The sequence below is a fragment of the Thermobia domestica genome, chromosome 8 (genome assembly GCF_964235325.1).
Source record: "Thermobia domestica chromosome 8, izTheDome1.hap1.1, whole genome shotgun sequence".
Classification (NCBI taxonomy): Eukaryota; Metazoa; Arthropoda; class Insecta; order Zygentoma; family Lepismatidae; genus Thermobia; species Thermobia domestica.
This window is the reverse complement of record NC_137461.1, coordinates 244123898-244268076: the sequence shown is the minus strand read 5'-3', so window position 1 is coordinate 244268076 and position 144179 is coordinate 244123898. Positions and strand designations below refer to the sequence as shown.

General features: G+C 34.9%; 1 protein-coding gene and 1 long non-coding RNA gene across 2 annotated transcripts in view; one reads left to right on the top strand and one right to left on the bottom strand.

Moving 5' to 3' along the window:
• Positions 1-6064, top strand: part of LOC145691985 (uncharacterized) — a 7221-nt gene extending 1157 nt beyond the window's left edge. Inside the window, exons 2-3 of the long non-coding RNA XR_014132602.1 lie at positions 3344-3482; positions 5826-6064. This is a non-coding gene — a long non-coding RNA (uncharacterized LOC145691985). The remainder of the gene's footprint in view (positions 1-3343; positions 3483-5825) is intronic.
• Positions 6065-42632: 36568 nt separating this feature from the next.
• LOC145691984 (protein takeout-like) lies at positions 42633-108798 on the bottom strand. Its single transcript, XM_081767281.1, has 6 exons — positions 108548-108798; positions 92369-92464; positions 86198-86336; positions 78905-79038; positions 52605-52754; positions 42633-44073 (listed from the first exon to the last, which is right to left on the bottom strand). Exons 1-6 carry the CDS (start codon positions 108627-108629, stop codon positions 43919-43921), a joined length of 756 nt encoding a protein of 251 aa, XP_081623407.1. The 5' UTR covers positions 108630-108798; the 3' UTR covers positions 42633-43918.
• Positions 108799-144179: the final 35381 nt, after the last annotated feature.

Below are 144179 nucleotides of genomic sequence, written 5' to 3'. Positions count from 1 at the left end.
AATAATGCCGAGTGACCGTTAGCGAGTGGAGACGGATTAGTGCCCCGCAGGGCACGTTGTTTTCTGTTTTTATTACAGTTAAATGGGAAGAGGGACCTGTGTTCTAGAAAATTGCTGCCTTGTTCGTTATGTCACTTACCGTTACAGTAAACAATATATCTTTCTCCACGTTTCTTTATAGTTATTTGCTTACCACATTCTCTACAATTTATTTTTAGGTTTATTGAGCCATGACTTACTTACTTTTAATGGCTTTTCCTGATTATCACCAGCAATGTTTTCAAAAACAAATGCTCATTACATTCCCATAATCCTACCATGAAGTAACCTTGTGCCAAGTAGTTCCCTCCGCTTGACAAATAGTTCCATGCTTAAAACCGTTTATATAAGAAAATAAACACAACTTTCGCTTTCCTTATACATTATGAAGCACACGAACAAGCAAATTTATTTCTTGCCAGTAAATTTTCAAAATTTTACTAGATACGGACGACCAACTTTGGAACTTAACCCCACTAACACATACAATGCTTTCACTGTTACTCAAGATTCATTTCAATATACTGTGCAGTGTGCACTGACAGTAATTACTTATATTCACACTGTCATTCCGTATGGAGCTCGCATGTCAGCGACGGTGGATATGCACGTAACCGAGGGTAGTGCAAGGTTTTATATCCCATACAACTATGCCTTACATCTAATATAGCTTTACTTCACTCCTGTGGTTATGAGAAATGAGTGATTATGAGAAATGAGTGAAATAGTGGAATGAAGAAAGTGGGAGGAAACGGGAGAAACCCTAGAAAACCCATGAGCACGGTGTTTGTCCACCACAAAGTCCACACGGCGCGAGCTGGGATCGAACCAAGGACCCCAAGCACCGGAGGTGAACGCTCTACCACTGAGCCACCGCGCCTCCTGGAAACACAAAGAACACTTCAATTTCATGTAATTTATGATTTATTGATAATATTTCTGCTATCCATCACTGGTTATCATATATGTATGTAACAAAAGTTCATTTTTGCAGATTTCTTAAATCTACACTTTGAATTGCAGAAGCTCGATTTTGGGAAAAGCTTGAAGTTAGTCCATGATGACCCGTTACTGCAATAAAAGCCAAAGATGACTTCGGTAAATACCAGTTACCGGTCGCACACTTTCCCACTTTTTTTTTTGGGGGGGGGGGTTATTGTCGAATTCGGTTCTTGACAACAAGACGAGAGTAATACCCGGAGTTGGTACTTGCACTATACTCACGAATTCTTCTGCAGGTTTAGGGGCCGCGGTGGCTCAGTGGTGCCCTCCCCGCTGGTCTAGTGGCTAGCACGTGCGCCTTTGGTGTACGGGGTCCCGGGTTCGATTCCCGGTAGGAGAGCCTTTGTGATTTTAACTGTCCTCGATATTTCTGTGTTCGTGTCCCTGTCGCTCTAGGTAATTGGAGAAACCAAGTTTAAAAATGAGTAAAGAAAGTAAAATTATATATAAGTAGTTTAAGTAAGTTACTGGAACACGTTCGGTGAGTCAGTTGACTTTAAAAAAAAAAAAAAAAAAAAAAGTGGTAGAGCGTTCACCTCTGGTGCTTGGGGTCCTGGGTTCGATCCCAGCCCCCGCCAAGTGAACTTTGTGGTGGACAAACAACGTGTGCGTGGGTTTTCTCGGGGTTCTCCCGTTTCCTCCCACTTTCTTAATTCCACCATTTCATTCATTAGTCATCATCACCGTCTCCTTTAGCCTAACCGGCATAAACATGGGACGTAAAACTCCAATATTTCATTTCATTTTTTTTTCTTTGTTTTCACGTGGTTCTTCAACAGGGTACAGGTTTCCAGAAGAGAATAAGAGAAGTGAATATAAATGTTTTTTGACTATGGACAAGATTTCATTTCATTTTCATTTCTCTTCTGCAGGTTTAATACTGTGAATGTGTTTTTCGTTTTGCCATGTTGCCATATCCTTATCCCCCCCTCTCCCCAATATGTCGCAGAGACCCTTACCACGGCCGGTTTCACTGAAAAGCCACTGCTTTATCGGACCTGTCTGCGTTTTGGACATCTGAAAGCAATTTTTAAATTGGAATGCAGCACCATCAGAAATCACTGAAACGGTTTGGTAAATTGTAGACACTTATTTTCACGTATTCGAACCTTTTTCTATAACTTATATTTTCGCTTTTCTTCGACTATTTTTAGAATCTTATTCGTGGCTATGAGTACGGGCCGAATCGTGTGTTTTGTCGTCGCTTATTACAGCAAATTATCAGTTGTTTCATAATAATATATCACTCCCGTAAAGAAGGAGATTTGCTCGTTTCTCCAGTGATCACTCTGAACTTCCCTTTGCAGAATAACAGTCCAGTTTAAGCGAAGTCCACATGCAGTAAAATAGAATTTGTATCTTGAAATTTTACACGATGCTTTGCGGTAGCATTTTTTTACACTTTCATTGTTGCACTTTCATTGTTTTCACTATTGCCAACTGTGACTTCAAAGTTAACGAAAGTTCGCTAACTTCAAATGGCAGTAGTTCGTTCATGAAGCATTGGTCGAGAATGCTATTTGGTGTGTTTATTATTCATGTACAGTTGAACCATCTGACAAAATTTAAGAATTTTAAATTATGATGTTTTTGAGAAAACGGCGATTTTTGAAAATTTGCCGATTTCTCGAATTTTTTGCGATAAAACGGTTGCACACAGAAGCGATACTTTTTTTTTTTTTTTTTTTGGGAAAGCGGGTAACTACGTCTTACCAACCGTGAAAACGGAATTTAAAATTCGAACCGGAAGTGCTTAAAAAAAGCACAAACTTCGACTTTTCCCATAAACTTACGTTCATTTGTTAATTTATGTACAAATAGATACGCATGCGCAAAACAAACTGAAATAAACTATAGTTTATTCATATCCCTATGTACATACCACAACAAGAATTATAACTCTACATGTCTCCATAGCTGAATTGTGGGGCTCCGAATTTGACCATTTTCCATGTTTTCTACAATTCATGAATTGTACTCCCCGTCCTTGATGGCCCATTACTTGGCGGGAATTTTTTTTCTGACAAAAAAAAGGTCCCAAAATTAAAACATGTTTAGTTCCTATAAATAAAAGTTTGAACAATATCTGAGATGGTGATGGTACAATTTTATTTTTTATTTATTTATTTATTTTTTTGCCTGAATTGAAATGGAAGGCACCAGATATCTAATAAGAACATCTAATTTAAGTTAAAAACTACTGAAGTTTCTCATTAATTTTTACTTACTATAAAGATGTGACTTAAAATTTGTAAAATACTGTACATATTTTAATTTTTTTCATTTTCTTTTTCTATAATAGATTATTAAAACACATGGTACAAAACATAAGAAATGTTTATTAAGTATTGACCTATTCCAAGAGATCAGAAAAAATGAATACGAGCTGGGTTTGGAATGAAAATGGTGTTCTTTATGCTATGTATTGGGTAGTTCAGGAAGTGAGTATTTATTGAATGTTTTATTATTATTATTATTATTATTCGATATGCCCATTAAACCATATAGTTGAGACTATTGTATTAATAGAAAGTTGAGACTATAATATTAATAAACTTTCATAGAAATAGGCACTAACTATACATTTAAATAGGAAGAATGGGTCAAATAAAATTTACTGTAGGCAGCCAATGACACCCCAAAATAAACAAACTTTTGTTCTTTATAATATATCGAACGTAAAGGAACGACATTGGTTGATTTGGCGCTTTATTGATGCATTTCGAAGAAAAAAAGAGAAGCAGGACACGAGGCAATGCTTCGAGAAGACGATCCGCCCAAGAAAAGGAGAAAATTCCCGACGAGAGCTCACGTCGTGGTTCGGATTCCCCGTTAATCAGTAGGTTCACGTTTTGCATAGCCTCGCTGTTTACGGGACGTTAAACTCAAAATCAACTGAACTGAAAGAAGAAAATATATTCAAGCTGATGAAAGAATTCGCCATGCAGAATTTTGAAACTGTTGACATTGCAGAATAATGCTGGATTTGGCCCATAATTCCGTAATGGTAATTGTAACATAAGACAAAGTAAATTATTCAATAGGTATATTAAATTTCACTGTTTACTTCTTGTTTCACTGTTATTTCCTTTCCAATTATCTGTGTTGCAAATACGTAGTAATAAGCAGTAATGCAGTGTTATGAATTGCTATGAAGTTATGAATATCCTTTACGTTAGAGATATTGTAAAGATAACTTCACAGAAGTTTACTTTGGGGTGTTGTAGGATGCCTACAGCAAATTTTATTTTAGCCCAATACAGATTAATGCTGAAAAAAGTTCTGCAGTCCATTATCTCCGATTTTCCTGAAATTAGGATATATCATTCTAAAAACAAAACAATTAGACCCATTTTTTCTGCATTATACAAAAAATAGAACTAAATTAAGCATTTGTTGCAACTGAGACTTTTAGTGACTGCCATAGGACTATAACGTAAGGAAAATTTAGAGTTTTGAAGATGACATTTTAAAGAAAATTTGCATCAAATTTAACCTTTCCGAACTTCTTAATTCTAGGTTGTGCAGTTTTTTTTAAGAGTTTTAGTGATATTAGTGCCTATTTTTAAGGCTTTTAGTACGTAATCATCCGGTTTCTATTTTTGAAATGCATTATAACCCATTTAAGTAGATTAACCTATTTAGATATACGGCTTTGCGTCCAAACGTCCTGCTCCGGCATCACAAGGTTGTATAGGAGCAGAGGGCTGGTGTTATTTATCACTAGCCTTTAAGATATATATATAAGTGAGCATAGTGAGAAGGACCACATATAGTTCTACCTTATTAATTTATACAGTATGGTGCTAAATTCGGTGTACAAAAGCAGAGGGGTGATTCCTTAGGATTCTAAAACATGTATTTTTAGATAGAGCACATACTAGTTCCTAAGTGAAGTCTTGACCCGACTTTGGTAGGTCCCATAGTTTTGGAGCTGTGGACCTTTAGAATTGATTTTTTTTTCATGTTTTCGGCAGCCTATAACACATGAACGATGGGCTTTTCGCCCTAAGTTTATTGGAACTTTTTTGTTTGTTTTACTCTCAGGAAACACTCCTCTGCTTTTGTACGACGAATTTAGCGCCATACTGTAAGTATCGTTAAAAAAATGTAAATATTAAGCTACCCTTAATCTGCACTTATCTCTATTATTTTATGGCAGGCATGCAAATAGCGGAGTTGGGATTTGGGCGCCAGAGTCCAGCGGGCAAGCTCTGTGTCGGTTTTCTACATTATTTATTTACAAATACTGAACATAAATTCAGAATAAATTAAATCTTTTAAAAGTTTTTTTTCTTTTTAACTGTTTAAAGTGAGCTTATCTTCTTTATCTCTTAAGTCGAAGCTGGAAATATAAACCACCGAATGATTTCTGTGTATGAACTCTGTCAAACTCGTAACCCAGCTGAGTTACTTTCCTTCCTTCGCTCAGTAATACTCATGCATCTACAGTTTCCATTTTCATCCTAAGTTAAGTTTATTGTGTTCTGTAATATCATTATTATATGCTGTTTGGATCATAGTTTCAATTCTATATCTACACTATAACTTTATTCAGCGTACCAAATTTGAGTGACAGTTATTAAGATATTTAGTATATAACTTCCAAAAGTATAGGAAACAATGTTTTAGTATTTTGGATAGCCTGAGGTAAGATATATATATATTAAAAAAACGCATAAAACGCTTCGTTTGACTTAACCTTGATTCTGAGATATCTTTCGTTTTTAAATTTTGCCACACATGCTACAAATAGTAATTTTACAACAATTGCTTTATTTTAGGAGTCCACTTCGTTTGGAGGCTATCAACCGAGATGATTTCAAGATACGCCACACACAGGTACTACATAGACGGTACCAAATTTGACTGTAAGTAAGGATGAATCACAGAAAAAGGAAGAAAGTGTTGTGACTCACCTAGCATTTCAAAATGTCTTCCTATGTGATGAACTATCATCAGCCTTCCATTATTAGCGCGCGGCTTGCTCAACTTGCAGATTCGACGAAAAACGTTTTATATAGAGAGAGTTTGGCATAGAGACATTTAGTGTAGAAAGCCCAAAATTCATAGCTTCAACATAACACCAATTTAAAAATCTAGACTGAAGGTGTAATTAATTTTTATTGACTGATTTTTTTTTATTGGCGTAGCTCGCTTCGTGTGATGCGTATGGTACTCATTTAAGTTAATTTGCGTGCATATTATGTTTAGTTTTAATTTATGGCAGTTAAATCACACTTCAGACTCTAAAGTAATGTATAATATACCTACTTCGTATCGTTAAATATATTCTTAGATGAAGGTGACAGAGAACTTTTAAAGAAATAGTTTAACTTATTTTGTATGTGTTGAGGGAAGTGGGGACGTAAGTAAACGCATGATTCTGCTGCTTGGTTTTCGGTGATTGGTACAGTCATCTTCTGAACTACAATACTAGGGTGTGGGGAAGAGTTTGTAAGGTGCAACTCTGTTCGAGCTTTTCTTACAAAGTAAGAGTTTTTTTTTTAATGTTATATAACACTTGTTAAAATTGATATACTGATGAGGTGTATATACTTTTCAAACTATTATAATGTACGGTATGCAATTAGTAGACTTAAATTAATATAGACTTTTTGTTTATGTATTCACATTAAATATATTGTGTACTACAAATGTATACTTAATGTAAAATTAAGTAATTATTACTGTAATTATTCTCAATAAATCTACAGGATTTTATTTTATGTATTCTCTTTTAAAGGTTCATTCCTTTATTTGGCTTTCGGTTTGTTATGTAATCATAAGTAATGTAGGATGGTGGAATTTAGATCATTTTAAGGATAATTTCTCTATTATATACGATAACTCAAGGAAATAATCGATTGTATATCGTATTAAATATTTACATGACATAAAATAAGTTATTTTCCCCATTTATCATCTATAAATCTTACCACCAGGGGGGTTCTGTAGTATAGACACTGGTTGCCCAAGTACTTCACAAGTTGCGGTATAGTCAATGCGGTCTGGTTGCTTGAGCACTGACTTCAGGAGTGGTAGAATGAATGACTATTCGGAAACAGTGAGTAGCCTAGTGGTTAATGCATCGACACGGTAAGTTGAAGTTACAGGTTCAAATCTTAGTCCATTCTTGCATTTTCTTTCCTTTTGTAATTATGTACTTTAACTTAGTAGAGCTGATTTCTTTATATTCAAGTTATTTGATCAGGACTTTTAACACAAGAACGACATGAACCACTCACATGTTGATACCTGGGATTTCTTTCTTGTGCTCTGTCATTTATTCTACGCACTACAATAGCTGTTTTAGTGTTGTGTAAAACATACAACGAAGAGCACAATTAAGACACCTCGACTGTGAACATCTGAGTGGTCCACGTCGTCCTTGTGTTAAGAGTCATGGTGCAATAAATTGGTTTCTTGGTGATATGATCACGTTTTATAGTGATTCTTTATAAGAAAAACTCACTATATACACGTGTTTGTAAGTTTCGTATATTTTTAATACTTTTGTAAGAAACTGTACTATAGCATTTTTTTTAGGAGTTCCATTAAGAATACTTTTCACAAAATGCATGTGATTTGTTCCGATTGTTATTGTTCCTCCATATCATTTTTCAATGAATATTGGCATTGATATAATGTAGTGTGTCCGAGATAATTTATTTTTCTCCACTTATACAGCACAGTGCCCCCTGTGGTGTCGCCTTGTAATATTAAGGGATTCCGGGTACATGACAAAATATTTAGAAAATATTTTCTGTACATGATAGAACATATTCAGAGAATATAAGGTAGACATATCAAAAACATTTTCAAATTACTTTTCTTGGTGTTTTGTAGCAGTAGCAAATGTTAAGAAAATATTAAACTAGTTTCAGACGAATTTGTGCTAACAAAGAAAATATTTACGATTTATTTTTCAAAAATTGATATGTTTTTGATTTGTTATTGTATGTAGTTCCAGAACGTACTTAAAATATTTTTTAACATATTCTGGTTTTCGCAGAGAAATATTTTAAATTCTTTCTGAATATTTTTTCGTCATTACCACCATAACACCTACAGTTTGAAATACATTTCTTTCTTCAACCTATAAATTAGAATACTAGAATTTATTTCCACAAATTTATGTGATGATAGAAGTTTCCGTGTGTTCTAAACCGGTTCCAACATACACAGACTTCTACCACCCCATTAATTTGTAAAAATGAAATCCAGATATTTTAACTCACAAGAGTTGGAAAACTGTTCAGTATGCAGTTCTGAAGAAAGAAATGTATTTCAAACTGTAGGTGTTATCGTGGTAATGAGGAAAAAATATTCAGAAAAAATTTAAAATATTCTATGTGAAAACCAGAATTCGTTAGAAAGTATTTTAAGTACTTTCTGAAACTACGTACAATAACAAATCAAAAACATATCAATTGCTATTTGAAAAATGAATCGTAAATATTTTCTTTCTTAGCACAAATTCATATTTGAAACTAGTTTAATATTTTTTAAACATTTTCTACTGTTACAAAACACCAAGGAAACTAATTTGAAAATGTTTTTGATATGTCTACCTTATATTCTCTAAATATTTTCTGTCTTGTACAGAAAATATTCTCTAAATATTTTGTCATGTACAGAAAATGTTCTCTAAATATTTTCTGTGATGTACAAAAAATATTCACTAAATATTTTTTGTCATGTATAGAAAATATTTTTTGGTATGAGTGGAAAATATTTTAAAATTATTATTTTACAGAACATTAATTTTTGTTAAAAATGGATTAGAAATCTTCAGAAAACATTTCAACTAAGTACCCAATACATTGTAAAGATATTTAGAAAACATTTCTTTATTTTAGACAAATGATTTTCAGTGTTATTGGCAAATGATTTTAAAATATTCCATGCGAAACATTTTAAAAACCATCCCGTTAACATTGTATAAAACGTTTCAAATACATTTTCAGTAATGTGTGGAAATGGTACAGAAAACATTCTTTGGAAAACTTTTCTAACGGCGTATAAAATATTTCTACAACGTTTTTAAGTATATTGCGAAAATATTTTCAGTATTATTTGGAAAATGTTTTCAACAACATATGGAATATATTTCCTTAAGGGAAGTAGGATACATTTTCTGAAGGAAAATGATGGTACGTTTTAGAAACGTTTTGAAAATATTTCATTGCTGTGTGGGATGTAACCTTAATAAATATACTGCTCCACAAATTATTTCTTTCTTCCATAAATTAGAATAAATGTATGTCTGTTTAAAGAAAATGTTTGTTAGCGTTAAGTCCTTTCAACTCTTTTTCTCTGTAAATAAGAACATTATACCTTGCAACATTTTTTTATCATTGTGCAATTCCGATTGGATAAAGTATCTGCACGAAGCACTATTATTTCAGACATACATTAATAAATAATGTATTGTTCTGTGAATAAGGCAATGGTATAGTGAACATGTTTTAACATAAAATCTGTAACTCAGCTTTTCAGTAGTCAACTTTATTGAGAATCCGAAGAAAGAAAGAAAAAATGTTGGACTTAACAACGAATTTCAAAATTATTTTTGTTCGAATTCTGGACTAATCCAAATTATCCAGAGAAATCATTTATGTTGCTCTCTACAGATGTATCCTTTATCCAAATCGTATGAAAAGGAGACTTCATACATCGCTATATTTTGTATGAACTATGTTTCGTATTTATTTAATCACTTTGTACCTTTCTCTAGTGTTGACAAGGCCGCAAGTGTCAATCGAATAATTTAGTGTTTCACTCATGTAACCTTGTGACTAACGTACGTCCTGTCCGTATATATATATGTTACTGGGTTCGATTAGCGACAAACAATTTTTAGCGTTAAACAAATACAAAAATCTACACGCAATGAGGTACGATGATCTTTGCCTCATAGACAATACCAAGCAACTAACGGTACTGAGTGTGGTTGAGTTTACTAGTGGTATTATCTGGCTATAATCAGTGTTCCGAGAGCTATACTTCTTTTTGTACTCTGAATTGCAAACTTTGATAAAACCGTTTTAAATTATTGTATATCTATATATATATATATATATATATATATATATATATATATATATATATATATATATATATATATATATATATATATATATATATAATTGTAAACTAGAAACTTCCGAGTAGTTCTGAGAATCATCGCTCTTTCTTTAAATAATGTATGAGACTATTACACTGCTCGTTACTTAAAATGTTGAACTAAGAAGGATACATCCAGGAAAGTCCAAATTTGCAGAATGTATAGAGCAGGGAAGGATAAATATGTTTGGTCGATGGCTGCACAGCTTCTCATACCTGTGAACTCCGCCAGCTACAGTTGATGAGCTGTGGCATTGGATCGTAAGACGCATGGCTTACCATACCAGAAGAGAACATCCTCTCGATGTCTCACTGTGTTACAGTCGTTCTGGTTGTCAATGTTGGGTCAGTTCTGCTCCTTTGTCACCATGTTGTCACACAGCGAAAACAGCGGTAAGTTTAACCCTTAACGTACCAAGCCTAAGTCGTCAAAGTTGTTTACCAAGCTGGAGTCTTCTGGAGACCCCAAGTATTATTTTAATTTCTCAACATAGTATTGCAGAGGGTTACTCCAACTATTATTTTTTTGGATGTCTAGAAGCATACTTAAGTTAAATGAACATTGTTGACATCAAATATTATGTATATTTGAGCACTATTCAGTTCTTCATACAATTTTATATTTTTGTGTTCGTAAATCTGAAACACAGGTTTAACAATGGAGTTTTTACATTTTCAAGTGTGTTTTTATTTTTTGTATTTTTTAAAGAAACGAGTCGTTGATCTAATCATGTAATTAATATCTCAAAGGGTTGCAGGATACATATAAAAATTGAGAAGAAATTGATTCTTATGATTGCGGCAGTATCACTAAATATCACTCTCTGGGGTCCCTAGAGTACCCCGCTTGGTATGTTAAGGGTTAAGCATATTCGACACTTACTATTAGATATCGGCTTGGGAACTTTGGCGTAGCTACCCTGTCTCCCTGAAGTTGCATTTTTAATGGCGAGTACTGTGTAGGAATCATCTTGTGAGGGAACACGTTTTCAGCTGACACCATGTTTTTAATTATAGCGTCATTTAAAAAATAACTTATCTGTTAATTAAAATGTGCAGAGAAGTTATTTCTGGAAAATCCTATTCACGCCTCTTGTGGTAACAACTTCTGCATTTTGGAAGAGGATATTATTAAGGAAAAGAATGAGGTAAAGTCGTCTTTATATAGTACACACGGAAAAGAAAGTATTTGACAGTTGACAAATTTTCTTTTGCCAATAGCTCGGGAACAAATGAATTTATTTGGATCTTTTTGTTGTTATTCTTCGAATAGTTATAACTTGACAACCTGCCAAAGTCGGTACTCTAATAGGTTAATTTATTGTTGAGTTTTTAGGAAAACAAATTTTGTCAAATGAAGAATATTTAATTTCGTGACTGTACAAGCAATGGATGATAATGTAATCACTGTACGTAATCACTTAATAAATGACTGTACGTAAGTTTGTTTGAGTTTGAACATAGGATTGTACATGGCTGTGCATTTTGCATTATTATTGAAGTGCTGCAACTAAGTTATTGCAAAAGGTATGATAAATTCTTACAGTAATATTGTCACATATTGATTTACTCTGTATGAAAACTACAATAGTTTAACATATGGTTAACCTCCTTTGTGCCAATAATTTTAAAATTAACGCTTGTGCCACTTTTCAACACTTGGCTTTGCAGTAGCTTTCCAAAGAATTAGCAGGAAGTCCAAACTTACACCCTGCAGGTAAATACATTTCTCTGGACAGTTTCACTGCTCCAAACTAAGATTGAAAAGTGTAGTATTTTTAATTTTATTATTATTGGCACAAAAGATCAACCATATTTTAAGCTATTTTTGTTTCCATACAGAGAATAACAATATGTGACAACATTACAGTAAGAATGTATCCTGCATTTCTCAGTATGTTGCAGCACTTCAATAATGGTGCACTATACGTACAATCTAGATCCTGAATATGCCCAATCCATATATTACAACAAGGCAATACGTATGCGATACAGGTAAAATCCGTATATTTCATACGGACAATCTATAAGCTACATACATCCAATCCATGCATTACATATGGCCAGCCTGTACGCGACATACGTATAATCTATATACTGCATGCACACAGTCTGTAAGCTGCATATGTGCACTCTGTATGGTGCATACGGATATTCTGTATGCTGTATCGGGACAAGCTGTGTGCGACATAAGGAAAATCTGTATAATACATACGTACAATACGTATACTGTATCTAGTCGTACGTACGGGGCACAAGTACAATATAGATGCTGCCTCGGGGTTGAACGCAAGAAACACACGTACAGAACGTATATTGCATACTTCTTGAAATTATGCTCCGTCCTGATAGTCAGTGAGTGTCGTCATTATTAACCCACATGCTACATACGATCGTGACGTCACAAAGCTAGATATTACCTCCGTATATACTTGTTACTGCAGATGACGTCACACGAATGACGTCATTGCACTTATGCAGACAGTATGTATAATACATACTTTTTCAGCTATACGTTTGCTGCAGGATGTTATATACGGTTGTACGTTAAGTCCGGAAACTAGAGGAATTACGAATGTAACCTACGTTTTTAAGTATGCCACCTACATTTTTTTTCTCAGTGTGATCCTCATAGAGTTGCCTCCGGTTCAGGAGGGATCCCATTCGCAGCCATGTCCATTTTCATTTCCGTTTCCATTTAAGTAATATTATCTCCATAAAAGGCTTCTCTGCATACTTCTAATTATTCCTCTGCTGTATGTATCAGGATTTTATAGTCCTCTTCTGATTCCAGGCTGCCTATGATTCCTTTACGTCTAATTTTGTCGCGGTCTTTCAGGCGCTCCTCCAGCAGCGGACCTACAGAACACTGTCTTCAGGTGTACCCAACTCTCCACAATCACATCTGTCAGGATCCTGGAAACCGTTGGTCCTTCTGGATGAGTAATCTTATCGCTGCGGTTTTGCTTCATTTTTCATCTGGTATTGGTTGTGGATGTTTTTTATGAGTCCCACTGAACTGCCTTTCCTTTCCTTCATGTTTCTGCTTTGTTGGTTTGATTGCATTTATGCCGTTTCTATGTGCTTTCGGCATTTCTTTTTTTTTGGGGGGTGTTTTGTCGTGATAGGAAGTTAAAGGATGCATGTATACAGGGTGTTTCAAAACAATACCGACAACGTTTGGGAGCTGATTCCAGACACCAAGATAAGACAAAAAGTATAGACCAACTTGGGTTCACAAATGCTTCCTTTCGGAGTTATAGACTGCCGAAATCATGAAAAATTGAACTTTAAATATCCAAAACTTAAAAACTATGGGACTTACCGCAGTCGGGTGAAGACTTCACTTAGGAACTAGTATGTGTCCTATCCAAATATCCAAGTTTCAGAGCCCTGCGGTACTTCCGCAACAATTTTTATAGAGGTAGTTGGTGAGTACTTCAAACACCCTGTATAAAATACGCATACGTGTATACCGTTGGCATATCTCATTTCTATAAAACGGCTGTTTTTTAAAATGCAATTTCCTTCCTATCTGGAGATAGGCGGGCAGCAGAAGGTAACGCCTTCTCTTGGGCCATGAGTATTTATTTATTTGAAGTTTGCATTGGGAGATGGGTAACAGGATTCATTCATTGTTTGATTTTGGCTGTTTACAATACAAAAATACAAAATACAGAAAAAAATAAACAAAACAACAAAATGCTTTCTACTGTACAACAAGTGCTAAAGTGCTGGAGGGCAGAAAATGCTTTTTGACTTTACAGTAATAGTTCATGCGATTATATATCTAATTAATAAAAAATATTCTTTGTGTTTGATGTTTGGTTTTGACTGTAATAGTGTTGTGATCTGGCCTTTATAGAAGGGATTGTGAATTATTTCACTGTGCCAGTTTTTATTGGCTTGTGTTGAGAAGTGATAACATTCTTCTTCGAACTAAATCTTTCTTTCTATGGCCCTTCCCGTTAATCTAATGGCTAGCGTGCGCACATTTTGATCACGTAATATTTCGGTGCGTTTCATTACGGCTGTTTGCACTTCACCTGAAACTGTATAGGTACATGTCTCATATAGTCTCGGTTTTGAATAGTGACGCTGAACTTAAACAAACAAAACGTACAATACAATCTTCCTTTTCTCAAGATTTCTAAGCATGAGCTAAACAAGATAAATAATACGTGATACATAAGAATATAAATATATATATATATATATATATATATATATATATATATATATATATATATATATATATATATATATATATATATATATATATATATATATATATATATATATATATACAGGGCGGTAAGAAACTATTTGAACAAACTTCAGGAGCTGATTCCCGACACCGAAACCAGCAAAAGAGTTCTGTGGAACTTTAGTCAGTGAGGGACAGTTTCGGCGATGTAAGCGTGGGAAAATGTATTTCAGAGGGAATTTCCTATAAAGTAATCCCTATGTTCCTTTGGGGATCACCTCGCACACATCTTGCGGAGGTCTGAAACACATTTTTCAATCGAGCAGATATGATTTCGAGTTGAGTTGATTTTGAGTGTATCGTCCCGTTCAGCAGCGAGGCTATATGAGACGTGGACCTACTGATTAACGTGGAATCCGAACCACATGAGCTCCCACCGGGTCTCCCGCGCCAAAGGCGCATACGCTAACCGCTTAGCCACGGAGGAGCTCAGATATGATTTCGAGTGTCATGTTCTAAACCGCACTCTCTACGTGGCATTTTTTTTTCTGAATTACAGCCCTCTGAAGTTCATTTTCGCATGCTTTCGGCACCTTATATCACCGAAACTATCCCTCAGTGAACAAAGTTGCAGCAGACTTTTTTGCTGGTTCCGGTGTCGGGAATCAGCTCCCGAAGTTTGTTCAAATAGTTTCTTACCACTCTGTATATATATATATATATATATATATATATATATATATATATATATATATATATATATATATATATATATATAATGAATCCAATAATGGGTCCTTGAAATTTCTTCTTTTGATTCACAAAACTCGGAAGTTCCGGTTTGACTTCAACTCCCCTCCTATCCTTTCCCCACATTACTTTATTATCCCCTTTAATCTCCATCTTGTTTGCCAATTGAAACTGATCACTTCAATTTTCTTTTTAACAAGTAATTATTTGAGAAAAGAAAGAAAAAGTAAGACACGACAAAACTGCAATATATTATTTTTATCAGAATTTTGCAAAAATAATATTCAAGGTGACTGAGTAATTTATATAACATAAAAAAATATTTAAAAAATGAAAATATCTTCAAGAAATTATGAGAATACTAGAACAGCTAAATCAAAAACGTAAATCGCTAAAGGGATAATCTACTGGCATAACAGCTATTCAAGGTTAGTTTTGAATAATGTATTAACAGAACAACTATTATTTTTCTCCCTTTATGAACTAATATTTCTAAAAATCCTCTCTCTCTCTCTCTCTCTCTCTCTCTCTCTATATATATATATATATATATATATATATATATATATATATATATATATATATACAGGGAGTCTGAGAAGTCCTTCCCTGATTACAGAAATTGATAACTCAGGCTAGAAATAAGATAGAAATATGAAACTGGTGTTGAATTGTTTACAAACTATAAAAGTTTTGGTCACATCAGTACACTTCCACATGAGAACCCTTGGTAGCACGTAGCACATCTAGGCAATATTCAATTTCCATCCACACATTAGCCAACATCACTGGAGGGATCGATGCAACGACTGTGGTTATTCGTTGCATCGGGTCGACCGTCCCCTGGGGGTTCTGAACCCCAAATGCGTACATTATGGCGATTCACTACTCCACTGACAAAGAATGTCGCTTCGTCGGAAAAGGCATTTCGTCTGAGATAACCATTATCGTCCTCAATACGTGATAGCATTTCGACCGCAAAGTCATATCGACGTGTACCGTCGTCGGGCAACAAGGCCTGAACGAGTTGCACTTTGTAAGCACGAAACAATAAACGTTTGTGTAAAATGTCATGGATAGAGCTTTTTGGCATCTGTAATTCACATGAGGCCCTGCGCACTGATTTCTTAGGACTTCTCAGAAAAGACTGCCGCACAGCCTCCACCGTGTCTGCTGAGGTTCTTGGTCGACCAGACCTCGGAAGGTCAGCAACCGACCCTGTGTTCTTGAACTTCTCATACCAGACTTTAATGCTCTTGACATCAGGTGGAGTCCTCCCAAATGTTGTCTGGAACTGTCTCTGCACCGTGGTTGGTGATCGTGTCTCATGGTACCACAGGACACACTGTGCCTTCTCCTGGTTGGTTGGCATGGCTTCTTGGGCTTCTTACTTACGTACTACAAACCTAAAACAAACAAAATTCAGACTTGGTAAAACAGAACAAACCTAACACAGACAAAAACTTTTATAGTTTGTAAACAATTCAACACCAGTTTCATATTTCTATCTTATTTCTAGCCTGAGTTATCAATTTCTGTAATCAGGGAAGGACTTCTCGGACACCCTGTATATATATATATATATATATATATATATATATATATATATGTATGTATATAGCTACTTATCTGTTAACGTTTTCAGGGGGACCAAGTGGATTGCGCACATTCTAGATCCCAAATTGCGTACAAATCTCTGTTAATCTTTTTGAACACAGATTTTTGTCCAACGTTACCACAATGGTAGCTTTTACAGCTTAACTTAAAATCAGTAATTATCTCGCGATTTTTTATTTTGCCTATAAATTACGATAAAGAGAATATTCGTGCAGTGCAAAAAAAGCCTATAGCGAGTGCAAGACTATAAAAAACAGCAAATTCTTTTGTTTGTTGATTCGGTTGAGTACGTATGGTGTCCGCTAGATAAGCCAACTTTCATTTCAGCACTTTTAGCTAGTAATCTGCTGTTCAGGCTATTAATTATTCACATAATGACCCTGGCAAAATAGTACATGCACAGTGTATCAAATATTAACTTTGCTGCTTCTTTCTCTTCGAAATAATGGTATTTTCTTGCATGATATTGCAAAGTTTTGCACTATAAATTGAATGGAATCATCACTTATATTGCACTTGTTTCTCACGACTACTCGAGAACCTTGAAAGTAACGTAATTAATTTTATACTGTTTTAAGCCTTTCGCAGTGTTGCCACATTTGGTAATTGTACCAGATTCAGCCGTTTTTGTCATTCGTCGGCCCGTTGGTACCATGCTGGTATTTTCAGCCCCTTTTGTGAAAAAGTTGGTACAATTCTACCCAATTCAGTCACCATTTAACAAACAATGTTACATTTTCAAAAGTTCATGTTACTCATACTGTGTTGGATTCTTAAGAAGTGCTGGTGAACATTCATACTGTTACGTTGCACCGCAGAAATTTTTGTTGGGAGTGATACAAAGTTTAGGGGATGCTCCAGTACTTAAGACACTAGGTCTATATAGTATTGGACAGGTGTTATTTTACATCCGAAAAGACGAAAGTAATTGTTGAGTACTGTCACCCACACTCAGTGGCGGATCTAGAAAGTAAAAACTGGAGGATAACCAGAACCCTGACTATGATAGGTATAGGTATAAGTCTACTATAAACTTTCAAATATATACAATAGTTCCAATTATTTTTGACATTCAAAAATTCGGGGTGCTAGGCTAGAATTGCCACTGCCTATGTTCTCAGGGGGGGGGGAAGAACTAGATTGCTTTAATAAAAAACAAAAGAACGGAGATGAAGTGAAAGGTGTAATCTTTAGGCTACATCAACCATTTCATTGCTAAACAAATATATTTTTATTAATAAAGTAAACAAATGAATGCCAAATTACGAGTTTTAAAAGGTATCCAGTCCAGGGAGACCACGGCGTGGGTGCGCCGTTGATGACAGGCGAGAAATTTCGATTTGTTACAATTCTTTATCTTAAAAAAAAAAGTTTCCTTCAATGACATGCTCAACAACTTCTCCTCTTTTGCAGTGGCAAAGAAGCGGAAGTAAGGGATCTTCTTTTGATTGGCCACATGCTTATGTGGAATAAATAATAATAAAGACAGGTAATACTGTACAAGATATTTAGTACAGCTTAGAGGTCTGCACGGGTCCGAATTTTTAGTTCGGGCCTGGTCCGGCCCGTGAATTTATAATGTGTTGCCCGACCCGAGTCCGAAATATGTTTTAGCATATAGGCCCGAGCCTGGCCCGAACTCATGTGATAATCAAATGAGCCCGAATTACAGAAACTTAGTAATTAACGCAAAATTGTACGATAGTATTTTCATTTATAGCAATTAGAGCTTTAACTTTGCAGTTGTGCTTTGAAAGTTCTCCATAAAGAACGGTCCAATAAATAGCTTATCATTGTGCAGTAGGCTATATTTACATAGTTAGGCCTGAAATGGCCCGAGAAATATCGTTGTATATTTTAAAATTTACGGTCCGAGCGCGACCCGGGCTCGAAGTGATATGCTTTTTAGACCCGAGTCCGGCCCGAGCCCGTGCAAACCTCTAGTACAGCACGAATATCACTTCGACTTGGTCAAATCACTGATTTTTCCTGCTTTAGTAGTAGTAATATTGGGTAGCTACTATCATCTATACAACAAAAATAGTATTACATAATGAGACGCTTCTGACATCTGTCTTCGTACGAACGAAACAACTAGGCTTGAGCTTCTTACGAGCTGGGAAGAAAAATGTGGCTAGATTTTTCTTTTTCTCTTTTTGCTCTTGAGCATAGATCGGACAGAAGTAAACCTTGTAGATTAAGAAACTAAATAAATAAATTAATTAAACCGAATTCGAGATTTGAAAGTATTACTTCCATATTTCCATGACCTAAATGCCAAAAATTTATTATTGGATTTAAGTCGTAAGTTCGTTATGTTGTTTATAAACACACCTTGACGTTATGCTATTCATTTTCAGACTAAGGCTCACGAAAGGAATGTTTCAATTTTTCTTCTTAGCTCCAAAAAAAAAAAGGGTAGTTTACTGAAGAGTAAAAATCGAAAATTCCTATTTTCTAAAAAATTAGTTTGTTTGTTTATGTTTCATAAATCAATATTTCATAAACAATACTACAAACTATCGGGAGTTATTCCTTACAAAGAATATACATATAAAATAATCACAATCAAAGATTGTTCAGAGTTTCCATAGGAATTTAAATGTTCGCAATTTTTTAAAATATTTTCGAAACAATTTTTACAACGAGTAAGCTCTGGCATACGAACCAACAAAAAAAGTAAAATCGATTTATCAAAATAAGTTGCTCCGACTAATTTATTAGGAGAATATAAATAATTAATATACTCACATATTGTTCGAACATCTTATACATGTGAGAGAATAAATATTTTAATACATTCACAATCAATTTTAACAACGAGTTTGCACAGCAAACGATCCCATACATAAAAATTAACAACGACTTTCTATAAGAAAGGAGAATACAAAAAAAAGAAACGAACGAATAAAATAATCACAATCTTAGATTGTTCAGAGTTTCCATTTTTAACAACGAGTGTTATTATAAATAACACGAGCAAACAAATAATTTACAACGAATGAAGCGAATTATTTAATAGTTCACACTCATACAGTGTTCTGAGTTTCCAACGGAAACAAAAGAATACAAAAGCAAAAGTTTTCGCATTTTTATATCATAAAACAAAATCCGCATATCATGATCCGCGTACATAAAATTTGTTTCCACATTTTATAATGCATGCATGTGAGAAAACTTTTCACACTTTTTTAATTTGCGTTTTTGCATTTTGTTTTTAAACTTGTATTTTCATTTTGACAACTTGCATTTTGTTTTTAAACTTGTATTTGCATTTTAGTTTACGATTTTGTATTTTGTTTTGGAAACACTTTTCGGCATTTTTACCACATTTATGTAAAAACTTTCTACAGTTTTCATTCATGCATGATAAAAAAAACAAACAATTTTTACAATAAAACATTTTCATATAATGAAACAAACATGTAAAAAATTCATTTTATATTGCATAAATGAGTTTCAAAAATAAAATTCTGCAATTCTAATTAACGTATATGAAAATAACTTTTTAATATAATTTACAATTTGTGTGTATGAAAAATAAGTTTCTTCAGTTTTTCTATAAAATTTTGGTTGATTCGGTTCCTATGAAAGGTTGTTGTAAATACAAATTCTTATACCTAATAATAGTATATTACTTTTTTATTCAGGAAAAAAATTTAATATTAAATAAAAATCAAAAAAATAAAATTTTGTCTATATATTTATTTCGGTAATATACAAAACTATATACAAGCAAAATAATAATAATAATATTACATAAAAATTATACAAATATATATATACCGAATCAATGAAAATTACAAATTAGTATTCCTTATTCTTTGATAGTAGAATATCTACTAATTCATTTAAATAACTCGGGTTTCTTATTAATTTAAAATATTCTTCTTCAAATATGCTTGCATTCATATACATTCTATGTGAATTCCGATATATATTATAAAGTTCTTTTCTCACATTTTCTTTAATGAAAATTAACCATGTCTCGGTTTCTAAAGATTCAATGTCCATAAAAATGCAGCGGTGAGACATTTGTTGCTGACAGTCAAAAAAACAACTCTCACACAATAACACACAATTAGGGTTCCAGTTTAAAATACTGTTTTTGATGCACTTTTCATCCACAAAAAATTGTGTACACCTATATTTTTCTTCTTCTTCTTTCTTCTTCACTGATAAATCTAAGGGCACCGTTTGTGGTGGTGGTGGTGTAACACTTGCATCTGGTGTGTAGGGTTTACACTCGTCCAGTTCATCAAATAAACGCAAAATTTCTTCTTCCTCTTCTTCAGTAAATAAATCAGGTGAGGGTGCTCTTCCTTCCTCCTCACTAGATTATTGGATAATTTCTTCCTCCTCTTGTTCTTCTTATCTAAATGAATCAGGTGATGGTACTCTTTCTTCTTTAGCATCTAGTGTCCACTTTAAAGATGGAAGTTGAAAGTTATTTGATGCTCTTACTCCTAATAATGACGGGGATGCTGGAAGTACTGCTGAAGATGTCACCATTCCAACAGGCGATGATTGGATTAATACTGGATCCTTACGTAAATCAATAATTTCTGCTTCTATAATAATCTCTGAGGATACTGGCAAAGCTGGAGAAAAATACTGAATTTCCTCGTCAATAAATATATTTGGTAAATCTCTCGCAGGTTTAAACTTTTTCCTGGGAGATTCTACAAACTCAAACGAAGAATCCCAATCTAACTCTTCGCACAACTCAATTTCTCGCTGTACTTGACTCTGAATCGACTCCATGATGATACTATACCAGTCTTCTCTTCATACCCAATATATAAGGAAACCTTTACCGTTAACATCATATCATGTGATACTTTAAAGATTTTTCAAACAGTCCTAGCACATCAATTAAAATATTTTCACATGTACTTTTCCAATTCTCTATAGAATTTTTATAAATATAGGGATAACAAAACATGTTCTCATATAATCTTTTAAATCATCAATATTTGGTATTTTCACTTAGGTAAAATCATTCCCCATTTTACAACGGTATTCCCTCATTAACGTTATTCGTAAGGCATACTATTCAATCATCTGTCATGTATGTGCAAAGAATAGAATTAGACAAATCACGTGTAAATAAATAGTTTACATGCTTTTAAAATAAAATCTCTTATTTACAACTTCTATTATTATTAATGTAAACAACACATCTACCATACACCAACATAACGTCCATGTAAAATAACGGAATCAATCATACCACAAACTACCGTTGTATTTGCATTCCTTCATTATTACATTAATATAACATTCTTCCATTACAATCGTATTCAACACCCTTTCATATTTCAACACGATCTTCATTCAATACGTGAATGTTCTTTTGCATTCGCGTTCAATGTCATCATATATTCTACCATTCGTAATGTAAAACTTTCTTTGTATTCATTTTATACAAACTATCATAAAACTTCTTTTTATTATAAGTTCATATTCTCTAATGTTTATCTTCCACGTTCCCCAATCTTTCTTTTATGTTTTTGCCAAGAATCTCTTTTGTTTACCCAGCATGGCACCAAAGTTATTTCTATTAGTTTGTCTCCAACCTGTGATGATTATCTTCCACGTCCGCAATCTTTCTTTTGCGTTTTTCACCGACAATGTCTTTTGATTTACCTCACCAAAGTTATTTCTATTATTCTGTCTCCAATCTGTGATGTTTATCTTCCACGTCCGCAATCTTTCTTTTATGCTTTTCGCCGACAATGTCTTTTATTGACCTCACCAAAGTTATTTCTATTAGTCTGTCAGCATTCTTTGATGTTTATCTTCCACGTCCCCCATCTTTCTTTTATGTTTTCGCCGACAATGTCTTTTGTTTACCTCACCAAAGTTATTTCTATTAGTTTGTCTCCAATCTGTGATGTTTATCTTCCACGTTCGCAATCTTTCTTTTGTGTTTTTCGCCGACAATGTTTTTTGTTTACCTACCGCGGCACCAAAGTTATTTCTATTAGTCTGGCGGTATTCTGTGATGTTTACCAAACGTGTCAACGGTCTTTCTTTGTATTTGAATTCAAGTTTTACCACCGCCCTGCAAGCACACATCATCTTCACTCCTACCCAACCGGTTTTCCAAAAGCACACAAAGATTCAGTTTGTCTCTTGAGTTCACCAGCAAAAGACGTACGGAAAACCAACCTCTATATACGTATTTTTACCAATACGCTTGTAATGAAGTAAACCATTAAATAATTAAAAACAAGTTCTTCAAAAATCATACTGTTCGAGTAATTAATACAGAAATTAAAATAAAAATAAGGTCCCGCATGAATAAATATTTCCCTCCCATCATAGAACGTTCACCTCTGGTGCTAATTGTCCCGGGTTCAATCCCAACCTCCACCAAATAAACTTTTATAATATATATATTTTGCATCACCATGAAACTTAAAGATTTCATTTTTCTAAGTTACATATCTCAATGTAAGTTTCTATTAGTCAAAAACCATCTGTATAATTCGAGATTCGAACGCGGGGCTTGTATAATAATGTAAATTTCTGTTAGCCAAAATCATCTGTATAATACGAGATTCGAACGCGGGGCTTGTATAATAATGTAATTTTCTGTTAGTCAAAAACCATCTGTATAATACGAAATTCGAACGTGGGGCATTTATAATAATGTAAGTTTCAGTTACTCAAAAACCATCTGTATAATACGAGATTCGAACGAGGGTCTTCATCTCAATATCAATAATGTAAATATATTCAATATTATTAATTTAATCAGTGATACGGAAGTAAATGATACAAAATAACGTTTCATAATATGATTCAAATCAAACCAATTAAAATTCAAATTTAATTTTCCATTATTATTTTGTTTTTAAAAAATGTCCAATATACAAACGTCCGCATACACGTATACACACTCAAAAAAGAGGACACGAACTTTCCAAAACGATACATACACGTAATCATAGCCAAAACGGTACATACGCGTAATCACAGTCCAAAAGAGAACATAAACTTAACAAAATAAAAATAACGGTACCCGTGTACTTGTTTGTCGATTTGGGGGCGCGGTGGCTCAGTGGTAGAGCGTTCACCTCTGGTGCTTGGGGTCCCGGGTTCGATCCCAGCCCCCGCCAAGTGAACTTTGTGGTGGACAAACACCGTGCTCGTGGGTTCTCTCGGGGTTCTCCCGTTTCCTCCCACTTTCTTCATTCCACCATTTCACTCATCTCTCATCATCACCGTCTCCTTTAGCCTCACCGGCATAACCGTGGGACGTAAAACTTACAGATTTCATTTTTTTTGTTTGTCGATTTCTACTGTTTTTTACTTCTATTCGGTTGGGTTCTGGAATATACGGTTCTGCGGTGTGTATCTTCTTTTCTCCACGCACGCTAGTTTTTGGTTGCGTGCTAAGCAAATCGTCAAAGAAATCTTTCCATCTATTTAAGATTCTATCCGTGTCAGTGAGAACTGTACCGTCAGATTTCTTTAATATATAAGCACGAGGTTGATAGCCTTTCTTAAATTCGTTGATTCCCTTATACATGTCCCGGATGTTTTTATTTTTACTATTATCTTCAAATTTCTTAATTTTAGCTTTCAGAAATTCGCGTTTCTTTGTTCTAAAAGTTTTGGAAGTTTCCCGCCTGATATCTGCTGCGTAAATTCAATTACTGAAATTTCTAGATATCTAGTCTTTTAGACATTTTCACTAGAGATTTTGTGTTTGAAGACAATAATCCACATCAATTTATGCTTTTTAAAGTATAATACTATCAGATAATATCGTTCGTTTAATATAAACGGCGTCTTCCTGTTTTGCCTAATGATCCTCCAACATTCAGTAGTACAGTTTTATCTTACCTTTAGGCAAAAACAGGAATTCCTGTTCTGTCTAATCTTCTCAAAAGGGAGATATTTAGATTTCAGAGATATCTAATAGTATGTATTCTGCCAAATATTGCAGTTGCTTTCAGGGCCTCTTGATTTTTAGTATATTATTTCAGTATCCTTGAAATTGAATTTGCAATCATGCAACACCATTTATTTTACTACGGATATTTTTACGCAATGTCTACTGGCTCCCTACAATTTCACCGATATTTCTTTTTGTATGCAAAGGTTTAGCGCTTGTGCTCAGTTGTAGTGTCCTGTATAAAATAGGAATAAATCTTACAGATTTATGAGAAGAAATATAAATATAAATAAGGAGATGTGTATGGAAAAAGTGTGCTAGATATAACAATATAGTTTATTTATATATTATTTATATTGGAGCTCTCCATATTACCTGTAATGATCTGTCATTGGAAGTATTTTTATCTACCAAAAGCATTATTTAATTTTACTTCTAGTACTATTTAGAAACGTGAGACTATAAGTGCTAAATCACTGAAGCACACAATAATTAAGGTATCCTTTTTACTAGGATCCCATGAGTCGCTCACGTGAGTTGCAGCTGCTAGCTGTACGCCTTCTCACATGTGCATTGGTGCAAGTAAACCGCGGCACTGAGCTGCTAGGAAGATTACCCCGCCAGTAGCTGACTGGAGCAGACTGGTGATGAGGAAGAAAATAACACGCAGTATTATGAGAGCCTTTCACACGTGAGCGTGAACTCAGTTGGAGAAAAGTATACGTATATTTGATGTTGAAAAATTTCTTATTTTAGTGTTGCTCTGATGAAATATACACTTTATACTATTATACAGTTCGTCAAACTGTATAATACTGAAGTAATACATATAGAGTAATACATAATACTGAAGTAATACATGAAGTATGATATAGACATACTGAAGTAATTGAATTTTTTGTTTCGTCTTCTCTCAGTTTAGGAAACAAACTGTAAAATGAACATTCTTCCAGTCTTTATCGATTTATAGGATGAATCCACGTTATTCTGTATCTTCTTTTCCTTTTTTCTTGCAATTTATCGCTAAGATTAAAGCTGCAGCTTCATCAGGCTCTAGCATGGCTGCAATTTTGGTATCACGATCTCTAGAGCGGCTCAGAAATATTCAATGACTTCACACTACAGGTTCACATGAACGGTTCAGAAGATCCTAATGTAAACGCAGCCTTAGAATAATGTTAATAGTTTAAAATATAAATATAATAACTTAACTAAAATAATGTAAACTTTAAATGATAATGATAATAATCATGTTGCAATGAAGCATTAAATGATATGTCATTTTATCATATTCGTAGGTAGTTTGATCCAGAGAATTTCTATCTAGAAATACAATATACAGGGCGACCCAAAGTATGTATACAGTCACGTGCTGCTTATAACATTTTATATCATTTACTTATGGTTATCCATACAGGTATTAACTTAGTTTGTTCATTATTTGTTCTTAATTTCTTTTCACTTATATCTGAAGCTTCGAACAGACCGAAGCAAATAAATACATTATCTTAACAAATTAAAATGTCATACTTGATTGGTACTGGTGTGTATACCTGCTTTTCGACCACCCTGTATATTTGTTGTAATGTACATTTTCATTAATAAAATTGACTCAATTTATTTAGCTAATTTGGAACATAGCTATACCGAATGAATCTTTTCAGGATATTTCGTGTTGAAATTAAATGAAAAGGAACGAAACGTTTATGTCCTATTGGCTAAAACAGAAGGGCGATTAATGGAAGTCGACAATTGTAAAATTTTGACTAGACTATCAAGAAGGGCTGATACTGAAGCCAGATAATAGCTTTTTCTCTTTCCGAAATAGTACAACACACATTGAATATTATTTCCAATCGTTTCATTTAGTGGTGAGCTACCAAGTAACTAACCGGTAATATACTTGAGGGCATACCTGTGAGAAAACATGGATGAAATCTCTCTGAGGTGGAAATTTTTTACAAAATGAAAATAAAATTATTTGTATTTTTAAAAAATACTAACTTTTTATATTAAGGCAATTCAGTCACCATTTTCAGTTTTAAAAATTGAAATAATAACAGTCATATAATTACATAAATTGGAATGATAGGACCTAACAAATTACATTGAATATTACATAATCATTAACAGACAAACCTTTTTTTACTGTGTGGTTAATCTACTGATCTTTGTACGCCGTTTAAACACCAGTTATTAGTAGAAGCTCAGTAAGGTGCTGTATATACATACATACATACCTCATTTCACTTGTTTGAAGTTCAAGCGTTGTAATGTGTACTGTGAATAAACGTTGTCTCCAGTGGTAAAAGAATTGCCAAACTTGGTTGAGTAATATCGGACATTACCTCGGATAAACATTGTATTTATTCCATGAAAGCAAATAAGTCTAACTTCTAAGACAATCATACTAAAAATCGGTAAGCTGATTCGAATTAAGTACTAGAGTTTAAAATTTTGTTAGGGGTCGCGGTGGCTCAGTGGTAGAGCGTTCACCTATGGTGAATGAGGTCCTGGGTTCGATTCCAGTTGGCGCCAAGTGCACTTTGTGGTGGGCAAACACCGTGTGCGTAGGTTTGTGCGGGGTCCTCCTGTTTCCTCCCACTTTCTTAATTTCATTCATTTCTCATAATCACCGCCTCGTTTAGCCTGGCCGGCATTTCTGTGGGACGTAAAACTTAAAGATTTCGTTTTCATTTTTTAAAAATTTTGTTCACTAATTCACGATTCAATAATGAGATATATACAATGTATTCGTATTCCTTATAAGGTACTTCAAATCAAATACACCAACTCTAGTAGAAGTCATAGTCCCATTCGATCACATAACATCTTCTGCTTGATTATGCGGAAATTGAAAATCTAACCAAAGTTTCTGACTCATGTAAAAAGTTCAATGTCTACAAATTCCAGTTTAAAAATTCTATGACCCATGAAGATCAAGTGGCCTTGAAAGAAACTGCAGTTGTTGGTAAAATAATTACTGGTTAATCCCCCTGAAATTTACCGATAAATAATTCTTTTTGTGAAAATTAGGCAGAACAGATAATTCTGTTCTGCTTAAAGATAACATCAGATATCTGGTACGAAATACTGGAGGGTCATTAGGCAGAACAGGAATTAGGAAGGAACCATGTAAACAGCGAGATCAATATTTACTTACATATACATTTCACTTAATAGGATAGTTTTTTTTTCTAGGTTTGATTATATTTTATGCTCCTGGAAACACTTCTTCCAAAGGAACTTTATCAAATATTAATTTTGTTAACTTTTTGAACAATTCTCCGGCTCCTTCTGCTACAGGGGGCGTTAATTCTTCCACAAATGCTTGGTCGTTCTCCGCCAACACTCTCTCCATAGTTTCACCTAAAATACAAAACTTCAAATGTGAGAAGATTTTTGTATTTATTCAAAGGTGAAACATGCAAAGGTGATCCACTATATTCATGTACCCTACTTAGAAAAAAAGTAATATACAATTCAATAAACAAATATGCAAACATACCAATGCATTATTTATCTTCAAACGTATTTGTAACTCTTAAACCAACTGCTGAAAGCTTTATAATTTTGTACAGTGCACATACCAACAAGAGAACACTGTTTCGACGTACTCTGCAATACCACCAGATAAACATAACATAAATACGTATTTTTACTTTCGAGCGACGATACGATAAGAGAGAAGAAAATATGGTGATCCGTAAAAAAAAGTCGTGTTCGTGATTTCAACGGATTTAAATGTTTCAAGAGAGCTACGCGCCTAAAAACCGATTTTTGGATTACTAATAAAATTCCAACTGACCAAAACAGTATATATATTATATTTTAAGATTATATATTTGTATTACAGTTTCGGCTATGTAATATAGCCTTCCTCAGACACATTATCTTGGGATTTTTGGATGTTTGTTAGTATGTTCGTACACGTCAATGTGTGCACATACGCCTAAAGGTTATATCATTCAGCACATCAAGACAAAATTTTAAACTTATCGTTTTCAAAATATTCTCAAGTAGATTGTTTTTTAGATTTTCCTTCTAGCCCTCGAAACAAGTACAGTTTACTACAGGATGACAACAAAAGTTGCAAGTTTATCAAAAAGGACTCCAAAATATATATACGAGGTGAACCTGAAAGATGCAAAAATTCCGGAAGGTGATTGGCGACATCAAAAGAAAACAAAATGTCCTCTTGCATGCTGCCGAATTTTGCGCGTCGTGTACGAGTGACAGGGTTCCAACTTGAAATTGAACCATGAACATTGGAACGGAACACAAAGATGTGCTCAAAGTGCAGAAACTGATTTTTGACATCAAATCTAGTTAAATGTGGCTATGCACATCAGCAAAATCGTACGTATTTGCGCATATAGAGCTTTCTCAGGAAGCGAGATCAGCCTAGTAGTTAATGGTTTTGCATCCTGGTTGAGGCGATATCTTCCTCAGATGCCGTTATCGCGCATAAAAATAATATTGAACAAATATGAAGAAGAAACACAAAACAAATGACTGAACAGAAAAGAAAGACAGTTGCTCACAATGCCAGTTATCTTATAGCCAACATACGTACGTACAGCATAGTATACATTGTACTTATCTCTAGTGGAGCCAGAGTCGATGTTCGAAATCTCAATGCACGTATGCACACGTCGCATCAATGACTGGTGCACCCTGTCGAATATTAAGGCTCAGTAATACATTGTTACAGACAGCAGGGAAACTTTGCTCCAGAGTATGAACATGTGGCATAGGCTCAGCGTAAACGACACTCTTAAGATATCCCCAATAGTAAAAGTCAAGAGAATTTAGGTCTGGTGACCGGGATGGCCAAGCAACAGGGCCAGATATTGTGTATTTTTCATGTAATTTTAAATATCTTTTCTTGTATTTACTAGCAATTTGTGCTATTGAAATATGCACAAACTAGTCAGGAGAAGAAGAAGAAAATATAAAAAGAAATAGAATTAATTTCTTTCTGATATTATTACTAATGTTATGTCGACATGGTAATCTGACAATATGTGCTATTGGTCGTCATAGAAACGAGAAATATAAAATTTAACAGAGGATCCATCTTGTAGAATCAACATATATGTTATTTAAAAGGTGTAAATGTTTACTTCATTACATATTATAATAAAAGAAGGAGTGAAGATGATGAAGGTAATATGAAGATGGAGTGTTTAAGTGGATTTTGGTAAAAGTATTAGACTAGATTATAAATATTCGGACTGTGGGCTAAAGTGTAACCCTAAAAATATACAAGATAAATATATTGGTCGTTACATTTTAAACGATGTTTTCCGCCGCAGGATTATTTTTTTAAGTGGAGTTGTGCCGAAGTATAGTAGGTATACTTCAAGAATAAGAGAACGTTAATTAATAGATACTAGTCTACTGAACAGGAAAACCTTTAGATTGATTTTAAGATTACGTAGCAGTTTTAGTAAATCCAGCAACACGGAGTATACTTTGTTAAGGAGTAAGAGCAGAATTTACAGAAACATCAAAATGAGTGTTACCGGAAGTGAAAGTTTACATGAGGAAAGTGGAAATATAGAAACGAACGCATCCATGAATATAGCTGACCTTATAAGACAACTTGTTCAGCAAATGTCACAACAGATTGAGCAAACAAATCAGCAAATGCAACAGATGGATATTAAATGGGATACTCGGATAGAGCAAATGAAGCTGCAGATTGAACAGGTAAACCAACAGTTGACACAACAGATTGAGCAGACAAATCAACAGATTGCACAGACAAATCAAGTTATCACAAGATTTGACACAATGGGTTGAGCAGAGTGATCGCAAAATGGAGCATATTTTACATAGGTTCACCGAAGTACAAAATTCTGTAGAAGTTGTGGAAACTGTAATCGCTGAACATACTAACTAAATCACGGAACATACTAGTCAAATAAGTGAACACACTAGTCAAATCAATGAGTTACAGGAGGAAGTGAATGCCATTAAAAAAAACTTGTTACTACAAATGGTGATACTACAACTGGTGATTATGATGATACTCGCACAAATGGTGGCCGTGTTCCTATTACCAACATAGAAACGATGCAGTATCAACCCCGAGTGACTGTGGTAGAGAGTGATTCATCAGAATGTTCGATAAAGGGTGATAGTGAAGTTAGTTTGGGTAGACATCGGAGAACAAATGGTTCATCTCACCGTGGAAAAAACATTCATGTAAATCCACGACATACGAAGAATATTAACAGACCTAAATTTTTTCGTGTTAGTGAAGTTAAATCTCTTACAAAATTTAGCGAAAGATCTTAAGATATACCAGCCAGTACACTTCTAGAAAGGTTCGAAGATGAATGTAACCTAATGGGGGTGGATGAATCCAAGTTCTTAAAAATTTTACCTCACGTTTTATTACCTCCCTCTTTCACATGGTTTAAATCTATCAGTCAATTTGCGTAACAATTCTGATTTTAAGAATGCCTTATTGTCCAATTTTGAGAATGACTTCATGTTAGCCAATAGGAATGCATTAGTCTGGAATAAGCATTTTCATCCTAAATTAGATCTGAGTATTACTGACTTTGTGATATCGGCATACAATGAATTGAAATCAATCAATCCTTTTCAACTAGAATCAAGAATAATAGCGTCCATTCGTATTTTGTTACTTTTTAAGTTACAACAAATGTTAATTTCAGCTCAATGTGTTAACTTTAACCATCTTATTATGATAGTGCAAAATTTTGAAAGTCAATCTTTGATACAAAATAATAATCGAGGTCAAATCAATCCTAATCATAGCCAAGTTAATTATGCATCTGTTCGTAATATCAATGTTAAGGAAGAAAGTGAGTTAAATATGCGAAATAATAATAAATTTCCTTTCAATGGCAGAAGAAATTAACTAAATTTTACCGGTACCAGAACTGAATCTAATTACAGGAATAACAACAGAAATAATAATCGAACACGTTTAGGAATCAAACTAATATTTGGTTTAATTTTCCACGAAATGGATTTTCTAGTAGATACATAGGTAGGAGGAATTCACAAAATAGAAATCGGAATAATGTTGAAGTATATAATAGGCAGGATCGTACACAAGATTGTAGCGTACAATGTAATTTAACTGAACCCTTTGGCAATGTAACTTAAGCTAATGTTATGGCGTCCGAGAAAACCATATTCAATTGATTTTGGTCTTAGTTCACTGTAAATATTGTAATGATTTGATTTGTTATTCGTACTTTGTTTGAATTTTATGCAGATAATCCTGCATATAATACAATATTTATGTATTAAACAAATTAATCCTAAAGTTTTCGAACTAATGAATGTGAAAACTGGTAAACTTTGGGGTTTACGAAATATTGATGAACTAAAGTTATAGTGTCCTTCAAAATATACTAAAAGTAAATGGATTCAACTAGTTAAGACATTAGTTCTTTCTGAAGTTGTATCCAAGATTAACATAAATGACATTTAATCTTTAAATTAATACTTAATATGATGATTTCTTTATTTGAGTTAGTTTTTGTTATGATGTTGATTATCTTGTCTTATTTTAAAGATTGTCGATATTTTGTTTGTAATTTGTACGTTGTTTGAATCTATATATATAACGTATTTGATACTTTCTTGTTCAAAAGAACAATTATATGAATGTCGTAATAATATCTTTCTCAAAACCTTCCTAATTATGCCTGAGAAAATAATTTAGATTTTGTTAACTTTCGATTTATAATAAGTATTAATGGCATCGAAATGAAAAACTTAATTAGGACTAAAATAACTCGCATACCATATTTTGAATGTACCTGCTGTTATCGTCGCTGAATTGTATGAATACTTAAAATAAAATTAATTATGAAAATTAAAATAAATATGAAAATGATATTAATATAAAGTGAGTATGATATATAATTATATGAATTGTATTTTTTATATATACGAGGGTCATTCAAAAACTTAGGTAATTAATATGGAATACCTAACGGGCCAGGATTCTTTTTTTCAATTGTAAAGAAAAAAGTTCTATTGTTCGAGCGTCATTATATAACAATATCGTTTATTTTTCATGTAATTTTAAATATCTTTTCTTGTATTTACGGGCAATATATGCTATCGAAATATGCACAAGCTAGTCAGAAGAAGAAGAAGAAAATATAAAAAGAAATAGAATTAATTTCTTTCTGATATTATTATTGATGTTATATCGGCATAGTAGTCTGACGATATGTGTTATTGGTCGTCATAGAAACGAGAAACATAAAATATAACAGAGGATCCATCTTGTAGAATCAACATATATGTTATTTAAAAGGTGTAAATGTTTACTTCATTACGTATTATAATAAACGTTTAATATCAAGATGGAGTGTTTAAGTGGATTTTGGTAAAAGTATTAGACTAGATTATAAATATTCGGACTATGCGCTAAAGAGTAACCCTAAAAATATACAAGATAAATATATTTGTCGTTACAACCTACGAGGGAAAATGTTGTTCAGATACTCACGAACGGGAGCAAAGATGTGAGGGAGCTCCATCGTGTATCAACTATATCTTGTTTTGAAATGCCTGTAGTACATCATTGAGCAAGATGGACAATGTATCTTGCAAGAACTGCAGATACGCGTTGCCTGTTTATCTTTGTACCAGAATAAAGAGTCCAATTAACTGGTCACCTAGAATCCCAGCCCAGACAAGTATCCGAAACTTCTGTTGATGGTGAGGCTCGATCATTCCATATGGATTTTCCTGCACCCAGATGTGCGTGTTGTGGAAGTTGATTATGCCATCTCGCCCGAAGCCAGCCTCAAAAACGAAAAGGACTAATGATTGAAATCCTAATATGGTTGTAACTTGTTGGACAGCATGTTTCCCATGGACAGCATGTTTCCCATGGACAGCATGGAGACCATGCACACGTTGCAGCTGATAGGGATAAAAGGTGTTTTCGTGTAGAATTCGCAAGACAGTGCTTTGACCAGTTGCATGGACACTAGCTAGATAGAGGACCTTTTTTTTGTCTTATTTTGATTTCAAGAATCATCTCCCGGAGTTTGTACACATCTTTCAGATTCACCCTGTATATACGTATACTTAAGTCATCAGACTATTAACAATTTTATAACATACTATAAATGATTTTCTAGGAATAATTCAGAAAGTGTGGTTACCACTTGGGGTAATTTTTTGAACAACTTTCTTTATAGTTATTACAGTAATTTTGTTCATATTTAATTAGATAACATCCTACAATATGATGTAAGTCACTCTCTTGTAAAAAAATATTCAGTAGCTGTAGTTTACTCATGAGTTTAATTTTAACGACTTTTCGGAAACATGTTATATGATTTAATTCATAACAATGCTATAATGCAAAGTAAGTACTTTCTCATTAAAAAAATACGAATGAGCTTTCTTCGAACGTTTTTTTTCCTCCGAAAATAGCAATATAATTCTTTATGTCCTGAATCAATATATTATTGACAGGCATATAATATGGCATAATTCATTTTTTGGGGGGATATCTAGAAGGGTAAGTTTTTTCGATGGACTTTAGCGAAAACTTCTTAGACGATTTTGTTCCAAGCTCATAAATAAATATTTTAATAACAGCTCTATAATAAGCCGTTTTTCCTGACAAAGTTCGTTAATGGTAGTTTACTCTTAAAGTACTCTTCGGACGGGTTTCTCAAAATCAGCTTAGACAATTTTTGTTCAAATTTCAAACAAAAATACTAAAGACTGTATCGTTTGATATAAATGATACTTCCTCTTCCCAGAATAGGTGGCATGAGTGTGCATATACCTGCCACAGCACTGTATTGAGTCAAGTGAATTTGGTAAAGTAGTAGGTGTAATTTGTGTGTTGAAAGTTTGAATACGAAAGAAAACGTAGATGCTTTCCCCAAAGAAGAGAAAAATCATCGTGGACAGATGGTGTACCACTAAAGGACTTACCTACAGACACTTGACAAAATTCGAAGCGGTAAGTGTTGGTGCAATGCAAACGGCAACTAGAAAATATGGTATGGAGTATACTTTCAACGACAGATCCCGACCTGGACGAAAACCAGGCCCAAGGAATCCGGAATTGGAAAAGAGGATACTGAATACCTTTGCCTCCCCAAATGAATTTTCTGTCCGAGATGTTGCCTGAATATTTGTAACATCTATTGGAATGGTGCAGCATGTCAAACTGAGACATAACCTAAAAACTTACCAAAAGGAGACAACAGCTAAACGCAGTGCAGGACAGGAAGTAGCCATAAAAGCTCGCGTAAGAAAGTTGTACAACACTGTTCTGCCAAGACAAATATGTGTGTGTGATTATGGACAACGAAACGTATGTCGATTTGGAGTACAAATCATTGCCTAGTCCCCAATATGACACTGTTCGTAAAGGTTCGGTTTTCAACAAAGCAGACAATCAATTGCGACCGCAAAATTTACCAAAAAGACAAGCAATATGCGAATATGGAATGAAATCACGTGCATTTTTCACAAACCATTCAATGACAGGCGATCTGTACGTCAACGAGTGCCTAAATAAGCGATTTCTACAAAGACTACGTAAACGCAGGGGTAAAACATTATGTTGGCCTGACTTGGCGACGTGTTATTATGCAACATTAGCAATGTAATAGTATTTGAACCAGGATGTCAATGTTGTGGACAGAGAGATGAATCCACCAAATTGCCCAGGGCTGCATCTCATAGAACAATTCTGGGCTTCAATGAAAGCCAAACTGAGGAAAAGTGTTCGTCCTGCAATTTCAGAGGTGCGGTTTCGTTCTGACGGGACCTTTACTGATGCCGCTGTCCTGACCCTTATGGGAGGTTTCAGAAAGAAGGTCCGCCAACTAGCTAGACCTGTATAAGTTACCTGTTCGGCATATGTGTATCGTTTGTGTAGATCACAAAGTGTGTGTGTGTTTTTTTTTGTTGTTGTTGTTGTAGTCTTCATGTACCCTTCAGACAGTATATTAATTTTGCAGGATTTTGTGTGTGTATTTATATTAAACGATACAACCTTAACATTAAAATAATATTCTCCTAAAGACATCCATAAGGGGTAATTTCATCTTGAGGTGTAATTTTTCAGACCGTTTTTCTCAAAACTTCATCAGGCGATTTGGTTTACTACTTATAAATAAATATTATAACAAAATCCCACAATAAGCAAGATGCCATCTGAAATGAAATATCCACAATGAGTAATTTAATGTTGACGATGAGTTTTCTACAAGCTTTCACGAGAACGTCCATTACAATTTTGTTCCTATTTCATTAATAATCGTTTCAGCTACAGCATACGTTGATTTAATTGAAAGAATGGAATCGACAGAAGATATTCATATATTTTTCTCATATGAAATTATGTCAAATTATTATATTTCAAACTTAAATGTTAAACGAATGTTGCGTTCATTATTTAATGTTACCAAGGACGCTACAGTATCGTGTATATATATATATATATATATATATATATATATATATATATATATATATATATATCATTTTGAAGGTCTCCTAAGCAATAATAACCAAAACAATAAAAAGGGGTAATGGATATTCAAAGTATCAGAATCTCGAATACGATAATGCTTCGAATTGGTATAATAGACAAAGTTACGAAAGATTGTACATTTGAAGATTTTCAGAAAGTTTTATTTTGAAAATACAGCTAAGATAAGTATCATAAAGTGGAGTAAATGGTTTTCAACAGACGTAAAGATCGTTTACAGCAATTTAAAATGTGAAACCATTCTCAAGATATGAAAATCATACGTAGAGAGCTTTATGTAGTATAAAATGACGTGTTTATAGGACATTTATCATTCTTTTGCTTTGATAATATTACAGAAATAGGTTTTGCTAGTTGTAGTCGTAATTACATTCTCTCAATTACTCGGTTTTAAGCAATATTGCAAACTTTACCAATGTTTATCATATCTCCGGTACCATTTGAGACATAAAAAAGGTGCAAACAGTATTATGATATTTATGTCTATGTAAAAGCATTTACGTAATTGGAAATGTGACACTTAAGCCAACAATTTTCTGGAATAAAAACATTTTGAAATAAGTCAAATTTTCATTCTTTTGTAACTTCGTTCTCATTTATTCGAAACACCTCATGTCGCAACCATAATATTTAACACCAAGATACTTTCAATGTTCAGTGTCCTGTTCGTCTTATGTACGTAATTACTGCTGTAGAAGCTTCCAAATTTAGGGTGTTTGTTCAACATTAGTATACTTAGTTTGTAACACTAATGTAATCAAGTTTTCGTTTAACATATTGACAACCTCCCTGGTTCGTGTCTAAATTTTGGGGGATGATTGTGTGAACCAAAGAAGTTACCCTCCACTCATTATCTGAAATGAGTGGGCATGTTATCTACTAATATGCGAGAGGTAAAAGTTTGACTCATAATTTTATGGGAATTGCAGTAATGAAATAATAAAAACTTCGATAGATAAATGACAGGTGTATTTTTTTAATGAGGGGTAAGTAAGTGTAAGTGACGTGTGTATAATCGGGTAATCAGAAGTTTGCCAGAACGAACATCGCATACCAAGCATTGAGCTGTCGATCAATGATTAGAAAGCAGCACATACCTCTTTGCTCCTGATCTGCTACTCCTGCTGGTGCTGGTCCAATGATTCCTCCGCAAGACGGGCCACAGGCTGAGCGGTGTCTCTCCACTATAAAGACGATGGTTCGAGCCACGAACAAGCGGTAGTCCACGCTGTATGCATTGAAGTTCTGCCATCGGCTAGCGTAGTGACTATTCGTCCAGACGTATTATAAACTTTTAGAGTTCGTTAAGTTAATTGTTAAAATCGCGTGATTTAAGACAAGCCGTTACTAGACATGCTGTTTGATAAAATCTTTCAACTTCAATCTTTGACTTTCTCGACTATCGCGTTCCCACGTAGAACTCTCTCCCATGAACGCTCTATGGAAACTCCCCGTAAACTCTCTCTCGAGACCTCTGGTCCTCCTGGTTTTGTGGAACTTCCTCTCGGCTGGAACCCTCCGCTTCTGCATGACGTTAAAGGCGTGTGCTCTTTCTTGTCTAGGAAACGTGGTTGTTTCCTCATTGTGGTCGACGACTGGCAATCCTTGGAATGCTTCGCCTCACGATTCCTGGCAATTCTAACATACCCGTGAAAGTGTCTGGTGTTCACAAACATCTTACAAATTTACTTACAGTGAATTTTGTTAATTCGTTTTGATCAGACATTAATTAGGTTTTATCTTTAATTTCCAGACATAAAACAATTTGCTAAAGACGGCGTTCTAAATACCATTGTTATATAAGATTTTAAAAAACAATGACTACTACATTTATGTAATGTGTTTTGCCATTGATAATTGTTTCCGTGTTATTTTGTTTTTTTTATAATTCTTAAAACTCAAAATATAAATCTTTAATAAAATGAAATTGACTAAAATATACTTGAAAATAAATAAGATATGGGCTCTGCCACATGCCACCTGCTGAAACAATGTTAGCTCCGCTAACAGACTAGATCTCGCTGGAGATCGTCTTACCCTGAAACACCCTTTATATAAAACAATAAAATATGTGAAACTGTACATAAAATAGTTTAAACATCAAATATGAAACATATATACATTATTCCATGAATAAATATTTATCAATATCAACATATCCCAGAATGTATTTATTATAAATACTATTAATCTTTAATCATTAAAAATAAATTATATGCATTTAGAGTTGTGATTCTATATCGTCACTCCATCTAGCGGATGGATTGAGAATTATTTCAAGTAACGACATTCGCTGTGTGTATTGCACATAGAATTCTTTTGAGGTCCGCAATTAAATTATCTGACTTGCTGTTGCTAACGTTTTGTGGTTAAAATTTTCCACTGTCACTGTCAGCGGATGCAGTTTACAGACTTGCCAAATCAGGCACAAGTTGTCTGTCTATCCATAATTTACTACACTAATTATAAGAATTTCCGCTCACTTTTATTAGCTTTTCTTAGACTCCACACTATTTAAATTAGTATTTGTATGCGTATTACACTGATCACTACACTTTTTAATATTACTGAGTTACTGAATATTTATTTAACAGTAAGTTTCACCAGATCTACGCTTGCTGAAAAATGAATATTCACTTCAAGATAGTTTGCAACGCTGAACCTGACTTTGAGAACCGCGAAATCAGCACTTTTCCAATCAAGGTTGATTCAAAAAGTTACCACGTTTCTCGCTCATTTGCGCGTCGGTAGCTGGAAAGTTATACACGGTGACCCAACACTCAAAAATTGTAGTGTATTTTATTGATTTTCGAAGCTTAAATGATCACCACATCGCAAGGAAAAAATTCCTTTCTTTCGTCTTTCGTGATCCCACCTTTATCGTGTTTTTCGGTTTCGTTCACTAAAGAGTTCGATTTCCGTGATTGGAAATCAGTGACTTATCCTATTTTCGTTTCCTGGTGGTCTGGATACAACTCATCATTCTTTGTGTGTTTAAATTGTGCTACTTCTATTACATTGTCACCGCTAGTGCTTAAATATGCTTTGCTAGAATCTGGCATAGTGTGAAGTGATGTGTGGTCAGTGATATGTGCATTTGTGTTTTGTATATGTGCTTTTTTCTTCTGTATTCTCGCATACAAGGGTGAAAAATTTTGAAGGAACGTAAGTTTCTGAATTACAATTATCTCTTCTTTCTAAACTAACACTAGCTCTTACATTACGTTGTCTATTTCTAGCTTCATTTTTCCTTTCTAGCTTCCGTAGTCTTGTCAAGATATTACAAGTATTAATAATTACTATTAAAAGTATAATTCCTAATATTACAGTAGATATTAAAAATAAAATTGTTTCAATGTCCATGTTTTCCACTGGTTTAATCTGAAATAGATGAAAAAATAGAGTCGGAACAGGCTCATTTAAAGTCGCAGAAAGCGCTATTTGCTAATAACTTTAAATTATTTATATTCTCTTAACTTGTGTCTGCTTACACTCTTTGACTACAATGTATCGTCATATTGAAGCAGGCCTATAATGTTCCATAATTTGTCCATACACAACTTGCTACGTTTAACGTAATATCAGTGTAAGACTGTTCTTTATAAGTTCTAACTCTGTGTGTAAAACACTGCTGGTTTTATAACCTTAAGTTCTACACGGAAATTCTCCCTCTTTTACTCATAATTCATTAAAAATTACATTAAAATATGATCCTTTTTATTCGCTCTCATCTTCGTACTTCGTTACTTAAATATATTCTAAAATACGTATATATATTTCCTGAGCTTGTTTTATTAATAAATATACATTAACGTAATCAATATTAACTAATTGTTTTATTATAATTTAATGTTTCAATGTGTATGTCATTCGCTACCCGCTTGGCTTCGCTTGGATGCTAGGATGGATGAAGACGAGCGCATTATCCCTGATTCGTAACAGCTCGGATGCATTCGGAAACGCTCGGTGCCGTCTGCGATGTTAGAGAGTAACTAGTTTCTGCACATGTCTCAATCCAATATTTCATCTCTTGCTAGTCAGAATTCACCAATGGTCGCAACGTATATGAATACTAGTTCGTCAAACCTAAGAACGATTTTAATTCTTTAACAGTCTTCGGGGGTTTACATGCCTTAATCGCCTGGATGATCTTCGGGCTTACTTCGTAACCGGCGTCACTAACGATATGTCCTAATGCCAAAATTTTCCTTTCCATGAACCAACATTTTTCCACAGATAATTTTAGACCATAATATCTTAACCTTTTAAATACTGATTGTAGAACCTCTACCATTCGTTCTTGTTTATTTACGTATATAAATATATCGTCCATGTAATATGACACGGCGTCAGGACTGACGTTAGCAAGCGTCTTAGCCATTATTTTCGTGTATATCGCAGGGGCTTGGAGATATCTCATAGGCAATACATTGTATGAATACGCACCTACGCCAGGTATATTGAACGCTGTGTAATCTCTCGATTCCTTAGAAATAGGCACTTGATGGTAAGCCGACTTGACATCGAGGATGCTGAAGAATTTATGACCCCCCATGCACGTCAGAATTTGGTGAATGGGTGGTAAAACTATGCTATGTAGCTTAACGCGAGCAATTAAAAATATACAGTCCAAAACTGCTCTTATCCCTCCTGAAGGCTTTTTAAAGAATAGCATAGGTGAGTTATATGCGCTGGAACTTTCTTCTATGATGTTTTGTTTTAGTAATATATTTATTTGCTCTTTAACTTGATCTCTTAGCGCTATGGGAATAGGCTACTGCTGTCTTCGAAATGGGACCTTCGTTTCCAATTCAATATTATACTCAAAATGTTTTACCTTGCCTAATTCACTTTCCTGCCATGCAAATACGTCAGCATACTTGTAACACAAATTCTCTACCTGGTCTCTAATTTCTGGTCTTGTATCCTCACCAAATTTTAACCTGGAACTATCAAAATTCTTTCTTGACTTTAACACATTCTCAACATCCTCATCTGATAATCCTTCTTGCCTTAATTCCTCTTCACCTATACATTCCTCAGCACGTCCTAACATAACATTGGATCTCAACATAACAAACTTATTTGATGGATTCACTAATTCTATTTTGTTGTTTTCCGCCGATAATAATACTCTAGGTATTAACACATTATACTGCCTCTCCAAATCTCTGTTAGGTTCTAACAAAAACTCTCTATTGTTCCATGAATTCACCAGATTTACTTCAACCACGGTTTTAGTCCTAGGTAATAATCGTACCTTATGTCCTAATACCCATTTAGGTCTTATACTGTAATTTATACCGATTGCAGCATTTTCGGATACGGACACAGACTCTTGTTCTACGTTTCTCTTAAATTGAGGTTTTCCAAATCTTTGTAGCGTCATTTTCTTCTCACCATAATTTATCTGACAATTTTGATTTTTTAAGAAATCATTTCCGATTAACACTTGATACGGAAAATCTCTATACACTACTACATTTATGTAATGTGTTTTGCCATTGATAATTGTTTCCGTGTTATTTTGTTTTTTATAATTCTTAAACTCAAAACATAAATCTTTAATAAAATGAAATTGACTAAAATATACTTGAAAATAAATAAGATGTATGGGCTCTGCCACAATATATATATTTGAGTTCTATAATAATTTTACATAATGTCAATTAAAAATATAACATTTTATGCTGAGTTTGACAACATGATAATCTGGTGGTATTATAGAAAGTGTGTGAAACAATTTCCTCTCTTGATGTTTGAACATAGAAAATTTCTATCATCACTCATCCCTCATTTTAACAAACTTTATAGCGGTTCGGTGCTACCGATTATCCGTAAGTTTTGCACTAAGTTTACATTGGCTAATATCTACAATTACATTACGAAAAAATTAGGGATAACATAGCACTGTATTTTTAATCAAGTATACGATCAAGTTTGATAGTGTAAAGTGCCTCGTACACTGTAAATAACCTAACACTCTTACGCAGTAAATTGAACCTTTTAAATTTAAGATCATAACTTTCAGACTGAATCGTCTCCTCTAGATTTTGTCTGTTGCTGTCGAGGTCCGTGAAAGAGACCGATGAAAGTACACAAGGACGTTTTAGTTTATTCTCAGATCTGCATTCTCTGCTGAGAGAAGTTCTCGATCCACCCTTGGGTTGAAGCATGTTATCTGCAGGTCCAACGAACAAACGTTTTTATATCAGTCTACAGGATGTTACAGCAGTCGTTAAATATAAGCATGGCGAAATTGCGCATACCTACCTTACATAAGGAAAAGTGTTGCATTTAATAACTGATAAAAATTTCTTTAAAATTGGTTGGCATGAAAAATCATGCCATTCAAGATTAAAGGTTTCTGAATTTATTTAAATTGGGCAATGAATTAAAATTGTATTTTATCGTCTCTATTTGTCGAATAATTCTATTGAAAATGTTTAGGAAACAAAATAAGACGTCAATGAATGTTTAATACTTTATTTTTTAAAAGATATGACTTAGTCATTATAATGTTACATCTGTCCTCACATTACATAATGTTATACTATATAATATTCGCCATTGAATTAGTACATGAGGCAAATAAACGCATTGTGCTCTAGAATTTGATTTGTTAGTGGTGTTAAATTGAAAATATATAGCTGTGTGCAAAGACAAGTAAGTTGCAGTCATTTCTCCCATAGATATGTGCATTATAAAAAGCTAAGAGACAAGAAGAAAATATGGCTAATGAAATTAACTTAATCCCAAAGATATTGTTACGCCTGCGCATTAGTATTTTTCCCTAAACAAAATTCGAAATCGTAATGTGTGACCTTGACAATGCATTCAATCACAGCCTCGTTAAGTACTCAATTGTACAGGGAATGTCAAAGTGATGTAATATGCTCTTTTCATGAGGTATGATTCTTAAAATGAATCAACTACAGAGATGTTTTGTCACATTTTAAGATTTATATCACTACATTGTAATCTGATTCTAGTACAGATGACATAGATTTTTTTTTCGTCTAATTGTTATACCCTCAAGATAACAATAATGAAATGTTAATTCTATGTGAACTATTATCTGAAAAATGGCAATATAACATATAACACACACATTCGTCACCAATGGGGGAAATAGGCGACATGGCACCAAAGAAAGCTACATATCTGTGAATGTCAGCCAGATTATCGTTTGACCTTGAACGTTGTTCTCACATAGAACAATACACTTACTGTGGCATTGCCAACACTGTGATTTGGAAGGGGGATCCGATTTTATCCACACGCTGTATATTCTAGGTATGGTCACAATGTTGCAATATTTGCCCGCTAGAAGCAAAACATTCACCGGAGTTTTGATACAGGACGTTGTGACCTTAGTGACTGATGCAAATGTTAATTCGGCTGCCATGGGCACAGAAGGAATTTTGTTTTCTCTTTTTCCCATTCCTCCATTGTTTTCTACATATAGATCCGCCTATAAACATCATTCCAGGCCGTGCCTAGATTGCAGTCCTTCACTGAAATTACTGTTTGCAATTGTACTTTTAAGTACTCCTCATCAGAGTATTTGTGTTTGACAATAACCCACAACAATTTATCTTTTTTTTACGAAACAATAATATTATCTCACATTTTCACAAAATAACTTTGAGGTTAATATAAACAACGAGATCAATATTTGCTTAGATAAAAATTTCGCATTTATAATTTCTTTTAAAGTTTTAATTATATTCTATGCTCCTGGAAACATTTCATCCAAAGGAACTTTATCAAATATTAATTTTGTGAGTTGTTTATACAATTCGCCCACTGCTACTGCTACAGGGGGTGTTAATTCTTCCACAATTGCTTGGTTGTTCTCATCCAACACTCTGCTCATGGTTTCGCCTAAAATACAAAATTCCAAACGTGATTAATAACAATTTTTTTCGTTTATATTAAAACGAAACATGCGTAACTATGATGTACTATATTCTTGTATCATGACAGAAAAATAAGTTGAACTCAAAATTTAATTCTAGAATATTGTTAGTTTACGATTAAAAAAGAATAAAAAGTAGGAATATGATAAGTTTATTAATTGGTAGGTGTCATTAAACTGAAAAAGGATGGAATACTTGGTTGTAAATCCCCATGTGTAGTTTCTGAGAAACTTGACAGCCGCAAACTTTCTGTTAACATGAAAATTGATGCTATACAGAAACCGCACCACATGTTAAAGTAGAAACCGATGCTAAAGTATGCATTTATCAAGTCCAGCACTACATGTTATCGCTATTGAGTAAGAAACTTGAAAGATTTGAGAACCAATAGCGATAGAATCGTCCGGATTTGATTTTCGAAAAGAGGAAAGAATAGAATTTTATATCTATTACCAAAAAAAAAAATCAGTCAACTCACCTCAGTGCATCTTCACCTGTGCCCCTTTTGCTGCTCGGTAAACATCAAAACGATATTCAACCTCCCTCAAATAGTTACGTAACGTTTGAGGCGTCACAGATCCACAAGCGTCGATAATTATTTGTCTTAGATCATCGAAATCCTGAACTTGGATCTAATACACAAAAGTCATCACGTACCCCTAAAGAAAGAGGTCAAGGGGATCAAGTCGGGTGATCTCTGGGTCCATTTATGAGACTTCCCCTTCCAACTAATTGTTCAAAATGGATATTGTTCTTCCTCAAGTCAGAGCCAATTTCCAGCAATTGTTTGTGGCATCTAGTAATGTAATAACGTTTTGTTAGTTTCTGTCCGGATTGTCGTCTAAATCTTCTCTGTACTGTTCGCAGGGGACTTGAATTCTGCGAAAGAAAAACAGTACTCCACTTTCTGGTGAACAATAAAGGCCACCATTTTGCTCATGATTAATGCGCATGAGAGAAGTCCTATTGCGTTTCAATTATCTGCTGGCCATAAAATTTTATTCTTTTCTGTTTGCAAAAACGAAACCGGACAATTCTATCATAATTGGATCTTGATTTCTTCAAATTTCTTATGGTATATTTTAACGCATACACGTTGTAGAAATGAAAGCAATATGATAATGAACACAAAAACCATAATAGTGTTTATCTTTCTCTTGTTCATATATATGTGCGAAGAATTGTTTCTTTTTTTCCAGATGGGAAGTTACACCCAAACATTGAGAAGGTTTTTTTTTGTTAGTGTTCTATGTGCCACCCAAAAACTTTTCAGCTATTTTTTACTATTTCCATAATCCGATGATCATTGATTGGAGTGGATTGAACTCTTATGAGAAAAAGTAATTTTTCAGCGCATAATCTTTCGTGTTACGTGGGATTTTGAAATTTGATAATCCTATGTAAATTCCGATTAGTGGCCACTAACATCTTACAGAAATACATCACTATAGATTGAACTGAATAAATCTAATGCTTGACCTGTATAACGAATTTGCAATGCATGTAACAAGAAAGCAACGAGCCACGTTTGCTTCAATCCAATTAGATCTTAGAAAAGTTTTCTTTTCGAAATTGATGACATAATTTGGAATAGCTTTGACAATAATGCGTTTCTCTTAATATTTAATACCAGAAAAATGTATTCAGAAATCATAAAACTGTTTGAGGTTGAAAAGACCAACCTCTAATCTTCCATAATATATTGAGAGTGAAAAGATCAACCTTCCGTCTTTTACAATGTATTGAGAGTGAAAAGATCAACCTTCTATCTTCCAGAACGTATAAAGGGTGAAGAGGTAAACCTTTAATCTTCCACAACGTAATGAGGGTGAAAATGATCAATCTTCAATCTGCCACAATGTATTGAGGTTGAATAGGTCAACCTTTAATCTTCCACAATATATTGAGGGTGAATAGATCAACCTTTAATCTTCCACAACATATTGAAATTGTATAGATCAACTATAAATATTCCACAACTTATTATGAGTGAAAAGATCAACCTTTAATCTTCTGCAACTTATTGAAGGTAAATAGATCAACCTTTAATATGCTGCAACGTATTGAAGGCGGAAAGATCAACCTTTATATTCCACAACGTATTAAGGGTGAAAAGTTCAACCTTTAATCTTCTACAACGTATTAAGGATGAAAACATCAACCTTTAATCTTCCAAAACGTAATATATTAGTCTAAATTACGGTAATGAGTTCGTAATTTACTAATGAGTAAAGGAGAAAGTACGAGTAATGAGTCATTTAAGAACGTAAAGTCAGCATTAAATTTTCTGAAGTTTTGGCACGGAGTGGTTTCTCTGCAATTGTAAAAGTGTATGGTTGTGGGGAAGTAGCTTGTGAAATGATTCAATCAAATGTGGTTCACATTAATGAAACACTAAAATGTGTAAATTGTTCTCTGGTAAACAGAAGAAAGGTCGAGAGAGACGGAGAGAGAAAGCAAACAATTAAACGGGCTATCGAAAATTTTCGAAATGCTCGAGACGAAATGTCAGGAGAATTAAGCTTTTCGAGTATGGTTGGGTAAAGGAGATGATAATACCAAAGACGAGATGCAGGAACCCTACACTCTAATAGTAAAATATCGTGTAGAAGAATACCTTGATTTACCTACAGAAAACTTTGTAATGCGGTCAACTTGTTCCCAGGAAGGTTCGCGCTATGTGAAACCACATTATTTGAAATTTGTTTACAACGGTTTTAAGTTGAATTTGTTCATCTCAAAAATTTAGAATAATAAACAAGTTTAAAAATAAATAATAAAAAGAATACTTGTTTTCATAAACTTATACAAAAACTTCTTTGAAGCTTACAGAAGTTGTACAACGATAAAGCAAGAATATGTTGTACATTGTACTAAATGAAAAATGAAATCTTTCATGTTTATGTCCCAGAGTTACATCTTCTAGGCTAAAAAGGTTTGATGATTTAAGAAATTGAATGACTTTGAAATGAATTAATGAAATGAGAATAAGAGAACTTCGGAAAACCACAACCCACGTTGTTGTACAGAAACAACTCACATGGTCTGGAATCCATCCAGCTCTCCTTGTGCCATCGATGAGCGATCTACTACTGAGCTTCAAACACTGTGCCGAAGTATTTATATCCTTATGCTATTAAAGAAAAAATATAATGGCTAGTGATACTTCACTCTCACGTTTATAGATGGAAAATGAAATTTTGGACGAAACTGGATTATTTAGAGACAAAATTCACAACAGAAAATTGACACTGTTTTGCAAATGAAGATAGACTTTAATACTGGTTCTCGTGAGGTCAGCGAAATCAAATTGTGCCTGATTGGATCTGACGAAAGATGAAAGATCGTTCGTGCTCATCAGATAGTGTTGGAATTGCGGCATCCACTCAGCGTTGTGAGGACAATTGGGGAGCTATTTCCGACATAGAAGTGGAGAGCTACATCCTAGAAGGCCAGCATTAACAGTGAAGGAACCCAATGAACTAATCACATATTACTCTGAAGGCATATGCGTCACAATATGACTGGTAGTTCTGACCGTTAAGGGCTCTTTCAGCTAGAAGTTTAGTTACTTTAGTTTGTAAACCAATGATTTTCATTCATTCTTTCAGTAATGACAGACAAAGAAAAATCGATTATTTTGTCGCTGTTTTATTACAACAAAAATCACCACTGGTTCTTTATAATTATTATTGAGCCATTGAAACGACAACTCCTCTACAATCATTTTATTTATTTATATCTTGTTGACCCTAACAACCTCATATCCAAAATCATATTATTTAAAACATATACAAACATATAAACATCTTTTTTTTATATCGATCTTATATACTGTAATTATATTTAACATATTTCTTTTTCTTTTTCTTCTTCGAATGTCATAATCAGTCTAGTACATGTATAAAATACTTTACGCCCCAAAATTTACAAGTAGTAAATATACAACGTACCGTTGTATATTATGACGCCCAACGGACTTTTCTTTTTATTCATTTACTTAATAAAAAGAAAAAGAATTCTAGACCATTTACTTTTACATATTAATCATTTGAATTTTCGAATGCACCTCGTATACTTGAAAATTACAATTGATATAATTATAAATATATATATCATATTTGTTTCTATAACAATATTATTATCGTATTTATTTTAAACTTTATCATCATCTTCATTTATTTGTACGTTTCAACGACGATAAGGCACATTCGAAATTTGATTTGCAAGTTATTTGAGTCCTTTTTCGGGTCCGTTAAATACATGTTACAAGTTAATAATTATTTACTTAGGCATCATGAAGAAGGTTTTGAAAAAGATGAAAGTGATATTCATATAGTTGTTCTTTGAATGTAAAATGATCGGATATAAGATATAGTTAAACAAAATATAGATTAAGATTGAAATATCGATAATAATCAGAACACAATATAATAATTAACGTCTTCTTAACATCATAGAACTCAAATCAGGTACGAATAACAAACGAAATCATAATGATATTTAAAGTGACATAAAGCAAAATCAATTGAATACGGTCTTCTCGGACATCGGAGTCCCAGCCTAGGTTACATGGCCAACAAATTCATTCAAATTACATTGAAAATCATAAATCGGAATACGGTTTTCCGCGTTTTTTACTTCTACAGTTCTTAGTTTTTTACTTGTATTACCGTAATTCCTGCCATCTGCGCATCGTTTCTGAAAAATCGTATTTTTTCTGCTATGATTAGATTGAGTTGTATTATCAGCCAAATTAGGTTCAGTTCTTCTTCGTTTCACTGAAGGTGAAATATCGTGCCTCCTAATGGATCTGTATTTGTCCTTTACATGACATCCACGGTAGTCTGTCCTGCCATGGTTTCTGTTCCTTCTGTAATTAGGCTCGATTACATTACCGGTACATATGGATTGAACATCACCTTTTACATTGGGATCACACTTTAATCTCACATGAACACTTCGAACTTGGTTTCGAAGGTTAGTTTGATTTAAGCTAGCACTGTATTGCTCCATTGACGGATTTTCAAAACTTTGCACTATCATGCTTAGATGACTGACATCAACGCACTGTGTCATGTTCCGTAAAAAAAATGAAAATGAAATCTTTGAGTTTTACGTCCCACGGTTATGCCGGTTAGGCTAAAGGAGACAGTGATGATGAGAGATGAGTGAAATGAAGAAAGTGGGAGGACACGGGAGAACTCCGAGAAAACCCACGAGCACGGTGTTTGTCCACCACAAAGTTCACTTGGCGGGGGCTGGGATCGAACCCGGGACCCCAGGCACCAGAGGTGAACGCTCTACCACTGAGCCACCGCGCCCCCATGTTCCGTAAAGGCATCATCGGATTGCTCACCATTATCATATTGACTTTGTCATTAAATGCACAATCCAACTGATTCAACTCAATTGGCCAATCAATACAAACATTGGTAGGAACACACGTTTTCTTTCTGAATTTTACAAATACTGGAATCAACTTTCTTTTTGCTACATGAGGTACTGTCGTGTATATGTCATTAAATGATTCTATTACCATTACTTCATTTTTAAGATTAGTACTGAAACATGATAAATACTCAATATGATACTGTGAATTCAAGTAATCAATAGCATTCACTAGACGAAAACGATCGTAATTTTTCACACCATGATACAAACCAAAATCATCATTACACACATCATCAATAGGACAATTAAAAACATCCGAACGAAGAGAGAAGTCGCGATAATCCGATCCAACCAATACCGCAGTATGCTTTTGCGAACATTTAGCTAATTTCATCCAAACATTCAAATCAATAATGTCATATTTCTTCGTCGATGCAAATTTAGGATTCGTAGAATGTTCAGGTTCATTTAACACATTCCTGCTGACTGATGATGAGGTTTCTTCTGTAATTGTTTGTTTCAATTCTTGCCTCCGTCCTGTTCGCTGATCCATTCGTTCTATCCATTGGTTTATTCTTTCCATTCGTTGATCCATCGTTCGGTCCAGTTTTTCCAACTGCTGATTCACCTTTGCAAACTGTTCATCGCTACGTCGAGCTTGGTCCTGAGCCTGTTCCTTGATATGTCGGGATATTTCTTTTAAGATTTCCAACATGTTATCTGAAGAATTCCTTACTTGATTGTCAATCGTTTCACTATCAGTAGCACTCATAATGTTTCTACATATAATCCGGCCACTTCTCAAAATAATATAATTAATATTGGGCTCAATATTGATAGCTTTTTACTGTACTTCCAAAACGATACTAATTCTCGATGTTTCGGCACCATATATACAACAAAATCACTGGTGGTTCTTTACTATTATTATTGAGCCATTAAAACGACAACTCCTTTGCAATCATTCCATTTATTTATATCTTGTTGCCCCTAACAACCTCATATCCAAAATCATATTTTTTAAAATATATACAAACATATAAACATCTTTTTTTAATATCGATTTTATAAAATTATATTTAACATATTTCTTTTTCCTTTTCTTCTTCGAATGACATAATCAGTCTAGTACATATATAAAATACTTTACGCCCCAAAATTTACAAGTAGTAAATATACAACGTACCGTTGTATTACAGTGAACTAATAATGTTGGAATGAAATTTCAGGGCATTTTCATACCCCTATACACAGCGTTTTGTTTCTAAAAATAAAGGTGCCTGTACGCTGCATCTCAGGTTCATAATGGTTAAAGAGTTGCATACATTTCAGGGTATTATTATTATTATTATTATTATTGCTACTACTACTACTAATAATAATAATAATGATAATAATGTCTGATGAAGCGAAAGTATATAGTTGGCGAAACAGCGAGTACTTTAAAACAGATTTAAGTTTGTTAAAAACAAAGCTTGTGCAATGGGAAATATTCTGATCTTAACCAAGCTCTGCATGAAAGATAACTTCACTTGGTTAGTAGGCATGTGAAATATTTCGATCCTGACCAAGCTTGGCATGAAGGAAGAACATGACTTGATTACTAGACACAAGAAATATTCCGATCTTGACCAAGATTGACATGATGGAAGATCTTGACTTAATAGGTAGGAATGTGATATATTTCGATCTTAACCAAGCTTGGCATAAAGGAAGAATTTGACTTGGTTAATAGGCATATGAAATATTCCGATCTTAACTAAGCTTGGCATTAAGGTTTTAAAAAAATAACTTGGTTAGTAAGTATGTAAAATATTTCCCTGAGCACACTTTTCGTTCCCGAGCTATGGGTCATCAAAGTTCATATTTGAAATCAGTCGAATTGAGAAAGTGTGTAGAAGGTGTACAGAACTAATCCCACCTTAACCAATCTTGATATTTATTAGAATCACGCTAGTGGGGCTTGTAATATTGTACTGTTATTTTGGTTATGTTAGTGGGCCTTATAATATACTGTTATTAAGATCACGCTAATGAACCTCATAATATTGTAATGCTGGTACATTCATTATGCCTTACGATAACTCTTGAATCAAAACGATTTTTTTAATTCTCTTTATTGCAATTGATAGCTACAGTGATTCTCTAATTAATTTCGATTATCTCAATCAAGTTTGTTAATGAAGTCAACCCGTTAACATCTCCACGGGTAACGGTGATTTCAACGGTGGCTCTTCATAACCTATTTTCTACTATTCAAACAATGGTGTATAATTGTATTAGGCTAGAAGGTTACACAACGCCCCGTTAGATGGCAGCACACATTCTCTAGATGTACACATTTAACAGACGAAATTTAGACTCTTTAGCAATTGTCTTTAACAGAGTTTATTTAGACACTGTCCTGACTCGGTTAGTATGCATGTGTGCTGTGCAAAAGTTTGGTTCCAAAATTTTGTATCATTCAAGTTGCGGCTTTACAACAACAACAACAAAGATCATTAATTGCTAATATGTGCTTACGATAAAGATTTATTTAGTCGTAAACCAATAAAATGATCTTTTTCCGTAATCAGGGAAAAACTAATCTCATTGTATAGCTGTAGCATACAATGGTATAAAATATAATCTTAGTGAGCCTATAGTAATCAATAGTTATATAAAGAGCGGGCCAAAAGTCACGAAGTGGTTACAACTGTGAATACTTTTCTTATTTACCATTTGTTTCCATTGATATTTCACAGACTTAAAGACCAAGGATGGGAGATGTCCACAATTATGCGTGGAATATAGTATCTTAGGTAAGTGTATGATGTATTATTCGGCGCACAGAAGAAAATTAAGCAGAGTGAGGTCAGGCGAACGGCCCTGTCATGAATCATGTGCTACACAAGGCTCGTATCTTTGAGACCCATAATGACGGACACCTACCTGAGATCATATTCCAGATATAAGTGTAAACAATTTCTCATCCTTGATCTTTTAAGTTTGTAAAATATAAAAGGACACTAATGATAAATTTTTAAAAAAAAGTTATTCAGAGTTATAATTTCTTTGTGACTTTTGGCCCACCCTGTATATGTAACAAAAACTAATACTTACTTAGAACATTGTTGCCATTAAAGAGACTGTTGAAATCAAAAGTTGCGTATTCAGGTGGTGCATTCACGAGAAACTTAGTTACATCGAAGTATTTCTTGCCGTTTCTCTCAGCAGGCTTTCCTAGGATTGTGTATGTCACATTTGGTCTAACTGTAAATACAAAATAATAATAATAATAATAATAATAATAATAATAATAATAATAATAATAATAATAATAATAATAATAATAATAATAATAATAAATTAATTAATTAATTAACATTTAAAACATACTAAGAGAAAAAATATCATTTAAAATTAATACCATAAACAGAACTATCAATAAGGGAGACCGTTTTCAAAATGGCCGCCAAGACATGGTGCCTGTACCAGATAAAACGTCCAGTACCACTGATATGAAAACAGTTCAAGGTAATAACGGATGAGCAGAATAAAACTTACAGAGGGTATTTATCATTTCACGGCTCGAAAATGTTGCAACAGAGGAGAAGATGATTAGAGTAAAAGTGCCATAAAGCAAAGGAGGAAATCTAATTCCTAAAAAAAATCATCATTCCAACGTCCCCCGTAAGTGAATGAAGCGGGGCGGGAAGGAACGGTGAAATTGCAGATGAGAACCTTAGCTTTTGGAAATTGTATCTACACAACAAAATTATCTGAAACGTGTTTTTATAAGAGATACATGCCTGTAATGGAAAAAGGTAGGTAAAATTCTTGTAAGATGGTACCTTCCATTTTGATTGCAGGCAATGATTTGGCAAAAATGAATCAACTGAAATGCGAAACCAATTTGTTGAACAATGAAATTTTAGAACAATGTGTACAAACGTTGGTTTTGCTCAAAAGTCGTCTGCATAATATCGGTTCATTACAGTACCAGTCACTTGTACACCCAAGTGTTTCAGACAAACTATATATATTGCAAATAGAAGTGGGGTTCCCATTTGAGATTTTACCATTGATTCCCGCTACACTCACTTACGGAGGGAGATCGGAAAGATAATTTTCTAACAATTAGATTTCCTCTTTAGCATTATGTCACTTATATTTTAATAATCTTTTTTCTCCGTTGGATTATTCTCGAGGCGTGGAATGATAAATACTCTCTGTGATTTCGTATACGAGTTTTATCCTGTTCATTTAGCTCCAAACGTTTTCATATTAATGTATTAGTGGTACTGGACGTTTTATATGATAAAGGCACCATATCTTGGCGGCCATTTTGAAAACGGTGACCCATCTTTTGCCACAACGCTGTTTAGTGTATGAAGATCTATCGAACGAGGTATCATTTGACCCATATTTTGGTTTAAAATTTCTAAGTTGGGCCTGGGCCCCCATGAAAGGCTTCCCTGGGGGTTACCGCGACAACATCATTCGATTTGCTCCATGGCTTTCCTATTTGAGTTTTTGTTTGATTCATTTATGTTCAACCGTTTTCATATTAGTGGTACTGGACGTTTATGTGATACAGGTAACACATCTTGGCGGCCGTTTTGAATACGGTGACCGATATTAAAAAGGTTTTGCCACATCGCTTTTTAGTTTTTAAGGATCTATCGAACGAAGGTTTAGTCGCCACATGTTTCCATTAAAAATTTTAAATTTGGGCCCCAGGCGCCCTTGAAACGTGGCCCTGGGGGGCACTGTGACTTTACCATTCGATTTGCCTGATGATATTTCCTGTTTGAGTTTTTGTTCAGTTCATTTATGTTCAACCGTTTTCGAGATATATCTGTGGAAAGATTAAAATGGGCCACTCTGTATAAGAACATTCCCCGAGTCTTTCTTTTTAGTCACGCATAGATATGAAAAGGTTTTATAAACTCATTTCCTTGGAAACAGTATTATTTTCTTTATTGTTTACCATGATTTGTATGATTTTGTTTGATTTAATTGTTATAAAGAAGGCATGTTTTCATTTTTTATTCTTTTTTAAAACTGTGTTACGAAAAAAAAATAAACTTTCGTTAGAGATAGTGAATTCTTGTGCCCGAATGACCTGTGTATTAGATAATCCCGCTTTACTCAAGACAAATGCTTGCATCCTTGCATCCTTCGGAGGGAAGTCGGAAGTGTTAGGAACCGGCAGCTCCATGTTGTTTTGTGTTCGGAATAATGTGTGATGCAATGTATTTCGTTACAGTATATTTCACGTTTTCTTCACTCATAAGCGTGAAAGAAAACATCGCAGCATGCGTTTTCCCGAGTACGAAATACCGTGCTTCTGACGACCTTTAGAAATAACACTTCCGACATCGCGCCAAAAGATTCCATGTTCACTGCTATCAAGGCTTATCGTTTGCCTATTTGGACCAATCAAAGTCAGAGCATATCTCAAAATTCGGTTGATGGCATATCTGGGAATTTCACCCTGCAGGGAATACTCTGTACACCCAGTGATCATTAATGAAATATGCATTTTTGGATTGCTATGCGTGACTTCCTTTAAGCTGATAAGGACCACCATCCACAGTTTCTCTAATTCGAAATAGGGGCTCTTGAAGTTGGCTTTTTCGCAATTTTGGACAGCTCTAGCTCTGAAACTATGCACTTTTCGCCATAGGTTTGTATGAACTTTTTCTCTTATTTTGATGTGAGGAATCACCTCTTACACTTTGTCGGTATAGTTCATTAACACCCTGTATATAAAAATAATATTGTATTGTGAGTGTGCGAAAGTTCATTACTGTATGACGTCGGGAAATCAGTTAAACTAAGGTTGTAAGATTTTGACAATGCGGGTTGAATCTTTAAATTAAAGAAAAGCATGTAAAAAACAATTTGCGAAAGAAACACTCATCATTAGCAAGATTATACTCAGGAAGCGAGTATTGGAGATGAGAACTCTTGAATGCTTACGGGTAGTGACGTAACTAAGGGGTTGATCGGGCTTGTGGCCCGGGCACCGGATTGGGGGGCGCAAAACTGGTAAATATTTATTTTCACTATAAAGTAAGGAAAGGAGTTTTAGCAAACTAAAGTTCGTAAAATATTACCTCAGAAACTTAACAGTACAACAACGATTTACCAACCTTAGCATCATATAGATAGAGAATAAATTAGCTTCAAAGCTATCCTTTGAGGACATTGTACACACACCTTTGCAGCCAAAAGAACCCCCAAATTTAAATCTTAGTTTCACACGTCGATTTAAGAATTTGCAAACTCTCCGTGTATAACATTCGAGGCAACATTTTGACTGTTTGTCATGGTTAAATGTTATATTCTAAAGCAACAGACTGTTGATTCAGTCTACATATATGTACATCTCGATATAATTCGAGAAACGTTGTGATTTACAGTTATTATGATAAGACTATAAGGACATATCAAGCATGCTACTCTCAGATTATTGGGCAATCAAATACTAATTAGTTTGGTGTTTTATCTTGTTCTAAAAATTAAATTATGTACTACAATTTTGAAATCAAGCTTTACCACTTGAAGGAAAAATGGAATAGGCAAATTACGATGTGATGCTAATATTAGGTGTAGTAGTTGAGCGTTTTGGTTTCGTTGATCAGAGTCGACGGGGGATGAGTGCTAAGGCGAGTTCTTGCCCCGGGCGACAACTAGCCTAGTTGTTAGGCTAAATAGAAATAATTGACGAACCGTGAACCATGGGAAAGATACGACTCCTACAGTAATAAAACTTATTGCAGTTTCCTTGAGTAAAGAGGACTTGTCACGGTACAAGAACTTGTAGCTGTCATTAAAAAAACAAAAATCTTGAAACCCTACCTGTATATTTCTCCATGTAAACAAAACCTTGAAAAGAACACACATTTTTTTCCATCTTGCAAGGAGTTAAACAATGTGTAACTTTCTGGGACGTCTTGCTTACTACCTGCTATCGTCCTTCCGCTGACATAAGGAAAAACCAGTTTCACCGTTTCCGAAACAACGGCTTCTTTTGGACAGGGAGGTGGAGTGCGCCAAAATACACGTTTTTAATGAGGAGGTTCACTGTTTGTCCACTAGAGTGCAGTGCTGCATGGGTGGTGATACCTTTCTTGCTTTCAAGAAGTTGTAAAATGTAAACAGTAAATAGAAAGATCGTGTTGCAAGGTTTTCTTTTTTTTTTTTTATGACAGCTACAAGTTCTTCTAACCTGACCCCGTCTTAAGCTTCTCACTGTTTATCCGCATGTCCATCTGTCTGTCAATTTGAGGAGAACTCTTGAAAAGTTAATCCAGTTTCAATGAAACGTATCGTGTGCTTAATTTCTGGGTATAAAATGGGCTTATTGGTAGGTCGAAATCCGCCAAGAAAAAAATGTAAAAGAAGAATAAATTAGGCGCAACTGGAAGGTTTGTGTACACATAAAATGTGATAATAAAATTGCTCTTTTGCGATAAATTTGGTGGAAATTATCGCTGTATTCGGTTTTGGTGATGTATAGTGGATATTTCCTTTCAGGTTTCCAAATTACACATATTGTTTGGAAACTCCTTGATGTAAAATTAATTTAACTTTCTGAGGTAAAAAGAAAAAAAGGCTATTATTTGGTTGTAGAGAAGTACATAATCAAATTTTCTCCGCAAACCTTCACTGATATACAGAAAAAAATAAAAGGCGGTATTGAATTTATCCCGACTTACCTCGGACTTGCAAGAAACTTTTAGTTACAAGCAGGGGCGCACCCACGGGAAGAGTCCACCGGATACGGGTCCAGACCAGGCCCGTATCCAGGGGGGTCTAGGGAGGCCGGGCCCCCCTAAAGTTTTGCTCGCCCCACTAAAATTTCATGGTAGGCGTGCAAATGAGCAATAATATAGTGATGAACTAATTAAAATATGGTTTGATCGGCTCCCCTAACTTCAGCCGGCCTCCCCCTACAGTTTTGGGTTGGCCACGGGCCTGGTCCAGACCCCCCCCAAAAGAAACTTCGTAACTTGATAGACACTTGTACACTTTCTTAATAATAATATACTTCTTTAGCAGAGAAGTGATTGTTTGAGTATACAAATTTGATCTTACACCTAATCTACTTTATCTTTTCTTATAAAAATGATTGGTTCTTTAATTTTTTTCCTGAGAATATAGATGGCAGCAATTAACAATTAATTAGTTGTTGTATTTTCGGATATAGAATAAAACCACTGCAAAACTACATACACGTAATATCTTTTAGCATAGGACCCCTTCAAACTTTGGATCCCTCCTAACAACAATTTCTGGGTGTGCGCCTCGTTACAATGAAATATGAACACTCAAATAATATTGTGTGGCACTGGCGCAAATCCCGTGGGGGATGAGGGGGACATGTCCCCTCCAATTTTGTAACTGGGGGACTGTCCCCACAATAATCCGATTTGAAATGCGTTTTTTTGGGGGGGGGGGAGAAATGTGACGATTTGAGTCCGATTGCCACAAAGGAAAGTGAGGTGAAATTGATGTTTCCCCCCAGAATAAGCTCCAAATCTGCCCCTTTCCAATGTTGAAGACAACTCTGCTCCCTTAAAAACCACAGCATTGTTTTTCAACTTGATAAATATATTGAACATCGCTTTAAGAAATGGAAACATTCTTACCCGTTCCCTCAATGTTAAAGACAGATTTGCGCCGCTGTTGTGTGGTGAATATTTATGTACGTAACCTGCAGTTAAAAAATTATTTAAGAAAAAAAAGTCTGAAATACCTTACTTGATGCCCAGAGGAGTAGCCAGCAGGTTTATCTAGGAGGGGCCCGTCATTTGTGAGGGGGCAGCTACAATGTACAAAGCCAAACAATTGTGTTATAGCTAATGATATTGAGGCCTGAAAAAAACTAGAAAATTTTGGTTTCCGTTCGGAAAACTAAGAACTTTTTTTTTTTTAGCTTTTTTTTACTTTTTTCTCAATAAATATTATGTACCAGGTGTTTTTTTTATTGTGCTTAACCAAGAACTACTGCTCCGGACCAAACGTTATACATTTATGCATAACTATTTCAATTTAAGCCCTTGTGCACAGAATCTGCTTCCTAAAAGTACTGGAGAGAAGTGTTTCTTTCAGACCTGTATTCTTGGGGGGCACTGCACCCCGGAGCTCTGAGAGTACAACCCCCCAGAGCAGACCAAAATAATACGTTTATAATATAATAATAAATAGAATAGTATTAACAGTACCTCCCAGGAATACTAAGTGTGCCCCCCGGAACATTATTTCTGAAAGTAACACTGCTGGAGAGGTTGAGGCCTTTGGGTATCATCCTAAACAAAGGAAAATCCCAACCTACACTTCCTCCGGGGAGAAAGCGAGCATCGTCTTTGGCGGCTAACGTAGGTGGGGACCGACCGACTCCCGGGATAAGGAGTCAGCTTCTACCAAGTGCCAATGGGAGACTTCGATAGCATAGTAGGAGAAGGAGCTGCGAATGAGGTAGTGGAATCATTTGGACTAGGTAGAAGAAGCGAATGAGGTCAAATGCTTATAGATTTCTGTAGGCAACCTGATCTGGTGGTGATGAACACGTGCACTGAGAAAAATCAGTCCTCCGGACAGCGGTATATTGTACAAATATACGGTATCCTCTTGTTTACTACAGTAATCAGCACGGAGCATACGTTATCCGTATGCTACATAGGCTCTGCCCTTAGATGTTACATCATGCCGTTGCAGGATGTCTGACATCTAACAGTTTTCTGTATATCACATGCATATACTTATGTTACATTCCTCAGCTATATGTTACATACGCCCATTTGTATGTGAGATCCTGACCGCCTATATTGTTTCATACGAAAAGTACGTATAGATGGAACACTTATACAGAAAGTATTATAAAACATGCGTTTCCAGTTATACGTCTGCTGTACGTTAAGTCCAAAAACTACAGGAATTACGCATGTAACCTATCTTTTTAAGTACGCCACCTACAATTTTTTTTCTCAGTGTGATTTAAGAAAAGAAAGACCAAGCTGTACACGTGGAAAAGTTTACCTAATCGATCGCTACCAAATCGATTACATTCTTGTGAAGCAACGTTTCAGGAGTAGTGTACTAGACGTGAAGACATTGCCACGAGCGGACATTGATTCGGATTACAATCTCCTAGTGGCAAACCTGGTTAAAGTCGATTAAGAAAAATGGGAGGAAAAATCGAAAATGGAACTTAGAGGGACTAAGAAATATCGACGATGATGTGAAAGAATAGACTGAAGAAAAATTCGGTGCAATGGGAGATATGGTTGACAATATAGAAATTAGTGGGGGGGGGGGGAGTTAAACAGATTCTACATGACACAATCCACAATAATATTGGCAGGATGGAAAGAGCACCGAGAAAACCATGGATTACTGAAGCAATGCTTAAGAAGATGGAGGAACGCAGAAGAGTGAAAACAACGGACATCAAGGAGTACAGAAAGCTGAATAATGAATTGAGAAGAGGAACGGAAAAAAACAAAGAAATGCACATGGAACAAATATGCCAAGAAATAATGGAACTTCAACGGCGCGGCAGATATGATCTCATGTAGCACAAAGCACAAGAATAAAGGGGAAAAGCTAACAAAAGTATACGAACGTTTGGCATCGAAGATCAACAAGGTAATATATTCATCAAATAATTCTTAAAATTTGGGAGGAGTACGATCTGTATGATCAGAAGAACCGCCCCACAGATATTGCGATCGAAGCAGAGGAAGAGGTGGATGATTATGAAAAAGGACCCAACATATTGAAAAGTGAAGTAGTACAAGCAATCAAAGTTGTAAAGAAGAAAAGCCGCTGGAGATGACGACGTACCAATAGATTTGCTCAAGGGATTAGGAGACAACGCAATAAACGTACTGACTTTACTTATTAACAAGATCTACTTGAGTGTAGAATAGCCAAAGGATTTTCTTAATGTTACGACAATTGCATTGCCCAAGAAAAAAGAAGCAAAGAAGTGCAGCGATCACAGAACTATTAGCCTGATTTCCCACACTGGAAAGATCATTGCGCGCATATTGAACAGGCGGCTGGAAAGTAATATAGATGAGAGTTTACAAAAAGATCAATTTGGATTCCGGAAAGGAAAAGGCACCAGAGATGCTATTGGATTGATGAGAATTATATCAGAAAGAATTCTTTATGCAAAGGAAGAGTTGGTTTTGTGCTTCATCGACTGGCGAAAAACTTTCGATCGGGTTAATTGGACGGAACTTCTGAAATTACTTAAAGAAATTGCAGTCAACTGGAGAGATCGACGACTCGTTCAAAACCTGTACACAGGACAATTAGTAAAGTTGCACTGGAATGAAGGAGAAACCAATAGTGTGGAGATTGGAAGAGGAGTCAGACAAGGATGTAATTTGTCGCCCCAATTATTCAACATTTACAGTAAATATTTAATGAAGGAAGAATTAATGAGAATTGGAGACTTCAAGACGGTTATAATAGCTAAAACCGAAGGAGGATTACGGGAGATGAACGACAATATCGTTGACACGGGAAAATTATATAGAATGGAAATCAACATCGAAAAGTCGAAAGTCATGAGACTATCCCGTGGAAACACGTCCTTACGGGTGAGAGTAGAACAAAGAGAACTTGACGAGGTCGATAATTTCAAGTATCTAGAAAGTGTTTTGACGAAAGACGCTTACTGCACCAAAGAGATCAGGTCAAGAATTGCCATAGCTAAAGAAGCATTCAACAAGAAAAGATCACTCTTAACTAGCAGGCTCAATATTAGACTTAAGAAGAAATTGGTCAAGTGCTATATATGGAATATTGGACTGTATGGTTCAGAGACTTGCACATTACGGAAGTTAGAGAAGAAAGATTTAGAGAGCTTGGAAATGTGGTGTTGGAGGAAGATGAAGAAGACAAAATGAACAAACAGAGCAACAAACGAAGATGTTTTAAAACGGATAGGAGAGAAGAGGACACTTCTAGCCAGCATCTTTCGTAAAAAGGCCAATTGGATTGGGCACATATTGAAAAGAAATTGTCTTCTTCAGACCGCCATAGAAGGCATGATGAAAGGGAAGCGAGTAATAGGAAGAAGAACACAGCTGATCGATGATTTGAAAGATAGGAGAAAATATTGGGAGTTAAAAGAGGAAGCTGAAGATCGACAAAAGTGGAAGAAACATTTCCAGGCTCAAATCTAAAATTAAAAAAAAAATCCTCATTAGTTCCAGGACCTGTCCAAAAGGCAGAATACTTAATAATAATAATACACAGAATCTATTCATTTAAAATTGCCTTTTTTTGAATTTTCACTTAATTTCTTTAACATTTCCTAACAAAAATATTTATTATTCGTGAATAAAGAAAACCATAATTGTTTTATGAACAGCAGCTATATCTCACTTGATATTTTATATCAAGTAGCAAGAAAAAAAGCCAGTGAAATTCAAACTGAAAAACTTAATAAAAACATTGTTTTTCATCAAATTTTCCATCTACTAAAAAAATGATTTTAAAAACGCTAGGTTCAGCATATGAAAATATAATATACTTTACCGTAAATTATTAATTATATTAGCTGAAAATACCCATTCTTCGCATGGGGGGCTGTATTTGGAAGTCAACGCCTGTGAGAGTATCACCATTCATCTCAACGACCACCAAAACTATGGATTTGACACTAATATTAGTCATTTTGGATTATTTTTACATATTTCGGTAACCCGCTTTCCCTGCAGGTGACCCCCGGCCCGCATACAATGTTAGCTTAATTTGCAAGTCATCGCTAATGGAAGTATCACAATTGATCTCAGCAACCGCGAAAAGTATGGATTTAACACGAATGTAAGCTATTTTGGATTATTTTTATGTGTCTCGATATTCCCCCTCACGGTAACCCCCAGCCCACAGCCGAATGGGGTGAATGCGATCGGAGTTTCACTATTGAACTCAGCGACCACGAAAACTATGATCTGACACTAATATCAGTCATTTTCTACTACTTTTACATGGCTCGGTATCCCCCTTCCGTTGACCCCGGCCCGCAGGCGAATAGGGTGAATTTGGAAGTTCATACGATCGGAGTTTCATTATTGAACTCAGCGACCGCGCAAACTATGAATCCGACCCTAACAGCGGTCATTTTGGATTATTTTTACATGTCACGGATCCCCCCGTAGATGATTTCCAGCCTGCATACAATGGTAGCTGAATTTGAATGTCACCGCTAATGGAAGTGTCACAATTGGTCTCAGCAACCACAAAAACTATGGATTTCACACTAATATCGGTCATTTTAGATTATTTTTACGTCTCGGTATCCCCTCCCAGTGACCCCCAGCACGCATATAATGGTAGCTGAATTTGAAAGTCATCGCTAATGGAAGTGTCACTCTTGATCTCAGCGACCGCGAAAACTATAGGTTTGACACTAATATCGGTCATTTTGGATTATTTTTACATGCCTCGGTATCCTCCCCCCTCGTCCATGACTCTGGCCCGCAGCCGAATAGGGTGAATTTGGAAGTTAATGCTATCGTAGTTTCACCATTGATCTGAACGACCGCGAAAACTATTAATTCAACACTAATATAGGTCATTTTCTACTACTTTTACATGTCCCTTTAAACGCTCCCCTGAGATTCTATTGGTTCGAATTTTGACAAAAACGCTTCGCCTTAATCTGGGGCCTGGAGCAAGGTATCCGTGACCAACATTTGGTAACTCTCGGTCAACTTGTCTAGTCCCCAGGCCGGTCCCGGTAAACTTCCGCACGAGACCCCCTGGTTCGAAATTAAAGAAAAAACGCCTCATTTAGGTCTGAGGCTTGGACTAAGGTACCCGTGACATACTTTGGTAACTCTCAGTCCACTGGTCTGTTCCCCAGGCCGCACACAGACAGACAGACAGACAAACACATAGACAAACACTATTTTATTTAGATTAGATTAGATTAGATGTAAATTATGTTATTTTTAAATGACTGAAACGAGGTAATCTAAAGATGATGTTTTAAAAGCTGGTCATTTGGGGGAGGGTCATTGGGGGGGGGATGGCCAAGATGGCTACACCCTTATTGATGCCATTCATTAACATACTGCAATTTTTAAACGTTCCACGGCTAAAAAAATCATAATGAAGCAGAATCTTCCGTATTTTGAATAACCAAAAAAAGTATGATAAAAAACACGCTAGTGCTGCCGTCGCTGAGCCATACTACTAAGGACATCTGTTGAGCGGAATATAAACTTACAGTGCGACGAGAAGATTTTTTCGATACTGAAAAATCCCAAAATTAACAGAAAAATGCTGTTGAACCAGAATTTCACAAACGACTTAACTCGAGGCAAATCGTTAACAAGTTGAAATTGATTAAGAATAAGAAATGAATTAACCATAACTTAATGAATATGTTCCATGCTAACTCGTAGTTTTATTACAGGTGTAAGAATGACGTTTGTTGTTTCTGACAGAGATCAGGATCGAGAAGGTGTATTCAGTCTATGTATAATTGAAATAGAACTTTTAAATACACATATCCAAAAGGTTTCTTGACCAAGTTTACGTGTTATTACTTTTCTTTGAGAGTTCTTTATATTTGAGACTGAAATTGTTCAAAGAAAAAATGAGTAAGTTCACTTTATTAAGACAATATTTTAGAGAACTTCCGGGATGTTCACGAGATATATTATGTAGGTCCTATTTTCTTTGAGAAGTTAGAAGTACTTTCGCTGCCTACGTCTTAAAATTGGCCAAAGGTACGGGGTAGAATGTCTATTTTGCAATCGGGCATTGCTCACGGACGTGCGAATTAGGTTCATCATCCCCAACGAAGATCATATTCGTTCGATCTCGTGGTCATTGAAGGCTTGAATTCGCAGGCTTAGGCTCACTATCCACGATGAGCCTATATATGTTCAATCTCGTGCTCACTAATGACTCAGGCTCACTATCTAAAAGGAAGCCTATATATATTCGATCTCATGCTCACTAATGACTCAGGCTCACTATCTAAAATGAGGCCTATATATGTTTGATCTCGTACTCACTAATAGCTCTGATTCGCAGGATCAAGCTTAATGTCTCCAATGAGGTCTATATTTATGTCGATCTTGTGCTTCTAAAGGCTCGAATTTGCAGGCTTAGGTTCACTATTAACAATGAACCGCAACTGAAAGTAATAGATATGCATGAGCATTTCCGGTTTAAATATTCACTTCCATAGAGTAAAAAGAATAAGAGATAGTAAGTGACGTTTTTTTAATATGGATTCCGCGTCCGAGAAACAGGTTCTATCTTTCATTTTATTCTTCCATTGTAACCAGTAGTTGTAAATGTACCACCTCAAGTCTAAGTATTGAATTCGCATAAACTGCTGTAGTTTTACACTGTGAATTAAAACCTCATTTGTTCAACTTATTCCAACCAAAGGACTCAATCCAGAGGAAGGATTAGATCCTTATTTGGGATAATCAAACTAGAAAAGCACAGAAATTGGAATTATACAACATACCGAAACCAACATGTATTATCCCAAGGATATGGATTGAAAACCTTAAACTTACCATTACTACTAAATCAGCATCAGCCACAACAATTTATCAAACTAATGTCTAGAAGCAAGATCTTTGAAAATTAGAAATACATTTTATGAATACTCATTTATACTACACTAACAACATTCAAGAACCAATAAAATAGTACTTTGTACACATATTCGCTTGGAAACTTTTATACTAAACACGACAACAGAAATAATACTAAATATGTTGAACAAAATTATTTATTTTCGTTTTGGAAAAAAAAACAGTTTTCAATAAATTCCTTTAAAAAAAATAAGTAAAATTCGTCTCAAAAGTTATAGAATATTGCACATCAAAAGGTTAATTAATGCTGCCATCTGACAAACTTGTGACTCTAATTTAACATCGTAGAAATTATTCGGTTTCTTGTTATCAGAGGGAAAGAGTTGAACCTCAAGTTTTTTCTTTAAAAAAAAATCGTTTATGCGAAATTTCCCGCAAAGTTTATTTATTGATTGGTAATTACTAGAGCAACCCAAATCATGCTTTATTTTTTGCTTAATTATGTTTTATATTTTTCCAAATTATGCTTTATTGTTAATTTAATTGTTTAACATAAATCGTGTAGACCTATAGTGTATAATATTTACTATACATTAAATATTCTAAGCATCTTGATTTATTTACTAATATTTTATGCAACCAGTTTGTTTCATATTCAATGAACGTGCTACTTAATGCCTTATAAAGAGATATATGCTTTACTCAAGTCAGTTTTCTTTATCACTTGTGTGCAGAGGCCAAAGTGAGGGGGAACGCGGGAGGACGCCGTCCCCTTCCTCGAAAAAATATGTACGTCGTCCCCCCAGTTCCTAAAAAAATGAGCAAAGATAGGCAGGAGGGCGGCGTGACGTCATACCGCTACCTATCGTCCCCATACCTTTTCAGATCTACTTTTACTCCTGCTTGTGTGCCCCTTAGAGGTGCATATGTGCAAAAAGGGAAAGTAATAGATGCCACAAAAAGTGCTCAAGTTCAAGAGGTACACATGTGGAGTTCTTGTGCACTTTTTGTACATTTCGAATCATCATACATAACTGCTCAGTTACACTTAGAATAAAACTATTGTTTATTCATTGTTGGCGGAAAGTTTTCTTCTTGTTTTCCTTTTTTCTTTCCTCCACTTCAAAAGATTACACTGAAAAGTTTAGAGAAATAAAAATAAGCTTTTCATTGTTGCATTGTTATGTTCTCACATTTTTTGCACTGTAAATATTGTTTAAAAACATTAATACAGTATGCTGAACTTGCAGTTAAACAAAATTTTTCAAGAATTGTGCTATATATATATATATATATATATATATATATATATATATATATATATCTTAATTTATGCTTTATTTTCCAAAATTATGCTTTATTATGCTTTTAAAATTAGTTTCTCGTGGACCCTTAAACAACCACAACCATGTTGAAGGTGCAAACCATATGTGTAAATTGTTGTTATGCTTTTTATGCTTTTGCGTCAAGGTGACCAGAATTTTTACTTGCAAAAACGGGACGCATACGAATCGGCGACGGGGGCAAATATCTGACTTCCAGGTTGCATTTTGGGACTCACTAGTGTTTTCAATTATAAAATACACAAGTAAGAGTATCGTTTCTAACTAAAGTACTATCCAACAGTACCTTTAACTACTAATAAACTACTTATCTCATTATTGAAAATCCGTTATTCTTTACTATATCATCTAGCGTAACTTTCACTGGTATTTTTGGGATGACTGGATGCTCTTTAAGTTCCTTGTTTGCATTCAACAATTTGTAGAAATTAATACAAGACTGATCAAAAATTAATCTTACTGATCAGCACAGCTTTCAAAGTATCTATAGACAGTTGGGTTTTCTCACTTGTCCATAAAACATTCATGTGCGAGAATACACGTTCAGTTGGATCATTAGTTCCGGGTAAACAGAGAAAGAACTCCACAACTTTTAGAAGAGTACGGTACGTTAGAACAGAAATAGGAAAATACTTCTACCTAGAATTTGTCAGGAGATACTCTATTTGAGTTTCACTTAGTAAATATTTCCGGTGTCAAGTATTCTTTTAAATACACGTAGTCGTCGTAAAGAGAAGTATCATCAATCTGAACGAAAGGACTATTTTCCTGAATAGAGTCTACAGTTTTGTATATCCTGCCAACATGGTACACCTTTAAGCGTAATCTAACTAAATTGCTTCAAGCGTTTCAAGGGCTTTTATTCACTTGTCTAAATATTCAACTACAGTTTGATAGAAAGTATGAACATACTGGCGAATATTAGCTCCTTCAGAAATAAAACTCCCCCTATCCAAATTCTCAAGAGTTTTCCTCGTCGCTACTGAAATGAAGCAATCTTGAGATTGTGAAGCTAAATTTTTCTTTAAATCATATAAAACAGAAATTACCTCAAAAACTGTAAATGTTTGACCTTGTATTTTTTCTACTGCGGAATGGAAAGTTGATGGCTGATGAAGTAAAGCCATGCTTGGAACATTCAAAGTTCCAGACACAACTAAACCTTCCCAATGAGTGTTGGTACGGAAGAGTGAAGAATTTCCATTGACCATTTATATTTTGAATAACAATTACGGGACGCCTGGGTCACTTTTGCTTAAAAACGGGACCTTTAGGCGTCCCGTTTGAGAATCAGAAAAAACGGGACAGCGGTTGAAAAAAGGGACTGTCCCGGCTAATACGGGACGTCTGGTCACCTTGTTTTGCGTTGCCCTAGTAATTGTTAACTTCAGCTACATACAACAAACATAAAAAATCTTTACCATCCCACGATCATGCTGTTTAACCTAAAATGAGACAGATTATCATGGAAGATTGAAAACGTCGGAATAAAAGTTGAGAAAATCCACAGGCACAATATTATTTATCACAAGAGATCAAAGCAGCAGGAACCTCTCGTGGGTATCGAGCTGCTTTTGGTGAAAAGAGATCAAAGCAGCAAGAACCTCTCGAGGGTAGCGAGCTGAATTTGGTGAAAATAGATGAAAGCAGCTGGAATCTCTCGTGGGTAGCGAGCTGAATTTGGTGAAAAGAGATCAAAGCAGCAGGAACCTCTCGAGGGTAGCGAGCTGAATTTGGTGAAAATAGATGAAAGCAGCTGGAATCTCTCGTGGGTAGCGAGCTGCTTTCGGTGAAAAGAGATCAAAGCAGCAGGAACCTCTCGAGGGTAGCGAGCTGAATTTGGTGAAAATAGATGAAAGCAGCTGGAACCTCTCGTGGGTAGCGAGCTGCTTTTGGTGAAAAGAGATCAAAGCAGCAGGAACCTCTCGAGGGTAGCGAGCTGAATTTGGTGAAAATAGATGAAAGCAGCTGGAATCTCTCGTGGGTAGCGAGCTGAATTTGGTGAAAAGAGATCAAAGCAGCAGGAACCTCTCGAGGGTAGCGAGCTGAATTTGGTGAAAATAGATGAAAGCAGCTGGAACCTCTCGTGGGTAGCGAGCTGCTTTCGGTGAAAAGAGATCAAAGCAGCAGGAACCTCTCGAGGGTATCGAGCTGAATTTGGTGAAAATAGATGAAAGCAGCTGGAACCTCTCGAGAGTAGCGAGCTGAATTTGGTAGAAATAGATGAAAGCAGCTGGAATCTCTCGTGGGTATCGAGCTGCTTTTGGTGGAAAGAGATCAAAGCAGCAAGAACCTCTCGCGGGTAGCGAGCTGAATTTGGTGAAAATAGATGAAAGCAGCTGGAACCTCTTGTGGGAAGCGAGCTGCTTTTGGTGAAAAGAGATCAAAGCAGCAGGAACCTCTCGAGGGTAGCGAGCTGAATTTGGTGAAAAGAGATCAAAGCAGCAAGAACCTCTCGAGGGTAGCGAGCTGAATTTGGTGAAAATAGATGAAAGCAGCTGGAACCTCTCGTGGGTAGCGAGCTGCTTTCGCTGAAAAGAGATCAAAGCAGCAGGAACCTCTGGAGGGTAGCGAGCTGAATTTGGTGAAAATAGATGAAAGCAGCTGGAACCTCTCGTGGGTAGCGAGCTGCTTTCGGTGAAAAGAGACCAAAGCAGCAGGAACCTCTCGAGGGTAGCGAGCTGAATTTGGTGAAAATAGATGAAAGCAGCTGGAACCTCTCTTGGGTAGCGAGCTGCTTTTGGTGAAAATAGATCAAAGCAGCATTAATCTCTCGAGGGTAGCGAGCTGAATTTGGTAGAAATAGATGAAAGCAGCTGGAATCTCTCGTGGGTATCGAGCTGCTTTTGGTGGAAAGAGATCAAAGCAGCAAGAACCTCTCGAGGGTAGCGAGCTGAATTTGGTGAAAATAGATGAAAGCAGCTGGAACCTCTCGTGGGTAGCGAGCTGCTTTCGGTGAAAAGAGATCAAAGCAGCAGGAACCTCTCGAGGGTAGCGAGCTGAATTTGGTGAAAATAGATGAAAGCAGCTGGAACCTCTCGTGGGTAGCGAGCTGCTTTTGGTGAAAAGAGATCAAAGCAGCAGGAATCTCTCGAGGGTAGCGAGCTGAATTTGGTAGAAATAGATGAAAGCAGCTGGAATCTCTTGTGGGTATCGAGCTGCTTTTGGTGGAAAGAGATCAAAGCAGCAAGAACCTCTCGAGGGTAGCGAGCTGAATTTGGTGAAAATAGATGAAAGCAGCTGGAACCTCTCGTGGGTAGCGAGCTGATTTGGTGAAAAGAAATCAAAGCAGCAGGAACCTCTCGAGGGTAGCGAGCTGAATTTGGTGAAAATAGATGAAAGCAGCTGGAACCTCTCGTGGGTAGCGAGCTGCTTTTGGTGAAAAGAGATCAAAGCAGCAAGAACCTCTCGAGGGTAGCGAGCTGAATTTGGTGAAAATAGATGAAAGCAGCTGGAACCTCTCGTGGGTAGCGAGCTGCTTTTGGTGAAAAGAGATCAAAGCAGCAGGAACCTCTCGAGGGTAGCGAGCTGAATTTGGTGAACTGAGGATCCAGAAGGAGAATGTTGAAATTTGAACGCGTTGCATAGCTAGGATTCACGTACACAGATGCACAGCATCAATATCAAATATAAAAGGCAAAACACTGGGGAGAGGGCAGCCAAAACCCGAACTATGATTGTTATGTCATTAGTTTAGTATAAATTTTAACAATTATATAAATAAAACTTAAATTATTTTTTCTCACTCAAAAACTGGAGTACCTAGCTCCCCCCGGCTCCTTGCTAGATCCGCCACTGCACAGTATATATATATATATATATATATATATATATATATATATATATATATATATATATATATGAGATGAGTGCTCTGCCACTAAGCCATGGTGCTGCCCCTTTTTTTCTTTTAGGACGATCGAGACTAGGGGCGCACCGACGGAGGGTCCACTTGGTCTGGACTCCCCCAAAATTTCCTAACTCAGCATACATTTCTTATAACTCAACACATAACTTTCTCAATGAAACGTAGCACGAAAATTTGCAGTGAAATAGTCGATATAGCATGAAAATTTGATCTTTCACTTCATCTGTAGTCTTTCTCTTATGTAAACAATCTAATTCTATCATTATTTATTCGAAAATATAAGTGGAAGTATTTTACAGTTACTTATTGTCTTTTCGGGTGAAGAATAACACCCGTTGAATGCTACATAGACGTAGTGACTTGTAGTATTGTATCTGTCCCAACAAAAATTTCTGCAGTGTGCGCCTGATCCAGACACAGGCCCTTATCCAGGGGGGGTCTAGGGGGCCGGGCCCCCCTAAGTTTTTGCTGGCCCACTAAAAGTTTTACGGTAGGCTTGCAAAAGAACTATAATATGGTGTTGAACTATCATATGGTTGGATCGGGCCCCCCCTAACTTCAATCGGGCCCCCCTAAGCTGGGGCTGGCTACGAGCCTGTCGAGACATATAGTTTCAGATGGAATCTCTCTCAACTGCTGTATTGAGATGTTCTTCCATCGAGAATCTAATCATATATATTATGAACGGCAGCCACGTACTTTAGCCCCCAGAGTGGCAAGCAGGGATTTTCACCAAAGAGTTGATTCATCTTAACTCCTCAGTGAAAGTCTAGTTAGCAGCAGCCATTTTCCTGGTAGCCACCTTTCGATAGGGTTGCCACATTTCAATAAGCCAACAGTTGGACACATTTATCAAACACATGCAAATCGCCAGTTCGTTATACACCCAAATATGTACAGTAAACAAACAAACAAAATGCATAGCTAATGAGTGAAAAATTGTAATGAAATTTTAAACCAAAAGCACACGAAACAAACAAAAGCAGTAACGTCAGCTTGTTGGAGGTTAGTTGAACAGAAGTTTTGAACCCTTGAACTCGTACAAAGAATAACATAATTTTCTCCTGCCAACACTAAAAGAAGTTTAATGATGGAATGATATCATTATCTTCATACTCAAAGCACATACTCAAAATTCACAACTGTTACTCGCATGATTTGTAAGTGGGTTTGGGTACAAAGCCTCGCGGCCAGAACCTCGCGGCGACAACCTCGCGGACCAAAATCTCGCCTCCCAAAACCTCGCCGTCCAAAACGTCGCGGGACAAAATCTCGCGTGACTAAAACCCCGCCTGGCCAAAACCTCGCCGCCTAAAACGTCGCGGGCCAATTGCCTGACCAAAATGTAAATGTTCCAACACATGATAAGGATAACGGTATAAAAGACGCTGTTTCAGAAGAAGTATCACGGGTATTTGACCAAGTCCCGCGAGACATATGAAATTTCTATTTCTGTATTAGAGGATTTCAATGTGAAGGTAGGGCGACAGGATGTTTTTAAACTGGTTATAGGGAAAGAAAGTCTGCATAAGGAAAGTAATAACAACTAACGGGGTTAGTTTTGTGAACTTTGGAACATCCAAAAACTTAAAATTTTAACAAAAATCTTATAATATTTATGAAAGTATGAAATAATATATGAGTTTTTACGACATCCCTTGATTAAGTCCTGTAGGTTAAAGGAAACTTAGATGACCAGGATGAAGGAAATGATCGAATAAAGAAAGTGGGAGGAAACAGGAATAACCCGAGAAAGCCCACGCACACGTTTTTTGTGTCTTAATATTATTATTATTATTATTAATATTAACTAAAAAAACTAACTAACTCTATGGCCTATGGAACCCGGAGGTTCAATGCCGCGTTCACAAAACCTCTCCACTGACTTCTATCCTTAGCTAACTGCATCCAGTTTCTACTTTGTATTCCGATCTCTGCGAGATCCATCTTAATATTGTCCTCCCACCTGCGCCTACGTCTTCCTAATGGTCGTTTTCCGATTGGTCTTCCAGTCAAGACTTTGAAAGCATTTCTACTTTCTTCCATTCTAGCTACATGACCCGCCCACCTAAGCCTCCTAGACTTGACGACCCTAACAATGTTGGGTAAACCATATGAATTATGTAGTTTCTCGTTATGAAGTTTCCGCCATTCCCCATTCCCTTTCCTCTTAGGTCCGAATATTCGTCTCAGGATCTTGTTCTCAAATACTTTTAGTCTATGTTCTTCCCTCAGAGTAAGTGACCATGCTTCGCAGCCATACAGAACAACAGGCATGATTATCGTTTTATATATTTTAAGCTTCAAATTCCTCGACAAGATTTCTCGGTATTCCAAGTTCTGACAGAATTCGCGACGACAAGAGATTTTGAACCGAATAGTAACACAAATCCCTGCCTTCAGTCGACATTTAATTTCTCCGTGAATATGATTTTCCTCTGTTAATATTGATCGTAGGTATTTGAAACTATCCACTTTATCAAAAGTATTATTTAATATTTTAACGCATCCATAATTTGCTGTATTGCGGTCCCGACGCACTTCCATGTATTTAGTTTTCTCTGCATTTACTTCTAAACCCATGTCCCTGCAAGCGTTTAATAAGATCTCTGCATTTCTTTCTATTGTTCTCCTATCATCCCCTATTAAATTTACATCATCAGCATATGCCATAACCTGGTGAATACCGTTCAACTCTAGGCCCTGGTTGCTATTTTTGATTTTCCTTATGGCGTATTCCAGAACAAAGTTGAATAATAATGGCGACTATGCATCTCCTTGTTTCAGGCCATTTTCGACGTGAAAGCTCGTGGACAAAAATTTTCCTACCCGGACTTTACTTTGGGATTCATTTGAACATATCTGAATTAATCTAATTAGCTTTCTCGGTATTCCAAGTTCTGTAAGGACGTTGTATAATTTTTCTCTCCTAACCGAGTCGTACGCCTTTCTAAAATCAATAAATAGTTGATGTACCGGGGTATTGTATTCCCACTTTTTTTCGAGTATTTGGCGAATGGTAAATATTTGGTCGATAGTTGATCGATTTCGTCTAAATCCACACTGATAATCTCCAAAAATTTCATCTGCGTATGGGGTCAGTCTTGCTAATAGAATGTTTGAAAAGATTTTATAGGACGTTGACAGAAGAGAAATGCCTCGATAATTATTACAGTCAGTTTTATCGCCTTTCTTGTGAATTGGAACAATGATTCTTGCCACTCTTGTGGCAATTCTTCCTTGTTCCAGATAAGGAGAATGAATTTGTGTATCTTGTTTCACAAGTTTTCGCCTCCAGCTAAAATTAACTCAGCCGGAATTTCATCTACACCCGGAGATTTTTGTTTCTTTAATTTCTTTATAGCGGTTTCTACTTCTATTCGGTTGGGTCCTGGAATATACGGTTCTGAGGTGTGTATCTCCTTTTCTCCACGCACGCTAGTTTTTGGTTGCGTGTTAAGCATATTATTATTATTATTATTATTATTATTATTATTATTATTATTATTATTATTATTATTATTATTATTATTATTATTATTATTATTTGTAATGTGGAATTGCATATTAAGAAAATCATTGGGTAAATTTTAAAGAAAAGTTTCATTCGCGCCGAAGTTTTGGCCACGCGATGTTTTGGGTGGCGAGGTTTAGGCAACGCGAGGTTTTGGCCCGGCGAGATTTTGTCCCGCGAGGTTTTGGGCGGCGAGGTTTTGGCGCGGCGAGATTTTGTCCCGCGAGGTTTTGGGCGGCGATGTTTCGGCCGCGAGATTTTGTCCATATCCCTTGTAAGTGTTTTGGATAATTTACCATCCCGCCATATAATATCACTCTTAAGTGTAATTAGCGATGATAAAAATTTTCTTAAAGTTCGGGATGTCCTACCTAATTCCATACAGGTGGCAATCTTTGATTTTCAATCTGTTCATACAAGTTGTTGATTTTTGGTATAATTTAATTTAAATGACACGCAAGTTAATTTTTTGGAAAAAAAAATTCACTTCCAAAATTATTTAAATACATACTTTTAATCGCATCCCATTTCATACCAAATTTCCTTACAAAGAAACAATTCCTAACCAATTAGAATCTCTTTTCATTGTTATGCCTTGTTTGTATTTTTTACTTTTGAGCGACGAAAGGAGAGAAGAAAATATGGTAGTCGTTAAAAAAAAACGAATTCGTGATTTTAAGCGGATTTACACCTACACGTTCATTGTCCATATATATCAAAAAAGTGTTTTTGTCGATATGTGTCTGTCTATTCATCTATTCGTCCTGATGTATACTCATCATGAGGCCATTCACTTCAGCATATCTCAACCAGATTTTAAACTTCTTATGTGATCCTCTAGGGAAGTTTTTTCGAATTTCCTTTCTACTACTAAAAATAAAGTTTGTTTAATTAAAGCTGAACTTTTTTTAAAAAAAATGCGATTTATTTTTTCAAAAACAGCTTCAATGATTTTGTTTACATTTCATAAATCAACTTTCCAAAAACAACTCCATTATGTAGTATGATTAATTTCTGTGGGAAAATCGAGAAGAAGACAGAACGTCTTTGAACGATTTTCTGAAAAACGACTCACGTGATTTTGTTCATGCTATTTATTTTCTTCTTGGAAGTGAACAGAACGGGAACGTCTTTGAATGATTTTCTCAGAAACGACTCACGTGATTTTGTTCATGTTTCATAAGTAATTATTTAATTGATAACATGATAATATAGTATAACTCATTTGTGCTTTAAAAATTTACAAAGGGTAGTTTATTCTTGAGTGTAAACGACTGATGCAAAAACACCTGACAATTGTGAGGCAATTTCATTTACTATCCAGACAATATTGCATAACTCATTTATTCTTAAAAATCTACGAGCAGTAGTTTATTCTTTGGGGTGTTTACCTTGGACAATTTTCTCAAAAGTGACTAAAGCTATTTTGATCATACTTCATAAATAAATATTTAATTAATAACTCGATAATATTGTTTAATTATTTCTTACAAAAAAATAAAAAAATGTAGTCATGGCACTTTCATCACTCATCCGAAAGATATCGGTACCTTTCCCACTATGAAAACCAAAATTCTTTTTAAAAATGATTCAAGGTGTCAGAAAAATGGGAAAGATATATTCGATGAGACTGATTCTGTAGATGCATTCCGCGAGAAGAGGAACTTATTTTATAAGGTGCATCTAAGGACAGCCTCTCCAATAATTGACAGTCGGTGGCGGTCCGCGTTTAGATGACATGCTTCCTAGCAAGTGGTACAGGATAGGTTATTTCAAGCAGAAATGAAATGAATAACATTGTCATGATGAGTGTTTCTTCCACGCATTCGTCCGGAGAAACTTTTTTTCTTTTTAAACCGAACCACAGAGTTGGCCTCTTGGAGTTGAAATATATTAAATTCTAATAACGTGCAGGGCACATTCTTTAGCAGATAGTGTCTCGGTCGAACATCCTCACATTTTCATTTTTTCGACTCTTCCGAAGATAAGATTTTCTGTACGAAAACTAATGGCCTGTGGAACCCGAAGGTTCAATGCTACGTTCACAAAAGCCCTCCATTGACTTCTATCCTTAGCCAATTGGGTCCAGTTTCTACTTCGTATTCTTATTTCCTTGAGATCCATCTTAATACTGCCCTTCTATAAGCGCTTAGTCTTCCTAATATTTTCCGATTCTACACAAGTTAAAACTTGGAATGCGTTCCTACTTTCTTCAATTCTGCCTACATGATCTGTCCACCTGACCCTCCTAGACTTGATGACCCTAACAATATTTGATACTTATATATTATAAAATTCTTCGTTATGAAATTTCCACCACTTCTTATTCCCGTTCTTCTAGAATCCGAATGTTTGCCTCAGGGTTTTATTCTCAAATTCTTTCAGTTTGTGATCTTTTCCCAGAGTAAGCGACAATGTTTTGCAACCATACAGCACAGCAGGTATGATTATCGTTTTATTTAAGTTTTAAATTCCTCGACAGCATTCGGGACGATAAAAGATTTAGGATTGAATAATAACACGAATTTCCTGCTTTTAGTCGACATTTAATTTCGTCACCAGTGGTTTAGGTCTGTTAATATTGACCCTAGATATTTAAAAGTATCCTCTTTGTCGAAAGTATTACATTTCATATTTTAACGCATGCATAATTTGTGCTATTACGGCCCTATGATCTTCCATGTGTCCGGAAGAAAATTTGGTGATTTTTCTTTTTTTACAAATTCAATCACTCTCCGACTTTCGATGAGATTCGTCCTCTATTCCTGAAAACAATAGACTATTACTAACGGAACGTCCCTCAGGTGACTGTATTTACTACTGGTCCCGAACTTATATAGTCTGTCCCCTCCCCTTTCCCAAATTGTTCAAAGCTCCAATTGTGCTGTTTTTTCTCCAAATCATAAGTAAATACCATTCGTGAGATATTTGAAAATGTTCCCGATTTGATTAGTTATTGACGATCAACTAATAGGATGATCTACCCTGTGCCACTGAATTTGATGATTGTTAATCTATTGTTTTATTAATGCTGAGATTTCAGGAAGGAGCAAGTACCACATAACAATGACTATGCTCCAAATCTTCATAGGTTGTTCTGGTACTATATCTGGAAGCCCTAGGATAGACTAACATGAGGCATCGCCTGCGTCGAGAAATTTTATCAACGACAAATTTATGCACGTGCACGTGAATATGATAAGGGATTTTTTACATTTTTGTAAATATCCAAATAACAAGAGACAATATATTCATATACAGATAAAAGGCTACGTTTGTTTCGGCGCACTTCCGTAGAGTGTTTATTTTTGTCATTATCACGAATGAAGACAAATCTTCGTTAATCTCTACCTAAGTAACGTTTACATGACTTACATCTTCTTTGAATCACAAATGATATATTTAAAAACACAGACTCTGATAACGTGCTCGACACTTTCGTCTAAGAGAAAATGAATAAGAAATCTTTTCAGCACTGACCTCCTATTGGTCAGTATGTAAGTCAGCCATAATATTAACTGAGAGGGCAATGAGCTGAAGCTACCCTATGAGTTTTGATGCGCGGATCCAGGATATGATCAAGGAAGGGGGCTAAACCATAGTTTGCCGCTTTATCCAGTGTAACCACGGTTATGTCTAAAGGGCATAAGAATGAGAAGTTAAATTTAATATTTAATTCCATTTTTTGTTTAACGTCCCACGATTATGCCTTTTAGGCTAAAATAGACGGGGATATTTAATTCATTTGCAAAAGAACTCTTCTCTCTATCAAAGAGTTTCCATTCTGATCAATTCGAAACCGATCTGCGGAGATAAGCGTACAATAACATCAGCCACCATCTAATAGAGAAAACTAGTCCATAGACGCGTTAACAGCAGCCAAGTGAACTAATTTCCGTCAACGTAATTGTATTATAAAATGTGCTACTGTGTCAAAAAATAATTTACACGAATGAAGAAGAAAGAAAGAGGCGGAAAAAAGTAAAAAGTAAGTGCTAATAACACTACACAAGCTAAATAACACACTCTCTTTCTCCGTCTGAAACCCATTTTATCCAGCGTATACCTGAGCGTCAAGGTGGGTTATAGCTCCTATAGCCCCCCTTGGATCCGCACCTGCATATCTATATCTATCTATCTATCTATCTATCTATCTATCTATCTATCTATCTATCTATCTATCTATCTATCTATCTATCTATCTATCTATCTATCTCTCTCTCTCTCTCTCTCTCTCTCTATATATATATATATATATATATATATATATAGATAGATAGATAGATAGATAGATAGATAGATAGATAGATAGATAGATAGATAGATAGATAGATAGATACATACATACATACATAGATATAGATAGATAGATAGACAGACAGACTTGTCAAATGATTTATTGCTGTAAATTATTCAACAATAAACTGTATAATTGTGGTTTTGGTTCACAACATAACAGAAATACGATTTTTTTTCGATTTTTTCATGGAATATTGGTCTTTAAGTCATTTCTGGAAAATTTCAATTTCGGGCGTAGGCCGAAAATGGTATTTCAGACAATTTTAGAATTATTTGTTTGTTTATTTGTTATATTAACAATGAAGAGTTATTGCATTCTGTCGTTAAATATTCTTCCTGCGCAGAAACCAAGTATTACATTATAAATTAGGATGACATTATTAGAGTTCATAAACCACCTGTATATAAAAAAGATATATGTATCCAAAACCTGAAATCATGCTAATTAATGAAACAAAACATATATATTGCGTAATTTATTGATATTTTAAGTTTCTTCCGTTTCCACTTAAATACTGATAAACAGCTTTAAATTTGCTATACGATACTTGTTGATATTGAGCTGGCGGCTTTTTTTTTCCTTTCTTTCTTTAACCTCAGGACACAAATATTAAGAATTCGTCCCTTTTCACTCGTATATTCATTCTATTTTTACTAATACTGTATAGAAGTTCACAAAAAAAAAAAAAAAAAAAAAAAAATGACAAACTAAACCACACCATAAGTACCGGTATGTTGAAATGAGTAAACAGATAGATATGCAAATATACATAAAGTATACTATATATTACCGTACTCACCAAGAGTGAAATTACTGAAACCCGATCCGATGATTGGGAAAACCAAAATCCTTCCTGTTACATTGAAATTTCCTGTGACTGTGTAGTAATCGCAATCCAGCTTCAATTCGATTTTGTAGTTCTTCAGATCGACACTGAAATTTATAATAATAATAATAATAATAATAATAATAATAATAATAATAATAATAATAATAATAATAATAATAATAATAATAATAATAATAATAATAATAATAAAGTAAAAGAAAATAGAATTATATACATATATATCACTACTAGAAGCTGGAGTACTCGGCGTTGCTCGAGCAAACTTCTAAGTAGTTTACGTTCTCTCAAAAATGCTTTATTTATAGTCATAATAATTATGGCCTCCCAAATACAAGTGCACCGTCGCTCATAAAACACTATTTTTTTCTCGGTACTAAAAGTGAATTAGATAAAAAAAAAAGAAGGATGTATTTATGTAATGGTTTTGTATTGATACACATATTCTTAACCTCCAACAAATATCTGCCCAGGAAAAATTCTAAATACCATACGGTCTCTTTCTTATAGTTACTTACGAGAGATATGCAAACCACGACAGCTAGATATTTATGAAAAATTGTACCTTGGCTGATTGTAGATCGCTAATCATCATGGTGATAGTCACTCGGTGCGGAAATGCCTTGTTTACCAGCTATGTGTAATACATATAAAAAGCAGTGACCAGGTGATGCTGTGGCGAGTTATACTCCAGAAACGCCGGAACTAGGCAGAAAATGAAAAATGTGCGCAGGTAACCTATACCTATGCCAGAGGGACATGTGACCAAGAATAATGTAGTACTGTCACACAAGCAGGGTTTCCATTCCAACACAAACTTATAGTTTTTTCAAATAGAACGTATACCATTTTATGGCATTAAAACAATTGCCATAAAACGTGAAAGAAAATAAGCGAAAGGTGGGTTATCAGTGTTACCAAATAAAATGAGGGAAATATAAGGCTCTAAAATTAAGAAATCATGGTGTTTGTACAAAGAAATGAACAAATGTACAACAGCAAGAAGTCTGGAGAAGGAAGAAATGTATAGTAGGGAGTAGACTACGGCATGCGCAGCATCCAGTAATTAACGCTCTTGATACAAGATTCACCTAAAAAGGGCACATGTTAGAATAGCCGTAGAAAGAAGACCTATGTGACATAATGCGGAAATGTGAAAAAAAAATCCTGTAGCGCAGTAATTCCAATGGCGTTTGTGTGGAATTTATATCTCCAACCGTTCCCCAGAGCTACAAAACGATTCATCTTGGGGCTGCAATACTGCATAAAATTCTGCATGCCTTCTGAAACACAGCGCCTAATAAGAGTACAGAAAAGCTATGGCACGAAAGGAAGAAGCATAGGCGAAGTTATGGGGGGCATAGGGGGCATTGCCCCCCAACTTTTTCACAAAAAATAAAAAGATCCTTGAATTTTCATTTGTATTTACCGCCCCCCCCCCAACAGACAAAAGGTCTGATCCTCCAGGAGACAATCCCTAACTCTGCCCATGGTAACAAGTCTGTGAGAAGAAAGTACGTCAGAATTGATTCGCAAAAGATTAATGATCTGTGACAGGTGTCAGTCGAGAGTATAGGAAACGTTAGCATGTAAGACAACGATGAAGATAAAACACACTGCATTCAGGTTACCAGTAATATACAGGTGCAAAATACTTTAACATAATACACCGATACAGACAACAGAAAAAGAGTATAAGACGAAATCACACAGTTCATATCTAAGGCTATGATTTTAATCAAAAACCATTTACACACGGCATCATGATATTATCTTTTATTGTAAGATGTAACACATTAAACTTTTTACACACCTTAAAAATTGTTCATATAGTGTTCACAAGATGGGTCCGCAATTATGCATTATTTATTTTGTGTTGTTATAACAAACAATTTCACATCGTCGAATTACTATATTAACAAAATAGCAACGTATAACAACTGAAAGAGAAATTACATCTATATCCTTTTTATTTCATATTCTTCTTCTTCCTTTCTTAAACAACTTGTGCATAATTTAAAAGTGAATTATGTCCACAAATAAAAGTAAGGATTGAAATACAAGTACAAATACAAGTATCATTGTAATTAGGTAGTATGGCAAAATACGCACATTTCTCGCTCTAGGCTCACACTCGATATGACATATCAAACCCATTAGTCACTGAATTGTGTGCATGCTGTGGTTTACTCCCTACTGTACATTTGTTCCTTCTGCAGTCTTCTTGTTCTTGTACACTTGTTCGTTTCATTGTACGTACCCCATAATTTCTCAAATTTAGAACCTCATATCTCCCTGATTTGGCAACACTGATAAACCATCTTTCGCTTATTTTCTTTCACGTTTCCTGTCAATTGTTTTAATGCCATAAAATGGTATACGTTCTATTTTTAAAAACCTATAAGTTTGCGTTGGGATGACAACACTGCTTGTGTAACACTACTACCCTGTTGTTGGTCACGTGTCCTTCTCCTGTAGGCATCGGGTTACCTGCGCACATTTTTCATTTTCTGCCTTTTCCTGGTGTTTACAGGGTATAACTTGGCACAGCCTCAACCGGTTACTGCTTGCAGCGGGTAAACAAAGCATTTACGCACCGAGTTACTATTACCACGATGATTAGTGACCCACAATTGGTCAGGGTACCAATTTCCATAAATATTTAGTTGTCATGGTTTGCATACGTCCCTTGTTAGCAGAATACCATAGTCCTATCTACAAATACGCTAAACAAACGGTGTACAATTATATACAAGACAAATGTGTAAGATTGTCGATAACATCAGAGTCAAAAATAAACTTCACTCATTCTATTACATCAGGAAGTGTTAGCGTTATATATTCCAGGGCTTTTCTTGATCACGAAGAAGCGAATTCGCTTGGGTTTGAGTCCCGGTGGAAGTACTGTCCAGCACACTAAAGTTCTTTCCTGACAGAAGGGGTAGAAAATATTGTCAGCGGAATATTATGAAGTATTCAGAATTTAATAATAATTTAGTAAATTTATTTTGAGAAATCTATAAGGAGAAAGCTGTAAACTACTTAGTTTTTTAAGCAAACAAAAGATGTGACATAGACATCACACCGCACGTATATTAAATATTCCTGCAAGAAAACATCGTAGAGACTTCCATAACAAATTCTAAAGTAAGCTCTACGCTGCAACGAGAAAATGTCAGGAAGATCGTAAATACCGAAACACGCGGGAAATCATGGAAGTCTTTCTACCTGAAACATGGATATAGAGTTTGGACTTACAGGTGAAACATGGTACCGAAAAAAAAAATTGAGTAAGCCATAACATTGAAGAAAGAGGTTAACGTGAAGTAGTGGAGACTTTTGAGGAAAGTCGCATAGTGTTGCCTGCGAGACGAATTGTCTCGTCTCAATTCTCTTCTCGTTTTTGAGACAAGAAGTATCATTTTATATTCGAGACGAGACGATTAATATGAAACTTTTTGTCTGGTTTTCGAGACTAAAATCCAGATAAGATGGGAAATTTACGATCCCTGTGAGCAACACTAGTTTACTCAAAACTTAGATCTCAAATGATGTTTTTGTATTTGTTACATGATTCATGACAAAAGACTATAAATTGATAAAGTATCAGTACAAATACAAGAAGAAGATTTAAAGATACGTTTAAAGATACGCAAGTTATTACATATATAGGGTATAACATACTTCAACACTAATATGGTTTAAATGTTGTTTGTTTTACATCTTTCGTAAGATCATGCGTGGCTATGTGGTTATCGTACCGTCTTCTGGATGGGAGACCCGGGTTCGATTCCCGGCAGGAACTCATGTGATTCGGATTCCACGTTAATCAATAGGTCCACGTCTCAGATAGCCTCGATGCTGAACGGCACGTTAAGCTGAACATCAACTCAACTCAACTCAACAACATTTTTCGTGGACCTATATATGAACGGTTATGTTCACTTTTAAATAAAAATCAGGACAAAATTTTTGTAAATAAATTTACGAAACGATACAGGAAATTGTTTTGAGAATCGAAACGAGACTAGGCTTCTAGTAAATTTACGAGACGATACAAGGAAACCTTTTTCTCGTCTCCTTTCTTATTGTGATTAACGTTACACATAGGTAACAAACAACATACTTTATCGCTATTGGAAGATTTGTTGTATAGAGAACAAGAACTAGTATATAAGATAATCTTTCTTTCCTTAGCTTATGAAGGGTAAAATTTAGAATTCTATCAATATTAGTTCTCTGAAATTGAAGTGATGGTAGTTCTTATTTGTATACGAAAGGAATGGGTAGGGGATACGGTAATCAAATTTAATGTTCGATTTCATTGCCAACACTATATAAAAACAGAGTCTACTATTTATTTAAAGTGGAAACCAAATTTCTCATCATAGACAAATACCCCAACCGAGAATCGAACCGTAGATTACGAATGAAGAAAAAAAGGCATATTACAAATTTGATCATGAAGAAGTATTTCCGAAATTGCTCAAAAAGTAAATGTTTTGCTTTATCATGGGTAATCTTTAGGTCATAGAAATAAAAAAAAAATACCAACAAAGGACTAACGCTGAATGGTTTTAGAAACTTGTTTGTGTTTGAAGATTACTCGAATTTGATATAATAGAATATGTAAGACCGGTGCAAGGAAATACGAAAATATTGAATCTGTTCATACTCCTAAAATCATAATCTATGTACGGTGTTGTGCTGAACTAAATAACCAAATACGTGTTCTATCTTTTAAGAATGTACACTCATGTACAAAATTATTGTCTCATTAATTCGCATTAAACGCATTCGCCAGGTATTTCTTATAATGTTAGTATGTGTATAATCGGCAAAAACATGTATGTGGCAAATTTCATGTCAAAAGAGCAGTAAATAAGAACAATAAAACAAAAATAAAACTTTCTTGTCCGTTTAGCAACATTTTGTTTTACTCATTTTAATTTTCGTATTTATTATTCTTTTCCTATGAAATTTACCACAACTATACATTTCCCGATCATACACATAGTATCAGTATTAAAAGTACCCTGCAAAATCATTATCAAATTATATTCTTACAAGAAGACAGTTATAGATATGCGACAATCATTTTGGACATGAGTGTACATACAATGAACCTGAAATCCTCTTTACGCTTGACGAGTTTAATGAAGAAGAGAGTTGAAATTATTTAGATTGAACATTAAATTAAATCGAGTTTTGTTAAAAGATCATCAGTACACAGAATAAAATCTTTGGAAAATTACAAACAAACAAACGAGAAAGAACCTGCTCCTTTAAAAATCATACTACTTTGGTTGCTAATATAGCCATATAAAAATGCCCATCTATACAGCCATTCTTGTAACACACTTCAATAACCCTTCGAAAGTAGTTTTCATTATAATAAAAAAAAAAAAAAAAGAAAAAAGAAAGAAACTGAACATATCATAAAATTGAACTGATACCCTTTTAACTAAGTGTCAATATTAATTTCGTTCTGTGTCTCTTGTCGCTATATAGTTATTAATGTATATTCCTTTTAGTTTATTTTCAGGTGGCGGTAGAGGAAGCAGCCCAAAATAGTGCAATGAAAATTTTAATGAATGTATATATATCTTATGTCTTATGTATATATGTATTGTTCTTTTACAGGGTTATCAGTTTTTTGGGATAATAATAATAAGATATAATAAAATAAAAAAGAAAAGACATAAAGGGGCATGGTTTAAAGTATTAGATGCCATGCTACAAAAAATATGCCTCACCCAAGGGCGCCTATTAGGGGGGCAAGGTGGGGCGCTTGCCCCATCTAGAGGAAATTGTACTTCTAATATCGAAAACCCAACAGAGATTTTAGAATAGTTACAGCATAATTGGTAACTATATTTGAAATGTCGCTTATACTTGCCCCCCCCCTGGAAACCACATCATGGGCGCCCTTGGCTTCACCTCAACCTGCTGAGGAATAATACCCGAACAGAAGAGTGAGATAAATGAAAATAAAAGTAAAAGAGAGAAAGTAAAGGCAGAGGCAAAGTTGTGACTGCCCTATAGTAAGACCAGAAGTAATTGGTAACGGCAGGGGAATATGGAGACCTTAAATGAAAAAAAAAAAAGAAAGAAAGTGATACCCTTTTAACAAAACTTGATTCAGTTATGAATTGATGTGCTTTATTAACTTTGGTGTTGCAAATGACGTGAAATTATAAGATGGAGAATACATGGTACTTAAGCACTGTCACTCTTTTGTTTCATTGAAATCCTCTTAAAAACCAAAACGTGTTGGTTGAATTGGAATTTAGCAGCGTTCCTTTCAGCAATGCGGCTATATGAAATAAATGGACATGAAAGTTCTAGTTTAACGTTCCACGATTATGTAGCGAGATGGTGATGATAATAACGAACGAAATTATGAAATGAAGATAGTGTGTGGGGGGAGGGAGAGGCAGAAAGTCGGTTTGTAGACCACCAAGTCCACTTGGCAAAAACTGTTATTAAACCAAAAACCTCACTCATCAAAGGTAAGCGCACTACCACTGAGCTACCTCTGCCAGCGAAAGCTCTATGAGACATGGACATACAACTTATCCTGAGATCCCACCGAGCCATATTGAGCTTCCACCGGGAATCAAACATGGATCTTCCACGAAACAGGTTATATTTTTAATAAGACAATACCTATCTTCTTATATGCTAACTTAGTAAGAGAAATCTATGGTTCGATCCAACACCATTAGATTTTGTAGGGCATCATATGATGTTAGAGTCTTTCTATTTCTAGTGTGCCTCTGCTGGCGTTGCTGTTGAGACCGTAACCAGCCCGAAAGAGGAAGGACAAGTTCCTGTGGCCGGGATACTTCAATAGTTGGATGTGAACCGGGTTTCCAGATTGACAGGCTTCGTTGTGCACTTCTTGTTAACTATTCTAATGTAAGTAGCCTGGATCTTCACTCGCCAAGACCAAACGACTGAATGACAAATTGTCAACACGACTGAGATCATTCACTTCTTTCCCCAAAGCAAGGGGAAAGTCTTGTCCGTAAGAAGTTGGCGGAGGTGGGCCAAAGCATGTTTCGCATATTTTCCGAAGGCACACTTGAAATAGAAAGCCCTTAGTTGGACTATCTGCGTTTTCCAATTTTTTATTCTACCAATTTTCCCCAACAATCCACTAGATGTATCATTTAGTCTACAAACTAGAAGCGTCATTTGCTAAATTACAGACTTAGTTTAATTTCATTTCGCGATACTTACTCAGCAGAATGTATTCTTGCAGTCTTGTACCCATAGTGCCTTGAGTCTGTTAATACTAAAGAAATTCCACCAGGCTGTTCCATTGAGAGACGTGGTATGGAAATACCTTCCAGCGGTGGTAAGTTGTATTCTTTCAATCCTGCAATATTAGAATAATCATACTGGGTTAATTAACTATAGACACATTATTATAAATACTTAAGTGCTCAAAGAAAATTGTGAGAAATAAGTATATAGCGGGGTTTAATGGAAAAATTCATGGAATAGAGTATTATAGGTGCACCCAAACAGTGTCAAAATCAAATATTAGGGTGTTCCTTAATACATATATTAGAATGGACCATATATTAAGATGGTTCGTACTTTTTGACTTTCGTTGAGTCTCATCCTCTATAATGATTCCTTACCAGACCAATGAGAAAAATCAGTAACCAATTCATAATATTAAAATGTGCTTCAAGCGATTTCAAGTTTTAAATGCTTTTACAGTATACAATATGTAATAAAGGTGCCTTGTAAGTTTGAAAAGACAATTCTAAATTAATAAACAAATATTATCAAGGTCATGTCATAACTACTAAATAATTAATGATAAGTTGGAAATAAAATCAAATGTTTGTTTGCGATGAAAACCTACCCCGAAAACGATTTGTCATATAATCCTCTTCATATAAAATTTGAACTTGAATCCACGAAGACTTCCACAACGATGCTATACATTAATAGATACAGTTCTACGTCTATACTCCCATCCAAGATATAATGTTATTCTATCTAGCCGTTCCAAACATACAAGTTAGTTGTCTTTGCCTCATATTATATATATAGTACATACTGTAAAAGCATTAAACACTTGAGACAGCTTGGGACACAACTTAATATTGCTGGATTGAGCATTTTTTTTTTCTGAAGGGTTACTTTGGTCTGATACGGAATCATTTCAGAAATGAGATTTAAAAAAAAAAAAAATCTTGAAAATCAAACATTAAGAACACCCTAATACATATACAGGGTGAGCACGAAGCCGCTTCCGTGAAAACCAGTATATCATCACATATTGGGAAAAGTACTTTTGTGCCCCCATATATATATATATATATATATATATATATATATATATATATATATATACAGAGAGAGAGAGAGGGCTTGAGGTGTGTGCAGCATGAGTGACGTGTGCAATCACACACACGAATGTTTTGAGGAAGAGTGCAAATTCCGAGGAATTCTTTTAAGTATGGTAATTATGTTAATTGTTTTAAATAATTTTGTAGGCAAATCTGTACAATATTCTCTAAATTTACTGCAATTCTGTAAATATTCACGTTTAGTATAGTTACAAGTCTGGTGTGTACTTAAATAACTTTATGCATTTCTCCTACTACTCCATAAAGTAGAACAAGTAATAGACACAATCCAATTTTCATCTGCATTTCATGTAAATCAATAATAAAGTATTTAAAAAGATTAGCCTCATATTGCATTATATATAGCATTTGGAAATGAAAATCTTTGAAGGCAAATTGAAAATCGTTGCTCCACGTGGAAGTGAAAAAATGAAATTTTTAAGTTTTACGTTCCACGGTTATGCCGGCTAGGCTAAAGGAGACGGTGATGATGAGAAATGAATGAAATGGTGGAATGAAGAAAGTGGGAGGAAATGGGAGAACCCCGAGAAAACCCACGCACACGATGTTTGTCCCCCTCCACGTGGAATCATGAAATAGTTCTAATATAGTTGTTCTTTTCACGACAAGCATTTTCCAAAAGTTGGTTTAATTATACTTTTATATTTCTCTTATATTTTCTACGGAAATATGTCTTACAAATTTCCCCGTTAAAAGCATATATTCATATACAGATAGTTCAGTTCTGCCCTCTTTCTTTCCCTAATGCATAAGCGACTTAAGCAAGGGAATGTCAGGGTTTCTGCCATAAAAAAATATATTATGGAAAAATAAACATTTACTGTGGTAAGCACGTATATACTAAACTCACAAGTGTTCTGAAATGATTTTAGGATTTTAGATTTCTGAGCTTTCGACATCTAAGGCCATTTAGCCTGTCACGTTTGAGGGATAACGTACCTCGGCGAGCACACCATCCGGGGAAAGGGAAGGAAGGAAGGAAGCGGCCTGGGACCTATAAGTTAGGTACAACCCCGGCATTTGTCTGGGGTGAATGAGGAAAACCCAGGAAAACCTCATTCATAATGACTGGCCTGAAAAAGCTTTCTACACTTTTTCTACCGAGTTCCTCCACCGGGAATCGAACCCGGTGTTCTGAAAGTATATGAGATTGAGTGCTTTAACCCTCTCCTAACGCATTTCTGCCTACGCCACTGTACATTATTATATATGTTTTTGTATTATATATGTTATTGTATTATTACATATATTAATAATGCCAAAGTTAAAAGTAAGTTTCAGAAAGTATGTACTAAAAGTTGTCCATTTTTCTTTCCATTAATTTATACAATCACAACATTACATAGTGATATTTTCGTCATACGAGTTTATGAATAATGGTACTCTACAAAAGTTTCATTCTGGAATTTTAAACTTTTTTACTTTTCAAAATTAATTCCTCGTGTTTGAAAATAATGTCAAATAGTTGTATATATATTTGCTAGAACAGACATTGGTTTTATATGTCAAAGTTTCAATCAAAGAACCAGCTCCACGAATGGACCAACAAGTATTTGAAAAAGAATATATTAAGTGTGTGTGTATAATCATAGATTTAGGGGATAAATCGAGCCAAATGTTCATATTACACGAATATCACAACTAATTCTGACATTTGGTTGAGGGCATTTTATGGTTAATTACATCATATTTACTTGCCTCTTTGTAGCCAATATTCCTTGTCAGTTTACAGCACTAAAAAGCAATTTGCTCACTCACTCTTTTTGTCTTTGGCAGAATACCATACATACAAAAATACACAACCGGATACCATTGTACCCACAGTGATATCATGTTTTTGGATTATGTTGAATTCCTATTGATTGTTCCTTTCAAACCCATTATACCATTCAAATAAGAACTACGTAAGTACCTGAAAAATCTTACTTAGCTTCTCGATTTCCTTCGATATTTCCATCTTATAAGAAACCATTCGTTTGTTTCTGATAGTCTACATCCTATTAGAATTTCTAAGCTTATTATTATCCATATGCTCCTAGTATTTTCCTTTCAAATATCATGCAGGTCCAGTCATGGAGTTGGTTGAATGATAAAAACGTTGCCATACTGTTATAAACCAATTTATATCGATATGTAGGTTATATTCCAACTAATAGAATGGGTTCAAATATTTTTGAGAAACGAGAAAAAATAATTTTCTGAAACAAAAGAGTGTAAAATATTAGAATGAAAGTTGTAATTTGCATAAAATCCGTTTAGCTAAAATAATGGGTAGAAGTATTTAAGGGTCTTTAAGGATCAATACCAAACTTTATACACATCTTAATTTCGTTCTACATTTAATTTTCTTTACATATACAAAAATATGTCTATATATATATAAATGAAAGAGCGAGTGTATTTGTGACTTCATATCTCTTGAACAACCCGACCGATCTCGATGAAATTTTTAACATAGAAAAAGTTCGAGCCTGGGATGTTTTTTGTCATTTCAATTTGACGGTTCATTGAAGGGGAGGGAGAGACGGATATATATATATATATATATATATATATATATATATATATATATATATATATATATATAGGGTGCGACAGCGTTCATAGCGTAATTTGACTAGCGTACTACAATGACGTACTGCATGAATGCGCGCCAGCTCGTGCCGCATTCGTGTACAAATGAGCTGCCATTTCGAATGTGACAGTGATATGGACCGGTGGAGTGCACAGCATCGTGCCTTTGCTGTTGAAAATTATTTCAAGAATAACGACTCTGTTATTGCTACCCAGCGTCTATTTCGGCAACATTTCAACTTGGGAAGTCATGTGAAAGTTCCAGATGGACGGACCATTGTGAGGTGGGTACGTGCATTTTGAACAACAGGTTCTGTTTGCAATGGCAAACCGGAAAGAAGTGAAAGAACTGTGCGGACACCAGAAGCCGTGGAAAATGTTCGTTCTGCAATATTGCGTAGCCCAAGAAGATCTGCTCGTCGTCATTCTCAAACTGTGCATATTTCCGATCGCTCATTCAGGAGAATATTGCACGAAGATCTCCATTTTCACCCATATAAGCTGCAGATTGTTCAAGAAAGTAGGGGTCGCGATTGGGTTTCACGAGAAACATTCTGCTTATATGCGTGATCTCCTTCGCAAAATTCCACAAATGCTGCACACCATCTAGATGTCAGATGAAGCTCATTTGGAGTTATGTGGTTCAGTGAATAAACAGAATATGCGTTATTGGAGTGATGTAAACCCGCATGAACTGCACATCAAGCCCTTGCACAGTTCTCGCGTTACAGTGTGGTATGGAATTGCTTCCTTTGGGATTATTGGCCCTCACTTCTTTGAGGATGACAGCGGTGTGGCTGTAACTGTCACCAGTGAACGCTACCTAAAGATGCTGTAAGCCTTCGTTCTTCCCCAATTAGGTATGGTCGATGTGGATGTGGAACAATTATGGTTTCAACAAGACGGAGCGACCTCGCATACAGCCAGAATTTGCATGGATTTCTTGCGACAGACATTTCCAAGTAGACTAATTTCCCGTTTTGGTGACATTTCCTAGCCGCCTCGCTCACCTGACCTTTCATGTGCAGACCTTTTCCTTTGGGGCTACCTGAAGCAAGAAGTGTTCCGAACATGTTTTGCCACCATTCCTGAGTTGAAGGATCGCATCATAACTACCGTCGACAATGTTCCAGGGAATACGTTACGCTGAGTTATGGAAAGCTTGCAACGCCGCCAAGATGAATGTGTTGTGCTGTGGGGGCATCATTTGACAGAAGTCGTATTCAAAAAGTAATCCACGCAATGGACAATGACTTACACACTAGTAAATGGCATATCTTTACCTATTAATTGAGATAAGAGGTAACAAATAAATTAGAGTTACTGTCTGATGGTGTGTTTTTAATATCCTACTATGAACGCTGCCGCACTCTGTATATACAACTTAATTCTTCTTGAACCACGAGACTGATCTCGATCAAATTTTCAATATGATTTTTTTTTATTATTACACTTTGACGATGCAAATTACGGGAGGAGAATGGAAAATATATTTAAAATGATCGAAAATGACCGATATTCATGTCGAATCCATAGTTTCTGGGGTCGCTGAGACGAACAGTGACACTTCCGATGTCGTTTAAATCCAAATTCACCTCTTTATATTGAGTGTGCAAAACGATTCCACCCGTGCGAAAAACGGGTATTGTGCTAGCAGATAATAAAATAATGAAAGCTAAATACATCAATATTTTGTTTTGATTTTTTCAGTTACATTGAAAAGTAGCAAAGTACTTGAGTTTAAATGTTACCACACATAAGGCAATATTCAAGCGAAATGTACTAAGGTGCACTGAGAAAAAATGTATGCGGTGCACATAAAATCGTATGTTATATTTGTAAATCCTGTAGTTTCTGGACTTAACGTACTCAAATGTATAACTGAAAACGCATGTTTTATAATATTTTCTGTATAAGTGTTCCATCTGTACGGTACTTTCCGTATGAAACAATATAAGCGGTCAGGATCTCACATACAAGCGGACGTATATAACATATAGCTGACAAAGGTAATACATATATGATGTAATATAAGGAAGACTGTTAGATATCAGACGTCCTGCAACGGCATGATGTAACATCTAAGGGCAGTGGCTATACAGCATACGGATAACGATGCTCCGTACTAATTTCTGAAGTAGACAAGAGGATTCTTATATTTGTACAATATACCGCTGTCGGAAAACGGATTTTTCTCAGTGTGCACATGCAGATGAGTATAGGAATATAGCTACTACATTTTTGGGTATATAATTAAATTTTCTTCTTTCACATACGTAGGCAAACTGGATTATGACACTAATGCTTGTAGACTATACTGTACATTACTTTAGAACTGAGCTCCTTTAGCTGATCATGGAAAGCTTATCGAAAGAAATGGTTAGTTGGCAGTCATATTCCAGTGGAGAGATACTAGGAACATAGAGACTACGAATTAGAAATTACTCACCTTTGGTCGCTAGAATTGGATAGATAATTTTAGCTGCTTCCGTCACACATTGATTCAAATTAGGGTCGTTGGCTTTGCAGATTGGCATATGGTCAGCTGAAAATAAAAGAAATACTTTGTATAGACAACAGTTTTGCAGTTGCTGTATTCATCACGGTTTAGCTAGGTATTTTATATATATACAGCGTTGTCTGGAAGTGGGCGGACCCCTAATTTGTGTTTTCTGACCGTTTTAGGTTTTATCCACATTTGTTTGGCAAAAAATAGCTTGGCATTGTCTGGTAATATTGCTATCCAAATTCATTTGTTTTCTGCTTGGTAACAGTTATTTGCAGTGAAGTTGGAGTAATCAACAATGTGTGATCAAAATCAGCTGTGTTACGACATGGATGGTGATCATATCGATGTTTATGACTCTTAAGACTCTCAAGACTTCAAGGTAACTGTGTACAGACATTCTACCATAACTAAATTACACTGTTGAAACTAAAGGGGGGGGGGGGTTACGCCCACTTCCGGACCACCCTGTACACTTACCGAAAATCTAGTATAAAGATTTAGTTGAAAACTAAAACTACTTAAGTGTTTTACAAAATAATAATAATAATAATAATAATAATAATAATAATAATAATAATAATAATAATAATAATAATAATAATAATAATATATAATAATAATAATAATAATAATAATACAGCATTAAGTTTTAACTATGATCAAATCCTTGTATTAACATTTTTTGCTTTAAATTCACGTTCCTATCATTTATTTATTCAACATCACAAGCCCAGCTACAATTTTGTTCCTTGCACTGAGAAAAATCCGTTCTCCGGACAGCGGTATATTGTACAAATATACGGTATCCTCTTGCTTACTATAGAAATCAATACGGAGCATACGTTATCCGTATGATACATAGGCACTGCCGTTTGATGTTACATCATGCCGTTGCAGGATGTATGACATCTAACAGTTTTCCGTATATCACATGTATATACTTATGTTACCTTCGTCAGCTATATGCTATATACGTCCATTTGTATGTGAGATCCTGACCGCCTACATTGTTTCATACAGAAAGTACGTATAGATGGAACACTTATACAGAAAGTATTATAAAACATGCGTTTTCAGTTATACGTCTGGTGTACGTTAAGTCCAAAAACTACAGGAATTACGCATGTAACCTATCTTTTTAAGTATGCCACCTACAATTTTTTTTCTCAGTGTGATAAATACAAATACTTACAATTCAATTGATAGATTGTGTTTATAAACTTCTTTTATTACATGCTCTTTTAAGTAATTACAACAATTTAAGGAAAGAAAATGACAAAAAGGAATAGGTAATATTTCTCTCGCAGCCAGTGCCGTGCCGTGGAAAAACCACTGTCCGGGGCGAGAGTATACGACGGCGCTCCCGCACATATCATTGAGGTCGACAGATCAGCCGCGAAGCGCCACCATGGTTGGCTCGAAGCGTAAGAAAATTCTCAAAAATAAAATCTGCTTTTCCCTGATTTTGAGCACTCTTTATCAAGGGCGCCGATTTCTCTGTAAATTTGGGGGGAGGGGGCCCACTTAGACGCAGAAGGTATATATATGAGGATCTTAAGATAAATTGCATTCAAATTATGCCAAATATTGTATATTTGTAAATACACTAGGGGCCCTACATGAGCTTTGGGGGGTCGTGCCCCCCGGCCCCTCAGGATCGGCGCCCTTGCTCTTTATTACTTTTTCCTATCATGTGCACAGGGACGCTTTTAGCAAGTGTCTACGAACGCAAAAAGTATAAACGTGACCCTTTTGAGTAATTTTTTCTGTCTTTTTACTTTCCTTCTTTTCTTTTCTTTTTCCTCTCGGATTTTGTGCTCCCTTACTTCGAAGCCCGGGGCCGCCACCCCGCTCTCCCTTCCTCTCGACGGCACAGCACTGCTCGCAGCTATCCTTGAATTATTACACCTAAGATCCATCTAGATCTAGCAATTAAATACAGTAGTTTTCCAGAATTTCTGAACTACTGAATTGCAAATATTACAAACAAAATAAATGGTGTTAGTTTGAGGTTTTCCTAAAGATCAAGTCCTGACCGACCGCAACGCCTCGTAAAAAATCTGCTTAAGCTAGAAACTTGAAATCTGGACAGTAGATAGAAATTTGTGACTTTTCAATATTCAAATTTAAAAGTACCGGTACTGCTAACTTATACAGTATCGTCTTCTCTTCGCGGTTGTTTTAAGAATTTAAAACATTTGTGTATGTTTGAATTGAGTACATTACATTGAGGTCAATATTCCGTAACTGGGACGTGTAAGAATCTGTTTTCAATTTTAAAAGAAGCAAAAAACAGGGTCATACAGCTTCTAACATACATTTCTTCTTCTTCCTGTTTTACCTTGATTGACTTGTCATTGACCCAAATCCAATAGTAAGCCAGAGCGATGGAAGAAATGCCTATTACATAAGTAGAACTATACGCTACATATGAAAGTGTGCTTAAAACATGCTTCTCAGAACAATCTGTGACAATTTTCACTTTTAATAAACAAAATTTTCTCGTCAGAACTTCTTTAGTTGAAGTGAAAGGAAGTAATATGTTGTAATCAATAGAGTCTGTTTTGGATATAGTTTCTACCGCATCAATTTTCACTTATGCCAAACGCAAATTCCGAAAAGTGTGTTTTGTTCTAGTTTGCAAAAAGATCGCTCGAGAGAAGATAAAAAAATAAAGCTCTGCCTCCACGTTTTTTCCTCTCTTCCTGTCCTTTTCTCGTATTGTCGAAAGTGGAACTTAATGGTTTAATAAGAGCGGCCATTCCTATAAAATGCCTCTTTATACTTATAATATAGATTTGCTGAGTTGAGTTGATTTTGAGTTTCACGTCCCGTTCAGCAGCGAGGCTATATGAGACGTGGACCTACTGATTAACGTGGAATCCGAACCACATGAGCTCCCGCCGGGAATCGAACCCAGGTCTCCCGCAGCACGCTAACCGCTTAGCCACGAAGGAGCTCTAATATAGATTTGTATGTTAATACTACTGTGTATTATAGAAACGAGCGATTTTCAACGAACTTAAGAAGTTTGTTACTGAATTATCTCTCTCTCTCTCTCTCTCTCTCTCTCTCTCTCTGTCTCTCTCTCTTTGTGTGTGTGTGTGTGATTTGCAAATTTTTCAGTGTTGAGCTCTCTAGAACATCAAAAACTTCTAATCAAATTTTTCGCGTCACTCTTACCAAAAAAAAAAGTTCTGATTTCGAGAGATTGAAGGAGCCATATCTCGGGAACCGCCAGTCATAGAGAGATGATATTTTGCAAATTTTTCAATTTTGAGTCCTCCATTTTGAGCATGGGTTTTCGTAAAACAACATATCGTAGAACGTTTTAACAACTTTTGCTCCTTTGTGTAAACTAAACACTTTCTCATTACTCCCGATTACACGGTTTCAGAAGTTTTGTTTCTTATTCATGTGCCTCCTTACGAACTCTAAGCGAGCACGTACATGTGCATCTGTTAATTTGACCTGCAAAGCAAAATAAATAATATGAGTACAGTTAAATGTTTCTGCACTACATTCCAAACCTAATTTTATTTTCAGATTAGTTGCAGAAACGAACGGGTTTGCTGCATTAGCTTCGGTAATAACACTGGTATACAAAATTTTGCTTATTATTATTTCTTGATGAATTTTTATGTATTTTGACCCTCTGAACACGAATCTGGCACTTATTTTTATGTAGTGTCAATATTTTCAATGATATAAGCATGTTTTATTTTTCACCTATACTGATTTATGCAGAGTAATTTGCGTCCTTTTACTTCGATACTCGCTAGGTGGTATCGCATTTGTTATTAAAGATAATTGTTCGGAGTACGAAACAGAGAATATAGATTCTAAAGATACATAGCAGAATTGTAAATTGATTAAATAGAGTTATTCAAGTGTGAAGCTGATTTTGGAGAAAACAAAATATAAGGAACATCAATGGGACGTGTGTGGGGATTTCAAAATTATTGGTTTTCTTCTTGGGTTGCAAAGTGGTTATACTAAATATTCCTGCTTTCTATGTCTGTGGGACAGTCGGACAACTAACCAGCATTATGATCAAACCACGTGGCCTGAAAGAACGGAGCTTATTCCAGGAACACATAATGTGATAAATGAAGCATTAGTGCCCAGGGAGAAGATTCTCATGCCAACATTACATATTAACCTGGGGTTAGCAAAACGATTTGTGAAAGCTCTGGGTCGCAATTCACCTGCCCTACAATGTATCAAACAAATGTTTCCAGCTTTATCAGAGGCAAAAGTTCTGGCTGGCATTTTCACAGGGCCTCAGATTCATGTCATGCTTAATAGTGGTCCACTTAAACAAAAAATGACGGAGTTGGAAAGAAACGCTTGGGGGGGCCTTTCATAAATTGGTGACGGGATTTCTTGTGCAGAACCGAAATGAAGCGTTTGAACACCAAGTTAAGACACTCATTGATCAATATCGAGCTTTGGGATGTAGAATGTCTTTAAAATTACATATGCTACATTCGTACTTGGATTTCTTTAGGGAGAATTAAGGAGATGTTAGCGAAGAGCAGGGGAACGTTTCCATAAGGGCATTGAGGTAATGGAAAGCAGATACCAAGAAAGGTGGGACTGTGCAATGATGGGTGATTATATTTGGGGGTTAGTCCATGACGAAGTAAATGTTTCCCACAAAAGAAAAAGAACCACGAACTTTCACTTTTGACTACGGAATTCCAGTACTTGATGAACACTTTCCTCCAATCTCAGTACTTTTGTATATAATTTTTATAAGAAATATAATATTCATATATTTTAGTATTTATGTATTGTTATGTAGATTTTTGTTACCCAGAAAGTTGATGACCAAAATGTGTTATGTTTGTAATTCAATGTTCCTATAAGACACAATTGTATAATATATTACTGTTTGAGTAAAATCTAATATGCTTATAGCATTACAAATTTTGACATTACGAGAAAGTAATTGTCATACTCGTGTTCAGCGGGTGCAAATCATTAAGAAACCAACGAAAAATCAACAGAAGCACTAATACAATGTTTGTGTTATGCTTGTAATTCAATGTCCCTATAAGACACAATTGTATAATATATTACTGTTTGAGTAAAATCTAATATGCTTATAGCATTACAAATTTTGACATTACGAGAAAGTAACTGTCATACTCGTGTTCAGCGGGTGCAAATCATTAAGAAACCAATGAAAAATCAACAGAAGCACTAATACAATGTTTGTGTTGTGCTTGTAGTTCAATGTTCTCGTAATATACAATTGTATAATATGTTACTGTTTTAATAAAATCTGATATGCTTATATTATCACAAATTTTGACATTACGGGAAAATAACTGCCATACTCGTGTTCAGCGGGTGCAAATCATTAAGAAACCGACGAAAGACCAACATAAGCACAACCTTGATCAAAATTTGTATACCAGTGTAATCGAAACATTTTTGTCTTCCGTTGTCACTTGCGGTCTACTCAGTTTCGCTTTAGTTTGTAATTTCTGTTCCCCTTCTACTTCGAATTGTTTAATTCAATATTTTATAGTCTTAATATCTAGGTCTATGGGTAGAGTAACTTCCTTTTTAGGCATTCCAGCTTCCTATATGAAATTATTCTTCCTCTAGTTGTAAGAGACAAATAGCCTATCATCTTTGTTTTATTTCTTAAATGAAAGCAATTTGCCGTAGACAACAAACATGCTTTTTAAGTTTGTTCTGTCAATGCTCTTGGAGCATTCTCAACTGGCTTCTTAAATTGAATATTTTTATCACTAACTTCTATCAATTTGAATCTTAACTACCAAGAATAATTCTTAATGCTCTTTACATTTTGAAATGTACTGGATAAGTTAAAGATCAAGAAGATTTTAAAAAAAATGAAGGAAGGGAGCAAGGTAGTTTCAATCAAGTATTGTTGAGTCAGTGTTTGTAGCTTTTCTAAAGAAAATTTCCCTCTACTAACAAAATTTTCCCTTTTCTTATCGAATTTTACCTAGTTTCTTGAGTGTCCAATACCTATGACAGAAGTTATGTGATAAGATTAATTTAGCTTTATTAAACGAAGTGCTAACCATATTAATTTTATGCATTTACTTCTACTATTATTATTATTATTAATAATATTATTTTACATTTTCCTTTTCCCTTCATTTTTTGTAAAAAAAATACAAAGAAATAAACAATCTATAACGGGTGCAATTTATGGTACTTTGAACACACAGATACATACACACACCACACACACTCTCTCTCTCTCTCTCTCTCTCTCTCTCTCTCTCTCTCTCGATATATATGATAGAAAGATAGTAGATGAATAGGTAGGTAGATATGATTCTCTTAGGAAACAAATCATAAAAGTTAGACAAAATCAAATTTTTTACTGGATACCACAAGTGACAAATAGTGACATATACAACACCCTAATACAATGTGATGTAACGAAATTATGTTGCACTGTGAATATATTGAAAACGAATTGTCCAAGATAGATGGTTGTCAAAAAGTATTGGAAAGACCTTCATCCAGCAATAGATCGGTAATTGACGATCATGGTAGGTATGTGTTTCGAATGTAAATCACTCACCTACACTCATTATATCCCCAGTTTCCATTATATATATATATATATATATATATATATATATATATATATATATATATATATATATATATATATATATATATATATATATATATATATAATTACTGTATTAGGAATAAACGCTTATACCTTGTTCTGAGTGATCATATGTGTAATCCTATAGCTATAAGAATTTCTAAAAGCAAAGATAAAATAAAATTTACCGTCTCCCCTCTTAGTAATCTTCTGCTATGCACAAAGCAAGTTTCTTGAAATAGGAATTTAGTTTGGTTGTGAAAAGTTTGTATCCAACAAATTCTCCTTTCCAGCTACCCGGTGTGTTCATGTGTGAGTTTGTGACCCGGTATAACAAATGATTCTCCGAACTCGAAATATTTTAACAACCGGTTCTAGCGAACCGGTGCGAACCGGCTGAATAGCACCACTGAATACAACTACTGCTATTGTATTGGTTTACTTCTAAACAAAAAAAAAAAAAAAAAAAAAAAACAATACATTTACAGTCGTCAATCAGTCAGCGAGGGAAATTTTCCTAGAGTTTCACGTTTTATCGAAAATTCCCTTGAAATTTCCCTCGATTAGAACTACGAACACTGTGTTAAATCGTCAGTGAAGGGACGAAGTGGCGTATCTTGATTTTTACAATTTTGCAAGAAGGCAATTTAAAATGTCGAAACTCGTTTCTCACTTTTTTTTTTTTTTTAGTTGACATTACTGTATAAATGAGGAAGACAGAGGTAAAGACGTGTTACTAGATCACAATTTTTGTAACGAATGGAAAGACGAAACAATAAAACATGCAAAGCGGCTCTTACGAAAGGACGGAACGTCAAATAATGTGGCGGCATTTAAAAATATACTTTATTCAATTGAGTAATAAAGTTGCTTTCATTCTGTTTGTTTACATTCTCAAAAACACCGATCGCGGCGAAGGTGGCTTATATCAAAGTCCGAACCAATACAGCGGGGATATCATTTAACAACATATTTTAGGCAAAATTGTAATAAGGTCTATTCTACATTTTATTAGTCCATTTGACGGCGTTTACAAAGGATATTGGGTTGGATACCTATTGGAATCCTTTTTATTATTATGTATGTACGGTCTGATTATATCCGCGAATAAAGAAATCTTTAGCCGCGAATATAGGAATTGGGTCGCATTTTTTTAATCCGCAAATAGTGAAAACGCGAATGAAGGAAGCGCGAATAAGGAGCCTTTACTGTATATTTAAGCAAACTTGGCTTCTTTATAAAATAACAGGCATTCAGGCACGCAGAAATATACAATTTGGTTTCGTTTCGTATGTTCAGGCTTAACATTCTTACGTAATACCGAGGTTATCAAGGAGAAGACTCGCTTAAAGTTACATCCGAACCGGTACTTGGTTTACGCATGAAAGAAGGGTTGAGGTTCAAACAAGAATTGAACACGGGACACCTTGATTAAAAGGTGAAAAGGAAATAAAACTAATGCAGATTGTTTGATGTGTAGAAACGTCACCATGAAGTTCACACGATTCGCATTTTTCTTCTTTTTATTTTTTTGGTTTAAACCAGTTGTTTATTTAAAAAAAAAAAGAAAAAACAGCTGGTGTAAACCAGCCAACCCTAAAAGTAAATACTTCTTTTAAAAAATACACAAACAACTAGCAAAATTCTATGTAGTATTTTTACTTCAAAATAGACCCTATTCCATACCCGTTTTTTGGAACAAAATAAAATTAAAATAAAACATAAGAAGAATACTTAGATTTATATGATACACTTAAAGGCTGCACATCTAGAGCTTTTGGTTCTGTATATTCTTGAAATTCTATAGTTTTATATAACCACCATCACGGTTTACTCAGTCCTCAAGTTTTCTGAATTTTTAACAAGAGGGATTCAACATATGAAGGGTGTGAGGCAAGAACATGGTAACCCACAATTTTACTACTTTAAGAAGTTAGAGATTTTCTGCTGCACAATCCATTTTGAAAGTCGGAAAGCTGATTTTTCACATAATACTATACATGAAGGACTGAACGAAGCGGTATGCGTTGCTGTCTATCTGCTGCATAACTCAGCAATTAAAAATTTGTTGGTTACCATGTTCTTGGCTCACACCCTTCATATCATTACGGAACTCTCCCCACCCCACCACCACCAAAAAAAAAAAAAAAAAGGACTACGGAATATATTTAAGATAAATACAACTGCACAACAAACATGACTGAGTGGAGCTTTTGCGCTTCTATCGGGAAGTTTGGGATTCAACCCAGCATTCGACCATTCTGACAAAGCTTTTCTTCATTCCATCTGTGAAGTGAAATAGTGTGTGTACTGTGAATTGGCCGACTTCCTTTCTTATCGTTTTAAAATCGTTATTATTACTAATTACAAGCAGTGACGGTTTTGCGAAGGTTAGAGGGGTGGTCTTTCGGACTGAGGTTGTTCCCCAAAATTACGAAAATGTCTAAAACAAAAGAAATATTTATTAGTTATGCCTTTACACTTAAACTTTAAGCTCCAGTCAAATAAAAATTACGAATGTTTAGAAAAACTAAACATTAGTAAGAAAATCCCCTCCCAAAATACTCTTCTAAATCCGCCACTGATTCTCAGTATAAAATGATCTGCAAGGTTGTATTCGGAAGATTATCGCTAAATATATCAACGAAACGAAATATTATGCCTGTACTCATAAACTTCAAGCTCCTCCCAAATAAAATTAGGGCATTTTAGAAAACGAAACAATCAGAGAAACCCCCCCCCCCAAAGTACTTTTCTTATTCCGCTACGGATTATTTGTATAAAGTAGTATTCAAGATTGTATCCGAAAAATTATTGCTAAATCGTTGCACAGCTACAGTATAACAGAAATGTGGAAGTACGGTTTGACGGATATATTGAAAAACGTACGCTTTCACGGATATAAAGAAAAAACATAAGTTTAACTTTTGCGCTAGAAGCTAGAGTACTAAGCTCTTAGAAATGAAACACGGATGACAAACTATAATGATCTAGAGAAGAAAAAAATGTCGATAACTCAAAAGTTAAATAGCCTCTAAAATTGCCCTCAAATACTACATTCTTCATGTTAGCTTTAATTCGTAAAACATGTGCTCCATCCATCTTGATGGTGAATTTCAGAGCGAAATATGGCATTTAGGTCATGTAATTCTTATCTAACTATAGAATATACTATAAGAAAGCTATTTAGATAGAAAAACCATGAAACTGAAAAAAGCCAAAATTTCCAAAATTCTCGTTTTTTTCCAAAAAAGCCGGCTTTTTATGTGAAAAAAACCATCGATTCAAAAAAGCCGGCTTTTTTGCATCTCTATTTTAGACTAAACTTCACTACAAAAAAAATTCTTTGAGGTTCAAAAACAAATAAAAGTAACGAAAAGTATGAGAAGAAAAAAGAAAGAGAGAGATATAGATTAGACTAAAAAAAGAGAAAAGAAAGGTATAGAAAGAAGAAAAAAGTGAAGTAAAAGGATAGAAGTTGTATAGAAATAAAGAAAAAAGATGGAAGGAAGGAAAAGAAAGGAAGGAAAAAGAAAAGATAATCTTTAAACCACAGCAACATACAAAATATTAGAATTTCTTACATTGAAAATTAGGAAAGAAATCTCCAAGCAATTTTACTCAAGGTTTTCAACTTGCATTAGCCCTAAAGGAAATAAATTCAGATTACACTTATCATCTTTAATTTGGCTTGTGCTTAAAAGATATCAGGTGGAAGAAAAAAAATGTAAATCAGGATAATAAGCAATGCGAAAAGAATAGAATCAGCAATATTCCCGAACAAGTTACAATTTGTGGCCTTGTTCAGTCCACATTCGTTTAACCTGTCTTTATTTTACGTCATCACAAACTTCTTTTTGTTTGTATTGTTTCGTTTTCCTTTCATTACCTATTAAACTATATGGAACTCTTTAATATTCTAGTAGATTTAAAGAATAATTACCATCTTTATGTTTCGTTTCCTGTATATATACCTGTTGTAATATACTGCATTTCATGAATAGTAAAGTTACTTTTTATATATATAAATAGTAATAGTAATAAAGAACAAGATTTTGATTAATTTCTCCTTTAAAACAAACTGTCAATTTGATTTGAAGTAGACAGGAAAATCTAAACAAAGATTTACATAATGCAATCGTTTGCTTTGATTTCATTTGGTTGTAGCGTCCCTTACAGCAGCGAGGCTATAGGAGACGTGGACCTACGCCTTAGCGTGGAATTTGTGCCATATGAGCTTTGGTCGGGAATCGAACCCAGGTGTAAGGTGTCAAAGGCATTTATGCTAACCTCTTAGCTACAAGGGAGCTCTATCATATAAATGCCTTTCAAAAGTTAACTCCTTGAGATTAAATTTAAATTTCGAAAGTAATGCTTTGCATCTTGTTTGTCCATTGCTTTTTGAAATAATATGAAATGAAATAATGTTTAAGTTAACGTGTCATGCTTATGCCCTTTACTCTAAAAGGATTGCTGAGTCGGTTAGAGCTCAACGTTTCTTTTCAGCACCAAATCTATATAAGATAAGGACCTACAGGTTCATATGAAATCTGAATCATCATAAAGCATTCAAAGTTTTAAGCTCTCTTACCGGGAATTAAATCAAGGACTGTACATATCAAAGACATTCACAATAGCCACTAAAAAGCTATAGGGAGATGGATGATTTATGAAATTGAATGAATGTGAAATAATTGGTAGTAAATGAAATCATTCATAAAAGTAGATCTAACGGATGAATTTCGTTTCTGGCTGTTCTTCCTAATGCTAAGCGAGATCCAATTGGATTCCAGCTCTTAAATTTATTCAGTAACTAATATATATGAGAAAACAGTACATATATTTGATAATGTCCCCAATTTAATAATCAGTGTCGCAAATGAAAAATTGGATTCCAGAATGCGATGCATTTATGATCTTAATTCGTTACCAGAATGAACTTTTTCCTCTATTTTTCTCCAACAAAAAATGGTAGCTCCTATCATTCTCTATTATTCATGATATAACATTTCCCTTTCGAACTCATCAGTGTTGAATGTCCCCTTTAAAACACGACGCTTTCCTTTAGGTAACTGTTAGATTCTCATCAACGCAATTTATTTTGGTGAGATTTGTCGTAAAATTAACGACAACAATACCACATTCATACCGATATTTTATTCCATCTGTAAACAAAGAGCCTCGACGAGTTCTCAGGATAGAGGATCCGAGTTTTAACGGCACTTTATCAGTACTCTCTCTTATACTTTTTTAGTTATTTGTACTTGTTTCATAGCATTGGCCCCGAAATATATACATGTTTTAGTCTCATATTTTACAAATAAAAAAAAAGTCTACTGGTAAACTTAAGCTTCGAAGTGTATGTGTTTCGCAACTGAGACTGATTCTTTTTCATTAAAAGTGAGACGACTGCTACTTAGCCACGAATAAATTGCATATGTTAGCCCCGTCTAAGTACATTGCTTTCAGAACTTCTATTATACAACACGTCCCCGTGAGAACATTGATCAACGTTTTTTGGTGCCATGTCCTTGTATTCAAACTGAGAAAGAAAGAAAAATAAATTCGCTTATCTTACTTGTCAAAATTAAGGAAGAGACCTCACATGCTCATGGCAAGCAAGTACAAAAGAAAAATCCTTCACAATATTTTGACCAAAAAGGTCAATTTACTTCCACATTAAGTCAAGATTAAATTCATTGGTCCATTTATATTATTGGAATATTTGGCAATTTTAGCACAGGACCATGATATGTCAATTGGGTTAATTAAGTACGTCCAAACAAGACGGAAGTGAAATGTGGTCTCATAGTTTCTTCAAGGTACACTAAAGAGTATTAATATTACGTAACAGAAGTTAAAGATAGATATCTACCCATTTCTTTTCCTTTCTTAAAAAGACAAATACTACTTCCATTCCTCTATTACAGATGCAAGATTTCTAGTATATAATGAAATTTTTAAGTTTTACGTCCCACTGCAGGCTAAAAGAGACAGTGATGATAAGAATGAATGAAACAATAGAATGAAGAAAGTGAAACGGGACAATCCCGAAGAAACCCACCACACTACAAAACTCGGCACAAGCTTGGATCGACCCAGGAATCATGTACCAGAGATAAGCACTCCACTACTGAGGCACTGCGTACGATAGGGAAATTTATAGTTATAGCATCTATATATTAAAATGCTATGTTTATATATTTATCTAAAAAAAAAAATAGTTTATATGTTTATCTCCAATCCTTTCACCCTTTCAACAATGAGATCTCAAAAGCCACAAGTGTTAGAAACGTGCAGTTTTCACTGGTCAATTCCAAATTTTGTGTACATTGTCCAGTTCTAACTGAATATTTAGAAAAAAACATGGCCTTTATTTCTTTATTACATTTTTAGGGGTATACTGGAAGTGTTGAAATTTTTAAAAAAAAACGAAAAGCATCATAGCCTATGAGTTATATATTGTATACAGAGTTTGTATATCTCTCAGGCGTTTTTTACATAGCCTAATGGAAAACCAAGGATAACAATTTCTCCAGGCTAAGATGAATCTCTATTGTTTGTCGTGTTTTGCCCAAAGAACACCTGATCTTATAATTAATTCTGTGTGTAATGTATTTCCTTATTACATACTGCATGCAAGAACAAAGAAAATCCTAATCATACATGAATTAGAAACTCCAACCGGAAGTAGGCTCAAATCTTACAAACGGTGCGAGATATTGAAAACGTCTCCCCTTTGGTACCCCTTGCTGATTTTCATGAAGTCTTTCACTTGTGTCTTTAAAGGGACATGTACAGATGTGAGGAATAACAATTAAATTCATGTTCATATGTGAATGATTTTTTGTGTAGAGAGCGAAAGTTCAGCTAATCTATATATTAAAATGCTAATATATTAATTTATATGTTTGTCTCTAATCTTTCGACATGTGATTTCGAAAACCACAAGTGCTAGAAACGTGCCGTTTTCGCTGGTCAATTCCAAATTTTGTGTCGATTTTCCAATTCTAGTTAACAATTAAAAAACATGGCTATTATTTCTTTATTACATTCTTTAGGAGTGCACCGAAAGTGTTGAATTTTTTAAAAAGTAAAGAGTAAGATTCGAACTCGCCGTCTGTATGATACGACGCGTAAAATTATTAAGTGACTGTGTGGCAGAGTTAGGAGCCTCTACGATCCCCGTGCAAAGAATCCCGGGTTCAATTCTCGCTCGAGTTAACTTCTTTTTCTTTCTTTCTTTTTTTTTTTTTTTTTGCTTTAACCAAAAAGGAGTCATTTGTAACTGCAAGTAAAATATTAATTCGTCATATTTATATAGCTACATAAAACAACAGAAAAGTTCAAACCAATTAAAAATATTTTAATATTAAATGTTAACTAGTAGCAAAATGTAACCTATTCCGTTTTGTATATTGATACCAGAAGTTATATTATGGTTAGAAATGTCGTTGTCTAAAAATGTTCTTCACACTTCGTGTCTATATCTGTGAACAGTGTGCGAATTGACCGAACTTTTGCAAGGGGCGATGGATTGTGCTTCAGACGACAATAGCATCGGAAACTATGACAGTTGTAGCCAGGGGCATCATTTAGGGAGCGCAGGAGGGTAATTGCCCCCAAGAGTTTGAGGAATAAATTTACTTTAATCGATTGTCTAGTAATATAATAGTACAAAACGTGAAAGTCTTATGTCAGTGGTGCTCTTGTCCCCTCAAGCGAAGTCTGAAATGATTCTGGTGGTTATAGCATACATTCAGTATTACCAAAAAGAACTTCCACACTGTCGACAGAAATAAACACGAAGCGTGAAGAACATTTTTTACCAAATGACTGGGCTAACCATAATATAACTCGTGGTATCAATGTATTTATGGATTAGGTTACATTTTGTTGCTAGTTAACATTTAATATTGAAAGATTTTATAACCGATTTTAACATTTCTATTGTTTTATGCATTATAAGCATACGATGAATTAATATTTACTTGAAGTTACAAATGGTTACTACTTTATTGGTTTAAAAAACAAAAAGAAGTTAACTCGAGAGAGAATCGAACCCAGGATCCTGTGCAGGGGATCATAGACGCTCCTAACTCTGCCACGCTGTCACTTGATAACTTTGAACGTTGTATCATATGCGCGAGTCAGAAACTTTAAAGTCCTTTTTCTACACTATTTCTGGCTATTGCGCTCTCCTAGTTTGTAATATTGATTTTATGTATGCACTAGTAACTCGCGAAGAATTCACCCGAAGTTAATTTACCAAAGTTTGCTTTCCCCTTGTAACACGAATCTTTATCATTTTGAGTGTTTTGCTCAATGAACATCATATCTATCACGACATTATAACTAATTGTGTACGTAATGTATTTGGTTGTTACATACTGGATGCAAGAAGAAAGAAAACACTGATCATACATAAATTAGAAACTCTAACCGGAAGTAGGATTAAATCTTGTAAACGATGCGAGAGATATTGAAAAATATCTACTTTATGATACCCCTTGCTGATTTTTATCAAGACGTCCGTTACCTGTTTCTGTAAAGGAACATGTGCAGATTTTGTGAGGAATGGCAAGGAGATTCATGCTAATATGTGAATTTTGCGCTGTATAGAGCGCGCAGATTCAGCCAGTTGTTTACTATAAATTTACATGACCTTACGTCGAACCACGGATTCTTCGCTGGCCACACTTTGTCACTCATAAAATGTCTTAAGTTTCTTACAACAGTTCTCACCATATAGGCAATTAATTAACGACGGCACTTTCCGTACACGGGTCTCTTGGGTTCCATCTTCGAGTATAAACTCGAGTAGTGGTTTTGATCTCTCTTTGAGCTCTGAAACTCAATACATTTTGTCTTAGTATTAGAAAGGGTTGATAAATTCCACATAACTTATCAATTAGACAATAGCGTTCAGTAAATAGCTCACTAATACCACCCGCAAGAAGATTCCAACTCATCGTCGGTCACTTGAATGACCTTCTATCACTTCTTTCAATGCTTTTCGAACAAAATTGATTATTGGAAAGTAAATGAAACTTCTAGTTTTAAGTTCCATTATGCTCCTTAGGTTAAAGGAGATGGTATGGAACGGATACTAGTGGAGTGATAATGTGGGAGGAAACCGGAGAACCTTGGAAAAATCCATGGACACGATATTGTCCAACACAAACTCGCGTTTCTGGGATCGAATTAAGAACCCACTGCACCGTGGGCGAGGGCACTACCATACTTTAAAATCTCTCTGTATCTGTTTTCCAAAATTTTTATACATTTTCAGAACTGCCGGTTTGACACGGAGACAAACACAGAACCAACGAGAAGAGTTGAAAAGGAACGAAAACAATCTTTTTCCATTGGGACCCGAACTCAATCGCGCTTTGTGATCAAAAGCCGAACACTCGAGATCAGTGCCCCCCACATTGTTTGCTGTAGAAAAGGAAAAAAATTGTATTTAACTTAAAACTTACGTTGAATTCATGAGGTCATCTACTTACATAATTTGGCATCCGTTGAGATGGAGAGTAAACATAGCATCATGGTACATGTAAAACATGCTGCTACAGATCGTCGGTTCATATTTGCTGAAACCGGTTTACAGTAGCGCGCTTGTTTCACTTCTTTCCTCGCAGCGTGAGCGAGCGAGTGAGTGAGTGATGGTAACTCTCTGCGTGTAGTGTTCACCACTAAGTAAATATGATCTTGGCCTACGTAGGATATTTCTAATTACACAACTCACTCGACGATGCCAAGGCCGCAAGTGCTAATGAAAGTTTCCGAAAGCTGGGCATTCCTTTTATACCTTGGACAATCATAATAACTCTTTCTGCCTTTTCCCCCTTACGCCGCGTGGATTCTAGTTAGTTCCGTTCTTAAAAATGATCTTCCGAGACAAATGACCTTGGTCAAAACTTCTCTCCCTCCCTCTCTCACTCTTTGCAATTTTTTCCCTCTAACTCTTCAAATTCACATGTTCAAAATCTACGTCATGACAGTATAAGCAGCTACTAAGAATATACGTCACGTTTGCCTTAACGAGGTATTTCAAGTGTAAAAAGTATACTATTGCTTTTTTTCTCTATCTGAATTATGTTGTTTCTTACTTATATAATTATTATAGTATTACATTTTTTTTAAAAATCACTACATTATCCATTTTCTCATGATTACAGTACGGCAAAGAATTACAAAGATGTCACTAAAATGTTTTTGAAAAAAAGAAAAATTTATCCAGGCTCTGGTATACTAAGCACGCTTTAAATCTACACGTGGGCAAAGTCTAAAGGTGCTTTGCTTTGAAAACGAAAAGCTATAGATGTACAATTTAACAAATCATTGATAATTATGAATGGAAGATGAATTCGAAACAGTTTTGAGTTTTGAGTAACCTCTAAATTAAGTTGCTTGATGCTACAATATTAATAGCATTTAAGACTGAGAGAAAAATGGCCAAAGAAGATTTGATTTTGAGTTTAGCGTCCCTTTCAGCAGCGAGGCTATATAAGACGTGGACCTACATGTTAACCTAGATTCCGAACCAATTGAGCTCCCACTTGGAATCGAAGCTGAGTCTCCCATACCAAAGGCGCGTACCGCTTAGGCACGAACAAGCTCATATCCAAAGCTGAAACATACACCAATCCTACAAGATTTTATACGACTGAAGAAAATGATATTTATAAGTGTAAAAGCTCTTATACGTACTTTTCGAAAAAATGAAGAGAAAAACAATTAAATTAAACAATTAAACTTAAAAACTGATGCTGTACATGAACCATGCCACTTACAGAGATAATAATGAAGTAAACTTTCATTAAGATATTAGCAAGACGACAGTAAAGTATGAACCCTCATGATGCTTTGCATTATGGTACTAGCAAGATGACAGTAGAGCATGAGTCCTCATGAAGTTTTGCATTATGATACGAGCAAGACGACACTAAAGCATGAATCCTTATAAAGCTTTGCATTATGATACTAGCAGGACGACACTAAAGCATGAGCCCACATGATGCTTTGTATTATTGTACTAGCAAGATGACAGTAGAGCATGAACCCTCATGATGCTTTGCATTATGGTACTAGCAAGATGACAGTAGAGCATGAACCTTGATGAAGCTCTGCATTATGATACTAGCAAGACAATAATAAAGCATATGTAAAATTTTGAGAAATGAATGAACGTTTGTGCTGTTGAAAAGTATGTAGTCGTTGCCAATAATAATTGACCATTGGGATGGAGGGGGAGCATGGTGGCTCAGGGTACAGTCTTTACCTCTGGTGTGCCCTGGCTCGATCCCCGGCCAAGAAAACTTGTGATGCCAACATCGTGTTTGTTGGTTTCTTCAGGGTGTCCCCTTTCCCACATTATCATTCCACCAATTCTTCCATCATCATTTACTTACTTCAATTATTCGTCTCTCTTGGCCTCAAGGACACAATCGTGGGATGTTAGACTGAAATATTTCATTTCAATTCATTTGACGATTGGGACTTTCAGAGCACAAGTCCAGTTACCAACATTGTGAAAGAAAATGAAATAAACAATTTGCACTCTCCGATAAATACATGAATAAGTGAATACTTGTTTTCATATACCATACGAGTAATTTCACGTTATACTATTTATAAGCGTTGGTGATTTCAGAAGATTCTTCCTGGGGGATTGTCAAGATATGAAGGACGGAAAAAAGCTAAACCATTGCTAGTCCACTTTGAACATGATCGAAGATATGGCCCCAAAGGGGGAAATTCTTTAGGTCGACAGGGTCTCAAATTCTCCCTCAGGTCATTCTGAAATAATCACTGTTTGAAAGGTTCTCTTAACAAATAGAATACTACATTTATTTCCGGTTCCACGTTTTGAAATGGAAAATCATAACTTAAAGAGAATTATAATACGTAAAAGAATAAAGAATTATAGAAGGAATGAAGTAAATCTTACCGTGTAAGTTATCGATTTTTAGTCGGATTAAAACTCGAATATTCGTGTAGATTGTACTTTAAAGTAAACCGTCTCTCTATATAATTCTTACCGAAAAGGCATGTTTAACTCCAATTACTTTATCAATGTTTGTAATAATATATTTTTACTATTCAATGTTGTATACATTTCATTTCACAAAGCAAACTCTCACAAATGTATGGTCGACTAGTGAATATTATCAAATAAATTATCATTTAGTTTACGTAAATGCTGCATCACCTCATTTTAAACTTCGTACTTTAAGTAATAATAATAATAATAATAATAATAATAATAATAATAATAATAATAATAATAATAATAATAATAATAATAATAATAATAATAATAATAATAATATCATAATCGTATCTTTGTAAGAATTCCTGGCTTTGTCAATAAATGAATTCCATGTGGTCTCTATTTGAAGCTCTATTTAATCGAATCCGATAGAAACACAGAGAGAAACTTCGAGAACAGGTAAAAGAAAAATCTTATTTTGATGGGACTTGAACTAACCTTTATGAGTGATCTACGCGTAAGCGCTTTAGAAACCATTTTTTCTTTTCTTTAAGTTAACTGATTCACCGAAAGTATCTCAGTAACATGTCTGTGTTTTCTTCTCCGTATACAGATTTTTGTAATCTTGAACGACATGGACACGAACACAAAAACATTGAGAACAGTTAAAATTCCAGGTTTTCTTACAGCGGGAATCGAACCGGGGACGCCGCACACCAAAGGCACACGTGCTGGCCACTAGACCGGCAAGGAGAGCAAATGAAATGTATTTTGTGGTGTCTGAAGTTTAAGCCTATTTCACTCTGATATAATATGTCTATGGATCGTATGTTTATGTTCACCGTATTTGTTACATTGAGGAATCATGTATGTTATTGGAATAAGTTCTATTACATATTCGTCCATAAATATTATATAAATTATTAGAATTATTCATGATCTTTCATGGAAAGTCACTAGTGCGTGCGCAGTAGAAAGAGAAGAATCCAGTTTACTGATAGTAGCCAGAATGAAAATTTTTAACAGACTGTCAGAATGCCTCAATAGAAAGCATTGGTTCCCAACCTGGGGGTGCGCAGCTTCCTCCTGGGTAGGCGTACCGAGCGAGTAACAGGGGCGAAATCTTATGACAGCGTGGATTATGGTTTGGTTCGCTTAACGCTTGAAGCGTGGGGCTTTCACTTGGCTTTCCGTCAAGCAATTTCCAACCTTTACGCTATGGCGAACTTCCTTATTCAAATTAATGGCCATTTATCACCCGTTATTTCGTTACAGCGTGGCTTACGTCAAGGGTGCTGTCTCTCCAATACGCTATTGGCTTTAGTCTTAGATCCGTTCCTTAATCGTTTTGGCTCCTTCTGGAACCTCTCTTTTTCGCAGTCAAAACATCTTTGGGTTTTCCGACGATCTGACCATTACCGGAGTGGATTCTGCTGCTCTTCAGGAAGTTTTTCCTCTTTTACAGCGATATTATCGTTGCTCTAGCCTTCATTATAACGACAGGAAAACTCACGTGTTACAGTTTAATGGCTTTCAGTTATCTGTGAGTGCTCCTGGTACCCGTGTCTGCCGCATGTTACTTTCTTAACAATCTTAGGCATTCCCTTTACGTCACACCCTATCCCACAGTATGACGAGATTTGGTCCCCACTCTTAACACAAGTACGCCGTCTTTTTTATTCACAGTGTTTTCGTCGGCTCCATTTATTACTCCGTATTCAATTTATCAATATTTTTGTTGTAACCAAACTGTGATACCGGGCGCGAGTTTACTCACTACCGGAGGTGTACGTCAAACGGTTCGAATCTTTTTCTTTGGCATATCTGGCGAGGTTTTTATTTCCGTATTCTGCGTCCTGCGCTTTATCTGCCACGTCCCCTTGGTGGGTTAGGATTAGTTAATATCCGCTTTAAATGCCAAACTTTGTACATGTTAGATTTCTACACTGCACTCACTTCTGCAGCTTCTTTCACTCATAACTGGATCAGTTGTTTCTGGCCGAGTTATGAGCATCCTTTGAATTCCACCTTTATCCAATTTGCAGCCCAGTGTCCGGCGTATGTCCAGACTTTCATCCGCTATTGGACCTATGCAGGGATGATTATAAATCCCAACCTTCACACCTCACTTTCGTTATATTGTACCCTCCTAACGTTAACTTATCCTCAGACGCGGCTGTGAGTAGTACAGCATTTCCCAGAAGTCATTTGGCAGCAAGTTTGGGTTAATATCTCGGCCTCTCTACTACCTTCGTATATGCAAGTAACCTGGTTCCAGGTTGTACATCAGCTTATTCCTACTTATTCTTATTTGATATTCAACACGTCCCTGATGCTTCGTGTGATCACTGTAAGCAAGAGGACACTTTGGCTGATAGTTATAGACAATGCGTTGGCGCTGCCCCTATTTGGCATACTTTAGAGGAATTGTTAGGACGTATTACCCGCCATCCTCCCTCTCAATTTACTGTAGAGCACTTGTTATTTCCTGAATCCCCCTCAAACACACACACACTAAACATCAGGCAGTGCTCTTTCTTGCAGCCTGCACTCTTACATATTTACAGAGCTATGTGCCTATGTTGGAAGCATGCACTTATTTTAACTTTCTGAGACGTACACGTCGAAAGCTCTACTCCCTGTAGCTAGACCGGAAATATTTCAGCCGGTTTTTAGAAGTGGTGTTGTAAAAAAAAACTCTTCGCTTTACGTTCGAACGAGCATAGTCACACTATTATTATTATTATTATTATTATTATTATTATTATTATTATTATTATTATTATTATTATTATTATTACTATTATTATTATTATTATTATTATTATTATTATTATTATTATTATTATTATTATTATTATTACTTTTTATTATGTACTGATTAAGTTGAATTACCTTATAGTTGATGATGTTCTAGTTTAGTTGGTCTGCAAGGCCTAATCTAATTGTTTGCCAGTTATGTATTTGGCAGTTATGTACAATAAAACTTCAGTGGTTAGTGTTGTGGTTTCGTAATCTGCGGGTCCGCATTCGATTCTACTCCTCGACGTTTACACTTTTTATAATGTTTCATTTACAAGGCAGAGCTCCAGTTGGATGTTTCTAAATGAAAGATAATCTCCAGTGGAGAAATTCAGTGATGAGGTAATCGTGAAAATAAAGGCAGAAAAATGAATGGAGAAAACTAGTTACAGAGGTAATTCTGTTAATGTTTCTATATTTGATATTACCCGTTAATTTTGTGCATTTTTAAGTAAATTATCATGCAAAACTAATAAATTTAAATAACGCCTCTTTCGACAGGAGGAATAAAAATGGATGTGTTACTTGGGCTTGCATCTACGACAAATCCAACAGTTGGAAAGGGCGAATGTCAGCGAAAGCCAATGTTGTGCTCTGGGTTTCCCAACATTCCTGTCTACCGGACGTTGCAGTAGCTGAAGTAAAGAAGAAAATATCCAGCGTAAAGAAGCGAGTCAGAGTTCACTGATTTATATGACCAGGGTTACGATTTGGTGGCTAACGTGCCGCAGTATTCTTCTTTAAAGTCTTGTCTTTACCGCTGCAGGAAACATATCGTGAAAAACAGCTCAGGATATTGAACTTTCTTCTCATATTCTTCATCTTCGAGATGGATTCAAGTTTCTTCTTTTAGATGATGCAGGCGAAGACAGGATACTGCATTTGCTAGCAGAAATGGAAGAAATATTCTTGCAAGTTGTAAAGTGTTATTTATGGATGGAACATTCAAACCGTACAGCAAACAGTTTGCCCAGCTTTATACAGTGCATGCCGACATTGGTAGCAGCGGTGAAGAAACCAATATTGTTCTGACTGTGTTCGCTCTTCTGCCAAACAAAAGACAGCAAATATACGAGAGACTTTTCGCAGGAATTAAGGGACAAGTCCATGAGTGGAAACCGGAATGGATAATGGTTGACTTCGAAGAGTCATCCATAAACGCATTGCGGTATGTATTTCCAGAAGCGCAGGTTAAACGATGCAATTGTCATTTCAACCAGGGCCTATGGAGAAAAGTGCAAGAAGTATGCTTGTACAAGAATATACAAATGATGATGTGGTTAGGTTATGCCTTAGAATGTGTGCTGCTTTGGCACACTTGCCAATGGATGAAGTCGTTGATGGTTGGCTGTGTATTCAAGAAGACACACCATGCAACAATAAATTGCAGCAATTGTATGATTATTTCGTCGTCCAGTGGTTGGAGAACTCGACTTTTACAACAGAGATTTGGAACTGCCATAACACAAAGCACAGGATGAACAACGCACTCGAAGGCTGGCACAACAGACTGCCTTCTATTACAAGCAAAGCACACCCAAAGTCTCAGAGTTAGTCCGAGTTCTCAAGGATGAAGCTCAGCATAGCGACTTTCTGTACGATCGTTTGGATTTAAAAATTAGCGGGAAAAGAAGAAAGAAATCGGCAATACTATTAGACAAAAAATTCATAGAATTCTTGCGGAATTTCAGGATAGTGGTAACATCAAGAAGTGTTTGCGATGCATAGCATTTATTCAGAGACTTGAGTAGCTTTGTGTAAATACTGTATAGAAGTGGTTTGTGTAAATATTGTATATGATTCAATACGTGACAAAGAAGAACTGCAAGCTCATTCTCATATAAGCATAATATTCGACAGTGGCTATTCTCCTGTAAATTGTAAGCACGCCAGTGCCAATAGTTTCAACATTGACATTCCCAGTCCTAAGCCTGGTTAAGTGTGAAGGGACGTTGCATAAAGGGTACGAAATCCTTGTGTGTGGGGAGCGTTCCCATCTTATTTTCTGAAAGAAAATTATCCTCACCAAAATTTGTGAGGAGAATTTCATTTTGACATTGTAAAAAGGCTAAGGCCCCTGAAAAAGTCATGATTATATAAGAACTTACTAGCTACACCCCTGAATGAATCTCTTTTCAGCAAATTGTATTCTTGCAACAAAAAGTCCTTCTCGTTGCTGTGGGCAGGGTAGTAAATGTAATGAAATGAAAAATGTGGCAACATTGCTACTTGTTATTAATAGTTCTTACCTGTTTTCCCGCACGCGTCCGCAATTGGGACTAACAATTCTGGTTGCTTCGTAATCGAGTCATGGAAATTCCAAGCAACACCTATGCGACCACAACTCGGAAATATTTTAACAGATAACAGCACCGTCCGCAACTATGAAGAACCCGATTCCATATACATTCAAAGCTTTAGAAAGACACCTTACTGTACATTGTTCAAGTTCGTTTGAAAACAAGAAATCGTTCTTTAATTTTGTCTTCCATTATGTAGTGTATGAATATTAGCTTTGTTAATGATGTGTGAACTTTCATCAATTTGAATCTTAAAAATGTTGAAGTTTAAATTCCTTTTCACTCGTGAAGTATAAGTTTACATAACTACACAGGTGGGTTTACAAATAACCACACCACTTCCTTACTTATGCTATGACTCATACCTGCTTTGGAAGTTGTTTTTTTTTTTTTCAAAATCATAAGTAGCAAACTTCATATTCTCTTGAATATGTACACCTTGTCTCAAAAAGGTTGAGCGCATTCTTTATTGCTGTTTCGAGGCAAAAATTTTCTAAGTCTAACTTCGGGTATCTTCGGAAAAAGTAAACCAGGTTCGAACCTCGAAGCCAAAATTTGCAATCGGGAAAATCTTGCAGATGTGTTTTTCTTCTTTTAAATATAATAAAACTTGTTACCAATTATATATAAAAAGCAACATTGATTGAAATACTTAATGATACAATATTTCGAAACTTTGTGTTAATGTCAGCACATGCTTGTTTGTCGTTTTGCTCTCCATACTTAATGGAACATTTAGATACGTAAACGAATCTTTCCATATGTAAAAGAATGCTAAAAGATAAGACATAGAACATAATTCTCGCCTGAGTACTAATATAAAAGTCAAAGTAGAACAAAAACAGCGTGTGCAGTGGATACGAATGTCATTATTATCTTAAATACTGTTATATATCGCTAGAAGTATTTTTCGAAAAGCGCTTGTGTTAGCTCAGTGGTAAGCCGTTGGATTTCAAAGCGTAAGGTTGAGAGTTCGATTCCCAACTGAGTCAATGTTTTTTTATGAAATTCTATTTTCCGCAATCCATGAAAAATTATATAAAATAATTACATTAAAATACATCAGTTGTATATATATAACATATAATCATTGCAGAACATAGTGACTATTATGTTTAAAATATAACAGGTGTTCACAGTACGTTGGTGTTCTATGACATATGAATGTTAAATACAAATTATGAAAATAATATCTTCGCAATAAATAAATTATGTAGTGTATTTATTTGCAGCTATTTGTCATCGGAAGTTACTTCTCGATTTTCTCATTACAGCAAGTGATTTATGCTTTCTGAAGGGTAAAGAGACTATTCGGGTATAAACAGAAATTATTATACAAACTCCAATCTTCGTTACAGACCCAAAACTCACGATCCCCAAAACCATGTAAACAGGAAATTTACGAACACTAAGCCATGTCTAAGAGACTTATTTATACTTTGAAAAGAAGGCAAAATAGGATATCTTTCCAAAGGATTTCAGTTCAATAATCTGCAATGCTTTTGTATATGGATGTTGTCCCTTTCATTCCGCCTCTTACATATATATATATTGTATGTGTGTATGTTCCATCATGTAAACAAACTTCCTATATATAGTGCTTACAGTCTAAAAAAGTATTCTCGGGGTAAGCTATTGGGATTGGAGGGGATATATATAAAGTAAAAGCGATCGATATTAGTGTCGAACACAGTTGTTGCTGCAGATATTAATAATTACAACTCCGAAAGCGTTAAAGTCGAAATTTAACTCTCATCGTAAAGTTCCTTTGTGGTTAAGCATATAGCGTACACGCTTTCAGCGTGGTAGACCCAGATTCGGCCCTCAGCGAGAGCTCATGTAGTTCGTATTCTACGTAAATTAGTAGGTCTACGTCTCATATGGCCTCACTACTGACGGGACGTTCAACTCAAAATCAACTCAATCGATTCAAAACCCACCATCATGGCGGCCGATAAAGGATGAAAAATAAAATGTCTCAAGTAACTGATATTAGTGTGAGATCTCACTAGTTGATCACTAGTTAGTGTCAGATCTACATAGTTTGAGTTTGTGACGCTATTACAAACAAAATGTCATTTAATGCCATGTTTTGACATGAGCGCCTATGCCACCTGGATTTTGAATTTACAGGAGCAACATCGAAAGCGCTGCTCACACAGCTCTAAATGTTTTGATGTATGCATACGTGTATATTCCAGCGAAACTCCGGAATGTCTGGAGCAACTTTTACCTAACATGGAAGACATATTACTTTCAATCTATAAAAAATATTGTGGAATTCAGATACCTCAAGGGATGGAAGTTGGGAGGAGTGACATGTAAACATAGTGTAAAATGACTGATTGTAGAGTGTTATCCATTGTTTTCTGGATCGTTGAGATGAGTGAACTATATCCAAATTCATCCCCATCTTCACAGGATGAGGGGCTTGGAGATATGATTAATAAAATCTAAAAACTTACTTAAATATTTGTCGAAGTAATAGTTTTCTGGGGTCGCGAAAGCGTTTCTAATAACTTTGGAATGTAGTTTGTACCCACTTCAAGATGGGCTTTTTAATCGTATCAATTTCTCGCCTTAAGAAGAAATTACCATCTCAACTAGTATATGTATCAAGCTAGCCTTCGCAATTAAGAAAAAATGTGTAGATGTATGTTTCGTCTTTTAAATGATATATTAAATGTAAAATCAGAGATTAAGTGGGTCGGTGGATCAAGTGGGTCAAGATCTTTGAGTGGGTCAGTGGATCGTAGGTCAACAAGTCGTGACCCACTGCGAAACACTATCACCATGACTCAAACTGACCCATTGACTCACCAACCCATTCTGTTCAGTGCCTTCTAGATAGCATTTTCTGAACACTGGCAAGTTTGTCTACGTTTTACTTTCAAGACCTCCATTTTTCCTCTTTTTTCATTTGGTTAATGAAGAAAGAAGTTCAGGATCTTTTGGATTGTGATGTTTCCAATTGTAACAATGGCAATAGGACTTACTACTTGGCTTTTGAGATGCAGACTGAGAGTTTTAGAGGAGCTAACTACTGGAAAAAATTGGTTTATTACAAATATAACCTCTTTAGTCAGTAGAGAGGATGACGTGGATCATGGATCAAACTTAATGACGATGTATTTTAGTGGGTCGGAGTTGGTCGCAATGGTTCAGAGTTGTTTATAGTTAGTGGTGGGTCAGAGTAGGTCATAGTGGGTGAATGGGTCACGTTGGGTGTTGAGTCATTGTGGGTCACGGTGGGTCGTGGGTTACGATGTGTGGTGTGTCAGTATAGGGACAATTCGCAAAACAATAAACGAAACGTGTTTTAATTTGTGTGTGTGTAAAACAATGTTGGGGCCTAGGCCTCCTCCGAAAAAAAACAAATATTACAGTAATAGCGCAGGAATTAGTGGACCAAAGCAAATAAAATTCTGGGTAGATATTTTAGAGACCCTATGTAAAATAAGGTCTTTCGTGTTTCTGAAGTGTCCCTATCCGTTTTGCTTCAAATTTGGCACATAAACAGCAAACAGGAAATTAATCGACACGTGTTTTTGTTTATACGGAAAAACATTGTAAGAGTTAAAGGTGCCTCCTGAAATGCTATAAAATACACTATACTGTTTTTGCTTGTTGTTTATCTGGCAAATTTGAAGAAATCAGATGGAGACACTTGTGAAACACGAAAGGCCTTATTTTACGTATCCAATATCTACATACAATTTGATTCGCTTCGGTCCACACCTTCCGCCACTCAACGCCTCGGTCCGCTCAACAGTTTTTTCTTTTCAGGAAAATACGAAACCCGTATTCCTTCATTTCTCGTCTACAATATCTGTGCACAATTTCATTCACTTCGGTCCACTTCTTCTTGGACTTCAAGGGTCAACTTTAAAAATTTTGGCTGGGAGTTTTTGCACCCTATAACCCTTTTTTCACAGAAAATAAAAAAACGTACTCATTAATTTTTTGCGTATTGTCCACACACAAAGTTTCGTTGCAATTCTTCATGTCCTTTACACACATCTGACATACTATTACAAGCACTTTTGATATTTCATGAGCAAAGGTTCGGAGGGGTCCGCGCCCCACCCAACCATTCTTTCCAGGAAAATACGAAACCCGTATTCCCTCATTTTTCGTCTACAGTATTTGTGTACAATTTCATTCATTTCGGTTCACTTCTTCTTGCCTTTCGGGCGACAACTTTCATAATTTTGGATGGGGGCTTTTGCCTCCTAAAACCAGAAAATGAAAAAAACGTATTTATTTATTTTATGTGTAGTAATCTTCCTACCAAATTTTTATCAAAATTGGAGTGTTACACTTGGGAAGTGTTACTTGTCAGTAGCTTCTTATTTCTAAAGAAAATTTTGAAATAGAGATTTATTCCGTAATTTTCTTTTCGATAAAACAAATATATTCTGAGATATTCAGAAAAAACGTGAACGCCTGAAAACTAAATGGCTACCTTTCTTTGCTTTCATTAATAATTTTTCAAAAATACAGTTTTAGCTTCATCGAAATACAGTTGTAGCTTTGTTGGTTAAGGAATTTACCTCCCAAAACAATAAACAACCCTTTGAAGAGCAAACTCCCTCTTCATTTGCGGACAACGTAGCCTCGGCATGGTCATGTGAATCCTGTATTTGGTTTGAGACTTTGCAGTTGATATCTTATATGTACTGTGCTGTACCGAGAAAATTAATATGAAAGCAAAATTATATACTGTATTTGGATGAGGAGTAACACTGAAATAAAAATACAGGAAAAGTTAACAATTCTGGTTTGTCATACAACTCGCTAATTATATAGAAACGTCTGCCGAAGTTACACACTATCAATAGTCTACAAATAGAAACCAGACTTGTGGTTAACCTGAAAAGATACGTATATTATACACGAAATGTTCCAACTTTCATCTTATATTTGTCAATCACTTTTCACAATGTTGCAGCCAAGAATGTGACTGTTTAAGAGTATTATCTTTGGAAACTAAGAATATATTTTATACATGTGTATTTTCCTATTCTAAGTATTTCTTCAAAGATACTTGACACATAATTTTTTACTTTTCTAACACAAGGGTTTGAATACCTAATATTTAATTTACTCAAATTTAAACTCCATTAATTTTAGTTACCGGTACTTATTTTAGAATTATTTCATTCACAACATGAAACTTTTAGATGTCATGTTAGCAGTTATTACAACAACATACTTCACACTGCAACCTTTCCCTCACTCCTGTTGTTCGGCCATTTTGTTTTAGGTTTTTCTGAATATCTCAGCATTATTTGTTCTATCGAAATGAAAATTGCGGAATAAATCTCTATTTCAAATTTCCTTTAGAAATAAGAAGCTACTGAGTCATAATGTTATATGAATCACTTTTACTCTTCTAATAGAAACAAACCCTTGACCCCCAAGCGTTACCGGACCAAATGTTCTTTGGACGAAATATGCTCTGAACTAAACATCCCTGGACGAAATGTCTTTTGGGCCAATTGTCTTTTGGACGAAATGTCCTTTGAACCAATTGTCTTTTGGACGAAATGTCCTTTGGACCAATTGTATTTTGGACGAATTCTCCTTTGGACGAAATGTCCTTTGGACCAATTGTTTTTGGGCCAAAAGGGTGGCCACCCGGTGGGTCAGTGTGAGTTACGGTGTGTGGTGTTTCGCAGTAGGTCACGTCCTTTTGACCCACGATCCACTGACCCACTCACAAATCTTGACCCATTTCACCCACTTACCAACCGACCCATTGACACACTCCATTTTTGATTTTAAAAAATGAAATGAAATCTTTCAGTTTAACGTCCCACGGTTATGCCGGTTAGGCTAAAGGAGACGGTGATAATGAGAAATGAGTGAAATGGTGGAATCAAGAAAGTGGGAGGAAACGGGAAAACCCCGAGAAAACCCACGAGCACGGTGTTTGTCCACCACAAAGTTCACACGGCGCGAGCTGGTATCGAACCAGGAACCTCAAGCACCGAATTTTTGATTTTAACATGTCTTGTTTCATTTAAAAGACGAAACATACATCCACATAAGTTTTTCGATTCCGAAGGTTGGCTTAATATCATAGTTGAAAGGGTAATTTCTTCTTGAGGCGAGAAATTGATATGATTAAAAAGCCCATTGTGTACGGTGATTATGAGAAATGAATGAAATGGTGGAATGAAGAAAGTAGGAGGAAACGGGAGAACCCCGAGAAAACCCACGCACATCGTGTTTGTCCACCACAAAGCAATTTGTAGTAATGTTCAATTAGCAAGGCAAATATCGAATGGTGTTGTTTATAGTATGATGCTTCAAATATAACAAAATATAATGATCAAATAAATCACCAAGTCGCCATGGTCGATTACGTGTTTCTGGAACGGTGGCTCAGTGGTTGAGCGTTCACCTCTGGTGTATGGGGTCCCTGGTTCGATCCAAGCTCTCGCTAAGTGAACTTTTGTGGTGGAAAAACACCGTGTTGGGGGGTTCGCGGCGTTATCCTGTTTCCTCCCACTTTATTCATTCCACTATTTCATTTATTTCTCATCATCACCGTCTCCTTTAGCCTAGTCGGCATAACTATGAGACGTAAAGCTCAAAGATTTCATTTACATTGTTTTGTTTTCGTATTACTAGTAATAGCAGTAGTGGTATTCGCTGTCGTATTAGTATAGTAATGAAAACAATGAAATCTTTCTGTTTTACGCTCCATGGTTATGCCGGTTAGGCTAAAGGAGACAGTGATGATGAGAAATGAATGAAATGGTGAAATGAAAAAGTGGAAGGAAACGGAAACACCCGAAGAAACCAACGAGCACGGTGTTTGTCCACCACAAAGTCCACACGGCGCGAGGTGGTATCGAACCAGGGACACCAGGCATCGGAGGTGAACGCTCTACCACTGAGCCACCGCGCCCCGTAAGTAGTGGAGTAATGAGAAGTAGCAGTAGTGGTAGTAGTAATTGTAGTAGCAGTGGCAGCAATAGTGGAATTAGCACTAGCATTCGTACTCATAGTAGTAATATTAGCAGTAGTAGTTGTAGTATTAGTATCACGTACGATGTAGCAGTTTTACCTATACAGTGCAGAGCCCTGCTAATCCCGGGCCGGGTGGATCTAAATTCTTTGCTCGGCCCGATTCTCGAGCCGGGCGGAGTACGTGCCGGGCACAAACGGGCCAAGCGTAACCAACCTGAGAACAACCAATTGTGATAAGTCAATCGTTCACTATTCAATGAAAAATGAGAAATGTGTCGTCATAACGTTACACTGTATATTTGCCCTTCTCGAATGGGAAAATTGTGTAAAAGGTTACCCAAGTTTTGCTTTCTATATCCCTGTTCTGTCTGTCTATTTGTTATCTATGCTTGCTCTGTAAAGCCATGTTTATTATATAAAACAGCTCATGGACGTAAGTCTTATACTACGCTCACTAATGCGTTACGAGTAACAGAGAAGATAGGTGAAACTACTACACCGTAAGTAGTACTAATATTACAACGACTACTGCTAATACTACTATTATTATTACTACTCATTAACATAACACGAGAAGAGATCGATCTGACAAACTCTAGCACCATATGTGAGTGCTTTACCTACTGAGCCACCGTTGCCCCTCGTCAAGCATCGGTTCGCATTCTACGCAGACCGGCCATAATAACTAGTATTTTTTTCGATTTTTTCTGTACTTAGATTGTAAAGTATGTACCACCAGACATGTCAACTCTGACGCGAAGTCGTAGCAGTTGTAGTAGTACAAGTAATAGTAGTAGTAATAGTACTACTACTACTACTACTACTACTACTACTACTACTACTAATAATAATAATAATAATAATAATAATAATAGCAGTAGCAGTAGTAGTAATAATAATAGTAGTAGAAGTACAGTACTTCACACTCCTGAATAAAGAGTTAATTCCCCAAACACATTACGATTAACACAGGCTGCCAATATTAATTTCCGATCCGTCTCTCACAGTGTTCGGGCCGAGCCGGGCCGGGCCGGCCCGGTTCGGCCCGGCTCTGTCCGGAATGTGCCCCGTCCGGTTAGAGCCCGGCTCGAGATTCGGGCCGATCCGAGCCGCGCCGGGTCGAGTCGGGCACAGAATTCAGATCCATCCGAGCCGGGCCGGGCCGTCTTCGGGCCTGGGTTTGCAGGGCTCTGTTCTACACACATTGGACCTATTGATAGGTTTTTATACGAATAACTAAAAACAAGCGCCGAACCTGGAGGTACTCGGGGCTCATGCATCACCAAAATTATTAGAACTTCCACACAAAAAAGAAAAAACAAGAAAGAAGGGAAGAAAAGAAAGAAAGAAAGAAAGAAACGAAATTGTATGCGTGAGAGTTGGAAATTTTGTACAGATTAATTTTTGAACTAAAGACAAATCTTTCATTTCAATTCAGTGGATTATATGCATTATCAATATAAATAAATATACGATTAAATTTTGCCCAATTTAACCAAATTCGTTTGTTCCTTTTCTTTTAAAATCTGAAAATCCAAAGTTAACATTCAGAATGCCGTGACAAGAACTAAGACGGAATGTCAGAACTCTAGAACCTCTTTGGTTACACACTTATACTATTATTTAAGAATATTTTCCACCGCCTCTCTGCCCAAAAAAGAGGGAAAAAGGAGAAAATAAACAAAAACAAAATACACAATCATAAGAGTCCCTCCATTTTCGTTCAAAAATCATCTAAAATTACATTATAATGGAGGGCAGTTTTCAAAATTTCTCGGAAAGGCTATCCTGAACATTCGTTAAATCGGGATATTCTAAACTCCCAGATCCTCATTGTGGACTGCATATTAAAGGAGCGACCAAACTGATTTTAAAATCCTGGTGCTCCTGTCACTAATCACTAGCTGAAATGTTCCAGTAGCATAAAACCACAATGCAATTAATAAACTATTTAAGGCTTAAACACAATTGTTTCCACTTGTAGGGGGACAAAATGTTCTACTTTTCTCAATAACATGAAAACTATTATCTTATTTAAATGAAAAGTTTTCCTAAATCTTCATCACTAAAAATATCGGTGTTATTATATTACTTGCTGTGGATACTATTCTTCAGAGTCGTTGAAAACACTATGCGATAGCAGTTATATTCCAGAGTTTGCTAGATGGGACAAAATTCTCCATCCATTTAAGAATGTCACATTTTGTATTGGTATATTATTATACGATTTGTTAAAACACATGCATTTCTCAAATTAAAGGAGCTGTAAAAATTGCCCTGCATGCCCTCCCCAAACGACGCCACTGCTATGCGACATTGCATACAAATTACAGCATTTACTCTTCACTGTCCAAGGTCAACAAAGTTAAACCCTTAAAATCAGCAGTTTAACACTAAATGTAGTTTTTCTATCAATCGACAAAGACACGACGCTAAGCATTGCTCGTGCAACGAACTATATTGAACTATGGGCTACGTAACGAAAATAAAATGTTTCAGTTTAACGTTCCACGGTTATGCCGCTAGGCTAAGGTGCGAGCGAATTATGATGGAACAGTTGGTAGAATGAGGAAGTGGGAGGAAACGGAAGTACCCCAAGAAATCCCAAGGATGTTGTCCACCAAAAACTTAGACCTACTTAGTAGTATAGCACGCAGATCTCACGAACTTGTTCCGAATTTCTCACGAAAATGGGCCCAAAATCCGCCATTTTGTACCAAAGTGCGTGTACAGACCGAAAATCTCACGAAAATGGATGCAAATTTCCCTCATTCTCATAACAATTGATCAACAGTGCAAATTTCTCACGAAAATGGGTGTAAATTTCCTCTGATCTATTTTATTATATATTTTAATACAATTTTATGTTAATTTATACAATTTATGCTGATTACTTACCGTTTTCCCCCAAGCCTTTAAGAAACTTGTTTCTTCCTTTCTTATTCCTCCCTCAAATGGTGAAAATACCTAAAGGAACTTCAGAACATGTCCACACAGGTCTTTTTTCGTTAATCTTGAACACAGTTGGTCTTAGTATTCAAGAAACTAATTCTAAAGAAAGAATGGGATGTCGTAAGGTGAGGTAACCACAGGGGAAAGGGCACAGGAGGAGGGAAAATGGAGTAGCTGTATTCCAATATGTAAACATTCCTAACAGTGTGATACCTTTGTTAAATCAATAGGAAACGATACAATGTGTAACAGTTGGTCTTTGTGACAGTGTCACGTAATTTCATCATTCTGTCATTTAAAGAAATAAGAAACTGTCACTTAAACGTGACATATGAGTGCATGAGAATAGTCTAAAAGCAGGAGCTGAGAAAGACATGTGAATTAACTTTTAGAAACATGGGAAACATAATAGAAAAGGTTAGAATTTGAAATTGACAAGCTATTTTGTAAATCTCACGTAATTTCACTATTTTGTGAATAAAAGAAAGAAGAAACTGTCATTTAAAAAGTGAGATATGGGTGTCGGATAATACTTTAACTGTTGGAAGCCAGAAAAGAGTGTTTTAAACATGTCAAATAATTTAGTTTCAAAATGTAAGCTAAGAATGCTGGGAGGGAGAGAACCCTTTGATGCGGGAGTAACGAAAGGAACATAGATAGTTGCTTGTATGTGTGTGTGTGTGTGTGTGGCCCAGGGTGTTGGGGAGGCGAAGTGTGCTCTCCTTTGGAATAAAAGACGTTTAAATTGTGCTGAGAATTGCACCGTATGGAGAAATAGCATTCATTATTTTGAAGGACAGAGATTTTAAGAAACAGATAGTTAAATGTTACATGTCACTTTGTAAAAAGTTAATGTATTGCCACATACTGAGAGACCGCATATAAGATTGGAGGGAACTGTGTTTTTATTTTGAGCAAAGGACCACTTTAAATTGGCGTGCGAGTTGTTAGGCATTTTTTAAGGACCTTGGCACATACGTAGAGGGAGAGAAACAGTGACCCTTGTTACCTGAGTTTAAAGGGGAAAAAGAGTGAATGAATTGTGTACGTAATACAACTTTCCCTTTTTGCTTTTGGAAGAAGTCTTGAAACAAGATTTCTTTAAGGTATTTTCGCATAAATGATTTTATCCTTTTAAAAACTAGAGTATTGAATTAATTATTTATGAATATTAATGAGATGATAATGAATATTAATGAGGTGGTAAAGAAAGGGTTACAAAGAATGATTTTTTTGTGTTTTTTCGTATATTTAGAGGTATATTGGGATATATGTAATATAGAGCACTACATATTGTACATAAATGTATGAGATAATGTGGAAGTAAATGGGCGCAACTCTAAGAAACGTATTTTATGTATTGATATTGTATTTTCAGTAGCTGATATGTGATTTTAGCATAGAATATCATCTTTTGAATACTGTATGGGTCTAATGGTGTACGAAGCTTAGACGAATGACAAATTACATGTATATATGATTAGTTTGTAAGTGGGTACATGTATGTGTAGCTGATATGGGATTTTAACATAGAATATTGTCTTTTGGATACTGTATGGGTCTAATGGTGTACGAAGCTTAGACGATTGACAAATTGCATGTATATATGATTAGTTTGTAAGTGGGTACATGTATGTATATTGGTTTTTGATATCGGGACAGGAATATATGTATCATATTGTAGACATATTATGTTTCGTTTGCATGTAAGTGTTTTAAGCATGTGTTGTCAGGTTGCGTAGCTTTAGGGGCTATACTAGGCTGGGTAGCTTGTACCTCTTGCTTGTATTGTATTAATATTGGATTGTAGCCTTATTTTATCGTATTGTAGAGCTGTATATCTTGTTTGGTGATATGCTAGGTAAATGCAAACACATGAACTGATTGTATTATATTAATATTGGATTATATTGTAGACTTATATTGTGACTCCTTATGTATATAAGTGTTTTAGATTACCTTGAATAGCATGTTAGGATGTATATATTATGATTTTTACGTACGTAGATGCTTGTTAGACATGTTGTACTCATATTTTAAGCACAAAGGATATCATTGTGGTATAAACCATTTACTTATAGATATGTTTTTACTACAGTATTGTAATGACATTTATTGATACCTTTACTTACTTTAAGATGCTTGTTCACCTTGTAGAAGCCATTACGGCGTCAATATGGTTTCCAACTTAGGATAATTTATTGTAGGAACATAAAATATGATAAATACGTATAAATAACCTTATATGAAGCATACGTATTCTTCCTTTATCTTATATAGAATACAGATACTTCGTATTATATCAATATTTGTTTGGATATAGTCATAGGAATAAAACATATTATTGTAAATTGTAACGCTTTATTGTATTTATATAGTGTACAATATTCTATTTTCCAATACTGGCATATTTATATACATATATAGATAAGATATTTACTATACTTAGAATATTCTTAATAACTTATTGACATATTTACATTATATATATACGTAGAAGTACCAACTGATAGGTCTTGTGAAAACTTATGGACATATTTGATGATATTATGGCTATGTTATGACATTATGGTACCTTTAGACAGTCTACTATTTACATATACACAGAATACCAATTATTTAACACACTTAATACTTTGATAACCATATGGCAATGTTCTATAGTAAGTAATACTGTTATGATTTAATCGCCGTCTTTTATTTTGAACTTTCTGATGTGTTTTAGTTTCAGACTTGGATACGATGACAAACCCAGGCTTACGAACAATTCTTCCTGGATTGTGTAACTGTTTTTTCTCAGCTTTATCCCGAACTAGTTGATAAAAATGATCAAAGTTAATTTCTTGTCGTGTACGATGATTTAAAGTGATTCCCCTAATTTAAATACATAATCTACTTTCCCTGTTTGAACTTCTTTTATTCTATAGGCATAATTTTTTGGCCCTAAGCCTATAAATGCATCAATTTCCCAGCCATCAGGAACTTCATTAGTTAACTGACCCAAATAGGAACCCAAAGAAAGTGGAGGCTTTTCATTACGTGGGTGTACAAACATAATACTATCAGTGTCGCAGTACAATACACGATTAGGATCTATAGCTGTTAGTAACTCGTAAAGTTTTAGACGCGCCCACGAGGTGATGAAGGCTGCAAGGACAACATTGGAAAATTTCCATGGTTTGTTTTTGTTCTCAATGTTTTTATATGATACAATGAGATATTGCTCTCCAATAGGCAATACAGTTTGTAACTCATATTGTGGTGCCCATAGATAATTTAAAAATTTTTCTGGAGTATCTACAATTACAGATTGAGATAAATCTGTTCGCTGTCCTCATTTTCCGTATAAGGAATTGAGAAATATTTTGGAAATATATCTTAGACCAGGATTTGATTCAATGTTATTTTCCGTTAACTGAATGCATTCATGGACATAATAGTCTGCAATATATTTTTCTTGATCTTGTTTAGTTTTGCACCAGCTAGGAAATCCTGAAGACTCCTGTTTCATTTTTAAGAAGGAATTGACATAATCTTTAAACAGATTATTTTCTGATCCGGATAATTTGAATTCCCAAATCTCGATAATTTGTAGAATTTTGTATTCGAGATCTAAAGCCACATGAAGTTCAGGAGTACAGTATGTACCAGTAAGGACACGCTCAGTATCATTATGCATGCACTTGTTGTTATTTTGTTCCATACACGTACGACATAACCCAAACAAAAGGCGATCATTACATGTATATGGTAAAATTGGAAAATATAAGTCTTTGGGAGGTAATATACTACATTTGACTAATCCATGAATACTTTGCACTTGTGGAAAGTCAGGCCCCTTTTATATTATAGGTTTACCTATAGGCAATGGCTTACGTGCCATCACCCAGGGGTAAAGACTGGTAACATCATAATATGCCACAAACTCTTCGCTGGTACATTCGTACAACGCATTAAAAAATTCTGTACGTCCACCACGAAAACTATCTTTAGGTACCAGATGATCAACAAGACCATGACACTGTGTTTGAATAAGCTGTTGTAATTTTTTATCATTTTTTACCATGTGGTCCCATTCACATTCCCACATTTCAATGACATTAAGATTTAATTTTTTAAGAAATGCTATTTTTGTGATGGTGTTTTCATACCGATCTTGTAGTGATGTACCTTGCTTAGAGGTAGAATCTAGGGACACGTGTCGTAGTGTAGGATAACAGTTTAAACACCCGTGATAGTAACATCCATGAAATTCGTAAACTGTATTTGTTTTACTTTGAAATCCATCAACCTTATACATCCCGAATCGTTTTTCCAAGCCATTTCCAGAATGAAGAATTTTATTGCCAGTAGTACGTTCTAAGTATCGTAGCCAATACATTGCCTTTAGACTTTGACGATCACGATGGTCAAACCCATAAGGTGGAATAATTGGAATAATTTCTTTGGGTAAATATAAGGTACGATATGTTAGTATTGCCAAACTAGCAATAGTTGGTGCAGCGATAAAACATTGAATACCATTTGTTTTGTCTTCAATTAAGTTCGAAAATTTAATGACAGCCTCTGCTAAAATTTTAACATCATTCCGACAATATTCCATCATTTCCTTTTGGAGATTATACTCCTCATTACTTGCAGCACGTTCTTTGTGCCATATGATAAGTTGCTCTCGATCTTTAGTGCTCCTTGAATCAGGATCAAAATACTTTAGATCAGGAATTTTGCCTATGTAATTTTGGTTCTCTAATGTATTAAACAAGTACGGGAAATCTCCCTTTTGTAACTTTGCAGAAAGACCTAACGCCTTAGGTAATTTAGATAATTTAACTCCCATATACAAATATGTCACGGAAGTAAATCTTTTGTCCTAAACGCATTTAAATAATTTTTTGCCCTGACATTATTACTTCCAGTGTAAAATGATGGTTTATGATCAAAGTCTTAGCACAGAATTGCATATCATAATTACTGCCGTTATGGGAAAGTACAATGATTTTTTTAAACATTGGTCGAGTTATTAATACATGATTAACAAATTCTTCAATGTTGTTGAAATCAAACGAACGGAGTCCATTTTTATCGCCGCATACAAAGCATGTATCATGAAGTTTCATGTCCTTACACTTGTAACAGGCATAAATACAATTTACAAAATTTACGTGATGTTCTTGTTCTTCTTGTTCATTTTTAGGAAGTAACATTGTTTCTACATCAAAGATAATGTACAAAAAGGTATCTACATGTTGCATCATAGCCGTTTGAACAAAACAAATATACATGTATAACATGTTTTACAATAACGTTCACCACATTCATGTTTAGACTTGCGTGAACGCATGTCAATTATATCACCACATTGGACACAAATTTTCTTTGTTTCGCATAAACTTTTTCCGGAAACATTTATCGCTTTATGATTGTCAAAACATTCTTCTGAAGAAAACAGTCTATGACAATCAATGCATCCGAGTTTAATATTATTATCATAATTACAAACATTGTGATACTTTTCACACATTGGACATTTGAAGTTACACTTATGATTTTCTGTACGATGATAAGCTTCCAAACAATACTGACAATAATTTTTCTTGTTTAATAGTGTTGTAATACTAGTAATTAATTCATAGTGTCCCTCAGTATACAAAATTAGAATTTTCTTATGCATGTATTCCAGGATAAATTATATTGTAGTTTCGAGTTAAACGATTTTTTCGTAAACAACAATTTGATAATGAGGTGCTAGCTTATTTTGAAACTTTTTTACATCATCAATAGTACATCCATCATGGATTTCAATGTCAACTTTAGCACTGACACATAAATCCTTTGCTTGTTTCATCGATCGTTAAGGATGATTTTTCAATTCATATACGTAATTATAACGATGATCAGCCCTACCCATTCCAAGAATAATACTTTTAGGAAGACAATACACATCCTTTTGTACAGGAATAGTACATTGATGCATGTGTGTTACAAGATCAACATATTTTGCTGAACCCATAGTTCGTCCCCTACCTTTACGTGAATCAACAATATGAATTTTGAAATTTACTTTATCACCTAATAAATAATTTTCATTACTATTTAAAACATTTTCAATATTACGAAATAAAATGTCGGAAGTTAAATTTGACTTTTGACGCCACGAAATGTATATTGGTTTATTAATCGTAGAAGCAGAACTTTCTATTGTTATACCAACATACATATCATCATCGGCATCATTTAACACATGATCTTTTACAAATTCAAATAATAACTGAAAATATTTTTCAGGATCATCTATTCCTTCAGTTTGCATACGTTCAATTGTAACTTCCTTTCCTGTAAGTCCAAAATAAGTATATTGTTTGGTTGTACTATTAACAATACGAAAATATTCACTAACACTTACCGTTAACTAAATTGCACCAACACTTGGCGTTAACTACAATCATAAAACTTCCCGTAACTTTTTTCAGTTTAGTATCGATGCACTACCACTTGTCACTCACTAACTATATTTTTAGTTCACCGAAGATATACTTTTAAGTTTATAGGTTAATCCTTTAGTACTTTCCGATAATTGTAATTTACAAAGTGCCGTAATAAAATTGTTTTAGACTAATTACAGCACGCAGAGTACAAACAGGAAGTGTGTTTACTTTTTATTGATTGTTTATTATTAACAGTAATAAATGGAAATTCCAAGATCTCCACACGAAGATTTCCGAAGATTGCCCAAGTTTCCCGAAGTTTTCCGAACATTGCTGAAGTTAACCGAAGATGAACATGAGAGTTTATCCACAATTCTCGTACATGCTGGTTAATGTACCACACGAATGGTTCCGAAAATTGCCGAACTTAACCGAAGATGAACATAAGAATGTATCAACAATTCCTGTACACGTTTAGTAAATGTAACTTCTAAAAGTCTTATAACTTTAAAGATCAGCAAAGATATATTTCAAAGTTTATTATTAGATGTAACTTTGTAACAAAATTGATATTTTAAAATAAATGATTTAACAACAGAGAGTATACCAATGATTGGCTTTACTTTAACACTAGTAATTCTATAGTGCGCGGCGCGGCTTGCTGCGCTGGATTTATACTTTTAAAATTTAATCTCGTACCCAAACGCATTTAGTTTTGTAATCTTGTACCCAAACGCACTTAGTTTGTAATCTCGAACCCAAATGCTTTTAGTTTGTAGTCTCGTATGCAGGTGCTTTAACATATTTTAAATTAGTAACAGTAATATTACATAATGTGATATAATTTGTAATTGTAGTATTAAAGTTTGTAACACTTCAAACAATTATAGCTGCTTGTTTTGTATGCTCTTCCAGTGTGTTATTGGTCTAAAAAATTGCTTTCTTAGTAATGCTAAGAATTTCTTTTGTTTGCCTTGCTACAGGTGTTTAAACTGGTTTAAACCGGTTTAAACTAGTTTTATTGTTTTTCTTAACAGAACACTCATAGAGTGTGATCGTATTTAAATTGCTGTGCAAACTCCTTATTTATTTAACCCCTCGTAATAAATTACTCGAACACTTTGTGTGAGCATACCAAAGATAATTTGAAAATATTAAAAGCTGTGGCAACATACAAATAATTCCGATAAAAACTGAAAGTAACATAGTTACAATTATTTTATTCATTCGCTTCATTAGAAGCTCAACTTATTTTTCTTAACATTGTTTAATGTCAACATATTAAAATTGTTGTGAAGTTATAAATAATTTTTAACAGAACACTCATAGAGTGTGATCATATTTAAATTAATGTGCAAAATCGTAAGAGCAGCTACGCTGTGAACTTGTAAATCATTCGTTTCTTACATAAGTTCGTTGGTAATTTTTTATTTGCTTGCTTCCTGCGTAAGCTCTGAACAACCTTTAATTGTGAAAATATAAAAATTGAGATGCAAACTCCTTATTTATTTAACCTGTCGTAATAAATTACTCGAACACTACGTGTGAGCATACCAAAGATAATTTGAAAATATTAAAAATGATGTGAACTTACAATTAATTCCGATAGAAACACAAAGTAACATACTTACAATTATTTTATTCGTTCGCTTCATTAGAAGCTCAGAGGAATTACATTCCGAAAATATTAAAATTAATAAAACAAACTTGAACATAAGAAAGTTATTTGTATCACAACACACGTCGGTTAAACAAAATTTATTACATGAAACTCTTTGATTGTTAAATGGAGAAGTAAAATTTAAGTCAGTATTGCAATTGAATACACAAACTAACAGTAAAAGAACAAGTTCTAAAAGAAAAGTGTAAAAACAAAACTTAAAACACAATGTTGCAATCTAAATTGGAAAGAAAATTTAAAAAATACACGTACAAACAAAATGTACAAACCGAAAGTAAAATTGCAGAAGCAAAATTAATACTACAAGTTTTAAAAAAATTGAAACTGACATGAAAATACAGAAACAAAATTAAACAACGCTACAATCCAAACTAAAAGTACAAGTTCCCAAAAGTAAAATAGAAAAACAAACATAAACACAATGTTGCAATCCAAATTGTAAAAGAAAAATTAAAAGTACAAGTTTAAAAAATTGAAACATGCAAACTAAAAAATAAAAAAATACAGAAACAAAACTTAAAACACAATGTTGCAATCCAAATTGCAAAAGAAAATTAAAAGTACAACTTTAAAAGACAATGTTATAATAAAATTCCGAAACAAAATAAAAATTACAAGTGAAAAAAAAATGCAAACTGAAAACTAAAAAGGCAGAAATAAAAAATTTTGAAGTACACAATGTTGCAATCTAAATTGCAAAATTAAAATAACAAGTAGGAAACAAATTTTAAAAAAATGAAAAACTGAAAACAAAAATACAAAATAAGATTAAAACAAACTGCAATCCAAAATACACAAAGGAAAATAAAAATACAAACATAAAACATATACGAAACATTATGTAGTAGTATAGCACGTCATTATTTTAATAACATGAGTTTGCACCAACTTTGGTGAGATTTCCGGACAAAGTTGGTGAGATCTACATTTTTAAACTTGTAGTATTAATTTTGCTTCTGCAATTTTATTTTCGGTTTGTACATTTTGTTTGTACGTTGTATTTTTTAATTTTCTTTCCAATTTAGATTGCAACATTGTGTTTTAAGTTTTGTTTTTACACTTTTCTTTTAGAACTTGTTCTTTTACTGTTAGTTTGTGTATTCAATTGCAACACTGACTTAAATTTTACTTCTCCGTTTAACAATCAAAGAGTTTCATGTAATAAATTTTAAGTTTAACCGACGTGTGTTGTGTTAAAAATAACTTTCTTATGTTCAAGTTTGTTTTGTTAATTTTAATATTTTCGGAATGTAATTCCTCTGAGCTTCTAATGAAGCGAACGAATAAAATAATTGTAAGTATGTTACTTTGTGTTTCTATCGGAATTAATTGTAAGTTCACATCATTTTTAATATTTTCAAATTATCTTTGGTATGCTCACACGTAGTGTTCGAGTAATTTATTACGACAGGTTAAATAAATAAGGAGTTTGCATCTCAATTTTTATATTTTCACAATTAAAGATTGTTCAGAGCTTACGCAGGAAGCAAGCAAATAAAAAATTACCAACGAACTTATGTAAGAAATGAATGATTTACAAGTTCACAGCGTAGCTGCTCTTACGATTTTGCACATTAATTTAAATATGATCACACTCTATGAGTGTTCTGTTAAAAATTATTTATAACTTCACAACAATTTTAATATGTTGACATTAAACAATGTTAAGAAAAATAAGTTGAGCTTCTAATGAAGCGAACGAATAAAATAATTGTAACTATGTTACTTTCAGTTTTTATCGGAATTATTTGTATGTTGCCACAGCTTTTAATATTTTCAAATTATCTTTGGTATGCTCACACAAAGTGTTCGAGTAATTTATTACGAGGGGTTAAATAAATAAGGAGTTTGCACAGCAATTTAAATACGATCACACTCTATGAGTGTTCTGTTAAGAAAAACAATAAAACTAGTTTAAACCGGTTTAAACCAGTTTAAACACCTGTAGCAAGGCAAACAAAAGAAATTCTTAGCATTACTAAGAAAGCAATTTTTTAGACCAATAACACACTGGAAGAGCATACAAAAACAAGCAGCTATAATTGTTTGAAGTGTTACAAACTTTAATACTACAATTACAAATTATATCACATTATGTAATATTACTGTTACTAATTTAAAATATGTTAAAGCACCTGCATACGAGACTACAAACTAAAAGCATTTGGGTTCGAGATTACAAACTAAGTGCGTTTGGGTACGAGATTAAATTTTAAAAGTATAAATCCAGCGCAGCAAGCCGCGCCGCGCACTATAGAATTACTAGTGTTAAAGTAAAGCCAATCATTGGTATACTCTCTGTTGTTAAATCATTTATTTTAAAATACCAATTTTGTTACAAAGTTACATCTAATAATAAACTTTGAAATATATCTTTGCTGATCTTTAAAGTTATAAGACTTTTAGAAGTTACATTTACTAAACGTGTACAGGAATTGTTGATACATTCTTATGTTCATCTTCGGTTAAGTTCGGCAATTTTCGGAACCATTCGTGTGGTACATTAACCAGCATGTACGGGAATTGTGGATAAACTCTCATGTTCATCTTCGGTTAACTTCAGCAATGTTCGGAAAACTTCAGGAAACTTCGGCAATCTTCGGAAATCTTCGTGTGGAGTTCTTGGAATTTCCATTTATTACTGTTAATAATAAACAATCAATAAAAAGTAAACACACTTCCTGTTTGTACTCTGCGTGCTGTAATTAGTCTAAAACAATTTTATTACGGCACTTTGTAAATTACAATTATCGGAAAGAACTAAAGGATTAACCGATAAACTTAAAAGTATGTCTGGTGAACTAAAAATATAGTTAGTGAGTGACAAGTGGTAGTGCATCGATACTAAACTGAAAAAAGTTACGGGATGTTTTATGATTGTAGTTAACGGCAAGTGTTAGTGCAATTCCCGATAAGCTTTCAAGTGTAGTGTCGGTAAACTTACAATTAAATCTGTTGTGAACTGAAATAAGTTCGGGAAAGTTTTATTATTATATTTACTGGTAAGTGTAAAAATTCTTAAAAAGTGTATTTTTGGTTAACACATTGTCAATCATATCATAAAAGTCTACTTACGAAACCTTGTCATTTAAAACTGTGAACACAATTATTAAAGTTCTGTGTACATCATTGTGTAAAATATTTACTGTATAAAAACAATAATTCAAATTGCAATTACATATTTAGTGTGTCAATAATACAATGGAAGGACAATCTGTCATCTGTACCATGTTGTCAGCGCAAGAAGCACGTGGATATGAAAATCCAAACGAAGTTTTATTTACCTGGGAAGTAATAACACAATGTCATGCTACGGGTGCAAGGGTAAGCAATGAAGCTTATTCCAAGTTATTGCAGGCGTTGTTTATGCATTTTGGTTGTGATCCTCATGTTGTTTTGAAAAAATGTAAGTCCGCAAAAGATATTATTGATCATGTAGGCTTCTTTCGTCAAGATAATATAAAGAATTTAGCTCGCGAGAAGTATATGGAACTTGTGTCTGAAGGAAAAGCTAATAGTTTAACGACAGATGACTTTAGCGTGTTCATGCAAAATTTTATAAACTTTCCAAGTCCTAATACTAGTACTGTATCACAACCTAACATGTATGGGAGTGGTAAAACAAATGAATATTTTCGTATTGTTAATAGTACAACCAAACAATATACTTATTTTGGACTTACAGGAAAGGAAGTTACAATTGAACGTATGCAAACTGAAGGAATAGATGATCCTGAAAAATATATTCAGTTATTATTTGAATTTGTAAAAGATCATGTGTTAAATGATGCCGATGATGATATGTATGTTGGTATAACAATAGAAAGTTCTGCTTCTACGATTAATAAACCAATATACATTTCGTGGCGTCAAAAGTCAAATTTAACTTCCGACATTTTATTTCGTAATATTGAAAATGTTTTAAATAGTAATGAAAATTATTTATTAGGTGATAAAGTAAATTTCAAAATTCATATTGTTGATTCACGTAAAGGTAGGGGACGAACTATGGGTTCAGCAAAATATGTTGATCTTGTAACACACATGCATCAATGTACTATTCCTGTACAAAAGGATGTGTATTGTCTTCCTAAAAGTATTATTCTTGGAATGGGTAGGGCTGATCATCGTTATAATTACGTATATGAATTGAAAAATCATCCTGAACGATCGACGAAACAAGCAAAGGATTTATGTGTCAGTGCTAAAGTTGACATTGAAATCCATGATGGATGTACTATTGATGATGTAAAAAAGTTTCAAAATAAGCTAGCACCTCATTATCAAATTGTTGTTTACGAAAAAATCGTTTAACTCGAAACTACAATGTAATTTATCCTGGAATACATGCATCAAAGAAAATTTTAATTTTGTATACTGAGGGACACTATGAATTAATTACTAGTATTACAACACTATTAAACAAGAAAAATTATTGTCAGTATTGTTTGGAAGCTTATCATCGTACAGAAAATCATAAGTGTAACTTCAAATGTCCAATGTGTGAAAAGTATCACAATGTTTGTAATTATGATAATAATATTAAACTCGGATGCATTGATTGTCATAGACTGTTTTCTTCAGAAGAATGTTTTGACAATCATAAAGCGATAAATGTTTCCGGAAAAAGTTTATGCGAAACAAAGAAAATTTGTGTCCAATGTGGTGATATAATTGACATGCGTTCACGCAAGTCTAAACATGAATGTGGTGAACGTTATTGTAAAACATGTTTTACATATGTAAGCGTTAACCATATTTGTTTTGTTCAAACGGCTATGATGCAACATGTAGATACCTTTTTGTACATTATCTTTGATGTAGAAACAATGTTACTTCCTAAAAATGAACAAGGAGAACAAGAACATCACGTAAATTTTGTAAATTGTATTCATGCCTGTTACAAGTGTAAGGACATGAAACTTCATGATACATGCTTTGTATGCGGCGATAAAAATGGACTCCGTTCGTTTGATTTCAACAACATTGAAGAATTTGTTAATCATGTATTAATAACTCGACCAATGTTTAAAAAAATCATTGTACTTTCCCATAACGGCAGTAATTATGATATGCAATTCTGTGCTAAAACTTTGATCATAAACCATCATTTTACACCGGAAGTAATAATGTCAGGGCAAAAAATTACTGAAATGCGTTTAGGACAAAAGGCGTTAGGTCTTTCTGCAAATTTACGAAAGGGAGATTTCCCGTACTTGTTTAATACATTAGAGAACCAAAATTACATAGGCAAAATCCTGATCTAAAGTATTTTGATCTTATTCAAGGAGCACTAAAGATCGAGAACAACTTATCATATGGCACAAAGAACGTGCTGCAAGTAATGAGGAGTATAATCTCCAAAAGGAAATGATGGAATATTGTCGGAATGATGTTAAAATTTTAGCAGAGGCTGTCATTAAATTTTCAAACTTAATTGAAGACAAAACAAATGGTATTCAATGTTTTATCGCTGCACCAACTATTGCTAGTTTGGCAATACTAACATATCGTACCTTATATTTACCCAAAGAAATTATTCCAATTATTCCACCTTATGGGTTTGACCATCGTGATCGTCAAAGTCTAAAGGCAATGTATTGGCTACGATACTTAGAACGTACTACTGGCAATAAAATTCTTCATTCTGGAAATGGCTTGGAAAAACGATTCGGGATGTATAAGGTTGATGGATTTCAAAGTAAAACAAATACAGTTTACGAATTTCATGGATGTTACTATCATGGATGTTTCATGGATGTTTCATGGGTGTTTAAACTGTTATCCTACACTACGACACGTGTCCCTAGATTCTACCTCTAAGCAAGGTACATCACTACAAGATCGGTATGAAAACACCATCACAAAAATAGCATTTCTTAAAAAATTAAATCTTAATGTCATTGAAATGTGGGAATGTGAATGGGACCACATGGTAAAAAATGATAAAAAATTACAACAGCTTATTCAAACACAGTGTCAAGATCTTGTTGATCATCTGGTACCTAAAGATAGTTTTCATGGTGGACGTACAGAATTTTTTAATGCCTTGTACGAATGTACCAGCGAAGAGTTTGTGGCATATTATGATGTTACCAGTCTTTACCCCTGGGTGATGGCACGTAAGCCATTGCCTATAGGTAAACCTATAATATACAAGGGGCCTGACTTTCCACAAGTACAAAGTATTCATGGATTAGTCAAATGTAGTATATTACCTCCCAAAGACTTATATTTTCCAATTTTACCATATACATGTAATGATCGCCTTTTGTTTGGGTTATGTCGTACGTGTATGGAATAAAATAACAACAAGTGCATGCATAATGATACTAAGCGTGTCCTTACTGGTACATACTGTACTCCTGAACTTCATGTGGCTTTAGATCTCGAATACAAAATTCTACAAATTATCGAGATTTGGGAATTCAAATTATCCGGATCAGAAAATAATCTGTTTAAAGATTATGTCAATTCCTTCTTAAAAATGAAACAGGAGTCTTCAGGATTTCCTAGCTGGTGCAAAACTAAACAAGATCAAGAAAAATATATTGCAGACTATTATGTCCATGAATGCATTCAGTTAACGGAAAATAACATTGAATCAAATCCTGGTCTAAGATATATTTCCAAAATATTTCTCAATTCCTTATACGGAAAATGAGGACAGCGAACAGATTTATCTCAATCTGTAATTGTAGATACTCCAGAAAAATTTTTAAATTATCTATGGGCACCACAATATGAGTTACAAACTGTATTGCCTATTGGAGAGCAATATCTCATTGTATCATATAAAAACATTGAGAACAAAAACAAACCATGGAAATTTTCCAATGTTGTCCTTGCAGCCTTCATCACCTCGTGGGCGCGTCTAAAACTTTACGAGTTACTAACAGCTATAGATCCTAATCGTGTATTGTACTGCGACACTGATAGTATTATGTTTGTACACCCACGTAATGAAAAGCCTCCACTTTCTTTGGGTTCCTATTTGGGTCAGTTAACTAATGAAGTTCCTGATGGCTGGGAAATTGATGCATTTATAGGCTTAGGGCCAAAAAATTATGCCTATAGAATAAAAGAAGTTCAAACAGGGAAAGTAGATTATGTATTTAAATTAGGGGAATCACTTTAAATCATCGTACACGACAAGAAATTAACTTTGATCATTTTTATCAACTAGTTCGGGATAAAGCTGAGAAAAAACAGTTACACAATCCAGGAAGAATTGTTCGTAAGCCTGGATTTGTCATCGTATCCAAGTCTGAAACTAAAACACATCAGAAAGTTCAAAATAAAAGACGGCGATTAAATCATAACAGTATTACTTACTATAGAACATTGCCATATGGTTATCAAAGTATTAAGTGTGTTAAATAATTGGTATTCTGTGTATATGTAAATAGTAGACTGTCTAAAGGTACCATAATGTCATAACATAGCCATAATATCATCAAATATGTCCATAAGTTTTCACAAGACCTATCAGTTGGTACTTCTACGTATATATATAATGTAAATATGTCAATAAGTTATTAAGAATATTCTAAGTATAGTAAATATCTTATCTATATATGTATATAAATATGCCAGTATTGGAAAATAGAATATTGTACACTATATAAATACAATAAAGCGTTACAATTTACAATAATATGTTTTATTCCTATGACTATATCCAAACAAATATTGATATAATACGAAGTATCTGTATTCTATATAAGATAAAGGAAGAATACGTATGCTTCATATAAGGTTATTTATACGTATTTATCATATTTTATGTTCCTACAATAAATTATCCTAAGTTGGAAACCATATTGACGCCGTAATGGCTTCTACAAGGTGAACAAGCATCTTAAAGTAAGTAAAGGTATCAATAAATGTCATTACAATACTGTAGTAAAAACATATCTATAAGTAAATGGTTTATACCACAATGATATCCTTTGTGTTTAAAATATGAGTACAACATGTCTAACAAGCATCTACGTACGTAAAAATCATAATATATACATCCTAACATGCTATTCAAGGTAATCTAAAACACTTATATACATAAGGAGTCACAATATAAGTCTACAATATAATCCAATATTAATATAATACAATCAGTTCATGTGTTTGCATTTACCTAGCATATCACCAAACAAGATATACAGCTCTACAATACGATAAAATAAGGCTACAATCCAATATTAATACAATACAAGCAAGAGGTACAAGCTACCCAGCCTAGTATAGCCCCTAAAGCTACGCAACCCGACAACACATGCTTAAAACACTTACATGCAAACGAAACATAATATGTCTACAATATGATACATATATTCCTGTCCCGATATCAAAAACCAATATACATACATGTACCCACTTACAAACTAATCATATATACATGCAATTTGTCAATCGTCTAAGCTTCGTACACCATTAGACCCATACAGTATCCAAAAGACAATATTCTATGTTAAAATCCCATATCAGCTACACATACATGTACCCACTTACAAACTAATCATATATACATGTAATTTGTCATTCGTCTAAGCTTCGTACACCATTAGACCCATACAGTATTCAAAAGATGATATTCTATGCTAAAATCACATATCAGCTACTGAAAATACAATATCAATACATAAAATACGTTTCTTAGAGTTGCGCCCATTTACTTCCACATTATCTCATACATTTATGTACAATATGTAGTGCTCTATATTACATATATCCCAATATACCTCTAAATATACGAAAAAACACAAAAAAATCATTCTTTGTAACCCTTTCTTTACCACCTCATTAATATTCATTATCATCTCATTAATATTCATAAATAATTAATTCAATACTCTAGTTTTTAAAAGGATAAAATCATTTATGCGAAAATACCTTAAAGAAATCTTGTTTCAAGACTTCTTCCAAAAGCAAAAAGGGAAAGTTGTATTACGTACACAATTCATTCACTCTTTTTCCCCTTTAAACTCAGGTAACAAGGGTCACTGTTTCTCTCCCTCTACGTATGTGCCAAGGTCCTTAAGAAATGCCTAACAACTCGCACGAAAATTTAAAGTGGTCCTTTGCTCAAAATAAAAACACAGTTCCCTCCAATCTTATATGCGGTCTCTCAGTATGTGGCAATACATTAACTTTTTACAAAGTGACATGTAACATTTAACTATCTGTTTCTTAAAATCTCTGTCCTTCAAAATAATGAATGCTATTTCTCCATACGGTGCAATTCTCAGCACAATTTAAACGTCTTTTATTCCAAAGGAGAGCACACTTCGCCTCCCCAACACCCTGGGCCACACACACACATACACAAACATACAAGCAACTTTCTATGTTCCTTTCGTTACTCCCGCATCAAAGGGTTCTCTCCCTCCCAGCATTCTTAGCTTACATTTTGAAACTAAATTATTTGACATGTTTAAAACACTCTTTTCTGGCTTCCAACAGTTAAAGTACTATCCGACACCCATATCTCATTTTTTAAATGACAGTTTCTTCTTTCTTTTATTCACAAAATAGTGAAATTACGTGAGAATTACAAAAAAGCTTGTCAATTTCAAATTCTAACCTTTTCTATTATGTTTCCCATGTTTCTAAAAGTTAATTCACATGTCTTTCTCAGCTCCTGCTGTTAGACTATTCTCATACACTCATATGTCACGTTTAAGTGACAGTTTCTTATTTCTTTAAATGACAGAATGATGAAATTACGTGACACTGTCACAAAGACCATCTGTTACACATTGTATCATTTCCTATTGATTTAACAAAAGTATCACACTGTTAGGAATGTTTACGTATTGGAATACAGCTACTCCATTTTCCCTCCTCCTGTGCCCTTTCCCCTGTGGTTACCTCACCTTACGACATCCCATTCTTTCTTTAGAATTAGTTTCTTGAATACTAAGACCAACTGTGTTCAAGATTAACGAAAAAAGACCTGTGTGGACATGTTCTGAAGTTCCTTTAGGTATTTTCACCATTTGA

Bases quoted from the DNA above. Each gene is read 5' to 3' on its own strand.
- LOC145691984 (XM_081767281.1), bottom strand. From the start codon at position 108,629: ATGAACCGACGATCTGTAGCAGCATGTTTTACATGTACCATGATGCTA. The intron at 86,337-92,368 runs GTGAGTAATTTC...CTAATATTGCAG, and splicing joins TCCAATTCTAGCGACCAAAG to GATTGAAAGAATACAACTTA. The intron at 52,755-78,904 runs GTGAGTACGGTA...TTGTATTTACAG, and splicing joins TTTCAGTAATTTCACTCTTG to TTAGACCAAATGTGACATAC.